The sequence below is a fragment of the Colias eurytheme genome, chromosome 25, assembly GCF_061535395.1.
Source record: "Colias eurytheme isolate Ceu_HAF_F1 chromosome 25, ilColEury1 Martin Lab GWU primary, whole genome shotgun sequence".
Classification (NCBI taxonomy): Eukaryota; Metazoa; Arthropoda; class Insecta; order Lepidoptera; family Pieridae; genus Colias; species Colias eurytheme.
In genome coordinates, this window is record NC_143004.1 from 6,133,520 (window position 1) to 6,269,623 (window position 136,104).

Here is a 136,104-nt window from a genome sequence, read left to right on the forward strand (position 1 = left end):
TATTCAGAAATGCATGAAATACAAGGCTGCGTAAATAGATGATTTAATAAGGCCGATGGCGTTATGTTACAAAAATAAAGTTTTATTTCCTATTTTCTTATTCAATAAGATATTAAGTTCTTATTACACTATTTAAGTTATGGTTTATATTAATTTACAATATTCCTCTTATCATAATTAACCCATTGACCACCGTAAGGCCCGATCGGGGCGCGACACAATAGATTTTCTATTGTGTCTGTGATTCCGAGGACTGATGGATTAAATACAGTTTGTGTTTTGTTTTCGACAGTTAAACTGACAACCCTAAGGAACTATGTTAAATCTCTAAAAGATAAACATGGTTTTTGCCCTTCATGTTTATAAACTACAAAGTGTATAATTGTTTCTCGATTAATATAAGTACAATAGAATCCGCTTATATGGGCACCTAATGACTGAAAGCAACTTAACTTCCAAAATATTTTTGTTTAAATACATTTTACCAGTGTTTTCACTTCTTATGAAGTAATTTCTGTCCTAAAATTCTGTTTGTGACAAAATTGTTATCAAAAAAGAAAATGAAGAGAAGAATTTTAAGCTATTGCATAGCTTCTATCGCAGGCCTTGAGCGCGGGGACCGAATCGAGAAATTCCGTAACGAAAAAACCTCACGCTCCCCACTCCGACGGACACGGAGGTGTGGCTTGAAGGCATGCTATGCAATAGCTTTACCGCGGCAGTCCTCGAGTGCCACACGTCTTTTTTTAATTTTTTTTTTAATAAAGCTCTGGATAATGTCATAGTAAGAAATAAATTACCTTTGTCCTACTAAACGGATTATATTGTATATATTATTTAATACAGTTACATGCTGTAACTCCACAGATTTACAAAACCAAGACAAAACCAAAAAAAAAAAACAATACTCTCATTTCTATCAATAAAATAAATCTATCTTCTCAAACACAATATAAAATAAATCAGTCATTTAACTCAATCACAATTTCTATAGAAAAAAACTTTATGTAATTTTTTACTTCGGCAAAGGTTTTAAAGGACCTAAGCTTAACAGTCCATCTGCACCAAGGGCTTGCAAACTATTCGTAAAACCAGAATGCATATTGTGAACGGATATCACAGGAATACCAAAACAACCGTCGGCCTGCTCCCGATTTGCTAACGGAATAAAACTATATATACCTAAATTACTTAACCGTTTTAAATTATCCGGTTCTGAAAGATCAACCACGGGCAAACCCAACTCTTTGTTTGCACCACTGACGTTGTGAAACACTCTTCTATGATGTTGTAACTGTAAAGACTTGGGATAGGAAGCCGGACATTCGTCACACTTATACAAGTTTAATTTACTTTGTGGATGCGCATTTGTCATGTGCACTTCCAATGAGTTCTGATTCATGAACATCTTTTTACATATCTTACACGCTAGCATTCCGCCGCCAACCTTCGCTTCGGGTATCGAAAACGAACTTGATTTCGACGTATGTTTTATACTAACTCCCGCTCCTAGATTAGGTATATGAGGAAGAGGCCTTTCTGGAGTCGGCGATCTACTTTTCTGTTTCTGTTTAACGCTAATACCTCTGGATGCCAACACATTAGCCATTGCATTCGCTTCACGGTTAACTGTCTTCTTAGTTATAGATATTTGACTGCCGAGGTTCAATTTATCTTTGGCACCTTGAACACTTTGGATCATCGGTAGACCCTCTCTTTGTTTCTGCATCGCCATAACTTGACAATCTTCATTGTCGTGTTTTCCAGGTAGTAACATATCTGCTCGGCGTTTTTGTCCCGGCCCTCCAACATTCCCAGCCGGTCGCTTCATTGGCATGCGAGGATTAGGTTTCCCACCCCTAACCTGGCCATGCACCTGAATTCCTGGCCGAATTGTGGGTCTCTGACCTCTTACACCTGGCATACGAGGTCTAGGGCCTGTATTTGTGACATTAGCAGCCATTCTAACCTGAGTAGGCGGCGGCATTTGCCCGCCCATAGGTTGTCCTGGAGCAGTCATTTGTCCCATATCTTGACCGGGCCCTCCGGAAGACACGTTCGAAGATCCACCGCCTAATTGTCCAGGTGACCATGTCTGAACATTTTGAATTTTAATGCCAGCGCTTTTCGTTAAACCACCTGGACTGCATACCGCAACGTATGGTTGACTCGGAGAACCGGGAGGTCCCATCGAGCCTGGCTGTTGATTCATCATGCTTCCTTGGCCATATACACTTTGTTGCATGCTTTGGAGTGGAGAACTGGTAGAATACGCTGGCGGAGTGGCATAAGTATTTTGTGGCATGGTGCTGATATAACTAGTTTTCGGCATTTGTTGTGAAAATTGACCGTAGCCTGGCATATTAGCACCCATGTAATTATTGCCTTGATATTGTCCAGGCATTGCTTGTCCCTGTCCATACATGTTACTAGTTGAAGGGTAATTTGATTGCATATTTGGAGAACTTTGATTGTAGGGAGCTTGTGGGGGCATCATGACTCCACCACCACCCGGGCATTGTATATTTATCATAAAATTCTGTTGATGTGTGAACCCAGGTCCGCTACCACCTATAGTAGACAGCTTGCCTACTTTTTCTGCTATTTGTGTCACAGGTAACAAGCTGGACAGTATATTAGACGATGGTGTGTAGGGAAGTAGCATTGACGACGATGGTGTAACTAAACTTTGAGAATGTCCCGTCATTCTTTTATGATCTTCTAATAATGAGATATCCGTAAATCTAGTATTGCAAACATCACAAGTATGCTGTGATCCTAATTTATCTAATGAAATGTATTCACTAGCATCTGACATCATAGATTCTTTTTTGTTAGACGTTGAAAGAAGGCTATCGAAAATATCATCTGCACTCTTTTCTAACATTTCTATGTGCGGTTTTGAATCTGGCGCATTCCAATTGAAACTGTGCTGTTTTTGCGTTGAATGCAAGGGTGGTGGACCAGATATACCAGAAGAGGAACTATAATTTGCTGAAGGCATGGTGTATGCACTTGATGTTGGAAATGTACTAGATGAAGGATAAGTTGGTGTAACCACAGTTTCAATTTTAGGTTCAACTGCTGTATTTTCTATTTTAGGTTTAATATCAGGCGCAGGAGTTGTGGAAACGACGCAACAGTCGTCATCTTCGTCATTGGAATCGCCGTTTATTTCAATTATTGTCATAGTTTCTTCAGTTTTTGTGATGGGTAATAGAGGATTTGTGACATTACTGGACGATGTAGTGGAGGGAGGGTAGGCATCATTTTCTGTTTTAATTTCAGTTATCATTGGTGTGGAAGAACTATCTGGTAGAGGGGGCGACAATCTTTCTGTTTTCACTTGACCTGAGAACAAAGCATTGGATGATGATTGAGATTCTTCAGTAGGGTCTTGCACTTCTTGTTTGACAACTACATTATCTGTATGTTCGTTTGACTCTCGCCGGTCGGGTGTAGTTGATACCGATGTCCTTCTTAATTCCGTTATTTCACCTTCACTTGCAACTTCTTTAGCTGTAACATTTGCTCCCCTTTTTGGTGTCTGTTTTACGGCAGGTCTTCGTCGTTCCTGTGCTTTCGGTTCTTCTTGTATTTTTATAGGCGTAATTTTTTTTGTTACATCCCTGCTCTCTTTTCTAGGAGTGCCTATTTGTTGCTTAAGTACTGCATTTCTACTACTACCAGGATCTGAATCATCACTTTCAGAAGGTTTTCGAGAATGATTACTGCTCTGTTCTTCTATTGACTCATCATTTTCTCCAGATTTATCATTGTCATTGTCATCATCTTTTTCTTTATCTTCGTCTTCATCCTCATCCTCATCATCTGACGCTTTGAAATCTTTCAATCCATTCACAACCTTAAAAGTATTAGTGTTATTGCCGTCAGATTTTAATTTTAACTTTATCCCACCTAGTTTTCCTAATCTTTGCATCACATCATTATTTTCACTATCTGGTTTTTCTGTTTTGATAGGTGTTGTGTTGCTTTTGATTATAAATCCTAATCCACTTAATTTACTTAAAGCAGAGTTAGTATTTTTCGAGTCATTATCATTTGGTTTCTTTAAAGATATTGCTTTTGATTTAAGTATCTGTGATATGTCTATCTTTTGTGGTGTTTTAGGCAGTGCTTTAGGTGGAGATTCTTCATCATCTTCGTCAGACCAGTTTTCATCTCCCGAAGGAGGTGCGTCCTCGTCGTCGGAAGGCAGTTTGTCGAGTACTACTGAAGGTAGCGAGACGTGTTGTATGAGATGGTTCTCTAACTCTTCCCAATCAGGATAATCTAGTTTACAGGTGAAGCAATAGAATTCTTTTTTCGGTTTTTTTATAAGTGCCCCAGAAGACTGTAATCGAGCTAAAATATTAGCAACATTATTATTAACTGGCTTTTGTTTTTCTACCTCTGCTTCTTCATCTTCTTCCTTGTCATTGTGTTCTACACCTTCATCTCCATCTGAAAAAAAAAGTTTATTGTATTTAAATGTTACCAGTAAAAAGTTCTCACTCTGTATAAGATCTACACAAATGATTTTAAAAAGAAATACAACTAAATTAATTGGTTATTTGATTTTTATAGCTGTATTAAATGACTAAAAAACTTTTCTAAATACAGATTTTTTTATTTAAAACTTAACTAATATTAACATATTATTATAATATTATATTATAATATTATATTATAATATTTATATACCCATAATTATATTTATACATAATTCAGACGACATATACAGGACGACAAGATAAAGATAAATAATAAAAACATTTTAACCCATTGAGCCCCAAATGGCCAATCGGTCCACAACACAATAGATTTTCTATTGTGTCTGTGATTCCGGGGCCTGAGTTATTAATCTTTAATTTTTTCTGAAAGTAATCAGTTTTGGCTAGGAAGTATTTACTTTTTTCTATTCCAAATGAGCTATACTTCACCTCTTCAAAACTATTACACCTATATCAAGTCATCCTGTATATTTAAAAATATTTATGTCATGCAGAAATTCATGCGTTCAAAGATAAGACACTGCAGAAGAGATTTAAGAAAAGAAATTGATTTCTAAATATCTTAAAATCTGATTGTAATTCGTTCAGACTGAATACTTTTTAACCCATTGAGCCCCGAATGGCCCGATCGGTCCATGACACAATAGATTTTCTATTGTATCTGTGCTTCCGGGGCCTGAGTTATTAATTTGGTATTGGCATTAATTGGCCCTGACACCTAATTTTTTCCTCAGTTAAATATTCAAGAGATCAACAAATAATTTTGGAGATTATATGTTTAGTTGAACTTATTCCATTTAGGGCTGATTTTTCAATCCTTGGTTAAAACTTATTCGTTGAATAATGTATATAAAACTACCATTTTAAAAACATATTCTTATTGCCCGTATTTGACAGTTTACGTGACATTTTAATATTATCGTGTAAGTTAATTGTGTAAGTTATTGGACGGATAAGTTTTAACCAAGCATTGAAAAATCGGCCTTTAAGCAGATAGAAAAACCAAATTCACCTAATTATTTATATATTATACTTTAACTCTTTGCATGTTTAGATCTGACTAATAAAGTTAATTTAGCCTCACTATTGTGAATTTTAATTATAAATAATATGCTGCTTTTTTATTTTTCTTTTCAGACTTCACATTAGACAAGCTTAGAAATAGGATTTTAAGACACCTAAAGCATTAAGCAACTATTAAAGTTTTCTTGGAATTAAAAAGTAAAAACATCCATTCAATTCATTTTTTATAAAACTTAGAGTAGGTATGTAAATATGGAGTCCTGTGTAAATAAAAAAATAAAATAATAACAGGCATGTTTTAAAAAGTATCTGCCTATTTCTTATAATGTATAATATATTGATCAAAACAATAAAAATTAAAGAAAACACACCTGACTCATAATTTTGAGGAGACGGAGGAAATTCAGATTCAAGCTTGGTGGCCATTGTTATCCTGAAAACAATTAGTAAAATCAACTTTAAAAAGTGATTTATGAATAAACTTTTTTGGACTGATTATTTTATGAAATGTGTATAATAAATGCGATAAAATAATTGTTCAGTAGGTGCATAAATTACTAATTACTATGTTTAATTGGAATGTACCTAAATAAACAAGAAACAAAATTAAAGGATCAATAAAAATTAAAAATGTTTTTGACTAAAACAAACTTTATACCCACTTTTAAAATATTACTCAAACAAATAAGACGAATTCTAAAGACAAGCTCAAACTTGTAAGTTATTACATGCCAATGCAATGTTTGTTCATCAAAACAAATCCACAATATATCAAAAATTCAAAAATTTCAACTTTTTTTTAGATAACTACACATCAAAACAATAACAACAACAATCAAACATGCGGTACCTATTATTATGGTTTACAATAAGAACTTACATTCATTGTCCAGTCCCAGTTATAAAATAGAACGAATTAATCGTTTCGAGTTAAAGATATAACTTATTATTTAGTCGGTACAATTCACTACACTGTACACACTATTCAACAGCGAAACTATTTCATGACATAAACACGGGCACACATTTTAACAAATAAAAGTTTTAGCCGGTTTTCACAAAACACTTCATAGAATCAAGTTTTGTCTTTGCTGCTTTTTCTTTACAAAACGAAACGGCACGAAAAATCAAGATGGCCGGTTATAGAGTAAAAGTCAACCAAGAATGGCGTCAGCCGTCTGCCGTCTACACATTATACTAAGCGCTTTTCAGTCAAATACTTCCATTAATCAGTACAATACAAAAAGAACTATATTTCACAATACAATTTATGTAAATTAATACAAATGTCCTAATTTAATTTTCACCAATACACAAAATTTCACCAGTACGAATACCGTTCGATCGAACTCAACTCTCTGCTCACTCGGTTAATATAAAATTCTGTTGCACTCACTCACATGCGGGCAAGCCAAGAACAGACACAGATGGCAATGCCAGTAGAGCGCATGCCAGAATCGGCTGTGGGCTGTGGCAGATTCCAAAGTTCCGACATAGCTGTCATCTCTGTTACTCACTGTATGTATTGTATTAGCTGTCTCTGTCTAGCTATTCTACAGCAACCGCGTACGATCGACAGCGTCTACAAAAGTACCTATATTTTAGTGCCGGAATGGGCCGCATATCTCCGTCGCATGTAATGACCTTGTATACCCGACTCGAATAGGTAGAACGTTGACTGGGGAATAAAAATAATCGACTGCAAAACCGCTTGGAAGTTGGAACTATTATTATTTCGAGTGAATCAGGTTCGAGTATGAGCGCGTTGTAACCATCGAGATAGGTTGTAACATTGTACGATACATTGTACATAATATGTATTGAATATACTATTCATGTTTCTTGCTTATCTAGTTATCATTTCTCCGTTTCATGACTATAATAATATTCTGTAGATTATAATAGAGGAAATGCAAAATCCATCGACCTATTTAAAAATTTAAAATGTCTGATTTGATGTAGGCTCTACCTACCTATGATTTTTTTTATATAAATCGTTCGATCCATTGATGCGGTTTCATTTATTTGGAGCTTGTATTTATGATTTTTTCTCTTCTTTTAGATTCTTGTTCTCTTCAAAATATTTTGTTGCTATAAAATTTAAGAAAAAATTCATTGTGTATAAAATTGTCTGTAGCGCGCGCGCGCGTTTGTGTGTGTGTTTGTTTGTGTTATATTCATTTACTTAATATTAGTGTCCGACCGAAACTGGTTTCCAGGCCGAAACCGAAACCGAAACCGAATGTTCGGCCGTGGCTTCATTTTCGGCCGAAACCGAAACCGAAACCGAAACTCACGTGGTCAAGTATGAAATTTCTAAAAATATTCAGTATTTTTAGAAATTTCATTTGGTGCATTTTACCTATTATTTTGCCTTAATTAGGGCATGAAATGAAGACACAGTATATTAAATTTGTTGTAATCATTTATTTAATACTAGCGGTCCGCCCCGGCTTCGCCCGTGGTACATATTTCGCAATAAAAAGTAGCCTATGTCCTTTCTCGGGTATTAAAATATCTTCATACCAAATTTTAGTGTCCGAACTCCGACCGAAACTGGTTTCCAGGCCGAAACCGAAACCGAAACCGAATGTTCGGCCGTGGCTTCATTTTCGGCCGAAACCGAAACCGAAACCGAAACTCACGTGGTCAAGTATGAAATTTCTAAAAATATTCAGTATTTTTAGAAATTTCATTTGGTGCATTTTACCTATTATTTTGCCTTAATTAGGGCATGAAATGAAGACACAGTACCTATATTAAATTTGTTGTAATCATTTATTTAATACTAGCGGTCCGCCCCGGCTTCGCCCGTGGTACATATTTCGCAATAAAAAGTAGCCTATGTCCTTTCTCGGGTATTAAAATATCTTCATACCAAATTTCATGCAAATTGGTTCAGTAGTTTAGGCGTGATTGAGTAACAGACAGACAGACAGACAGAGTTACTTTCGCATTTATAATATTAGTATGGATAAAATAAAAAAATAATATTTTTAAAATATTAATAACAACAATTTTAATTTTTATTATTTTTTCAAATTAAGTTCTCAGTTAAATCAGTCATCTAAATCAAATCAGTAATAATTGTTACTGTTACTTTAAATACTTTAATAATTTGGATGGGTATTTGTAGTTACTTAGAAGAATAATCAGTCTTTTAAGTTCCTCTTAAATAAAAATAATAATTATTAATTACACCCAGTTCCAATCTCAACATAGATAATCAAAAATTGTTTCCTCCAGCGTGGGTCAACCAACCAGCGCGGCGTCCGTAAAAGCGTTGGCGTTGCCGAGGAAAACGAAGTTAGGCGAGTGTGAACGTGTGTGAACTAAGTTCACTGAACTTGCGAAATAAGTTTCGGTTTCGGCAAAAGTTTCGGCCGATTTTGGCCGAAACCGAAACTGCGGCCGAAACTTGATTTTTGGCCGAAACTCGGCCGAAACCGAAACCGAAACCGAAAGTTCGGTCGGACACTACTTAATATGTACTTATTTGAACAATTACCTAAACCAATGAAAATGTAATAAAACAATAACATTCATGTTATTGCTGTACTACCTACCTAATTCTAACTAATAATCCTACCTTTAGGCTATAGGATACCTAGTAGAAATTGCTTAGTAACGATAAGGCAGCCTTTCTGGCTCTATATTATATTGTATGTTCTTTTTATATGTATGTATTTCTAATTGGTGCTTAATAAAGTGTATTATTATTAATTACTAGCTTACCGCCCGCGGCTTCGCCCGCTTTGACTTAAACCTAAATAAATTATATACTAAAACCTTCCTTGAATCACTCTATCTATTAAAAAAAACCGCATCAAAATCCGTTGCGTAGTTTGAAAGATTTAAGCATACAAAGGGACATAGTGACTTTGTTTTATACTATGTAGTGATTATGTATCTCCTTTTATAATACTCGGCCGGGTGCCACCAGAGAATATTTTTTCAGTCTTTGTATGGCTTTGAAAAAATTCTATCTCGAAACGAGATTCAAACCCGCGTCTTTCGCCCTGCCGGGGAGACGTCTAGCCTCTCGGCCACTCATGATCCCGCCCGAGCAATCATATTTCATCTACTGTTTCGGTTTTATGTCTATGTTACAGAAAAACCCTTAACCAGTTAATAACCTTATTGACCAGTAAAATCAGTCAATAAGGTTATTGACTAACTGCGTCGGTCAAAATCCTTATTGACTGAGTCCATCTGACAAAATCAGTCAATATAGGTTTTGACCGACGTTCCCAGTCAAAACTCTTAAATCAGTCAATAAGGTTATTGACTGAGGGTGTCGGTCAAAACCCTTATTGACTGATTTTTAATGATAAAATCAGTTAATAAGGTTATTGACTGAGGGTGTCGGTCAATCGATATAGCTACAATAAATACACCTATAAGCTATTCAATCATGTTTAATAAAAAAGAGAAAAGCAAGAACACGCAACGCTTCTAAGCGGTTAGTGACGTTCGGTAATACAAATATTCTAGAACGCTCTTTTGTTCCGTAATATTATGCGAGCTCGAGCGGTACGGTCACGGTCGCGGTAGCGAGCGGGTGGAAGAGGAGAGGGGAACTCGATAACGCCCGCGCCTGTGGTCTATGCGGCATCGAACGAACACGTAAATGCGCCATTGATTATTACTGCTGCGATAAGCGCGCCGCTTCTAGACTATCACTCATTCTCAGTCATATCATTATAGGTATAATATGCGGTAATAATACTATGTTCTTATATTATGTATTTGGGTTTTGTGTGGGAAGTAGTCGCGATAAATCATAAGACCGTCAAATTGTTTAAGTATCATGGTTTTGTACGTTCTTTTCTGTCTATGATAAAAATAATGTGTAAAACATATTATTGTATAGAATTTGTTTTTTTTTAAGTGAAACTTCTTTATCGGGGTCTGGAAAAAAAATTAGTGTAACATTTTTTCGTTACGCGTGATATTTTTCCGTCGCACCATCTTTTTCTTATCCCTACCACGCGTGATTCGGCGTATTTTTGTAAAGTTGCATATAGTAAATTATTTTTTGAAAAATAAGGTCGTAAAGAAGTTTCACTTCTTACGTGTGTACACTAGTACACGCACACATTTTTTTTTAATTTACACAAAGCTATATCGTAAGCTAGGTATTATATTACGTAGTACAACAGAAATACTAAATACCTAGTCAATATTATGTAATATTTCAATGAAATGTACGAGTCTAATTATTAATAATTTATCTATGCTTATTAGGTCAAGCGTGATTTGAATAATTATTGGTCACTTTTATTGGTCACGAGTTATGGACAATGTATATATGATATATCACATGGTAAGGATTTAATACTTATCGCGTATTTGGAATGTCTCTCTTTGGAATCTTTAAATTCGAATAATTTATGCATTAAGTAGTACATATTAAAAAAATTACAGGTTTATATAACTTAAAAGGGAAGTTCCAAATGCTTGTGACCACACCCAAAGAAATAAATCGTTTAAAAAAAAACTTGAATTATGAGTGTGAGTCGATGACGTCATATTGTGCCACAGTGCCGGTAGACGGTAAGGTAGTGTGGCCGTAGCTAACTGTGTTTATGCTACGGCTACACTACCTTACCGTCTACCGGGCTGTTACCGCAATAATTATGGCATTATATTACCGTCTAAATTACTGCATGAACTGGTGTGGTTACACTAGAGTTTACCTAGATATGGCGGTAATTATTGGCATTTACCGCAGCAAAAAAATATTAGTTAATTATAAATACAGCCGTAGTATACAATGTAGCCGTAGTATACAATGTGACGCCACACAGCTTCATACTACGGCCACACTACCGTGATATGTCAACAATTATTGCCACAACTTTAACAACACCTAGGTGTAACCACGACTTATGGCCATAATTCTACAATGCCAATCAATATGACAAATGACGGTGGGCAATAGCTCCGGCGGCGGTATTCTTTCGCACATCAAAGAAGATTACCGCGGTAATTATTGCGTATGCGGCCACACTACCGTTTATCCAGTCTTGGTCCAGTGTGCAATATGAGCTCACCGGCGACGCACGTATCGACATGGAGTGGTCAAATGAAAAAGCGCTCGATGGCGCTCGAATTTTTGGAATTATATTCCAATCCGAACCGTCTCTTTGGGATGACCGACAGAAGAACTATAAAAATCGCAGTGTACCTACTACACATCGATTTTTATGTCGGATCAAACAAAATTTATCATTAAACACTTGACCGTAATTTGAAGCTTACTTCATTGAGAAGGCACCTAGCTTTTTCCGCCTATTCTTCCCTCTCTTTCCGTTGTATGTATGCTATCTCTCTCGCACACCTCTCCACCAGGTGGCGGGGCGCACGATAATGTCGGGCGCTGGATGTTTTTCATTGGCGTCTAGCTTCCGCCGCGAGAAGGTTGTCTACAAGACTACAACCTTGGTGCTATTAAGTATTGCTTAAAGCAAGTGCTAAAAGTGTTAAAAAGTGTATCCCGTCGGATCGGTACAGTGAGTTATTTTTACATCTATTCTAATAATATTTTACTTAAAAATGAGTAAAAATCTTTAAAGTCAACGGTATAATCGTTGGACTTTATTTAAAATGCTGAGGTTTTTAATGAATCCTTCAGCAATAGTTTATTTTTCAATATGCTTAAATACTTAATAGCATGAATAAAGATATTTTAAATTAACGATACAACCGTTACATTTTACTTGAAATAGTAACTTTTCTTTTGAAATATTTAATTATGCAATATGTACTAATTAATATTTGAATTTTTAATACTGTGAGTAAAGCTATTTTAACGGTGTTACCGTTCGGCTTTACTCGAATCGTTAATATTACTTTTGTGATTATTTGATATTACTAGATATATCAAATACCCTCTCTTGTATATAGATATTTTTAATATTTTATTTCATTTTTAATAATGTGTTTTTATTACAAGGGTACAAGTGAATTTTTCGTGGAAAAATTACAATTAATATTTAGTATGGATATGAGCCAACTCAAAGCTTTACAGGCATACAATCCATTGCTACGACTTTATAACATTGTCGTTATCGCTAGGAACGGTTCGGAATTCCTATCATAGTTTATTACTAAAAATTATCGAACGAGATGAGTCAGCTCCAAGAAGTCACGACATGTCAATTGTCAGAACACGTTGTGATATTATTTTATAAACCGTACGGGAGTTACCGCTCAACTGAATAATGATGGAATTCGCTCATGTATAGTAGATACGTACCATGAATGTTCCACACATTCAAAACTATCCGTAGTCTATACGTGTCCTTTTATGAGTATTATTCTGATCCGTTTTTATGTGAAAATAGACATATTACACACGGCTAATTTGATTGAAAATTACGTTTCCTATGTTCAAATGATGCAACTTTTTTGTTAAAACGAGTAAGTACCAAAAATTTTACAATTAAATTCTTTGGTTTACTGAACTTGTGCTGAAAGGGTTATCGTATAATAATTATCGAGATATCTTAATATAAATTAGATTTAGATACACTTATTTCAAAGGATTTACAATTCACTTCTAACGTTTTAGAATAATATTATAAACTTGTACACCTTGACAAAAAGTAAAAAATTGCGGGTGAGTGGAGATTATTTTGTGCAATTAAATATAACGTCCTACGACGGTATGGTTGCGTTCGTAAGGAATGTTAACGGATATAAAGCAACTAAATGTTACATCGATTGCATGAACAAAAATAAATATGAATCGAAGTTCATTTTAAAATTTAGTGAATTGATTTGAATTATGAATTTATTAAATGTCGCTAACATTGGAAAATAAGTTAAAGGACCTTGTTAATTGCTATATTATTTAAATGATTATTTACTGCTATTTTTATATTAGCACTAAGGTGTATTCTTGCTCGAAGCAGAATACATAAATGTGGCCACTACTCCTCGCAGGGGTTAGCCAGGTCAAATTCACCCTCGCAGGGTGTCTCTTAAGCATTTTTTGGCAGGCCCTACTTATTTCTAGTTACAAACATCCCTCGCGCAGCTGTCGCTCGCAGGGAAATGGTGCAAATATATATCGGCCCTCGCGGGGCTTTGATTACAATCGTCCCTCACGGAAAAGATGGTGCGAATATATATCAGCCCTCGCGGGGCTTTGATTACAACCGTCCCTCATGGAGAAATGGTGCAATGTATATCAGCCCTCGCGGGGCTTTGATTACAACAGTACCTCACGGAGACATGGTGCAAATATATATCAGCCCTCGCGGGGCTTTAATGGCGATTGGTGCAAATATACAAAGGATTGATCATTAAAATGATCGTAGATATTTGCTTTTGTCAACGAGGACCCACGAAAGAAGTTTTGGATATGACCGTATCGGATCTTCACTCTTCTAAGGTAGGTAGAAAAAGGTTTTGAAATCTACTTCACAGTGGGCAGTATAGTAAATGACCTAATAAATACAATAAAGGTTAGATACGTCAAATAATGGGCGCATGAAATTGATACTTCGTATCCTAAAAGTTTACGCTTCAGGAATCAGGAAACCACCATTGGTTTACCAATTATGGAAATTGGAATTGAACAAATTGTATTTACCAATGCAAAGCCTAATCACAACAAAGGAAGGCGAGTCGGATCAAATATCATCTCGCAGATGATTTGTGGCGGTGGTTTCGAGGATTGTCACCAAGCCTTGTGTCAACGGTATGTTTGGTATCGTAATTAAAGGGCACTAGCCGACCAATTTTCATATACAAACATCGGAAGAGATTTTTTAATCGCAAAGCAATTGAATGTAACAAATGACGATTGATTACGTATAGTTGACCTCTCATAGGCCTATTTTAGTTGCCCGGTCTTGTAGGCAATTTATTTGACTCGTTTTTCAACCCATTTGACCTCATTATTGCACCCATGAGATTTTTCTTCGGGGCTCAAACAATAAATCGCTGAGGGATTAGGATAATCGTTTGTTAGACAAGTTTTTTGTCATCCCACCAGGATTATTATATTGTATAATAAAGTTATATACAACTATTAACGTAAAACGTTTAAGTACTCAACGAATGCTGAGAATACTGACTGTTGAGTTACATAGGATAGAGGATAAATAACGGAAAGTCAATCTTTCCAAACAAAAGCCTCTTATTATTAGATATTACTTGGAACCCCTACCCTTAACGAGAAAGCTCTGCCAAATGACTTCTCATTTCTTTGCTTTGAGGGGGGGGGGGGGGCAATAAATGAAATGTACAGGCTATACGGCTTTTAAAATATAAGTCTGGTAAGCGAACTAAACTTTGCTGGTTTAGTTCTTGCTATATCGCTATCCGTGCCTGCTTCTCGTGTTTACGGGTGAATTAAGTTTATCAATAGTCATAAATGCAATGCTATTCAGAGGATATACTGCATTTAAAACATGACAAAGTCTGGTAAGCGAACTAAACTTTGCTAGTTTAGTTCTTGCTATATCGCTGTCCGTGGCTGCCTCGCGTGTTTACGGATGAATAAAGTAATGTCCTGTCTTCGCATCCACAGCTAACTGTCCTATACTGTCATAATCTTAACACAGATTCATTCGACATAGCTCCCCACGAGCTCAGTTCTTCATTTTTGCACTCGCACAACTGTGGACAACACAAGAGCAATGCATCCATTGGTAGCAGTTACAATCAAGGGATAACTAACCTTAGGCTAGCCATATTACGGATGTTGGAACAACCGACTATATTCAGGGCAATTTTCTTTGTTCAGTGTAACGTTTAGACTGTCGTAGCATTCCTACGGAACAAAGATGGGATCAGATCTGCATCCTTAATGCAGTTAATCGAAAGGAGATACTTTCAGACGACGATAGTATTCAAAACCCACCATATTCCTTAACATAATAATGCATAGTTAAGCTTATAATCTCTCTTGCCATTATCCTGCAGCAGAATTCCTTGGCGATAATTTATCCTCGTTAGAACGAGCGAGGGTTGTTACGATAATATGAGAAATCCTAGTCAGTTAGAGACCTGAACGACGCGATAGAGTACCGCTATTTCAGTAGTATAGTAACACCTAGAAGGGTGAAGGTATTCTGGAAAGCGGAACTGAAGGCCCGGTCAGCAGCATCAGCCACCTAATAGACAGTGTTCAGTGCTGCACCACTATAATCTGCAAAATGACTCTGACGGTATGAAAATGTGGAGTACATTTTCAAAATATCAAATGATATAGTTGGAATAAAAATCCTATTTGCCTCCGTCTATCCAAAAGACATACGGAGTAGCTAGTAGTAGTTGGTTGAATTAGAATAAAGTAACTATAGTTAAAATCCTTTGTTACTGACTGGATAAATTTGGCTCTTTTCCTATCTGACGTTCATATAGCTGTTGACTGCCTAGTGTTGTGCACAAACACTATTATTATAAACTAGCGGTCCGCCCCGGCTTCGCTCGTGGTACTTACGTTTTCTCTACATAAAAACCATCCTCGTACTTCAAGGAATATAAAAAGAATTATCGAAATCGGTTCAGCCGTTCTCGAGTTATGCGCTTACCAACACATTTTGCGATTCATTTTTATATAAGTATAAGAAGATAAGTCACGTTATGTAGTCCCGAGGCTTTCGGTATATAAGTTCTGATGTAAATCATAATTATATCTTAAAACCGAATTGATTAAAAGTAACGTACTTGGCTGTAGTAATTGCAGTTTTGGGACACAGATAAGCTCCTTATCATTTTAGTCTCTTAAGTTCAGTATATTTTGTTTCCAGTACAGAGTTTATGACCTATCAGTTTTAAATAAATAATTCATGCATTGTACTGAAAGTACTAGCCATGTTTAGATTATGATTGGTGGCGTTGGCTCTAAACATTAATAGATACCGCACGGTTTGGTTGGATGTTAAAAATCTGTATTATAATTAAAACTGTTTACCTGTTTTGATATTTTATTGCCTTATTCAAGGGGTGACCTTTTAAATTTATTTCTGACCCCAAAAGTAAGGACCAAGTTCTCTTCTTGTCCGCTTGTAGCAGGTTGGGTTAAAACTGTGTGAGTTGAGACAGGTGGTAATTCTATGTTAAGATGATTCAATTGTGCTTCTACAGAGTTCTAATTGAATAAATAAAGGTTTGAGTTTGAGGTATTTTTGCCTCGTCGGGATCAGCTGTTGCTTCATTTTGTAAGTAACATCTAAATGCGTAATTGAAAGTCGTTACTGGCGCTTTCGCAGATTTACGCTAAAGATAGTGAAAATTGTAGTAACTTTAACTTTTCAAGCCCAAAAGGTTAACTAAGGTACGCTTGAACCAATCTCATAAGTTCTAATACTTTTAATCATTATGATTACCTTTTTGGTTCTTATTTGATTAACTTTTCATCTGGGATTGTTAATATATTATATAATATAAAAATTTGTGTGATTTATTGGTAGGTATACTATCTGCACACCTTACTCTTTCAAATAAAGAAATAAGTAATTACTTATGTATTCAAATTCACATTGGCGTCCATATATTGTACACCAGGTGGGTAACAAGCAGGTCTCAATGAAGTAAGCTTCAAATTACGGTCAAGTGTTTAATAGCTGTGTTTTACCTGAAAATAAAACACATATTAAATACTTACCTATATTTGAAGCTTACACTTAACGTCCACCTGTTGTGGATTTCGACTCAATGAAAAACATCCAGCGCCCGACATTATCGTGCGCCCCGCCACCTGGTGGAGAGGTGTGCGAGAGAGATAGCATACATACAACGGAAAGAGAGGGAAGAATAGGCGGAAAAAGCTAGGTGCCTTCTCAATGAAGTAAGCTTCAAATATAGGTAAGTATTTAATATGTGTTTTATTTTCAGGTAAAACACAGCTATTTCCAAGTATAATAGATGATATGAAAAAGAAAAAAGAATCCTTGATGAATTATTACAGAAACCATATTATATATTAATTAACTAATATTTTTTGCTGCGGTAAATGCCAATAATTACCGGCATATCTAGGTAAACTCTAGTGTTACCACACCAGTTCATGCAGTAATTTAGACGGTAATTTAATGCCATAATTATTGCGGTAACAGCCCGGTAGACGGTAAGGTAGTGTGGCCGTAGCATCAGACATTCAACTAGTAGAGGTACCTACTCACTTTATTTTTCTCATAATGGAATTTCTTTGTCCGCCTGTCTGTTTGTTACGTCTGAATTGATGAGTTGAAATTAGATAATAATCTATAAGTACATATAATAAATCTGTAGAGGGGTCAATTCTGTACATTGAAAATTTTGAAAAAATAAATAGCAGGGGGTGTTACTGGATCAATACCAAACCCATGTGATTAAAAAAATTTTTGTCTGTCTGTTAAAAAATTAATCTTAATTTTTCAGTTTTATCCATAGACGTTGTTCTGTTGAACCGCGAACACACGTTGCGTATTTATAAGATGTTATTGTCAGAGTTACTCAAAATGGAGAAATAAACCATCCACGCGAAGACCGACATCCGCGCGGACGGAGTCGCGGGCGGAAGCTAGTAATTAATCTTATATATAAAAATGAATCGCAAAATGTGTTGGTAAGCGCATAACTCGAGAACGGCTGAACCGATTTCGATAATTCTTTTTTTATTATATTCCTTGAAGTACGAGGATGGTTTTTATGTAGAGAAAACGTAAATATATGTACCACGGGCGAAGCCGGGGCGGACCGCTAGTCTTATATATAAAAATGAATCGCAAAATGTGTTGGTAAGCGCATAACTCGAGAACGGCTGAACCGATTTCGATAATTCTTTTTTTATTATATTCCTTGAAGTACGAGGATGGTTTTTATGTAGAGAAAACGTAAATATGTACCACGGGCGAAGCCGGGGCGGACCGCTAGTATTATTATAAAACTACTTAGTAATTAATATTATTATAAACCTAGGTAAGTATCATCATCACTACATAGTATAAAACAAAGTCGCTTTCTCTGTCCCTATGTCCCTTTGTACGCTTAAATCTTTGAAACTACGCAACGGATTTTGATGCGTTTTTTTAATAGATAGAGTGATTCAAGAGGAAGGTTTATATGTATAATAACATCCATTAAATAGTGGAGAAGTACTGTTATTTTTGAGGTTTCTAATGTGATGTCGTAAAAAATTACATTTTTTCCGCTTACATTGCAAACGCAGGCTGAACCCTACGAGTTTTATCAAAATAATGTACTGTATTGTACACATTGAAAAGGTCTACAGAAAAGTCCGCGATGGTATATGTCTATCTCTTATGGATAACCCACAAAAACTTTTTTTTGTCATTTACTTTTTACGACAAATAATGGCTAATTTTCGAAGCGATTTTAACCAATACAGCATTGATCCTTAACCAATTAAATACCTTGAATACATTTTTCATTTAATATAGATCTATATGGCCCTTTACACCGTATGATTTAAGTGAATATTTTCGAAGATATTACAGATTTAAAAATTGCGGGACGTAGCGTTTGCGGCATCAGTACCGGCCGGCCGCCCGGCTATGTTTTTACACGCTTTATATTAGCTTCACCTGTATTATTGTAACCGACTTCTTTGGGCGCGATTTTGACCCACTTTAAACTGCCAGATTTCGTTCAAACTTTGTAGATTTATTGAGGACCGATGACAATACACTAATTTGATAAAATTTTCTATTTTTTAGTTAGGTTTTCTATTAAAAGCGTGTTTTTTAGTTTTTTTTAACTATTATTATTATACAGGGTGTCCCAAAAAGTAGTGATAAACGGAAGCTGGGAGGTAGAGGACCTAAAGGGCTATCCGAATCACCCCCATGTATGTTATGCGATTTTTCGTATTTTCGGAGTTATGACGTTTTTTTCAATTTTTCACCTATCGCCGAGTACGGTGATATTTTCACTCATGGTGACGTCAATTATTGCGGAAGGTGCTTGATTTTTTTTGTGTGCTAAGCTGAAAGATAGGCCAATTCAGTATGGTAACATTTACTATCGTTAGATCTTTGAATGGAATAAAAAAAAGAATTAAAATGCCAAGAAAGATAAAATTACCCAGTATGTTCTCCACTTCAAGGGCCCGTAAAAAAATAAAATCACATAAAAAAAGTTTTCCATTTGGCTTTTAAAAACTTGTTCTATCTATCAGGTAGCTACCCTGAAAATTTCATTTTATTATTCAGAAGGCTTCAATCGAAAAATTGAAATCTAAATGAGGTAAGTGCAAAAATTGAATTAACATGATGATTAATAAAAACAAATTAAAACCAATAACAAGGTGTTTAATTACAAGAAATTTTTAAAATGACCCCGCTATTGCTCAGTGCAAGTGCGACATCACCGTAAAAAGTTGTCTTTTAAATGTCTGAATGCCCTTTTATCATTTTTAATGGTTTCTTCTGCTACTATGAATTTCCAGGTTATTTCGTTCAAATTGTGGCAGTCTCTCGTCTTTGTAGTATCCCCACGGAAAAAAATCAATAGGGTTTATGTCCGGGGACCGTCGAGGCCAGGCTAAAGGGCAAAGATACCCTGAAAGATGGATTGGTCGTTGCAGCCTGCGCATGCGCTGGTGACGCCTGCCTTAAAGCCTGGCCTGCACGGTCCCTCGACCTAAACCCCATTGATTTGTTTCAATGGGGATACTAAAAAGACCTCGGCTACTTGAGAGAATGCTACAATTTGGACGAAATAACCCGGAAATTCATAGTAGCAGAAGAAACCATTAAAAATGATAAAAGGGCATTCAGACATTTAAAAGACAACTTTTTACGGTGATGTCGCACTTGCATTGAGCAACAGCGGGGTTATTTTAAAAATTTCTGGTAATTAAACACCTATTTATGGGTTTTAATTTGGTTTTAATGATCATCATGTTAATAAAATTTTTGCACTTACCACATTTAGATTTCAATTTTTCGATTGAAGCCTTCTGAATAATAAAATGAAATTTTTAGGGTAGCTACCTGATAGATAGAGCGAGTTTTTAAAAGCCAAATGGAAAACTTTTTTTATGTGATTTTATTTTTTTATGGGCCCTTGAAGTTGTGAACATACTGGGTAATTTTATCTTTCTTGGCATTTAATTCTTTTTTTATTCCATTCGAAGATCTAACGATAGTAAATGTTACCATACTGAATTGGCCTATCTTTCAGCTTACCACACAAAAAAAAATCAAGCATCTAGCGCAATAAGTCACGTCACCATAAATAAAAATCTCATCGTACTCAGCGATAGATGAAAAATTGAAAAAAATGTCATAACTCCGAAAATACGAAAAATCGCATAACATACATGGGGGTGATTCGGATAGCTCTCTAAGTCCTCTACCTCCCAGCTTCCGTTCATCACTACTTTTTGGGACACCCTGTATACAACATTCACAGTTTTTCTGTAGTGTATTTAGTATCAGCATTGCAATTTGCACCCGTGCGAAGCCGGCGCGGGTCGCTAGTTAAAAATATTTTAAACTACCTAGAACTGTAGGATATGGATAATATAATACCTATGTTCAGTATCGATGCCTCCTAAGTATACTGAGTCAACTAACAATTTTAGGTATTTTCATATTTTTATATAAACGAACATGGTAAATCGTGATCTTAACGTTCGTGTTAAAAAAAATTAAAAAAGTACAATAATTACCGCGATAATTTCACGTATACTAAATCAATTTCAACATCAGTTAAAATCGTACATTGTAAACTGATCTAAATAACATTGTACCAGTGTACGCGGGGCGTGAGGGGGGACACAATAAACTTGTATCGATATACAAGTTTATATCGGCTCAGTAGACTATGAATGGCGGCAAGTAAGCACGCAATTTTAGGTAATAATTGTTCTTTAACATGTTAAATTAATAATATTAACAGAATGCAGTCAAACAGGGCGCGAAAATTTTAAAAATGTACACAGGAATCGATGATATTATGATGATTGATGACATGAATTAATGATATTATGATTATTGTTTTTTATGGCATCAACAGACAGCAAAGAGAGGCGCTAATGAAATTTCCAGCTGTGTTTTCAAGTTTATAGAAGACACGGTGGGTAAGGGTGTCAAAGATTACCGGTTCAGGTCAGACAACTGTGGAGGCCAAAATAGAAACAGAATTGTATTCTTAATGCATTATAATATGTATAATATATATATGTATAACAAACTTTCAAAGTTTGTTATAGATATTAGTCATAGCTTTCTATTAGTGGGTCCAAATGAAGGCGACAGTATGCACGCTATAATTGAAAGACAGACGAAAGACAGCTACAGTTTTTAGTTTTGCCAAATCCGATGAAAAGCCATACAAAGTTATTAAAGTGTCTCACTCACTTTAAATCAAAGCTATAACTTATAAACAACTGGACAACTACCAATGATGAATCAAAAATGCCTTGGAATAAAGTAACAGAAGAACTAGTTTAAGCGGATTATCCATATAGGCTGTTTTGTAAAACGAGATACCAAGATGTTGTTACAAGTGGATAGATTGTGTAAAGATATCAAAAGCTACACGAAATAGAAAAGAGTTAAATATTGACGTATTGATTAATATTTCTTTAGCTTATCAGATACCCATTCCTATTGACCAAAATAAGCACAAAGATTTGATGGATCTTTGTAAGACACTGGTAATTCCTAAAGAGTATCATTTATTTTATAATAATTTGATTTCAAAGAACTCTAATGCAGCTAACGACAGCGATTCTGACTTAATATGATTATAGATATATTATGACTCTAATTTGTTAAAAGTGATATTTTTTGAGCATTAGAAATTATATATAAATAATAGCCTTAGACTGTAACGTTATTAATTTATTTCTCTTTGATGATGGAACATTGTTAATTTGTTAAATGTTGATTTGTTTTTACTTGTAGCTTTTAGAAAGGCTATAAAGAAATTCGTAATTATAGCGAAAAAGAGGAATTTCATTTATTTTTTAATAAATTAATTGATTTAAACTAATTCTAATGTATCTAACGACTGATTTTTAATTTGTTAAGCATTAGAAATGCCTGGATTACTACGTTATTCATTTCTATAATTTTTATTATTGTTAAACGTAAGTTACCAATTGATATTTTTTAATAGCGATTTGTTCACGTTGTAGCGTTTAGTAAAGCTATTATGTTAAAAAGATATTCCTACTTAATTATGGCGAAAAATACATTGTGATTCTTCAAAATGAGTTGTTATTGGTTTCTTATTCATGTTCTTCTTCCTAGCTTTTAATAATCCCACACATCGAAAGGTATTACAAAAAAAAAAAACCCTAAAAATAAACCTCAGTAAATTACATTGGTCCAGTATACGTTGAGGTTTCAAATGTTAACTTTGCTAATTACTTTCCTAGTATAATGAGTCAAGTGACATAATTTCAGCATTTTATTATTTATTGAGATAGACAAACCCGAAAACAAACAAAAGTAAAATTAAATTAATAAAATGACAATCATTGTTTCATGTAATTTTGGTGTTAACGATAGATTTTGATGAACAACGTACATAAATATAACTGGTAGTTAAACCATTTCACTATTGAGTCCCGCCGGCGTATACCCAGCCATCTACAAAAAATGCCATTTAAAAACAAAAATCAGCAAAATCATTTTATACCAAAGGAAGGGCTTACAATTTTTATTAAAAAAACATTTGCTTTGTTTCGAATTAATTTGATTTCATTAAAATATAAATGATTTGCCTTCAAATCACTCTCCTGTAAAATTACTAAAATGTCAGTTGACTCATTATACTTAGGAGGCATCGAGTATATAAATATAGTGCATATTACAAAACTAGTTACCTAATCCTGAGATTAGCGGGAAAAAAATTGTAAAAATTACCTTTTTTTGCCAGGTAGCTTTGAAATAATACGCGATTTTTCTTCGATATTGATTTGTTTTCTTTTTTGCGACATGTTACAATTTTCACAGTTAACTCAACAATATGTTTTGGTGTGCCTTGTGTAAAGATAAGTAACAAACTGACCTAAGAGAAAGAGATATGACGAAGCGGGCCTTCAGGCTACTGCATGCATGTGCTTTGTTTCTAAGAATTACAAAAGACCCTAAACTTTGATTACTTTTACGATAATAGCCAATGACTATTATACCGTGCCAGATGTGGATACAGTTAACTATTCAAATTGTTTACAATACAGCAGAGCCGGTCGACGGTCGTTCTACAGATATAATATTCTGAAAATATTAACCAAATGTGGTCGCTTAATGCGGTATGTCGTAGTAAACAAAAACGGTTTTGTCTGTATTTATTAAAAATATTTTAGTATAGGTACGATGTTTTTTGTAGTGTATAAACTGTGGCCTTGATAGTTGATACCCCACTGAGGTTCTTTTCTCGTCCTGCGGCACATGTGAATTGGTAGTAGTCAGTTGCACTTGCACCCATCATAAAAATAAGTCAAGAAAGGTTTTGGTGTCGTCTGAGCTCGAATCTGCGATCCATTTTAGTGTAGGATGCAGGATTTCGGAGATGTGCAGATCGATTTACTCATATCTAATTGATATCCGGTGGGTCCGCTATTACGTCCCATTGTTCACCTTTTCCTATTATCTATTGTTCCTCCAACACCGTCCCAACTCAGCGTTCATATTATCTACTAGCTTCCACCCGCGACTCCGTCCGCGCGGATGTCGGTCTTAGCGTGGATGGTTTATTTCTCCATTTTGAGTAACTCTGACAATAATAATACCCAACGTGTGTTCGCGGTTCTACAGAACAACGTCTATTGATAAAACAGAAAAATTAAGATTATTTTTTTTCTACGTATTTTTCTAGGATAAAAAGTATCCTATTTTACGCCCAGGATAATAAGGTATAATTATACCAAGTTTCATCGAAATCGAACCGTTAGTTTTCACGTGATGTCTTCACATACAGACAGACAGACAAAAATTTTTTTAATCACATATTTGGGTTTGGTTTCGATCCAGTAACACCCCCTGCTATTTATTTTTTCAATATTTTCAATGTACAGAATTGACCCTTCTACAGATTTATTATATGTATAGAAGATTACTCATTGTTCACCTCGCTTATCACTGCTTTTGTATTAAACTTCTTTGTTACGACCTAACTCGCTATTCTGAATAAAACACATTCCTTCATTTTACGGCATGTTTTGGACATTTTTATTTTTTTCTTTGTATGCCATATTTAATTACCGGGGTGGGGAGAGGGGGGCCACAAAACTGGTTGGCAACATCTGTCTATAGGATGTCTGGGATCTATACAATATATGTATATCAGAAGTCAGATTTAGGTCCGCTATTTTTGCAAACGAACATCTCCTTGGAGCCTGCTCTATCGGTCATTTCATTATTAAAGTGAAACTTTTATTACATCGTCTCAAACTTTTTGGTCTGTGTAGCGCATGTCGCGTGTATCGCGGCTGCCGAGTAGGTATACCTACTCGGCAGCCGACCGTCACGCGACATGCGCTACACAAAGCAGTGTTCGGAACTGTTCGAACAGTTTCACTTTTACCGTGGTTTCATAAAACCACACAACATTTTTTTATGTAGTTTAACAATTTATGTAGTTACCATTACAAATTTCAATTCATCATATTAAAAAAAAGGAACACATGCATAGCATATAAGGCATTAATCTATACTAATACAATTATAAAGCTGAAGAGTTTGTTTGTTTGAACGCGCTAATCTCGGGAACTACTGGTTCGATTTCAAAAATTCTTTCGGTGTTATAGATAGCCCATTTATTGAGGAAGGCTATAGGCTATATATCATCACCCTAAGACCAACAGGAGCGGAGCAATACGGGTGAAACCGCGGGGAACAGATAGTATAGAATATACTAAAATGAATGTTTCGTGTAGGTAGTTCGTACTAAAATTTATGTTTACAGTTCGTTTATGAAACTTATCTTACTCGTGATAATGGGTACCTACTAGGTAGGTACCTATATAATATGGCACCGTCATCTGCTATTTGATTGAATGACTAGACCTATAAGGTAATATAAGAACTTATTTAATTTTTACACTAGATGAGCCATCCTATATATAACTCTACAGACTCAGGTACCCGACTGACAAGTGACAACACGCCAAAAAGACAAATTTAACGGTTTCACTTCGACAAAAATAATCTCCTGTTGAAAAATTGTTAGCACAATTTTGCGAAAGCGAGATAGATAATTATTTAACGGTAGCGTAAAGCTGCAAACAAACTATCAGAGCCGCGACATATACCTAGGTATCTAGCTAATAATTATTCTTCATTGAGGTGTGCGAACTATGACGTAATGGCTGGTTCACACTTTGATTAGTGTGAGTGCAGGTGATTAGTGCGAGTGCAGGTGTGTAGTGCGAGTAGTGTCCAATTGACTGCGAGTGCAGGTGATTAGTGCGAGTGCAGGTGTGTAGTGCGAGTAGTGTCCAATTGACTGCGAGTGAAGGTGATTAGTGCGAGTGCAGACACGCTGCGAGTGAGGGGGAAGGGAGAGCGCGCGGGACGTGGCTACTCGCAGTCCACTCGCAAAAAAATAGAACACGCTTCTATTCACTTTACTACACAGCCTACTAAACACTCGCACTAAACAGTCGCTGTCCACACGTAGTACTACTCATCACCTGCACTCGCACTAATCAAAGTGTGAACCAGCCATAAGTCTGTAGTGGACGAGTCCTTGGGCGATCGGACGTGACTTCGAAGTAGGAAAGTCAAAACTGTACAGTGCATATTTTTTTTAAAGAATGCTAATTGAGGCGTGATAAATAATCAATATAAAAGCCAAAAATATAGTTTTTAGGCGATTATCACACTGCCACGCACCACGCTGCATGTTGCGTGACTGCGTGTTTAACACGTTCAAGACGGGGCCCGATTTTGGCTACTTATCGTTGGGCCGGCATAGGGCTTACAAGACCTGTTGGTGAACTTCATTTACGGCCGGCATCAGGTGGAATGGACCTGTTACACCTTTTGACATTAAAATCAAATGTGTCATCCAGTTGAAGACTTTTTTGAAAATTCTTTCTTGGAATGTATTGTTATTGAATCACTGCATAACAACATTAGACCCGTTTTTGAAAAAAATATCATTAAAGGAGGTTAAATTAGTAGTAAAATTATAGGATCTTATACACCTGATCCCGGCACTAGTGAATATGATTGCTAGTGATGTCAAATGAATCGACTATGTAATTAAAAAAAAATCAATTTATTTTTACCTCAAAAACAGTATGCGCTTCATTATAACAGTTATGACCATACGAGGGTGAATCAAAAAGTTCTTGGAATCACTATAAAAATGTAAAATCTATTTTCCAAAATTTGTTTTTCTCTTTGTAAAAAATGTTTTTTCTAACTATAAAAAATCTCAACCACGGCTACCATTGCCGCATCATAATCGTAAAATTTTGTTAGATATATAATAATAGATATCAATACAATATCGCAACGTCTAATTATTATGCACATCACTAATTAACTGACCTGTCACCAAGGGCCGGCTATCGGGTTATCAGGCATCGGGTCTTTTAGATCCGATATCCGTCCTGCAAGGACACTTTGCAGGCCGTATCAGGTCTTTAAGATCCGATACAATATTTTTCCTTTTATGGGTACTATTTAGTGGCAGAATACCAGTCAATATATCTGTCACACTCTCACTACAAAAAATCCTTAAGTAAACTACCCCGGCCCATGCGATAGCAATAGAAATCTCTCTCCGGCCCGCGCGAATAGATCACTTCAGGTGTTTTCGACCCGATGCCGTACTGAACGTGTTAACGTTACTTGTAAGTATCTCCGTTTGTATAGAAAACACGCACAGTCCAACACACTGAAAATGCAACCACGCGCGTACATGCGGATCACGCGCATACACGCGGAGAAACATGCATCCCCGCGCGTAGGTGCGGGGCGAGACGCAAGGTATGGCACACCGAATCCCGCAGTGCCGCGCGTCGTGATGCTCAGTATTGTACGACCACCACAGAGAACGGCGAATAAAATATGAGAGCCGCCGCCGTGCGTGAATCTACAAATGCACCTACGCGCGTGAGTGCGCAAAAAACCCGCACGATGATGCAGATCTGCACTCCCGCAGGAACGCGCGTAGCGTAGGTGCTTCGACATGCAACATGCAGCGTGATGCGGGGCAGTGTGAGGATCGCCTTAGATTATTTTTGTATGTCAAAGAATGAAAGATAGCTTGAGACCTGAGGAAGGACTTTAAGGTTTTATCCCGTAAATCCCACGGGAACAGGAACTATGCGGGTTTTACAACTACTATTATGGTTAAAGCTTTTTATCCCCAGAATCCATCCATCCAAAAATCCAACTTCGACGTAATCGAATATACATCACTTTTAAATATAAATTTGTTAAAAATTTAATATCTACTAGCGGCTCTCCCCGACTTCGTCCATCGTCCAAATACTATATGCCTATAACTAGTGCTATAAGCAACACTGAATCTTTGAAATCGGTCCAGTAGTTCCTAAAATTAGTGTTTTCAAACAAACATTTTTTTCAGCTTATACTAAACTCTCAGCTTTTTAATGTATAGATAGATTTATATAATTAAAGGGTGAAATAAAAAAACACAATTCCAATCCTTCACAATGTTTATTCTTAAACCTTACAAGCTTTTGGTATCTTTACAATAAAAAAGTAAACTTAATGTTTCAGAAAACTGTAAAATAGAAAAACCACAGACAAAATAATTGACGTCACTGTGGAATGTAGCTAAAACAATGCAGTTAAATGCACTTTGGTGCAGAAGCAGGGGTTTCACTCCGAGGTTTAGGTATGTTTCGCGCCGTTGCCGACTGATTTGGCAGTCGAGCGCGGTCTGCGCGGGTACAGTACCACAAACTTAACTAACCCAGTGACGGTGTCACTGATGTCGATTTTAGTGCCGCTAAATAGTATTTCCCCGGATGCAAGGGTAAAAATAATGTCATTGCCAATGGTGTAAATTAACATTAATAAGTAACTTCTTTAGCGGCGTTGAGCACTTTTTCTGTAATGGGTATAAAATCTTAAACTCGCGTCAGGACACGTGACCTGATCGAATAAGCGTAAGACGGATACCATTCCAAAATATCAAACATGCTCAACGTTAATAATCAAGTTTTCACTTCTGCCGGCACTCCCGGAGTGCAACCCGTCTTTTTATTTATACAAAATATTCCATTCGAAAAGTCTGTGAAAATGTGACATTTCAAAAAGGCGGCACGTAGTTCCAGTTTTTGCCACCGGGTCGGTTAAGTTTGTGGCACTGTAACGGTAACGCTCAATGCGTTGGTCGCGTGACGTGTGTTCACGTACCTATGATACATCGGCGAGAACCAACCCTAATCTATTATAGCTCAGCTATTATTTATGCCTAAAGTTGACATTTGTTAGGGAGTGAACCTTCTGTATGTAGTATTATTATATATTCTGTGGCAGAAGTAAATTTATTTTATGGTTTTAATTACACATAGACCTGGTAACATATCTTCTATATTTTCACTATTTATCAAGTAAATATGATGAAAAGATTCTATCAATTCCCAGTTGTAATCTTGCTTTGGAAATCGTCTTTAAAGTGAGTATTCCATAAACTTTGAGCCTTACACACAAAGTATTCAATTATTATTAAAGTGAAACTTTTATTACATCGACTAAAACTTTTTGGTCTGTGTAGCGTATGTCGCGTGACGGTCGGCTGCCGAGTAGGTTTAGGTTTTAGGTAAGTTTCACTTTCACCGTGGTTTCATAAAACCACACAACATTTTTTAGTTTTAACACTAATATCAATAGAGAATTGACTAAATACATTCTTAGATTTCAGAAAATAAGTTACCAGCAAGAATTTAAGTGACTATGAGAGTGAATGTTGTGCTTATTCCAAACGAATGAGTTCCACATCAAAGATGAGGGTGGAGTTTGGCGGGATGACTCCTGGGTGACCCTGTTGGCCGTACGCATAGTCGGGGGTGCAAGTTAACTTGGCGCGTTCACCGACTGACATCTGAAATAAAAATAAAAATCATTTTTTTTTAAACCATTTATTGAACAGAAGAACAAAACATGAAAATATACAGTAAAGCATCACATAAATGAGTACAATTTGATTGTGATGCATATTCATTCAAACGTCAATTATTTATTTATTTATTTATTTACAAAGGATAGCCAACAATTGATAACACTAATTATAGACATACAAGGAAAATACAATTTAACATATCAAGTGCAACAATTAATTATAGGCTAACACCACATGCAATTAAAAACGGTTATGATTTAAGAACCAGAAAAAAAAATAATTATACATATAGTATGTATAGACACTGTTTCATTACTTTTATAATAATTAACCCATTGACCACCGAGCGGCCCGATCGGGCCGAGACACAATAGATTTTCTATTGTGTCTGTGATCCGAGGACTGACGGATTAAATTAGTTACAAACACATTAAGATGGCAAGTGATACATGACAGAAAATAAATATGACATACAAGAGGGTACCATCACAAAAAATAATTTACTATCACCTACTGTGCCGGCCGATTCTTTATAAGCGTGATATATAGTGTGATTTTAATTTTGAAAGAATTTTTCAAATCGGACCAGTAGTTCCTGAGATTAGCGCGTTACAAACAAACTCTTCAGCTTTATAATATTAGTATAGATTATATGTCAATTTTATGTAATTTTATTGAAGATATTAGTATTAGTCAGTTCAATAAAGAAACGAATCTTCAATGGCGGCCAAAGCTGACTTTGACAGATGGTAGGATCATCAAAAAAGAAAATAAAAATAACGTAAATAATTGATAATTATTTTATTAATTATTTCAAATTGTTTGTTGACAAACTTTTTTGTTATTGTATTTGTGTATTTATATGAATTATCATATTTACGTATACAGAATGTAATAAAATCCCCATAATACTTGTAATAAGCCCATAAAACTGAACAACTTTTCCCAAAGAACATATTTTGTCAAATTCCAATAAAACATTATTTACTTTCGCAAATGCATAATTGTCATTGTAAATTTATGATAAAAACTATTATAGGGAAAATCAAATACATTTTAGTGATTTTATTTTTCCATTTTTTTTTTGCATACCGTACGGCCGTGTGTGAGCGAGAGGGAATGATAAGCGCCGCCATTGAAGATTCGTTTCTTTAAAGAACTAACTAATAGAATGATTGTTTTACCTTAGCGACACCCTCGTCCCATCCCTTGATAACTTGTCCTTTGCCAATCTTGAACCTGAAGGGCTTTCCACGGTCGCGGGACGAGTCGAACTTCTGTCCGCTCGTCAGGGTGCCTGTGTAGTGCACCACAACGGTTTGACCGTTTTTAGGGTATGTGGCCTCTGTAACAACGAGGATTATTTATTAAAACTATCGTCATGATGGATATTCTTGTTATAAGGATTATATTTACGTTGGTTTATATGTTATAAGGATTATTATATAGTATACAGTGAATTATATGGCACTTATAACCTTTAAATACTAAAATGTTTTGATATTTCCAAGTAGTGGATTAAAATTACCTAATATAAATAAAGATAAGGATTCTAAACCAGCAGCGTTTATAGCAGTTTAGAGATAAAGATGTGATTTGAGATGAAACCGGTAACCGGTCTTTCTTTTCAAGGTTATTATTTTTTAAATTTTATATTGAAAATTAAATAAAAAGAACCTTACAAAGAACACGTAAAAAGAAACAGAATGGTCTATTAAGTAATTCAGAAATTATTTATAGATAGTTTCAACCACGATTTTATAAATATCTTTACATAGGTAGTTAAAATAAATTCATACTTACCATCACCAGGAGAAATAGTTTCAACTGTTACTCCCATGATTACGTCGTCTGTATTCTTAAATACTAAATAATATCTTTAAAATAACGCGTTCTCTCGCTATACGACAAAATTTTCAACACGTTTTTACGAAGGAGTGGACTGAAAAGTGAAAATGGCGTTCCGAGCAGACCGCGTTATTTTTTTCGTATTTACGTATTCGTCAATTGCGCATGTGACGTTTGTTCTTTTAGCTTCTGATTGGTAGTTTATTAGTTGAAGAAGCCGATTTGACTTTTCATTGGTTCTTCTTTCGTTCTCAGCGCAGGAAAAAAGAGTGACGCATTCACATTCTGCATTCTGCAGGAAATCATAAACAACTAGACAACCTTTAAAAATATTGGTCATAGATAATAAACTAAACTAACTAAAGATAAGAGTTTATTATCTAGAATACATTATTATCTGCAGGTGTTATTTTGTTAGAAAAGACTAGTTCTAGTTTTAACCTTTAAAAACGATTGACTTTAATTTCTTTAAAAAGTGCCCTCTAGTGGCACTTTTTAGTATCATCAGCTCATCCTGAATCGCGATGTAGATTTTTTTTGTGTCACTGACTATATATTAAGTATTTTAACTATAGTAAGTGTACTCGCTTCGGCAGTACATATACTAAAATTGGAACGATACAGAGAAGATTAGCATGGCCCCTGCGCAAGGATGACACGCAAAATCGTGAAGCGTTCCACATTTTTTTATCAATTTGATTTCTGTTTTATAAAAATGATTGATCAAGTAGTTTGTACTTTGTAGCTCAATAGCCCATTTGCATAAAAATGTCTGAGGAATAAGCATAATCACAAATTACTTATTTTTTGAGATGTCATGACATAAGAAAATCCCCTCTTGGGCTCTCCTACTATTATTTATTAAAAAAGTGATTAATTATTAACTGCAGATGCAGTAGGTAGGCTACATGAACTTTTATCGCGGGGATATCGTGATAAAGGATTTCAATAATAAACATCATACAAATATAAACACTTTATTTGCTTCATCAATATGAATTCATGTAATCATATGACAATGTTATCGAAAAAAATATGTAAGTATATAAGCAGAATAATTATTATTTCTAGTTCTTTCATAATACCTATAATGATTAAAATAAAATGTTTGATGCAAAATTGTGTAAAAAAAATGGTTAGTATTGTTCTGATTCAATAGCTTAGCTTTATGCTTGTTATAATAATTAATCTACAGAGGGATATTATGATTTGCCTAGACAATCAATTGAAATACTCTTTTGAAACAAAATTTTACACTGTGAACCATAAACAATAGACCATCACTGTTAAAACCTCAAATGTTGCCATATAAGTACATGATTTAATAGGTTTTGCGCAGAATATAAACATCACAGTAATTATGCTAACACATTTTATATTTTTTGTTAATTTTCGACTATCACACACAACATACCTTTACTTAAAGGTAAATAAAGATTTTTTAATTGGAGTTGGGTTTAGTTGCTACAACGATTCATATAATATTATCTAAGTATTATCTTATATAATAACATGAAACACCTATTAAACAATTAAGACTTAACGAACATAATAAGCAAGTAAATGCTGTTATTATACATTTTCCATAGACAACAATCTTTATAGTTATTTTTAACCAACTTGCAGTAGGTATAATAATATGCACATCTACTAGATATAGGTAGTAACTTGTACATATTAAAAAAATACTTCGTGTTTCGGTATTTTTAAGAATATAGTTGATTATTCCTCAAAAACTAACAATTATTGGAAAGATTTAAGTACGTATTTCATTATTGTGCAGAGTACCAGCCAGCACTCAGAGATCCTAATGAAAAATGTAGTATCTTTGACGTTTATCAATTCGCAAAATTGCTTCATGAATCATTATATTAATTTTAAATGGCTTTACGATAAGGTATTTCACTCTTGATTTTAATTGACTATAATAAAACATTGCTCATACTTTGTTGCGGCTGTAGTTCAAATAAATTTGGAACAGTTTACGAAACATTTGTAAGCATAAATAACAATTTAATAACTTTAATGCGTCTTATTATTACCGATATAAAATCCAACATTCATTTAAATATTTAATAATTAATTACAAAGCTCCATAAACATTTAGTCTCTGGCAACATTTATTTAAACCATTCCTCTGAGTTTAAACCCATCTATAATCTATGAAATACCTAGGACTTATTTTGTACAAATTCATGATATTTTGCAGTGCGAATAAATTTCAAACATTAATTATTTGTTATATTTGGAAATTTTGTTTCATTCTACTAGACTCTAACGCTACTTAAACTGTATAAAATATATTTTAATATGCATTTCATTTATAATATTTGGCAATCTTTTTGGCTTATTTATCTATGGTATGTGTATTTTATAATTAATTCAATAAGTATTAAGAAAATAAGTTTTTTTTTCAACTTGTACGTAGTACGTAGTCTTAGATTAAGGATTGGTCTCCGCGCGCGCGCTACGACTAGATACCGCCCCACCTAAAAACAATAGCTCTGTCAGTGCGGCAACTCATTTCTGTAGTGTGTGTTAGGCAATTTGTAAAGACGCTAGTGTGTGTGAAGAATCGGGCTGCCAGCCACATAAATTTTACCCCATACATGGGAAATCTGGCATCTTGGAAAGAAGTTTGAAAAATATTTTTTTTCATCCTGACCTGGCCGGGAATCGAATCCATGAATATGCAACTCAAATCCACTTGCGACGCTACTATACTATAGTCACAAAGGTTGTTTAAAAGTAAAAAAGCGGAAATAAAAAAAATAACATATTATATGAGTCAGTTAAACATGGTTAAACAGAAATAAATTATTGTTATAATCCTTTTTACTTTAATACATGTGTTAGTAATAGTATTGAAAAAAAAAGTTCAAATTATTGCTAAAAGATTTCCTCAACCACGTGTATTTTTTTGGATACGCAGTACGGCAACACTGAATGGCGTCGTATTTTCGTAGAAAAAATTTTCGAAGTAAAGGAGAAATTTCGAATAATACGATACTTAGTTATGGTACGTGATCCCAGTGTCTTTCTTATTTTTTGTTGTATTATTTTTAAATAGTTTTATGACACAAATAGGCACTTTACTTCAGATTTTGTTCATAATCTTTATAAACTATCGGTTCGCCCTCTCCACACAATGCTTGTGACACGACTGGCTTGGGTACGCCGAACTCGGCGTACTTTTAGTTGCCGCATTTTTCAAGTACGCCGGCGGCATCTAGTCGTAGCGCTCGCGCGGAGACCAATCCTTAATCTAAGTACGTAGTATTATGCCACCGTCATCTGGTTAAATCTTTTATTTGATTGAATGACTAGCGCGTTCATTGAATGACGACATTAGAATAACCAGATGACTGCGACAGTCTATACATTATTTTTGTAAGACTGAAATTAACTGCTACATCGTATTTAGCTTTTTTAACTTTCAGTTTTAAGATTATTTAAAACAAAACTGATAAAAATCTTTTCATATAGTTTCTCTATTTTTGATGTAACTTGTAAACAAAATTCGAGGCTATATTCTGAAGCAAATATAACATATTTCAAAGGTTATATTTCAGTCTTACATCGTACAGTTTTCAATTTAAATAATTATTTTAACGCCTATCTATTTGAATGTGTATAATTTAAAGTAAATGTAACAAAAAAATGACTTACTGCATTAAATATTGATACCTTTTTTAATCACAATTTTTATATCCAAATCACAACGTGTACTTAATATTTAATTACATATAAAACCCTTTCAATTCTACTAATACAGACATAGAGATATTTTTTTTTTTTTTATTACGAGCAGTAATATTTTCTCCCTTGTGCATTTTTTTTAGTCTATGACTAGAAGAGGTATTTTTGCGTGTGGTATTATTAATATTTAATGTTCAGAATTTTCTTTTTAATGATAATTGAATATTAATTAAGTACATTCTTTAGGTAAAAAAAGTCATTAGGGAGGTCACATAACTCCGGCAAAAGTATTTTTATTAATAGATCACTGAAAAAATAAATGATCAAAAAGGATATTTTGTTTCGCAAATTGAAATTTAAGTACTTCGAAATTTATTTCGATACTTTCCCTTTTAATTTTAAATGTAACGGTATTACCGCTAGCATGTTTAAAAAAATATTATGTTATAGATACTTATCTTTCACTCACAGGGAGAAAATTTATTTTAAATACGATTAATTTAACATCAAAATTTGATTATTTCAATTTTACAAAATCTATTTATAACAATGCTTACGATACAATAATAATAACATACAACATTAAGCTGTTATTCTTGTAAATATAACACAACGCTTCTATTAATTCTAAGTAAAAAAAGCACACATGTTTTTTGAAATAAATAACTTTGGCACTTTTTACAACTGTCACAAATCCATTTTTTTTCATTTATGTTTTCAAATATTAATTATAAGTACTACTCAAGGATACTTTAAATAACTAAAATGTAGTTGGTAAGAAACATTTTAAAGTGACTTGACAAAAAGATTCTCAGAAGTTTGAAGCGCGGGAAAGAGCAACGTTTCTGGCAGTTTCTGGCCAATGGCGCTGCGCGAAACAATGTCAACTAGTTAGGAGTATGGATGAATGTAGCTCTAAAGTCATTTATAATTAGGTTCATAATTGACAGACTCTAAAAATAAGTGCTCTAGATAGGTATTGATTTGCTAAATTTTATCTTTATTTGTTAAATTTTTTTAGAATTCTCTAAGATTAAAATACAGGAACCAGTTATTATAGAGAGAGAGAAAGGGAGAGAGATAGAGAGAGTCAAAAAGATAGACAGAGAGAGAGTGAGAGAAATCGTATTTAACGTATTTAACAGTTGTAAAAAATGCCATAGCGTTATTCGGATACTAGGACGGACTGGCTGATAAAATTAAATGTATTTATGGTGTTATTGGTACGTCTTCCTCCTGGTTATGTTTTGCGAGGGCTAACAGTATCATGGTGAGTTGCTTTCTACTGATTTTGCCCTCACTGCTGTACTCTACGCCTTGGAGGATCGTCTCTTCGAATTCAAGGAGGTCCTGGGCGTCGTAGTCCTGGAAAATTAAAGATGTAGTCAGTGCGTTTTGTTTGAGCGAGATTATATAATATTGAGTTAAACAAATAAGGACATAATATAATAAATAGGTAAGGTGTCATGTTTGTAGGGGGTAATTTTTGAAAGTACAGTTGAATACTGATCTAATCATAAAAAAATCTTTATACTATACCTAATCAGAAATGATATAACCCGCTTTTCGTGTGTTAAAAGGTGTTAAATTTCGAATTACAACTGTTGTGAGTGTATTAGAAATTAGATAATGTTCGCAAACTAGGCACGTTTCGGAATGTTTCGTAGCACGAGATCCTTGTGATTTACGATACACTTGATGTCACTACCATAGCCTAAGTTATTTGATTTGTTTCTACGTTTGTTTTAAATGTAGTGTAGCTTATACGTGGGAAATATATTTTCACAAATACAGATAATATTATTATGTAAGTAGATACATTCTTCCAAACACTTAGACTGAATACGGAAATAAATGCCATCTACAGACTGAATTATTGAAAAACTAGATTTCCGCCCGCGGCTTCGCCCGCGTTTGCAAAGGAAAACCCGCATAGTTCCCGTTCCCGTGGGATTACCGGGATAAAAACTATCCTATGTGTTAATCTAAGTTACCCTCTATATGTGTGCTAAATTTCATTGTAATCGGTTCAGTAGTATTTACGTGAAAGAGTAACAAACATCCATACATCCATACATCCATACATCCTTACAAACTTTCGCCTTTATAATATGTATTAGATAGATGTTACAACTGAAATAATTTATACTAGAAAACGGAAAATATGCAAATTAAAAGTTATAATAAAATTGTAGATTATCTAAAATCTAAATTTCGTTAAAATTTATTGGATGTGCTACGCCTGTTGCGTGAGTCACGTATGTTCGCTATTTTAATTTTAAACTAGGTCGAGTTGTGTCTGTAGGTTTTATCTTATATATAAAATTCTCGTGTCACAATGTTAGTCTGCATCAGGGTTGCCAACACTTCATCATCAAAATATAGTATTGTCCAAAATAAGGTCTAAAAAATATAGTACATTTAAAAAAATATAGTATTTTATGGGAAAAACAAAAAAATAGACAAATATATATTTATTTTTATAAAAACTATATTAAAGTGAAACTTTTATTACATCGTCTCAAACTTTTTGGTCTGTGTAGCGCATGTCGCCTGTATCGCGGCTGCCGAGTAGGTATACCTACTCGGCACGCGACATGCGCTACACAAAGCAGTGTTCGGAACCGTTCGAACAGTTTCACTTTTACCGTGGTTTCATAAAACCACACAACATTTTTTTTTTGCACTTCTTGCACTGTGTAATAGCTTTTTGTTTAAAATAAAAGTGTCAAGCTTTGTCACATTCAATTTTTTTAATTAATATAAATCAAAAGCTCATTTTTTATTAATGATTAGCGACACGCTCCGGCTTCGCACGGGTACAATGGCGGCCGGCCGGTACCGCCGCAAACGCTACGTCCCGCAATTTTTAAATCTGTAATATCTTCGAAAATATTCACTTAAATCATGCGGTGTAAAAGGCCATATAGATCTATATTAAATGAACAATGTATTCAAGGTATTTAATTGGTTAAGGATTAATGCGGTATTGGTTAAAATCGCTACGAAAATTAGCCATTATTTGTCGAAAAAAGTAAATGTAAAAAAAAGTTACTGTGGGTTATCCATAAGAGATAGACATATACCATCACGGACTTTTCTGTAGACCTTTTCAATGTGTACAATACTTGGTACATTATTTTGATAAAACTCGTAGGGGCCTGCGTTTGCAATGTAAGCGGAAAAAATGTATTTATTTACGACATCACATTAGAAACCTCAAAAATAACAGTACTTCTCCACTATTTAATGGATATTATTATATAAACCTTCCTCTTGAATTACTCTATCTATTAAAAATAAACCGCATCAAAATCCGTTGCGTAGTTTCAAAGATTTAAGCATACAAAGGGACATAGGGACAGATAAAGCGACTTTGTTTTATACTATGTAGTGATGATACACTATGTACTTCTGTTTCTTTCTTCTCGCCACTGGTATATGCGCAATAAGTTATATGACTTAGCCATCTTAACAATTAAAAGGCGCGTTCTTATTTTTTTTAATGAAGGATTTGTTTGTAACATTGTCGATGTTGAAAATATAGTATTTTTGCGTACTATATATGTTTTCAACAGTATATAGTACGCAGACCCGAAATATAGTACAATACTATATATTATAGTACGGTTGGCAACCCTAGTCTGCATACTCCTCCGAAACGGGTGGACCGATTCTCATGAAATTTTCTGTGCATATCGGGTAAGTCTGAGAATCGGCCAACATCTATTTTTCATATGTACCACGGGCGAAGCCGGGGCGGACCGCTAGTATTTTATATACTTATTACTAGATTTCCGCCCGCGGCTTCGCCCGCGTTTTCAAAGGAAAACCCGCATAGTTCCCGTTCCCGTGGGATTTCCGGGATAAAACCTATAATATGTGTTAATCGTAGTTACCCTCTATATGTGTGCTAAATTTTATTGTAATCAGTTCAGTAGTATTTGCGTGAAAGAGTAACAAACACACACATCCTCACAAACTTTCGCATTTATAATATTATTAGTAGGATAGTCCGTACATATTAATATTTCTTAATATGTATTTAAAAGGTTGTATTGTGTTTTGCTACGAGTAAGTATTCTAACATGACTGACAATAAAAATAAAATTAATAAAATAACATGTAGGGACTATTTTTTATAAAAAATAGTAGTTATAAATCAATGTGGTTTTAAAAGCTTCTTTAATTATATCGAATAAGATGAAATAAATAGATAAACTTACCTTTTTGACTAATTCTAACAGATCTTTGAGGAATCCCTTTAATTCTTCATTTTCAATTGAGCCGTTGTTATCCTGTAGAACAAAGAATAATTATGTTAATGTATATATATGCATAAATGTTTTTTTTTTATTTTTATATTAAATTTTTCGTATATTTAATATAACTTACCCTATCATATAGTGAAAAAACTCTTTCTATATCGTCCTTTGTAAGTTTGGTAGCGCCCTGTGAATATAATAAAATATAAGATAATTTATGTAACCAGTTTCAACAATTAATTAATTAAAATTTGAGTTAAAATTATGGCAAGTCATGTTCCCTCTCACTTGCACACATGCGGTTTGTCGCATGCTATCTCTTTCGTTATGAAATATACCTACTTGGTTATACATAATCTGTGCCAATTTATTACAAAAAGTTATTAGAAGAATAAATAATAATTTTTTAGTGCATACGAATACGAATCTAAATACTTACATATTCTCAAAATTATTGGTCTATTATAATAATAATAAAATTAAAGGGTTAAAATAGTCCCTTTTCTTGAAATGAATCTAGCTTGCCTTAAAATAATATTGGAATGAAATTGACTCTATCATGTATGTAGGTAAATGAAAGAACTCTGATTCAATATTGATATTGAGCAATAGAGTATTCAATTCGTAGCTGCAATGACAAAAATCAAAAACTGGATTATTATTGTTTGTAAAAAATAAATAAGTAGTATTAAAATTAAACTTAAAACCTATTTTTTTCTTATTTATTAATAGACTTAACCTAATTGAAATACATTAAAACGTAAGACGTTTTACTGAGGTAAATAAGGTAATAATTAAGCTATAGATACAATTAAATAAAATTAAACTTATTATTTTTATTACTTAATTATAAATTAAAACATAACAAGCAGCATATTTTAGGAATTGATTTAATACAATTGTATTTTTTATTTATTTACACATAAACCCTTATGCCTATTAAAAATTAGTATAAATCGTGCTCTAATAATAATTTAAATCTAGAGAGGATAGACAAGAATGCCCCTAAAGTGTTATTGAAGGAGGTTGTACAGATTTGATCATCCTATGGTAAAATTAGACTTTCCAAATAGACCGGGAGATACTGACACAAAATTTCGAGTCATTTGTAACAGGATGGCGGTTCTACAGGGGTCTTAGTACGCAATGATAAAAAGAAAAATGATGGTGTGATCGCTGGTATCGGTGGTTTAGTCGCGTGGGCGTTAGCCGAACTCGTCGGAAAAATAGCGAAAGTCAAACGATTTGTAACACAAAAATTTTAGTATTTACCGATAGCCCATAAAAAAGAAGTAGGCGGTAGTGTCATGCCATACTTTTCCGGTGTGACTTACAGCCCGCCATACCGACGCGAATATGTTGATTTAAATAAAACAATTATTCAACCATTTGTACCAGGGTAACTTTTGCACAGGTAACCAACGTCGTGCAGCCATTTACGAAAATCGCCATGCCATACTTTTCGGACGATTCCAAATGGTCGCCATACCGCCGAAAATCTGCAAAAAAAATTTATTTCGCCAAACTTTTTGTACCAGTATTGCATTTGGATTTTTGGAGAGTATTTGATAAAATGTGACCATTATTATATTTGCCATACTTCTAGTAGGGGGAAAAAGTGCTGTCATACTTGAAAAATTAATTTAGTATGAATTTATATAAGTGAAGATTTCCAACACCTAGATCTTTGAAATTTTGTATTTATATTCTTTGATCCTCAAACTTCCAGGAAAAATAAGTGCCATACTGTTACAAATCGTTTGACTTTCGCTATTTTCCGACGAGTTCGACTAACGCCCACGCGACTAAGCCGCCGGTACCAGCGTTCACACCATCATTTTTCTTTTTGTCATTGCGTACTAAGAACCCTGTAGAACCGCCATCCTGTTACAAATGACTCGAAATTTTGTGTCAGTATCTCCCGGTCTAAAACAAAGGCATTAAATTTTCGGACACTTAAAATCATAGGCACAAGTAAGGACTATTTGGAAAGTGTTTAGTACATAAACAGAATAAACAAAAAAAAATAAAGGACAATACAAAGACTAAAGACTTATAGTGGAAGGTAAAGGAATAAATAATAATATTAATTAATGGAATAGAGAAAGGAAACGAAGGGAATATCTAAAAAGGTAACATTGAAACTAATGCCAGTGTTAAAAACTAATTTTACCAACGGATTACCACTACGAAGACTCACCTCAATGCCTTCCTATGTGCGTAGTGCAAGCAGCAGTGGATAGACAGAGACAGGCAAATCAATAGTATGTGTTGTGTTAGTGTTCTAACATAGTTCTAACAGAGGCAGCAATAGCTATTTGTTTATTCATTTATTTTTTTAAGGCATTTATTTTTTAAATTCGAAATTTGAATTCGTTTTTTTTAATTGCCAGTCGTTGTTTTATTAACAATTGGCTTTTTTGTCACTCTGAGCCTCTGAGGACGTACCGTTTTTATATTATCTGACAGCTGACAGATTCAATTCTTTGATTAATTAATTTTGTAATTAATTAAGTTCATCGTACAGCGTACTTTCATTAGTTATATACAATATTTTAAATCAGCATAGATTCTGAAATTTACGTTCGCAAAACATCTAACATAACCTTATCCAAAACCAATATATAGAATTTCAAACAGCTATTGCCGAGTATTTAAAAATTTAGTCAGGAAGTTAAGAAACACTCTAGATTCTAGAAGGGAGTGCTAGAGCCTATTATATTTTTATTCTGTGCTTGTGCTTCTAATATTTCACACACTAGTATTGTACTAATCTTCTCGTTTTTTCTAAAACTAGTATGACATGTATGAAAATCATGTAATGTAATGATGTCAAAATATACCCTTTTCGCTGAGTTTCTAAACTATAGTAGGTACATATATTTCCATAGAGTTATTTGATATTTTTTTCATTTTAACTGACCTATTTAATATAATGTTAGAGAATTTTAAAAGTAATTTGCCTAATTAGGTTGCATGAAAAGTGTCTATTATAAAATAATTTAATTACCTCAAGTTACAGACGTACGTTCAATTTATATTTGCGAATAAGGTATATTTAAAGTGCCTATGTGTTTGTGAAATCGATGAAATTCATGTATTGTGTTCAAGCGAATGAACTATGTTTTTTAAGCAGATTGACGAATATGTGTGTTAATATAATAAAATGTAGCATGTGTGTATGTAGCCTTATCTGTGTGAAATACCGGTAATACCGCTACTTTTATGTTTATTTTTTTAATTATTATAAAAATGTGTGCGTGTACCTACTAGTGTACACACGTAAGAAGTGAAACTTCTTTATCTGACCTTATTTTTTTAAAAATAATTTACCTACTATATGTATGCAACTTTACAGAAATACGTCGAATCACGCGTGGTAGGGAATAGGGATAAGAAAAAGATGGCGCGTAACGGAAAAATGTCACGCGTAACGAAAAAATGTTACACTAAATTTTTTTCCAACCCCGATAAAGAAGTTTCACTTCAAAAAATGTATCTGTTCAAATTAATATTTCGTATGTGAATCAAAATCACAGCACAATGGAAGCTATCAATAATTGATGTTCTCATATTCATAGAGCTATAATGTTACATAGTCTGTGGAAGTTCTTATTTGATATTCACGATGTTCAGAATTATAACCCTCGTCTCGTTGAAACTTGAAGGTTGAAATGTAGCATATGAATAGACAATAACGTTAGGCCGTATTCAGAAAGAAAGCTGGAAACTTATTTAAGCGCTTACCGGCGCTTGTCAGCGCTGGTTCGTTCTACACAAAGGACGCAGGTTGAAGCAGACCAAGACAAATTTTATATGACAGCGCCCAGCGCTGACCAGCGCGTGTTGAAGCTTGCCGGAACTTGTCAGCGCTTATCGGCGCGGGTTCATATTATATTTTCCGGGTTACCAGCTCTGACAAGCGCCGATAAGCACTTATAAGTTTCCAGCTTTCTTTCTGAATACGCCCTTAAGTCGTATAGTCGTATCGTATTATAATTATTATCTGTGCTTGAACTGTATTATTTGTGGTATTAGCGTGTAGCGTGTTTGTGCTCTTGAGAAACTGCGATGGAAAAAAAGGCTGGCAATAAAATACGGTCATTTTAATTTTTAACGATATGAATTTTTTAATCTTCATGAATGTCAAGGAATTGTGAAAAGTAGTGTATATAAGTACCTATTCTGTTATGTTTTGAATTTTAGAAAAAATTTCGTGTTTAAACTTTAAAGTATGTTTGTAGTATAATTTTGACTACGACTAAACTTCTTTAAATTCAATAATCTTAGCATCCCTTAAAAAGTGCATGTAGCATTGCAAAAGAATTGAATAAAATGTGCAAAAATATTAAAAAAGTGAACACTACTTTGCATGACACTGAAACAAGCAAAAAATGCGCAGATGATAATAAATGACCATAGACTGTAGAAGGATTTGCGTGGGAAAATGGCTCTGAGGAAAATGGCGTCACAGATTTATGATTGGCGAGAAATTAACTGTCACTCACCTTAAACACTTGTCTGCACAGGAAGTTTTCCTTCACAGGAAGTAACCTTTAACACAATTATTTATTAATCTGATGCTTTTTGTTTAAAGTTTATGTATTGTTCATTAAATAAAGTTTAAATAATACAGAAACAATAATTGGGCCTTATTCTAAAAGAAAATGTTGAAAATTTCTCATGTCTATAAAATAGTCATACCTATTTGAAAAATATTCATATAGTAACATTTTTACGATGAATTTTTATTTCATTTTTACGATAAACCTTAGTTATTAGTATTAAAAAAAAACTTACTTAGCCATTTCAGAAAGCTGCAGCCGACCATCCTTGTTCGAGTCGAAAACTTGCAACTGTTAAAAGAAATATTTTTTTTTATCTGTATTCTGTGTCACATGTTTATTAGCGGGTCAAATTAATTTTAACTAAGCTGTGGTTTCATCCCCAAGTTTCAGTCAAAAGCCATGTACGGTTAGGCCAAACTTGGGCCAAACCCAAACTTTGCAAAATACGTTGAAATTAGTTTGACGGGTTATTTTAATTTACTACTCATGTTTAATTAAAATTTTGATACATTGCTATAAAGCTGTTTGGAAAATTACCTTTGCCTTACATAGAAAAAAAATGTAATAAATTATTTTTTAAATTTTTTAGATAAGCAACATAAAAAAATATGACTTTTAATTAATTATTGCGGTAATATTCAACGTAATAATTTAAATTTTTCAAAGGTACGAAACCAGAGAATAATAAATGAGAGTCATCTAATATTGAGTGAATGTCACGACCGCGTACCTATTTTCAGATGCGTTGCCATGGAAACCTCGGAAAAATATTTTCTATGTTGCTAACATGGACGTATAAAAAAAGACGGACGCCATATTACGAACAAACAACGTGAAGCCACCGTAGTAAGCTAGCGATCGTGTAAAGACAATGAACACGCACACACTCTCACCATAGTAAGCTAGTCGGCCGCCATTACGTCGTGAACTACCGACTGATTAACTGCGTCACTGTTTCACAAAAAATATTTAAAATGCTGTCTTGCGTGGTTAAATGGTGTCGCAACAGTACAATTTTAAATAACAAAACACGAGGGATTACATTCCACAGGGAAGCAAGTTATTTCTTTTATTGTTTTAATGACAAAATTATTACGGCAAAATTTATAGAAAAAAATACAGCCGCCATTGTCAACAGGACAGCTGTTGCCATGGCAACATGGCACACACACATGGATGTTTCGCCGCCATTACTAGGCTTCACTCAATGTTTAGGCGATATACCGTCCGTCTTTTTTTATACGTCCATGGTTGCTAACCTAAAGAATTAATTTGATTTTGGATAAGGAGGGTAACAACAGGGTAACCATTGAGCTATTATTACTACACGGTAACTTGGATCTTTTTTTTCTTGATGTAAAAGGCAACAGTTGTTATTTTTGGAACTTTAAGACAAGGAATAGGTTGCTAATTTCTTACGTTTCGTCGTATTTTAAATAACTGAAGCTAAATAAAGGTCGAATATTAAAGTTAATATCGTATATTGACAAAAAATGTTCCTTGTAAGAAGTAAAAATAAAAACTTACCATGGTATCAGTATACTCAATCAATTTATCTTCCGAAACGTCGTTTATCTTCTTTGCCTCTTTCAAAAGATCTCGGAGGAAGTTCTGAAACGTATTTTTTTAACACTAAGATCAATCTTTATTATTCTTACAATTGTTTTCATTACTTTTAATCACAGGGAAAGAAAAATAAACATCTATTAGAGACAGTTTCTATAAGTTGTAGAGATTTTCAAAATAACAAAACATTCGAAATACAAATCTTATATCTATATTAATATTATAAAGCTGAAGAGTTTGTTTATTTGTTTGTTTGAACGCGTTCATCTCAGGAACTACTGGTCCGATTCTTGAAAAATTCTTTAGCTGTTAGATAGCCTATTTATCGATGAAGGCCATTATAGGCTATATTATATTAAGACGCCAGCAGGAGCGTAGCAATGCGGATAAAACCGCAGGGCACAGCTAGATTAAAATATCGTTGAATATGTATTATAATTTTGGTTAATAACTTTCAATTTATTAAAGCTTTTTACATATTTCTCTTGTTTTATTTTAATAAATATTTAATTCAAAACTACCTTCAATTCATCAGCTTCAATATACCCGCTGCCATCTGTATCGTACTCCCGCCATATCTATAAATAGGAAAGTTAATTAGAAACCTGCATTTCAAAGGCTTTAGACCTTTGTCATTTAAATAGAGTTAATTTAACTACTTACAGTTTTAATGAAGGAATTATTTTGTTTATATAATACTAGTGGTCTGCCCCGGCTTCGCTCGTGGTACATAATATTTAGTATCCTATATATGTCCTTCTCCTGGCTCTAAACTACCTCCCTGCCAATTTTCAGCTAAATCGGTTCAGCCGTTCTTGAGTTATAAGTGGAGTAACTAACACGAATTTCTTTTATATATATAGATGTATATAAGGTAATAATGTTCGGTAACAATTCACCTTCGCCTCAGAATACTTAATATTTAAATAGAATAGCTAATGCCTTCGCTTCGCTTTTATAAATTATTTTTGTAAAGTAAAAGCCTCTATTTTTTAGGAACCTAGGAACTATTACATACGAAGAGTGGTCTATTCTTCAGTTAATTGATTATTTAAGGCAACGCTAAATACACAAGAGGAACTTTTAAGCTTATTTTGGTAAATCGTAACGACGAAATCTTTATGAAATTTATTATTTACTAAATCCTAACAGAATAATGTTACGAAATAAGCAACAAGTCCGAATATCATTATATAATTCGTCATAACAATCAATATTATAGCTTAAAAATGTAACTTTCATAGAAAACTGTTAAAATACGGCCATAAATATGAAGCTTTATGTACAAAAACAATAAATATAGTACATAAAACTAAAAAAAATGCTAATAAAGGTTAAACTCGTGAAAATTATTGCACTGTCAGTTGTCACCGATCCTTGATAAGTTTGCAAAGTTTGAAATCAGTCCGTTTAAAATCGACTCTAAAGGAATCGGTTACATAAATACAGGTAAAGCTATTAAAAGCGTGTTAATAATATAATAATACCTTCATAAATTCCACGCTGGATTCCAGAGGATTATCAAACCTGAAGAGTAGGAGGAAATTTTCTTCCATAGGCAGAAGTTGCGCCAACTGTAATGAACCAAAGTTCCACGTGGTTTAAATATTGGACACTTAGGAAATTTATATTATCTAGAATTTAGAGGTGTTGAAATGGACAAAAGTCTAGATTGACGTAATATTTAGGGAAGAAGGCTTTTAGGAATATGAAGTATATCTTCCCTAAATAAAGTAAAAGTAGTAAAAAGAGGCTGAAATAATTAATGAAAATAATGGTACTCTTTCAAAATAAAGGTAGCTCGCTTATTTTTATTATTAATTCGCGTTTATTATAATATTATTCAGATTAAAAAACAATAGAAAAAATTGGTACTTATCTGTACTTATGTACCAAACTTAGTGCCTCATAAATTATAGAGTAGTCATCATCTATGGTAGAGTCAGACTATACAGGCTAAATTCTTTTTATATTGTGTAGACTGTAGAACCATACCTCTCTGATATCAATTTTCCCATCTTGATTGTCATCATACGCTTCCATGAAACATGCCTTCAGCTCCACTAGCATTGAATCAGATACAGCCTGGAACAAAAGACAGTATTTATTAATAACAGAGAGCATGAGGCAGGATTTATTTATGAGTCTTTCACCACTCAGGCATCTGACCGCTATCTGAAGGCTATACGTTCGAATCTCGTAACAAGATCGAAAGCTTTTTCTTTAATTTTTTTAACTAACTTCTAAAAAAGGAAGAGGGAGGAGATGCTTCATAACTTTCGAAAAGGTGAACCCATTAAAACAATTTTTTTTGCCGTCCGTCGTTTGGTGGGTAGTTTTAACAATTTCAAAGCGGTTTTTTAATAGTTATTAATATAATTGATACGCATTTCAACGAAAATTAAAAATGAATACATAACAGACGGATTAACACAAATAATTATCTAGCAATCAATCATTCCAACTATGGTTTCAACCATCGACGATCATTAGCACTGTATTTTCACAATGATTTGATAGGTGAGCACAAATCTGTGAATAAAACTTGACTTGTGAAGTTTTAAATAACTATACTGTTATTTTTTATGATATACTACTATATGTAACTATATGTTACCTATTTTAGATTAACTATTTTAACATTGCAATTGTCAAACGTTCCGATAACGATTCCAAAGTTAAAATTATTTCCTCATATACATCATTTAATCATTAATGCCTTACTTATGCAGTTAAATATTTGAAAACGCCTGGTATTGATTATTATACAAACTAATAGCAGTTTCATAAAGGAGCTTCAATTGTATACACAGCTTAGGAGGAGGAAGGAGAGATAGCTACTACTACTTTCTACATTTATTTAACCCATTGACCACCGAGCGGGTCTGTGATCCGAGGACTGACGGATTAAATTATGTTATGTCATCTATAATTTCATCATTTTAATTTTACACTTTCTCAATGTTTATTTTTTACATAATTTGTTTTATTATATAAATCAATATCGAGTTAAAATTTGAACTGATTTATGGCTCACTGACTGTTGTTGACTGTTGTAGCTTTTTTCAAGCCTTTGAATAAAAAGGTACATCTACTTAATGTATTTCAACAGGTCCTCCTATTGAATAAGCATATAAGAGTTAGCTTTGTGGATTTTAATATCTTTAACATTAGCCTAACAGTCACCAGTAAAATTAAACGTACATTTGTAGAGGATTTCGACACTTAAACATAGAGGTCAAGAGAGGCGGGCGGAATAATTGCGAAATTTAATTAAATCATTCTACGCCCAACTGTAACCCCTCGTTTTCACCAAAGTATAATACATGTATTTTACAAATTTGATGCAATGTTTTCGTTTCTCATAGACATGTGTAAAACATGTTGTATACAAAATTTGATACATGTAGGATAACTTATATGAAACTTGTTGGTTGAAAACTTCTAGTTGCCTGATCTAAGTTGCCTACATGTTTATGATCTCTTGTTTTTGTTGTAGCAATACTTGTAGAATTCGAGACAAATTCAGTCGTACCTACTTTTATAATTTCTATTTTAAAAAAAACTTGTGATATGTATGTATGTTGAAAACTTTATCCAACAAACATGGATAAAGTTTAAAACTTGTTTGTTACTAGTATTATACAGAAATTGCAATAAAATAAACAATACTTATCTAAACCACGACTGTGTTTTGTAGGTGAGAACGCTATCAATGGATCAGACAAGTTGTACCATGTCACAGACTTCAGTGTAAACGCAAATGTGTTTTATACTTGTATAAATACTTGTTGGCTACAAAGTGTGAACGAAAGAATGTTTGAGACAGTCTCAATACATGTGTAAAATAAATAATTATGTTTTGAAAAGTATTCTACAAGTTTTGTATCAAACTAGTATTTAACTTGTTTCTTGGTGAAAACGAGGGGTAACATAACCACGATAACATGCTTTTATTCCAGTTTTATTATTGTTTGACGAAATGTTTTCACAACTGTCCTTAGAATAACGGCAGTATTGTTATTGTTGAATAAAACTTTTGAACGTAAAATGTCAGCGTCTCCTCCCACTAGCTTGTCATTCAATCTACAAATAAAGTACCTACATATTTTATTGGTCCCTTACTTTTGTTTTGGATTATATGAGATGATTCTATCTAATAACTTTTACTTTGACATTGAAGAATTGCGTTTAAGCTCGTAATTCTATTCCATATCCTCTCGTGCTCCAAACAATAAAAGTATTAAAAATATATGAGGAGTCCCCAAAAGAGGCTAATCCACGTTCGAAGGACGTATTGGTATTGTCTACTCTGATCGTTTTCACGTAAAGTGAGGTATAAAATCGATTCCTAAAATCCTTATATTTTGCGCGTTGCCGCTTCAAACCTTTCTAACATACTCTTTTGTATTGAAAACTTTTATATTGTATATCGCGAATTGTTCTAGAATAAAACTTTGCAATTCGATCTCGGAAAACTTGCAATTGCTCCACTCTGAGAACAATAGCCGCCTTCCACCGGTAAATGGGAAATAAAGATTTTCTGATTCGTCGGAGAATTGAATATTAAATGGAAAATAACAAGTTATTTCTCTTTTGTTCGCGGAGTGCTAATCAGAGGTTTTAATGCTTATTGTGTCATAGAAATGTATGAGCATAATACGCAATTCAAAGCACAGAAGCGGTAAAATGGATTTTATGGGGAACAGATCGAAGCGTCAGATGCTGTGAGATTTTAAGTACCTATAAAGATATTGTAATTATATTGACTGTCATAAAGTTTTTCTTTAGCTACCGAATTTTACTATGTACAACAATGTACCTACTATATTTGAAGTTGAAATACTGCCTATATCAATGTTATCAATTTTGTGTGAGTAGCGAATTATCCGACAATAACTGGGCCCCTATTTTAATTAATTATAAAGGAAGGACTAGCGGTCCGCCCCGGCTTCGCCCGTGGTACATATTTACGTTTTCTCTACATAAGAACCATCCTCGTACTTCAAGGAATATAATAAAAAAGAATTATCGAAATCGGTTCAGCCGTTCACACGTGATGCCGTGACAACGCGAAACGGGTTTCATTTATATATATAATTATATATATAGATTATATAAAATAAAACATTGCTATACTTACTGAGCAGTGAGCGAAACATATTGATTCCATATAATCCAATGAAGCAGGCGGAGGAATGTATCATCAAAGCAATCATGTAAAAAATGTAATAAACTTCACAATTGAACATGACGTGAAAAATTTTTAATATTCCCCTTTCACATATCAGAATCGTCAAAATGTATAGAAACATCGAGGATGTATTGAAACGACTCTAATATCGATTTGATATTGAATCTATATCGACTCGACTCGCAATTTCGTGAGCTCGAATCGGCAAGTGCTGCTGATGTAGAATATTACATTTTCTAAATGGGTTTAATCTGGAAAATATAATGTTAAAAGTACGGCCCCTGAAGGCTAAATGGTAGTTTGTAAAATTATTGGTGTACGAGGATATTAAGGTTGCGCCAGAACAGTGATTAGAAGAGATAAGTGCATGATATAATTTAATGCATCTATAACAATTTCATGAAATATTAGAGTTAGGTTCTCTCAGCTTTCTTCAAAATTTCGAATGATTATTTAATCGCAATTAAAATTTTGTTAGACATCTAGATTTCTTTTTATTATTAATATTTTATATTAGGACGACGCGGTTGGCGCAGTGGTAAGTAACTGCCTACTGAGCCGACGGTCCCGGGTTCGATCCCCGGTCAGGGCAAATATTTGTGTGATGAACTCAATTATTTGTTCTTGGGTCTGGGTGTTTATCTATATATATATATATATATATATATATATATATATATATATATATATATATATTTATTATTAAATATTATATTTATCGTCGCCTAGTACCCACAATACAAAGGTCGGTTTGTGTAATAATGTCCTATAATATTTATTTATTTATTTTAATCAGAAAGTTACTTTCGCCCTGTTGAAAATAAATTATTTACTAAGACAAATAAATTACTTAGTTACCGTTATTGTTTTTAGTTCCCGTATCTTACTTTTATAAATAGCTACAATGTTTGTTTAATAACTTTTACATTGCTAAAGGAACCAGAACTAATTCCAAGTTAAATGTATCGCTTAGATATCACTGTTACAGCACTAAATAAGTTGCGGTCAATCAGGGCTGCCACTTGCGACGTATTAAACATTTACAAAAAAAAAATTGTTTTGTCTGTAAAGTCGGTTTACTGACGATAGTTGAACGTGACAACGTCCGATTGTGATTCTTGGTCGCTCGATCCGCGCTCTCGCTTGCACTTCAAGCCTTAAATGGAACGCCTCAGAGCGAGGTAACGCTGCATGAGTCATGTTTTTTCGCGCGTGCAGCCGGCTCTATCGAATTATAAGACGTTGTCATGTCAAAAAAGTTTACGAAACAGTAAAAACTACTAAAATTGCTCTTTGAATGTCATACGTACGTGATGATGGAAATTCTATATGAACGTAATATTTATTTAAGTTTCTTTTGTACTGCGAATCAGCGTGTGATTGATGTCATAAATGTTTTGGTATTGAATTGTTTTCCATATTTCAGCAAGTATACAAGTATGAGACGAATTATTTTTACATAAAAGGCAATATGTTTCTGTATTTGATGATGAAATTTTTTAAATAATAGGTTTTTTGCAACTCGTCAAAGCCGAAAGGACAGAGGATTACGTTCTTAATTAATTAAAAAAATGTATATATTTTTAGCAATACTGGCAAGTGGCAACCCTATTCCCAACTGGATTTATCCGGCTTAAAACGAGTTATATCTCGCCCTAGTCAGTTGCAACTAGTTGGCCGGAACTAAGAATTTTATTGAAGATGAACAATAAATATCCTACATTGATATTTTAGTACTTACGCATTTGTACTGAACAAATGTAAAAAATACAAATGTTATTTTTTATCCAAAAACTCATTGAAGGCTAAATTATTTACAAGATGGAAGAAAATTGTATAAATATTTATTCTTAATAAACATTCAAGCTTTTTAAAAGGTTTATATTTAGTTAATTATATATTACGTAGTTCGAATATGTACCTATTCGCAATGTAGTAAAAACACGTAAAATATGCTTTCATCTTTTGTAATCAAAATTGTTTATCATTCAATCTTGCTGAAGCTGTTGCGAGTATCTATTTAGTATCTAATAATAAGTATGTAGGTATGTAACAAAGGGCAAGAAAAGTGTCTAGAACGGAACCTTCGTCATTGGGAAAACTTTGCAAAAGATGCAGCATAGGATTCTTTTATTACAGCATTCATCTAGTAAATGCACCTGAGACATTTTCACGTTCAAAACTAAATTTTATTCAAAATGTTGTTAAGAAAAAGTATACGTGTACATTTTCCTTCCTTCGTAGGTAGGTAATGGGTTAAGTACTTTTTTTTTCTCAAATTAGGTACGATAGACGCTTGAAAATAGGGCGTAGAAGCTCTACGGTCTGTGACTTTAAAGTTCATACTAGTTAACATGTAGTAGCTGATACTTTGCCGTATGACAAATAAATACCCATCCATTCATCCATCCATCCATGCACCCATCATCCATCCACGTTAAGTACTGCAAGCTGCATTGTTATATATATATTATAGCAATGCAGCAGAACACGTTTAGTATAAAAAAATACAGTATTTAAACCGCAATCCGCAAACAAAAACATCACTATCGCAAACGCCAAACGCGTCTAAACGTAAATTCAAACCCTTTCACAATGTTAAAATAAAAGTTACAGCTTTAAAATAAATCCTAAACTTTTACAAGATTAAAACTCCCTGGTGTTCGTGACTGCCATGTTGGAATAATGCCAAATCTGGACAGTTTTATAGCGGGACTCAGTAGCACATGATAGATCAAACAATGTCAGCTTTGTGTAGTTCGTACACTAACAAAATAACATTAAAAACGTAAGTTACGTAAAACTATGTTAAAAAAGAGCATGTGTCGAGTCAGAAAGGAAACTTCTTTGGCAAGATTAATAAAAAATTCGTCGCCTTACTCCCTAACGTGATGGTGTTTCCATGACGTGACGGCATTGTCATGATGCAACCTTGAAATGTTACTCTCTACGCGCCTATCTTAATATATATATAAATCTCATGTCACAATGTTTGTCCTCAATGGATTCCTAAACCACTTAACCGATTATAATAAAATTCGCACACCATGTGCAGTTCGATCCAACTTGAGAGATAGTATAGTTTTTATGAAAAAAAAAAACGTAAACAGGTAGATACCACGGGCGAAGCCGGGGCGGACCGCTAGTATAAGGTATATAGTAGGCGATAGGTATACCTATTTGATTCTAAATTTTTCTCAAATTCTTCAATATTCTATATTTAATCTAATTCGATGTTGGGGTTTAGCAGTGAAAGCTAAGCAGACACAATTTTACATTTGTAGTACATATATACTACACCACATAGCTACTACCAAAGATTTCGTAATACATTTTTACACACAAATAAAATAAAACGACATAATTCTCCTCTGTCTAAACTTCAAAGAATTTTACTTATACATATATAATAGATACTGTCTGTACGTGTCGCCAAATAACTTCGAACAAAACGTCTAACAAATTCCATGGCGGAAGGACTTCGCCTTAAAAGTTTTGAAAGCTCTATATTTTATTCAAGCTTCCAATTGTCATTTAGCGGGTAAATAATAAAATAGATTTTTGAACAATGTCGTGTTGGAATTGAAAAGTTTGAGGTTCCGCTTGTATAAGTATTTGAATAAATAGAGCTGATGTTTTGGGTATATTTTAATACTAGCTGCGCTTCGCGGTTTCACCCGCGTGGCTCCGCTCCTGTTGGTCTTAGTGTAATGATATTATAGCCTATAGCCTTCCTCGATAAATGGCCTATCTAGTACCGAAATAATTTTTCAAATCGGACCATTAGCGCGTTCAAACAAACACACAAACTCTTCAGCTTTATAATATTAGTATAGAGGTACTTCAAGAATCAATATCTAATTTCAATGTAGGCAAGTATATATTTTTTAATCTTATATTATTTTATTCAAAACCTTATTTCTGCTTCCTATTAAATATCTCTTTTCTACATGGTTATAACCAAGAAGGTTATAACACAGAGTTATAACACAGAAGACAATATATTGTAGCACGCAACTCTGATGTTCTTGTTTCAAAGACACTTCAAAGACAATTTTAACGACATTATGACTTCGTGAATGTCAATTTTATATTCAAAAAGAATTTGAAAAAGGAAGCAGCTGTCATATCTGTATTCAAGTCATGTGTTATGTAATTTCTAAGCCAATAAAGGCCTTAGTTTGGCATCCCGCCAAGTCGCCACAGATAACTGTAACAATTTGAGGTGAAATAATAATAAGGTTAGGGCGAAGTGTGATCAAAATAAGGGTACATTTTAGATTATTGTTTTATTATTTTCCAATAGGTATATTGTAGAAAACGTTATTTTAAAGATTATTTTCTTTCTAACTGTGATAAGACTTATTATACAGATAAATAATTCATTAATATGGTTAATCAGAACTAAAAATACTCATGAATTATTATTGTATTACCACCAATCCTTGATAGGTAAGTATACAAAGTTTTTCCGTTTAAAGTGGGTCAAAATCGAGTCTAAAGGAGTCGGTTACAAACATACAAACATACAGGTGAAGCTAATAAAACCAGGTTAAAAATCAATACTTATATTCTTATAAATTTGGTTTGATATCAGTAAAAGCGTGTGTTTATAATTCACGTAACGAAAACAGTGTTAGTTTTATGCAAGTTCAGATTTCAGCAATTTGCATCTTAAAGCAAGTTGTAACTTTGCTTTTACTAGCGTATGTATTTTAATTTTTAACGAAAACTTTGGCAACTTGCACAACGTAAATATTAAACTTTGTAATTGATGTTCTAACTTGCATTATGGTACCTAACTAGAATTGGTGATACTAATTATTACTGAAACGGAAAAATATCTAAATACGATTATTACTTTGTCACAACGACGACTTTTCGATCACAAAATTATTTCTGGGAATACATACCTATTAACTAAAAAGAATTAACTAAAATATACATTGTAAAAAGTTTCAATCAGGGTATGTGCTAAGGTGATATCGTACAATTTTTAATGTGATTGACATCGGAAACGTTTCCCCTTAATCAAATTAAGCAATTGCTTAGGGCATCACGTCTCAGGGGGCACCAGAAGAAGCACAAAAAAAATCCGTCCTTAGGGCATCACGTCTCACTCTCACGCGCACGTCACCAAAAACCACACCAAAAAAAGTTTCTAGGACTAATTTGAAAATTCGCGCGTTTTAAGTTGACATAAAGTCCGACCTAGAGTCATAACCCCACTCCCGCTTGCCCACTGCTGCCCGCTATAGTGCATTCGACAATTCGAATGCCCCGGAATTGCGATCAGCCAATCCAGTTTTTATTATTGTCGCACCTACTTCACTTCTAAAGTACGTTACATCTCATCGTCTTATTTTACAAAAAACTAATGTTTTTAGGCGGTAAAGGTTTAAAGACCGATTCTAGTTGACATACGGATAGGGGGGCCCACAGGCATGGATTGCTTAGGGCATCTAGTAGTCTTAATCCGTCACTGGCTCGAAAAGTAGTTTGTAAACACGATTGTCTTCTATTCCCATCGGAATGTAGGGAAAACTTTCCAGAGCAGCTAAGGCTGATTACCTACTTGTACTAGTAGCTGATAATAATATACTTGTACTTACTCAAATAACCGTTACGTATTTTCCGAACATTTCTGTGTAGGTAATGTTCCTACGTACGCTCGATGTTTTTTTGGTGAAATGCTCACAGTGATTGTGTAATATTATGTACGTTAATGTACGTTATGCCTTCCGATTTTTGCTTATTAAAATGTTAATAATAATATTATATGTTCGTTGTTTTTGCATCTAATCCAAAAGCTGTTCAATAAATTTGGAAAACAGCGAACATAAATGCTCTACCAGCATCCTTAAAAATGCGCTCTATCAAACGTCATAAAAGTGGAATTTACGTGAAATAAATCATTATAATTCTGTTTCTACAGTTAACTCTTAAATAAATACAATAATATGACAAACAAACAAACTATAGATAAGTACTTGAACGTAGAAATTGTATTTGTTATGTTTTCATTGAGTATCCGCCGATAATTGTTGGTACAGCTCAATGGAGTCACGGTTTCATGAACAATAAACCCTTAAGGCTGTGTTTACAAGATATTTATTTATTAAATATGTACATATGTTTTTGAACTTTAAACTTGCCTGGAAGATATTGCTTATTAGCAAGGGCGCCTCTATGCATTAAGCATTTTCGATAGGTACTTTTTATTTTTTGTTCTGGGTGGGTTTCAACAATAAAGTGTTTGAATAATACATAATAGTTATTAAACACCTAAGAAGTCGACAAATTACAAAAATATTTAATTTTTATAAAATTAGTTCAGGTTAAATGGTAATTTGAATCTATTATATATTTATAGGTACTAAGTCACTGAATAATAAGAGAATAGATCGGGAATTGCCATAAAAGAAAGAGAAGAAGAAGAAGAAGAAGATAAAATAATATTATAAGCGACTTTTCCTGGTAACCAGTATTGTCTAAGTATGTGGTGGTATGTGTGTGTATAATAAATAATGCAAGGTGCTTTTAGATCATCAATAAATGTGAATAATGTTATCAACATTTTACGTTAAATTACATGGAATAATTAGCATTTAATTTTGATATGCGCGAAGTTCATGTCTATCAGTTGAAGGTCTGTTACTTATATTGTTAAGTTACTACCAATGTAAGTATTGTTTTGTATTAAGTATTATGCTTTTTGAAGACATTAAATAGTTTTCTTTTATAAGTGTTGTATTGTTAGAAGAAAAGGGCGTAGTGTTTTCCAGAAATTCGTCTCAAATTTTGGTTTATTTACGGTAAAATATTATTTTGTATTTTATTATAGCGACAGAAGAAGGCCAATTTATTAAAGAAAAGTCTGACGGTAAATTAAAGATAATGTTACCCAAATCACAAAATAGTTAATAGTACAGGTCCAAATTATATTTATTCAATTTTCTAAATGACCGCCTCCTCGGTACAGTGGTTGATGCGTGAGCGTAACACCGAGGGGTCCTGGGTTCGATTCCCGGTGGAGACGAAGAAAAAAAAATGTCTTGGTCTGGTAGGACACAGAAGGCTGATCACCAACTTGTCCCTAAAGAAAATCGATCAGTGAAAACAGATGTATGAATAATGCATCTGCCCCTTACCCCACTGGGGGACACGGGACATCACTTTTGTTTTCTAAATAATTCCTTCCATATTACTTCCAAGAAAAGAGATATTTTCACAAGTAGGCTAACTGTAGGTACATTTCGTTAATAAATTATATTGTTTGTGTTTTTCTTTTACCTTCTAATATACAATGAAGTATGTTTTATTCATTATTCACATCCACGTTTCATTTCAAAGAGACTTGGAGAGACAGTATTTAATGAAATATTTATTGTAGTAACATTACTACAATAAGCTTGTAAACGAAGAAGTAAATTAAATAAAAATTCCTTTGGACACTGCGACTTGAACAATCCTTGATACAATTTTATCTGCCACAAAAATAAATTGGGTAAATAACAATCAAAACTCTATTATTTTCTTGTTTGGGTTTGAAATTGAATACTAATTTAAATCAACAAAGAGCTATAGAAAATGTTCGCTGTGAAAACGTCGAGAAAAATGAACAAAAAGTAAATAAGTTTTTTTCAGTGGTGATTTTCTCAATTTGTCTGTACTTTTTTGTTTTTGAGTTTGTTACCTCATTGTCACCGACATCGACAGAGTGAATCGATTTTGATGATTATTTTTTCATTTGAAAGCTTGTGCCCTCCGTGTGAACTATTTAAATTTGGTCAAGGCATTTTATATTTTTGTTAAAAATTCCTATAAAACTGAAGAGACTTGTATGTTTGTTTGCTTTAACGTGCTTCTCTTAACCACGGAAAAAATATATCGCTGTTAGATAGTCCATTTATCAAGGAAGGCTATAATATTATCATCATGCTTAGTTAATGACAAAAGCCAGACGGACAAGAGCAATGCGGGTAGAACCGCGGGGCACAGCTAGTACTATCCTTCCTACTAATATTATAAATTCGAAATTTTGTAAGGATGGATGTGTATGTGTATGTTTGTTACTCTTTCACGCAAATACTACTGAACCGATTACAATAAAATTTAGCACACATATAGAGGGTAACTTGGATTAACACATAGGTTCTTGGTTCCCGGAAATCCCACCGGAAACTACGCGGGTTTTTCTTTGAAAACGCGGGCGAAGCCGCAGGCGGTTAGCTAGTATAATATACAATGTAGACAAATCTTTAGATGAATCACAATAGATAAGTGCAGATAATGTCTGTTTGTTATCACGCTGTATAAGAATCTGTCACGTATTGTTTATCGAATCGACAGTACTGAGAAAACAGCGAAAATATTTGTGTGATTATTTATATTAATACTTATTTGCTCTTATTTGTATAAGGATTGAACAGCTCAGAGAATATTCAAAGGTCAGTGTAAGTTCATGGTTTTAATTTATCAAGACGAATTAAGTAATATGAAAGAAAATTACTTATAGATAATGGATGATAAAGATAATAATGGTTTTAACATAAGATAGTGTGCAGTCAGTTTTTTTTTTGCATTAGAAAAATTTTTTTTTTATGCGTACTAAAGTAATATTGTATGGCTGCTCTCTTTTTCTTTACACAACATATTATTACTAATAAATACTGTAGGTATATGTACTTTGTTCTCCATAAACAGTAGCTAACTAAGATATATGCAGGCTCATCATCTTTACTTTTTTTTAAAGTTCTGTTTTAAAAATTATTTTCCTTTTTTTTTCAGATGAAGTCCCTCATACTATTTTTGGTTTTGTTGGTGGTATCCCTTAGCAACGGTGCAGCTGTGAAATCTCAGCCTAGATACAATCTGACTGTGGGCTATGTTGCGGCGTATGACAGACTATTGTATAGGTAAATAGTAATCTTACTTTACAATTAGAAACGAAAAAATAATAAATAATACTATACTATGATTTCACTTAGGAAAAATGTGGCTTTTTGTTGGTAATTAATTAATGTTTCAAAGCTTTTTTCGTCTTGACAAAAATATGCTTCCTCTTGGCTCTTTATAATACTAGTAAAGATCAGGACAGTGACTCTTTACTAAAGAATGTTAGATAGAGATAAATGATAATAAGTTGTAAATATATTTTTCCTAATCTGAAACGGAATATATTGGATAATACATTTTTTACTAAATCCCTACAACAACACAAAACAAAGAAAATTGTCGATAAAAATGTTTATCTTATATAGTTTAAATTTAAAATAACTTTTTTTAATACTGTTCAGCCCTAATAAAACACAAAGTTGACAACCCTAATAGTTACCGCGAACATTCATTCAACACGGATCTCTTACTTGGACTAATGCACTCGACCATTTCAATTTGAGGTTTCATGGAGTATCATCGATTCATTCATTACGACTGAAAGGTTTTACAGACTAATAATTGTACGTTTATATTTGCATTGATTTATTATTATATTTAAGTATTTTCCAAGTTATATAAAATGTTCTAATATTATTATAATCATGTTTCAATTCATGACATGGTTAGACCAATAATTGTAATACGACAATTTATTGTTTAAAACAATAATTTGTCTTTATTGTTAAGTTTGATTGTTAGTACGTTACGGTTTTACACAAAAACTTTTCAATAGATGTAACAAATTAGGTATATTATAATATAGGGTAGCATTAGTGACCAAAAAAAAAATATAATTCCTGAAAAAACATAATTTATCTAGTAATTTAATGCAGTTTAAAGTGTGAAACCCAGTTGAATAAAGACAAAGAAGAAACTATATTCTTCTTTCTGTTCTATTCAAAAAGGTTTAACATACATTACCCATTAATTAAATCATTTATACATACACAAGTATCTGTTAGAGTGGATTGAATTGTTTTGGGAATAGACTGCGAACAATTTCGAGAACATTTTCTGAGAGTGGTTAGTCTCTTGTGTGTAAGCTTATGCTGTTCTGAATTATATTACTGTTACATTTGAATTTTGCATGTAGATACATTTTTAATGAGCGCTGAAATTTTGTTAGAAATCTATACTAATATTATAAAGCTGAAGAGTTTGTTTGTTTGAACGCGCTAATCTCGGGAACTACTGGTCCGATTTGAAAAAATATTTCGGTGTTAGATAGCCCATTTAACGAGGAAGGTTATAGGCTATATATCATCACGCTAAGACCAACAGGAGCGGAGCAATGCGGGTAAAACCACGGGGCAAAGCTAGTAAATAAATAATTTTAACGACCGTCGCAATGAAAATTTAATAATAAAATGAGTTTTCTTGAAAATCGCTACAATTATATTATAGTTGTAGCAATATTAAAAGTTTACATGTATGCAGTGTGGAAATTTTCGATGGGCCCTGGAGGGAAAGTACTTGAAATACTGAAGACAGCGAATTTTGTTGAAAGGAAACATTCCTATATTTTTCAAAAGAATGCATTCAAAGATTTTCGAAAATTCACATGCTTCGACCGGGAATCGAATTAACTGATAATGGAAAAAAATTGAAATTTGTTATTTTATTGGACACAAACTAGTCCTCTTTGAAACTTTCATAAATGATGCAAAATGTGCAGAAATAAATGTTTAAATCGAATAATTGTTATTCCAGACAATATCTTCAAAAACTACCCATACCGAACGCGATCCAGTACCAGGACTTCATGTTTCGCGGGAACTACGGCACCCGAATATCTGCTGTGACCGCGCACGAGATCGGTTACAGTCAATACGCGTCAGCGTGGATCGTGGCCGGCGGCGTGGGTTATAATTACGTGACCGTGCGGTTACAGACTGCGAGAGGAGGCGGCTTCAATTTTGTTGTTGATGTATGGGGTTATTAATTGTGGAAATAAAAGTGTATTTCTGTCAGAAACATTGCCTTATTTTTACGAAAGAAGCATTGGAATAACACACAAGCTCACAAACTATTAACTTGCTTTAAAATAAAATGTCTAGCCTATTTTGTAATTAAACAATACGAATTAATCACTCATTATGATAATTAAACTGTCAATCTTACTTCAATACGTTAGTTATAATATCGTAACCGTATATCCGCTGTGACCGCGCTCGAGATCGGTTACAACTTACAGTCAATACGCGTTAGCGTGGATCGTGGCCGGCAGCGTGGGTTATAATTAGGTGACCGTGCGGTTGCAGACTGCGAGAGAAGGCGGCTTCAATTTTTTTGTTGGTGTATGGGGAATGGGGATATTGATGTAAATAAAACCGTATTTACTGTAAAAATCTGGTTATTTTTGATGTGGCAAATCTTGATATAGCATAAAAATAATCCAACAAATAATTAATATTCGGTTTATAGCAATAATATGAGAGATAAAACGTTTCACGTATGTTCTAATACATAAACTTGATTCTTTTTTACATATATCACTTTAATACTAAACAACTTTTAAGTTAGTTATAAGACACTGTGATCGAGATTGGATTACCGACCTTCACTGTTATTTAACTATTTTACCTTTAAAAATTGTTCCTTTAAAAAACTTACTGCATTTCTTTATAAACTCCACGTCCATGTTTAAAAAATTTTCCAAGAAGTTCACTTTTCCCATTTAAACTGAAAATAACTGGACGTCAAGATGCTTTAAAAATTCATCGCTAAAATATTAACAAACAAGACTCTTAGAATTTCGAAGCTATTATGACGATACTTGCCAAGTTCACAGTTAATGAAGGACTCCAATTTGAGTGCAGTTCATCGAATATTCGAGAACAACTTAACTACGTTCTTAATTTGTGTTTTATTCGGTTTATTGTGTATGCTGAATTGTTTTAAGTACAGAATTACCATCGTTATGCAAAGAGACGGATGTTTTTTTAACCTTTGTTAGAAAATACTAAAATAAAACTGTTTCTAAAGAGGTTACATGTAAAAGTAAACTACGAAATAGTTCATTTTTCCCGTTGGAAATGCGGTACATTCATTACAAAATTATCTCACCCATCGGAAAGCTATTTGTAAATAAGGATACCAGACCCCCATTGGATTACTTTATCAAATAATTGAATCGTAACAACAATACTAAGCTTAACGTCCCTTACACAAATCAAATCTACCAAAAAATACACTTCTGTTACGTTTCCAGGCAAAATAAAACCTATTTTTTACTTTCCCAAAGGTCACAGACTAAAAAAGTTGTTTATCCAGCTGTACAATATCTAAATCACAGTAATTGCGAGGTTAGCACTGGTTAGCACAATCAAAAAAAAAGAAAAAAAAAAGTTTAATTGACATGTATATTGGCTTGGCGCCAAAACAAGGCTAGTGCCAAATGTGAAACAAAAAGATCAGTCACTTGCCACAATCGTATAGAAAAAGTTGTCTATGGGACTGTTTGTTTTTTTCAGGTTGGATGGATTAACCTTGTAAGTAACGTGGAATAAATTTGTTTGAAGGACTAATGTTGGGCATGTTTACGAAATGGTAAATAAGATTTTAGTTGACTTTGACTAGACTAGACTAACGCCTGAACTACAAAGAATAATAGACACATAGGTACATTCAATTTTTTTATTAAAGATAGCCAGCCATTTGACTGCATCCTACCTGGTGGTAAGTAGTGATGCAGTCTAGGAATGGGCATGCCTGCCTAGAAAGAGCCTATTCACTTTTACCCTGAACAGATCCGGATTATAGGTTATCAAGTAGGTATAGGTATAATATACATATAAATATTAATATCAAAATGAAAACAAGATCAAATGAGAACATTAATAAAAACACATGAATTCATTTGGACAAAAGCTGATTTCTCTGAATTCGTTGGTTCGTTGAATTTGGGCATAAAATCTAAAAAGGGTAGGAAAACATTCAATGAATTTTCAATATTGGTATATTTTATAATTGGAAACATTCTAACAATTTTATTCTGGCGATCCGAATCAAATTCATTTGATATTTTAAATTAAAATAAGTTATGTAATCTATTATGTAGTTTAGCTTTCATTTAATACAATTAGTGAAACACATTATTTGAGATAACCTGTCTCAAACCATGGCACTTGAACACACAATGAATTTGAAACTATTTACTTTTCATAATTTACCCGCGTAAATAAAACCTTCGCGTAAAACCACCTTTGCTTTCGAGTCAGAAAAAATGCTATGTTGTATTTTGCTTTTCAATTTTCATATTTACTGCTTATTCAATACGGAAGCTATTTGTCTGCAGTATCACTTCTATAAATGTGACGATACCGTTCAGAGACCAATTTGGTACTCAGAGATCAGCAATGGTTGCGAATTTTCGATAATGGTTAGAACTTAGACGTGAACTAATTCGGAATGCTGGAAACATTATGGTCGCCAGGAGATAGTAATTTATAATGCATACAAACGCACCTAAGAAAGTATTTTTTTTTGTTTTATAATATAAGCAGAATATAATATAGTGGCTATCGTTTTCTTTAGTGTCGGCACAGAATAATAATACTAGTAGCTGTGTCGGTAACGATATTATGGACGACATCATTATCAATTAAATCATCCAACTTATGATATTTATATTATAATATAATAATAAATGTGGGTCAAAGTGTGTTCGCATGTTTGTCCTCAAGTAACGTCGCAACGGAGCAATTTTCTGATATGATTTTCGTGTGTGGTTTTCTGACATGGGCGAAACCACGGGAAGAGTATAGTAAACTGTAATTCAAATATTTACTCCCTTATGGCTTATCAGATGAATTTTATACTTTGTAGCGCTACGTATTCAGAATCTTCGACAGCTGCAAGTCACTATCTACTTTTACCAACATATAAGTTCTGGAAAATTCTTCAAATACCTTTGGGTATAGCTGAAAATGTTGTCTCAGCAACTCGATATTACAGTTTGTGCAATTTATTTGGAAATAAATGGTCCACTAGCGAGGATTTTATTAAATCTTGTGATAAACGGCGTAATAAAATTCGCTTGAATACAGCGTGGGACTGAAAACTTTTATATGAGAATTGTTTACTGGGTTCATGGAATTGTTATTCTCAGTAAATTCTAATGTAAATAAGAATAAAGTGATGCTATTCTCTTGTCTATTCCGAGAATTGTAAACGTTATTTTTCATTGCCAATGGAAATGACGTTATATTGAACTGCATATAGGTAAATTATATTTTTAAGGGGTTTTTAGATTTTGGTCGAATATGCTAGTCTGGAATTAAAGGGGAAAAAGTAATTTCATTTTAATTGGAATTAATCCCTACTTATAATATGCGAAAGTAACTCTGTCTGTCTGTTACGCTTTCCCGCTTAAACATCTCAACCGATTTTGATGAAATTTGGCACAGACAATCTTTAGACCCTAAGTAAGAACATAGGCTATACTTTTTAACAAAACACCACGCGGGCGAAGCCGCGGGCGGAAGCTAGTTATTCATAAAAATGATCAGCACAAAACTTTACTCTTCTAAAAGCGCTTATTCGCTATAGAATTGATAATAACATAAGATAGTGGTAGGTAGTGTATGTAGGTACTTAAACGTAGAAAACTGTGTCCCCATAACAATAACGAATTATTCATTTATAAGAAAAATAATCTAGTTGTTCACAAGAACCAAAGTGCGACTAGTATAGTATTGTATTATCTGTGATACGACATAATTATAATTCCTTACAAATTGGAAAACACAAATATATATTCATTGATTTACAGAACCAATTATCTTAATGGCTAATATTCCCAAATTACTTCATGATACCATTTTAATGACCCGCTCAATCATATCTGACACAGTCGAACAATGCGAGCCATAACAATATCGTTTTTTCTCTTCTTCTTAACTATATTTATAGTTAATGGTAGTAAATATTTTGGTGATAAGTTCAAGTATAATAAGAAATTGTACCATGAGGAGAAGAAGGAAGGTAAAGCGTTGAGAAAGCTTTTGAAGCATGAGGCAAAAGCACGTTATATTCAGGAGAGTATGGCTCCGTACTCTAAATTCAGTGGTGATCAGTGCCCTTCTGGGTTTGTGAGGATTGAGGGCAGGTGTGTTCCTATTGACTACTAGTTATGTGCCCCGGTTCGGCCTGGGTTAATTTTTTGTTACATTTTTTTATATTATATACAGTTACGGGAATTAAGTTTTTGAAATAAATGTTTTGATTATTAGTTGTTTTTATTTATTTGGTGAAATTAAATGTTTGGTATACCATTGTATCTCTAATTGTTTTGTGAAGGAGTGCTGTGAAACTTTTAGCTTTTGTTTGATAAGTAGGTAAGGCATTGGAATAGTGTCCATCATGAGGTGGAATTATTTTCCTTCCTTCTTATAAATTTCAGACAAATAGTATTTTATTAAATTGTTATGTAAGAATACGCTACAATACTATTAGTACGTTACGACATACTCCTACGTAACAGCAGCAAGTTATTTTAAATCTTTGTTGTTGTCTGTGTGACTATAAATAACGTAGATATTTCCCAATTACAGCCGATAAACTTTGTTTACGCATTTGCTGTAATAAAAAAATAAATGACAAACAATCTTAATTTTAAATTGAGAGAAAAATTATTGAAAATTAAGTCTTATTGTTATTTAAGGCTGCAGTCTAGCAAAATTGCGTTTTCAACAAGTTATTTGACAATTTTTTCCCGGCTAATGAAATGATAAACTGAATTTTTTTTTCTTGTTTATCAATTAGTGTTATATACGCAATGCGCGTGAATTTTTTCACATTTATAAAGTTACTTTATTTTACCTTAATCAGGCCTTCAAGATAAGTCTCTTTCCCCCAAAGACATTTCGAGCTAAGTTTGTGCACTCACTACGTTGCAACCGATTACAATTTACACAATCTGATCAGCGCATTATTATCCTTATATAGTCGTTATTAAAAACTGCTTAATACAATTGCCGAAAAACTTATGATTTTCTTAATTAGAACGTTATAAATTCATTAAATTTCCCATTTTTTGCCTTACAAAATCGATTGATAAATACTGCTAAAAGTTATTTTTTCCATTAATTTATTCGAGTTGGTTGAAGACCAATGAGTATTAATCCTTTAAAAAAAATTTTTTTTTAATTTTGATAATTCTTTAAATATTAAAAAAATATTTAAAATAATAAGGAAAAATCTTAGCGAATTTCTTTAGTCGCGCTCCTTGGGCCGGAGCGTTCTGACGTGTGCTCTACGCTCGATTTTCCTTCATACCGAAGTGAAAGTTGCTCTACTTCATTAAATTTAATATTTTTGTTAATTGATTATTTTTATCTTAGTTTTGTGCAAATATTCGTATTTTTAAACATTTGTTTTCGATATGGAAAATAAACGAAAAAAATACGCGTGTAACTACTAGAAAAAAAATTATCTTCGAACATAAAGTTAATGAAACCAAATATATTGCAAAGGTGATTGGCAACAATTTCTTTATTTTACGGGGTGTCAGTAAAGGGATGTATATTTCTTTAAAACTAAAGTAAGCTCATAAATTTTCTTATAATATATTTTTTTTGAAGTTCCAAAAATGTTTATTTTTCGTTTGAGAAATACGAAATATAATATAAACTTGTATTGAGAACTTGAACCTCCCAAGTTCATCCGGGGAAATCCCCATACGGGGAAAATGATTTGTTTACTCCAAAATTATATGCCGAGGTGTTTTAATTTTTTCTTCTAGTCATTTTCAACGTAGCGGCATGTTGTTTGATTATTAATTTTGTAACTTAAATACAGGATGTTGGTTTTATATTCTGATCTTACAGACGCGCTGACAAATTTAGTCCGCCATTTCTAGTTTAGTCCACCAACTCTAAGTACCAATATTAAAACGAATGGATTATCATCACATCATCAAAACTCAGATGTAATGGAAGATCACAATAACATAGAAAATTCAGTGGGTGTTGAGAACTAAACAAACACAAGTAACAGAGACGCGAAGAATAAAAAAAGAGGACGAAAACGATAATTCGTTGATGCTTTCCCTTTTCGACGTATTGTTAAATGTTAGGGTACATCACCAATCTGCAAAAAACAAAACTGGATTCCCAATTGCTGATTAAAAATGAAAAACAAATAATCGACAACAGTGGTGAAAATTTGCTGATCAAAATGAGACATCCTTCAGTGGTAGCAGATTTACTCATTTAAAATGTATCGGTGAACAGCGTAAAAGAGAGGAGGACAGGAAAACATTATGAATATGGATGGTGGATTGTATACAGGTTGTAATCGATAAGTATGTGCAGGCGATTATGACGTTATTATTGCAGGTATCAAAAAACTTAAAACTGATATCGAAATTACTTTACCTAATGAGCAAAATGGCAATTATAACTTTTTAAAAGTATAACGAGAAATATCTAAAAAAAATACTTTATACACTCCCATATCAAAAAGGGAAAATGGGACTAGTAGAAGTTAAATGTCTAATTCCGGCAAAAGACAAAAGACATATTTGAAATACAATGCAAAAAATAACACTTTTGTCATAGATAAGAATCATGACTATTTTTTCCAAATTCAGGGACAAGTAAACGTTGCAGAAGCAGAAGTCTGCTTATTTGCTGTTTGGACTGGAGTGAATCATTCGTTAAAAATAGAATATATAAAAAAGTATGTAACGTTTAGGCAAAATAAAATGATGGACCATTATCAAGATTTTACATAAATTGCCTACTGTCAGAATTGATTGATTCGAGACTTCAGCATTCGATGCCCATCAAGGACCCATCCTATATCATTCAAGCGATTGAAAAAAAAGAGATAAATCCAGTGCAACCGATAAAGCATCAGTATGCTAGCAAAAGATTTATTAGGTTTATCAATATAAATCTATATATTATACATAATATAATAAATCTGTAGAAGACGCGAAGACTGACATCCGCGCGGACGGAGTCGCGGGCGGAAGCTAGTCAGAAATAAATATCTTTTGTTTTCATTTGCGTATTTTTCTATTTTATAATTTTTTAACACAAACATTACATTTTTTTATTAAATACAAAATTTGTTTATCCGTTTTATTAGTTAAACTGAACAACTTTCACTAAGAAACTTAGGTCGAAAAAAATGTATAGAGTTATGCATTTTGTATGGAAAGCTTATTTTTTTTTATATTTCGTCCAAATTTCTTTGTAAAAGTTGATCAGTTATATAAACATGAAGTTGAAGATATCAATAGAAAGTATTCGCAAATTTTGTGTACTGATAAAAAAAATCACCCGGTGTAATTTTCACGAAAATTGTTTCAAATTGTCATTTTTGGTACTTATTACGAATATTAAATTACACGAATGATTTAATTTTTAAAAATTAAGTGGAGCAACTTTCCCTTAGTACATTTGTATTATTTACATATAGGATGACAGGATGCATTTGTTTGCACTACTAGACCAAGCCCTTAATGTGTTTCATATAAATCGCTATCAATGCTACATTAAAACAAAACCACAACCATTACCTACAACTAAATCACTTGATTTTTGAAAAAAAAAGTCATTCCGATACAATCAGTAACAACGTCAAAATGAACAAAATATCTCTCATCATAATTTTGACAGTTCTACACATAGCTCTGTCTCTTTCTATTAACAATATGGATACAAAAGGAAAGGAGATACAAGATAGCATAAATAAAGGGAATGAGAGAAAGGAATGGTTAAGAAGTTTTCCAGAATGGGCGTCTTTTGCAGCATTTGGGATAAACGGCTGTGCGAGCGGTACTACGCGGATAAATGGAATGTGCGTTCATATTGTTTAAATGTGTGGCTATATGTGACAATGCGTTTGGCAGTATAATATCAAGGAATATAGTGGTAGGTAGTTTAAAGTGTTTTTTTATTGTGAAATAAAGAGGTTTAAAATGAATTTGACATGTTTTTTTCACATATTGTGGTTGGTGTCTTTTAAGCTTTTATGTATATTAAGTGTTTTTAAAATCAATAATAAAACCTATTTACCTACATACCCGAGTGTATTTTTCAATAGAGTATACTTAGTTTATTATATTTACACTGTATTTTTTTTAAATACCTAATATTTCAGTCTTAAACAGTGATTTCAAATATGGGCGTTTATTACAGAATAAAATAAATATTAAATTACCTTATGTATGTTAATGTCCAAGTGTGACGGATTAATAATTGTGTTCGAATGTTAACGACATGTCATTAACTAACCGAACCGCAAACCGTCATTAAATGAAAATTTAATGGACATTTCAATATTTTATTGGAATTAATTTTTTACAAGTGCTTTTGTATTTTGTACCAGTAATATTAAGGCTCTATAAAGTTTGTTCATCTGTAACAAGGCTTATGTGGTCGTTTCGTTTAGTGGGTGCAAACTGGTAGACTAAAAATTTGATTTAATACTTCAGTTATTTGTTTTATAAATTACAAGAAGGTATACTAAATTTAGCTCAAAATAAAAGCCTTTATAACTTACTAGTGGTCCGCCTCGGCTTCGCCCGTGGTACATATTTCGCAATAAAAGGTAGCCTATGTCCTTTCTCGGGTATCAAAATATCTCCATACCAAATTTCATGCAAATTGGTTTAGTAGTTTAGGCGTGATTGAGTAACAGACAGACAGACAGAGTTACTTTCGCATTTATAATATAAGTATGGATTTAAAAACTTGAAGCCATACCAAATCCCAATCGCATTTGTTTTAATTTTATTAAATTTGTTTATAATATGTAGGTATCATGCTGCAAAAAAATCATACTGAAATGACATCGTAAATGTAAAATTACTTACATCAGGGCTGATATCTGTGAAATTCGCGCTAGAAACGAATTCCTTCAGAAAACCATCCAGCTCCGTGCCTTCTATATATCCGTTACCTGAAACGAAATATTTCATTAATAAAAAAAGAGCATGTATGCCGAGCAAACGTGTCAGAAGTGAAACTTCATTGGCAAGATTCAAAGATGCAAAAATCGTCACCTTACTTGACGTGACAGTATTGCCATGACGCGACCTTAAAGTCTAAAGAAGCTTCACTTCAAAAGTATAATTATCTTGATAAATGAAACGAGAGCAAAAGCATGAAATTATCAATTTGTCAGTTTCATATTCAGCCAGGTATAAATAAATATGGTAGATTTTATAATAATAGAATTTATATTTTTTAAAACAATAAATACGTGTTAATTTCACATTATTGGATTACCCCGTCAGTCGCAATTATTCTAGAGCACTTTTTGTTGGCTTCCAATAATCGTACTAATAATAGAATTTATTTTAAATTCTACGAATAATATAATACATTCTTCGTATGTTTATTCTTTGTTTATGTAAACAATTTGGATGTTAAGTTTATCTAAATATTAATGACTAGCTTTCCGCCCACGGCTTCGCCGGCGTTTTCAAAGAAAAACCTGCGTATCTCCTGTTCCCGTGAGATTTCCGGGATAAAACCTAGCCTATGTGCTAATCCAAGTTACCCTCTATATGTGTGCTAAATTTCATTGAAATCGGTCCAGTAGTTTATGCGTGAAAACTATACATATACATAAAAACAAACCTTTCCTCTTTATAATATTAGTATAGAAGTATAGATTACTCAAAGCCTAAGTAGTATTTTGTTTATTCTTACCAATGTAATATTACAATAATAATAGTAATTATTTTTGTACAGCGACAAACTTACACCCACTTACTACTAAATAATACTAACGTTAATCTTTTCAGTTACCTAGTACTACAGTGGCTTAACTGTCTTTCTAGTAACAAAATTTTGTTTGAATCTACATTATGAATGTATGAATCACTAGCTGCTTTTCCAAAATTTCATTGGGCTTTCTTCGTGTAAAATATTTTATTAAGGCGAAGTAGTCTTTGATTTAAATCTTTGCATAAAAAGATTTAATATCAGACAGTAGATATCTATTGATAACAGATTCCCAAATTCTTAATTACTATGACAGCAGCACTCCAGTACTAAATAAACCCTTACCACAGAAAACTCGACAGAAAATATAATTGTATACAAGCACCCTTACCTACATATTTTACAATAGTATACTAGAATCAAGTGCAATGCCACACATATTGCATAATACATATATAATCGACTTATACGTCAATATAAGTCGCTAAGTGGATTGATCCGACTCGCTTTTATCTGGAAATCTGTGTTTTAATGCCAATGTCAATAATCATTTATTTTTAAACACGGTTGCGAGTAGGAGAAAATTATTGTTTGATTCTTTTTTCAACCACTTTAGGCTGCTTTTCCACTAGAGATGAAGGAAATGTGTCGTGCGAGGATGTCTAGCTGTGCTGAAAATGTGTAGGGGTTTCCACCAAAGCTGTGCGAGGAAAATTTGTGGTGCGAGGATGCGTTGCGAAGTTGTGAAATGTCTTCTATTGCTCTAAATTATGGAACTTATTATGTTTATTAACAAACACATCCCTCGCTACACATCCTCGCACATCTCTAGCTCGGTGGAAACGCATAAAATAGCAAGTCCACCATCTCAGTCGATACTTTTTAATTTATTTTTTAATCAGCAGTAAGAATTGATCTTCTTAATTCTAGAACAATAATAAGTGTAATTAATATGCTACAGGATTTCTGAATGAAACTTGTTAGTACATTTTCAAATTTGAATTATAATCAAATGAACCTTATTGCATTTCAAATATGAATAAACTTCATATACGTTTCATACGCTGGGAATTTAGAAACTACAATCAATTCCATATTCAGAAATAACTATTCATTTGAATATCAATTGAGAATTCATCGAATAAACTAATGAAGGATGGAATTTTGTAACAGTGAATTTATGGAAGCGAATTGTTATTTGTAGATGTTAACTAAAATTTATAACATACTAGCGATGCGCCCCGGCTTCGCCCGTTTACGTTTTTTCTCCATAAGGACCATCCTCGAACTGCAAGGAATATTATAAAAAAAAGTATTAATAACGAAATCGGTTCAGTAGTTCTCTAGATTGAATGTTTTTGTGTTGTTGGTACAAAATACTTCACTTCATATTTTTTTATGATTATAGAAAAAAAATCAAAACATAAACATATGTTTTCAAATTGTAGGTACCTACCTAAGTGGAGAAACACGCAAGGGCGCTTTAATCAATACTTATTTAAGAATTTTATACCACCTTGAACATGAACCTACCAACACCTTAATATTTAATTGCACAACGTAATTCATTTTTTAATTCCTCGTATCACGCAATTATTAAATTCATTCGAAGGTTTTACGATAACATTGACCTTCTGGGTTTTACATAAGAAGTCAAGTTCATAGTAATTTTAACAATTTAACGTGTATTATAAATTATTTTCAACCTCAAAATAAAATGTATCAATATTTACGTTTTCTACTACTTAGATATTAAACAATAATGACTAGAATTTAAAAGAGTTAAATTTTGTTCAAGTTCAAGTTATAAAAAAATACAATTACAAAAGCTTTTTTTATTGATTGTATTATGTAACAATAATCTATAGATTTATTAAAAAAAGAACGATCAATTTAAGCTGCATAAGATAGCCAGTCAGTCCTTACTCCAAATTGTTTCGTCTACCATTTTGAGCTCTAACCCGAATATAAATGTTATGTGAATAAAATCCAATTCAGGACAATTTGATGCAAATATTTGATGTCTCGAAGATCCACGATAGCGACATTTTATGTGACATTTTATCCAGTTCAAATTGAAAACGCGAGTTTCGTAACATAATATTTGTATGTGTATTCATTTTGCAGCGTAAATCTCTTTTCGTTTCGTATCCCATTTGGCTTCTTACATTTTCTAGCAGGAATAAATATGTTATTATAAATTTAAAATGTGAATCGATCTCCTGAAACTTTTTATTAAGCTATTGCATAGCTTCTATCGCGGGCCTTGAGCGCGGGGACCGAATCGAGAAATTCCGTAACGAAAAAACCTCACGGTTCCCAGTCCCCACTCCGACGGGCGGAGGTGTGGCTTGAAGGCATAGCATGCAATAGCTTTACCGCGGCAGTCCCCGAGTGCCACACGTCGTTTTTTTAACTTGTAACTTATAGGGTTTCTACTCAATTAAGAAATTGGATAAGGCCTTAATATTTCAAAAAAAAAAGTTTTTTTTTTAAGTTATTGAAATCCAATCTGTTCCAAGAACATCCTAAGTTTGATAAATTGCCTAATTTCGCTGTCCACTAGTCAAATTTCAGGGACAGATATTTGAAGAAAAAACGTTGATTGACGATGCGTGTCAAATTTCTAGCTGTTCATTTATCTTCCCTTTTTTGTTTATTTGAAAGGCTTTACGGCTATGTCATAGCATGGTTTTAAGTCAATTACCTATTAATATTACAAATGTGAAAGTTTGTGAGGATGGATGTTTGTTACTCTTTCACGCAAATACTACTGAACCGATTACAATGTAATATGGTATTTAGGTAGCTGAAGACCCAGAATAAGACATAGGCTGCTTGTTATCCCGGAAATACCACATCTTTTAGAATTTTCTTAAACATTACTTATAGTAGGATTGTCGTAGCAAACGAAAATGTATGAAATGAAAGAAAGATGCCTTCATAGCGTAGCTAGAAAACCGTATCTTTCTGTATATGCAATATGCATGTTTTATAAGCATACACAATGTAACGTCTTGCTTCAAGCAAATAGGAACAAAATGTGTTAGGCTGAGAGCTGGTAGCTAAAGTTCTGTATACTTCTAAAAAAAGAGCGTGTGTGCGGAACACACGTGTCAAATGTGAAACATCTTTGGCAAGTTTCAAAGATGTTGAATTTATATTTTTGGTTTTATGGCATTCAAATGCTTTATAAATATAAATTTATAAAGAATAGAAAAAATTGGAAGAATAGAAATGGTTGTTAATCATCTCAATAGATGGCGCGCGGTGTGTCCCTTCAGACACATAAAACTGAAAGAATAGAATAAATTCGATTGCTCTGGCGGGTCACGACTCACGAGTGGCTGAGTTGGTCAGGCATCCGCCCCGGAATGGCGCGAAAGGATGCGGGTTCGAGTCCCGCCTCGTGATCGAATTTTTTCTATTCTTTATAAATTTATAAGTTTCAAAGATGCCAAAATTGTCGCCTTACTCCATGTCGTGACGCTGTTGCCCATAATCTTGAAATTTAACTTGAAAATTTAACTTCAAGAACCAAAGTTCGTATGGATAATATCTATGAATTGTTTTTGTATAGTTTAATATAAAGAAAAATTATACCCTGGGTAGAGTTACTTAACCGTAGATCTTATGCACACTTAGAAGGACTACAGGGTAATATATTTTTATATGAGTACTAGCGGTCTGCCCCGGCTTCGCCCGTGGTACATGTTTACGTTTTCTCTACATAAGAACCATCCTCGTACTTCAAGGAATATAATAAAAAAAGAATTATCGAAATCGGTTCAGCCGTTCTCGAGTTATGCGCTTACCAACACATTTTGCGATTCATTTTTATATATAAGATTTTGCGAGAAAAAGCGTGTTTTATGCGTTCAGTGTCAGGAATCTCGTTTCTATATTAAATATGTACTAGCTTTATACAAGTTGAACCGGGATAAGTCCATAGCCTATGTTTATCGTACAGATGATGCTTTCGGATGGTAAATATATTTTTTTACTCGATCATCGATAAAAAAGCTAATCTTTCTTGCCCTTCCACAAGTTGTAATTATACTTATAAAGGAATAATATTTCATCGGAAAATATTTTTTTTAGAAATAATGCCGTTTTTCCTTAAATTTATAGAATACTAGCTTTCCGCCCACGGCTTCGCCCGCGTTTTCAGAGAAAAACCCGTTCCCGTAGGATTTCCGGGATAAAACCTATCCTATGTCCTTTCTCGGGTATCAAAATATATCTATACCAAATTTCATGCAAATTGGTTCAGTAGTTCAGGCGTGATTGAGTAACAGACAGACAGACAGACAGACAGACTTACTTTCGCATTTATAATATTAGTATGGATTTACAAGTATTACGAGTGTCACCATAGTAATCGAAATAACAATGAATGACACATTCGACCATTCTTATTATCACGTTTGTTCGTATTGGAGCAAAAAGTCTCATATACTTAGGGATGTTATTCTAAAATAAACCGTAAATTCGTGCGTTAGGATACATATTCAAAAGCTTAATTTAATAGTTAAGTTAGTTTTCACTAAAATCAAGCTGTCCAATAAAAGGCATAGTTTACTTGTGTGTACTGTTTAGCTTTCGGTTTGAATGTGTTGATTTTGGCGACAGCGGTTTTCATACGAATTATGACATTATAGCACTTCTATGTGTCTTGTTATTTAGATTTCTATGGTTTTAATAGTACATTCGTTTTGTGACGGACAACAATACCTATTGTATAATTTTTCTCTCAGATGTGAGACGTTTTGCCTAGTTCAAAGAAAATATGCAGAATTTTTAGCTTAGTTTTCAACGGATTTCGGGCTTTTGTTCGGAAAATTCATTCACATAGTCATAGGTTTCTTTGCGTTTATTTACTCATGGACTTCATCATTTGTAGGCACTATTACAGAATGATATAGTATTTAATATAGTACCTTTTGTGATATACGCATGAGTTTATAGTAAGGATGTTTGGTATTGGTGAAGATAAACAAAATAAAAAAAAGTTTTAATTTTAAGATGTACCTAGCAGCTCCATTTGATGCGAAGGATTGAAGATCGATCCTATTGAAATAACAAGGAAATAACACACATATTTTATACGGTCTGTAAATTGTAATATGTGAAAACATATCAGATTAAAATGTTAAATTCAAATATAATGTATCACCCCTAAGGGACAGACAAAAAATAAACAGCCGCTTCCTAAAATTATCGCAACCGTACGAATCAATTATACACAATTCTAAAAACATGAAAATGATTTCAACAAATCCCTACCGTTCATATTTCACTGATTTATATACGTTTATTAAACCATGTATTCATTTGTTTACAATAAACAACTCAAAGCAATGATTGGAATGCATTAGAACTGTAATATCCGTTTTCAAACAATAAATGTAAACATAGTTATTTGATAATCTATTACGTAAACATGATAATCCATAGTTATATCACGGATAATATACAGGGTGTCCCACAGTCGGTATTCTAAGCTCAATGGATGTTATAGTTTTGCATACGCTGACTACGTAAAAAATACTTATAAAATTCCAGATGCATTTTTTTTTTCAAATAAATGAATTCTTAAAACTCTTTGTGTACATCCCCAACAAGCAATTCGCCCACTTTTGCCACCCGCACGTGAGCTATCGTTTAAGATTATGTTTTCATAGACAAAATGCTCACATTAGCGAATCGTTATATGCCGGCTGTGCGAAGCTAGAGAAGATCTATTTATTACGTGATCAGTGTATGCAAAACTACAAGACGTCCCTTCGCGCTTAGTATACCAATAGTGGAACACCCTGTATATAGCTTATACCTATTATAAGGTCTGTCAGTCTGTGTAAGGTCTACTTCTGTACCTGTTTTTATGTGTATTCTTTCGAGGCTAAATGTGGGCTAAACCGTTGCTAAATAAGTAAATACAGAATTACAAAAATAAGAGTGGTACAAGTAATTCCATGTATAGAGGGCGGTCTTATCGCTGTTAGCGATTTCTGCTAGACAACAGAATGCAAAAGGATTATATTTATTGTGGCGGTGCATTACAAGTCTATTTTTGCTTATATAATATATAAATAATTATGCCATAAATAATTGTATGTTTGTAATAAAAGTATTTATTTATTTATTTATTTATTTATTCAAAAAACACACACTAACATTACAGTTTCCCAATACGATAGTGGTTTTACATTTAATTGGTTACATTGAAATTATTTAAATATTTAACATACAAATAAAGACATTATCACTTTTTATAGCATATTACAAATAAAGCTACTCGCGTGAATTCATCCCAAGTGCAACAAAATATATCCGTTTTAATTGCTATTTCATTGAGTGAACGAAGTGCACGCGTCATAGCCACTCAAGTGCTGAACGATCGGGAGCCGGTCGATCCACATTCAGGGGCTTGTGCGTTGCGACCGGCTCCCGGTCGATCAACAGTCGTGGGTTTTGCGTTCGCTTTATAAAACGGTCTAATAACCTTCCTCTTTCTAACTTATATGACATGTTAAGGAAAGAACAGGCTAGCTATAAATCAAGATAACAACATAACCACATGATTTAAGTGGCCCACTTTTCATGACACATTGAGCAGGTAGTTTTTTGTACAAAAAAATAAACAAGGAATGTGTAAAAAAAATGTATGGGAGGGTATGATGTTTTTATTTTCTCGTAAGAAGAGTGTAACAAAGGATCAATAAATATTAAAATCTCACTGAACAGCTGTTTTAATTTTATATTAGCAGACAAAATGTAACAAAAATTACAAGGGTACATTTGCTTTGACTTACAAGTTGTTTTTATTTATTTAAATGTTACCATGTTTTGACAAGGCATAGACTATTTTATTGTCTATGAATATACATACTTGCAAATGTGCTATTGATAAAGAAATCTGAGATAATCGACTTTAAAAAAATATGGACCGCCAAAAACCCCAACTGCGGCGGCACCGGGAGCCGGTTTCGCACAAGACCCGATTTTTGCAAAATGGCTCCCGCACTTGAGTGGTTATGTGCCTGACCTAGCAAGTTGGTGCGAGCGGACGGCACCAGCAGCAGCGGAGGCCGGCGCCGGCGCCCCACATATCCATCTGGTACATACAAATACATTTTACCCAGAATATCCGCGTTATGTATCTTACCTCTAAAAATCCTGAACAGGTACGAGATTAACGCCAGGTCCCTTCTAACCCTCAGCTCGTTATATCCCACCATGCCCAAAACGAATAAAGTCGGATACATAAGCGGATAGAAAGGATAAACCCCGTATAATCTCATGTAAAGGTAACGAGTGAATTTATTTTGTATGCGCTCTAGCATAAGATTATATTTAATTTCATGCGGGCCCCAAATAAAGGAATTATACTCCAACTGGCTTCTTACTAGAGTATTGTATAAATTAATAATAGCTCTAATATTCGAAAAATTTCGAGACATCCGCAATATAAACCCTAAGTTCTTAAAAGCTTTCTTACAAATATTAGTTACTAGCGGTCCGCCCCGGCTTCGCCCGTGGTACATATTTACGTTTTCTCTACATAAAAACCATCCTCGTACTTCAATGAATATAATAAAAAAAGAATTATCGAATTCGGTTCAGCCGTTCTCGAGTTATGCGCTTACCAACACATTTTGCGATTCATTTTTATATATAAGACTAGCGGTCCGCCCCGGCTTCGCCCGTGGTACATAATATTTACGTTTTCTCTACATAAAAACCATCCTCGTACTTCAAGGAATATAATAAAAAAAGAATGATCGAAATCGGTTCAGCCGTTCTCGAGTTATGCGCTTACCAACACATTTTGCGATTCATTTTTATATATAAGATATGCTTACTATAACTCAAGTCAGCACTGAGATTAACGCCAAGATCTTTAACTTCAGTTACCCTCGACATCTGTGCCCCGTCAACGTGGTAATTATATTTTGTTTGGTTTTGAGTACTTTTAGAGAAAGTAATTATCATGCATTTTGCGGTGTTGAACTGTAATAAATTATTTTTACTCCAGTCTACAACTCTATCAATATCGCTCTGTAGTTTCTCACAATCACTTATATCTTTTATTACCATTGATAGTTTAAGATCATCAGCGAAAAGCAAGCACTTTGCATAATGAACTACCTTAGGAAGATCATTTATCATCAAAATAAACTCCAAGGGGCCCAAATTGCTGCCCTGAACTACACCAGATCTGGTAAAATACGGATTTGATGCATGTCCAGCATAATTTACGTATTGCTGCCTATCCGTCATATAATTAGCCATAAAGTTTAACAGATGCGGAGTGAATCCAAATTCTGCTAACTTTTTTATCAGCACATCATTGTCGACCAGGTCGAATGCTTTTTTGAAGTCAAAGTAGGCCGCATCGACTTGTCCGCCACCGTCGACTACGGGTATAATATCCGCCATATAGCTTAGTAGATTGCTAGCAGTGTTACGTTGGGGTCTAAAGCCATGTTGAGCGTCTGACAAGTGAGATCGCACCTGTGTAAATATGCTTTTTTGCACCACAGACTCGAAAACCTTCGCTGGCGAGGGCAATATTGCAACAGGCCTATACTCATCCACACTGTTACCACGTCCCCCTTTGGGCACTGGAACGACGCGACTTATCTTCCAACAGTTTGGGAAAACAGCTGTTTTAAGGCATAAGTTGTATATATGGAGAAGGGGTTTTGCCAACACCAGGCGGCAGTCCTTCAATATATATGGCGGTATCTGGTCTGGACCTGAAGATGTCTTTGGCTTAAGTTGACTTAGCGCCTGCAGCACTTCACAAAGCTGTAATTCCCCAATGTGCACTCTTACTGCTCCGTTTAAACAATTTGCTTGTGTTATCGCTAAGTTTACATCTAACTTTGGTTTTTGCTGAATATAAACCGACCTAAAATATTCAGAAAATGCATTCACGCTCTGCTGTGCTGTCATTACCTTGCCATCGGCGTCAACCATAGGTTTAGATTTTTTAATTACCCGACTATTGTTAATAAACTTCCAAAAGGATTTAGGATCTTCTATTAAATTCGCTTCAACTCGCCGACGATAACTGTTTAACGCCATTTCAATCGAACATTTTACCTTAGATCTATACCTACTGAATATTTCATAATCTTTTTGCGATTTACTAGCCTTAAAACGTTTATGATGCGCTGCTTTAATTTTAATGTCTCGAATTATTTCTTTTGTGTACCACTCAGGATAAATGTATTCCGAACATAATTTATTTTTCTTCTTTAACGGCACACAGGAATCGAAAATTGAATTTAAAACATTATAGAAATACTTCAAACTCATATCTAATCCTAAGTTATAAAAATCCGTCCAATCTACTTGTGCTATTTTAGAATAAAGTAAAACAAAATCGGCTTTATTAAAATTCCACTCTAAGGAAGTAGTCGTACTCACATCTGCGTCTGAGTATGGAGCGGCAGCGGGCGGGCCGCGCGGCCACGCCGACACCAGCAGCGGCGGGTGGTACGCGTCCACCGGCACCAGCGGCTCGGACGCTTCACACACACTTACCAAACTTCCTTCACTCAATGCACTCAACACTAAATCCAACTGTCGGTTGTTGATATTACTTACTTTGTTGCACTGGGTGAATCCACAATAACTAAAAAAGTACTCGTAATAATTTAATATATTATTAGTAAATGAACACTAGCGTAATATGAAGGTAGACGTACGTTTTACTCCAAAAATTAATTCCGAATGCGCAAATAAAACTGCGAGGTTTACCTAGTTGTTTTTCAAATCTAAGTAGATCGATATGAAATGTAATTCTGGACAAGATTAAAGGTTCTTGTTCATTTTACACATGTTTGTACATCTAGGGTTTCTAAATTAGTACTAAGTTTCGTCGTAATAGCTGTTAGGGATTAAAACAAAACATTATGTGATTTGACAATCCACTTGTAGAGGTTACTGTTCAAACTAAAATATTTATTGAAGTGGAACTTATTAAGGCGCGTTGAGAGTAAAATTTCAAGGACGCGTAATCGATATACCGTCACGTCATGGAGTAAGGCGTCGATTTTAGTATTATTAAATCTTGATAGAAGTTTCACTTCTAACACGTGTGCTCGGCACACATGCTTTTTTTTGTTAAACATAAACAAATGGATTATAATGGAGCTGAGCTGCAGTCTATTGTTTTGCCATAATTCCGCGCAAATGATATTGCTTTAGAAATTACTTAGTTAATTAACTGCTAATTAAATTTAATAACTCAAGCCCCGGAACTACAGACACAATAGAAAATCTATTGTGTCTGGGACCGATCGGGCCCCTTGGGGCTCAATGGGTTAATGTTCAAGAATCCAATATCAAGGTGTGTATATCTACCTATATGTATTACAGCTAACTACATAAAGGTGTATAACAGGAAGTCCATATTTTTATAGTCAGATGACACCTTTCTTCGCGTAAAAAGAGCTTCGAATATTTGCATATATTTCATTCAACGAACTATTTATTATGTTTTCGAAATTGGCAACACTGCTACACGTACGTCGTACGTGCCTTGCGTGACGTATTTGCATATATGCGAATGCAATGTTTATTTTAAACAAATAAATAAAAACAGCGTATGTTTATGTTATTTGTAGAGGTTTTCGAACATAAAAATAAAATAATAGGGACATAGACAGACTGATGATCAAAATGCAGTTATTATTCCAGAGAAAGAAATATAGGCTACACTCGAGTTTTGCAACAATTAAAACAAATAACATTTTATACTTCAAAATTGTTCAAAATTACTTTTATAAGATACCTGTTTCTTAACGTTAAGAATCATAGCAGTTTTTGGTTTTATTATTCAGCTCGTAACAGACTTACTTACCTATATTCAAGGTGACACTTTTAGTATTACACTTTTGCATAAACCTTTTCGCAAGAAAGGTCAGCTGATATATGTGCCCCATATACGCTAAGACAACATGTAAAATATGAGTATTTAATTAAAAAACAAACTTGCAAGTTCACGGTAGACACACAAAAGGTAATGCTATTACATTATAAATTCTCTGCCGAATGCATATTCAGGCAAAGACGAAAAAACATTAAAATGAAATTCGCTCGTTTAATTTTTGCGGAATCCTTTATCATATTTCAGAAAAGACTGAAAATAATGAGACATTTTCGAGTAACATTTTTAAAGTTACAACCCAATTACTCGAGCTTCAAGTTTAAAGTGTTTTTAGTTGTACGACGTTATTACAGCTTTGAAAAGGATGATGATTTACTTTAGAGGTTAAAATTAAGATATATACGGAGATAATTTTGAGTACCTTTCTCAGTTTATTATGTCTTAGCTTTTATATATATATATATATATATATGAATGTATATACGAATACATATAATGAATGAAACAGACTATGATTATCTAATATATATATATATATATATATATATCTATGCAATTATTTCTAGCTTATGATTTGACCATCTACGCACATGAAAAATTCACTGTGTATAATTAATAGTTATAATATAAGGAGTGAAGTTCACACAGATTCTATAAAAGAAGAATGAATCAATGCACGAAATCCAATAATAAATCATATTCAGGCTAGACTTTCATAAAATTATCTTAATTCAAATTTAAAGTTAGTCAAAATCACACGGACCATTATCATTATTTGTCCAATAACTGGAATCATACCTCTTTGGACTTAAGACGCATCTATATCTAGCAACCACGCGGCAACACAAATAAATATGTAAATAACAGATTACAAACCAACGAACAAAGGTTGGATAAATAATGACGTCAAAGGATTGTAAATAACTCGCAAATCCCATCGGGATCTTCAGTCTGATTCTAAACATCCCACGCTTCAAGGAATCAAGCTCATTTGATACTATTGTTCAGCCCACACGATTATTTCATAGTATATTTGTTTATTATTCAAATGGTATGTGTGGATCAGGCTTCTTACGGTGCATTTACATCAAACGATCGAATGCTCATTCTAACCCCACTATGTCAAATTCTTGTAGTGAAAACGGGCGTAGAGCATTCTTTCGATGATCTTAGTGCGCTATAAAAGATTCTATGCAATGTTTTAATATTGAACAACGCTGAATACGAGTTTTCGTTTACACTAAAAGATCACGAACGAATGCTCTTGCTCTAGCTCTATGTTCGTTTGGTGTAAATGCGCCGTAACAAGAATATAATAATATGTATGTATATGAATTCAGTCGTTTGCGTAAGAATAGTGTATTAAGTATAGTGCCAGCAATCAGAGAAAATTATTATTTGCATGCTTATCTCTAATGATGACTTTTATTTCTTTTTCTTATTGTACAGTCGGGTTTATGGTTTTATATGGCCTCTATATGAGAGAATATCATCATAAAACATAAGCATATATATATTATTAACATGAAAGATCGCATCGCCATCTCGAATCGCATTTGTAAGGGTTAATTTATTTTTCCTAATGGCTCTGTTCGAAAGGAAGAACTACGGTATTTTAATACTTTTAATATGTACTAGAATCAATTTATTAAAAGTCTACTCTAAAGCATAGTATAAAGAAATATGTCTTAAGCCTATAAGGCTCTTAGGAATAAAATGAATAAACGAACGGAAAAATTACAGTCTTTAAATTAGTTTTGCATTATGTTATCTGTGCTTTTAAATTATTGTTGATTTAAATATAAAATAGTGTTATTTTACTGTAAAATTGTACATTTATATGTACATTGTGGTCAGGAGCGTCGCATAATTTAATTTTGCCAATGAAAAATATGATACTGCAATATGCATATTGGACCAGAATACGCTTTTGGAATAATAATTATATAATATTTAGAAGAATATAACATTAATTTACAAAAAAGAAATATTTCTATAGCTCATGTGTTATTCTATATTACTGTAAAGTTTCATCAAAATCTGTGCGGTAGTTTTTTCGTGAAAGGGTAACCAACCATAATATATTTTATTCACCGTAATCTGGTTAAATCAACGTTGATTTAACTAGCGCCTCTCAACGTCCAACTATAAGCGGATTGTCATAGACCTGTGAACAGAGCGGATTTAGTCATTCAATGAAATGTCGTCATTCAATGAAAGCGCTAGTCATTCAATCAAATAGCAGATGACGGTGACATATACATCCATCCATCCTCACAAACTTTCGCATTTATAATAGTAGTAGGAAATATTATGTAGATATAGCAGATTAGTCTTTTATTCATTGGTAACTCTATTCCAAAAATCGACCATTCAAAATCTCTAGTCGTATTGTTTCAAATCTGATAAAATGCTTCAGAATTCGTATGGCTTTGTGTTTTCTTTGTGAACATGAAACAATTGTTTTTGAATGATGGATTTAATAACTTAATTACACAAGGTATATCCATGATTGGTTGTAATTAAATACCGTACCGAAAAATCGATAAAGGTAAGGATAAAGCTATGTTTTTTACAGTATTTATTTCAAACAACGAGTTTGCATTGTAAAAAGATAAACTGACATAGAGAATACAGCATTTTGGTCTATTTTTTATTCGTTAAGATAATAATTTGTACATAATATTATGTTTTATCTAATTATACTCCGTGTCTCTTGACCGTTAAAAGGTATTACTAGATATAAAACTATTGTATGTCTATTATAAATTATAAAGTTAATTTTGATTACCGATAAAACTTTTTTTTACTTTCTTTGAGTAGGTTTCCACTTTGTTCATTATTTTACTAAAGAAAACGTAACTAAGGTAACGGCACCAGTGGTGGACAAGCATCCAGTAATGGACAAAATAAATATTAAATTTAAATATTAAGACCAAAATTAACGTTACATAATTTGGCAATACTTAAAATAAAAGTTTGGTTCATAAGCTATCAACATACGACATTTCATTTTATTCGGCCAAAACGTTTGAAGATGGCAGAACGTTATGTTTAGTTGCTGCGACTCGTTTCGAAGAAATCCGTTTTTACTAAGGAAATCCTTAAGGAAGTGAGGACACAATTTTGGTTATAAGAATTTTTGTATAAATGTTAGCAAAATTTGATATTATCTACTTTTATTTATAGTAGTTAATTGTACGAAATATTACACGATTTAGTATCATGATAGGTTATGTTGTTTAAATAAAATTCTTCAGTGTCCATAACTGGATTTAATTCTATGGATATATCCATTTATGGACATATGTCGAAAATAAACTTTTTTTAAAGGTATTAATTACATGCGCTTTTCTGTATTGTCTTTTCATTCTGATTAATAATATACCTATCACGACTATTTCAAACAAAGGGTTCCAATATTGTACAACAATTGTCCATGACTGGATTTGCTTTGGTTCCTATAATGGACATTGATGTTTTTTGTGAAAATTACACTAATGGGTCCAACAATATAATATCTATCTAAACATGAAGAATATATTTTAGAACAATGGGTCATTATGTGCTGTGCGACTCGTTCTCGGCTTCATTCTCTATCACTGCGTAGAGAAGTCGCATACTTATGCGTATTGTAACGCATCTATCATAGAGAGTTCTCTGATGAACTGTTTGGATCGCTGTCTGCTGCTAAATTCCACCACCATATAGCACACACGCTTAAATTTCATCCACACCATCTTGACAACAGTTTAAAAAAAGCGTTTTGCCTCGTGCTACAATTTGGAATCTATATCGATGGACCAATCAGATTAAGGCTGTATTCAGATTGGCGATTCACTTCACGAGTGTAACGGAATGCCAGGAAACAGAGAGATATGGCGGAACATCGTGAAGCGGGTAACATCTACCCCCCCAAACCTCATGTTGACCACGTTCGCTCTGACGAGAGTGATATGACGAAGAAGAAGAAGTCCCAAAATGGATGGAATGGCAGTACTTTTTTTAGTTATATTTTTCATCCCTGACTTATTGAGAAAAAAAACCCATATTGGTATTTCTTAACGGACATAACTCGTATTTATCGATGCATTTGTCCAATTTTTGCCTAGAAAATGGAAATTAAGACTGTTTTAAATATTATAAGTATGCAAAATAATAATAAATAATAAATAAATATTATAGGACATTATTACACAAATCGACCTAGTCCCACAGTAAGCTCAATTAAGGCTTTTGTTGTGGGTACTAGGCGACGATAAATATAATATTTAATAAATATATATATAGATAATAACACCCAGACCCAAGAACAAATAATTGAGTTCATCACACAAATATTTGCCCTGACCGGGGATCGAACCCGGGACCGTCGGCTCAGTAGGCAGTTACTTTACCACTGCGCCAACCGCGTCGTCAAAATAATTAATAAGTACTATTTTTTATAAATACATCCCCGATTTATTATATTCCAATCATCATTTTCAAGATTCTATTGATAACTATAAGCAGGGCCGCGCCGACCCCCGGCAGCGCCTGTGTGCGAAACCTATGAAGCGCCTCTTTTTTATAAAAATTCAATGCGCACCTTACACACACACACACTTTCAATCCAATGATTGTTCATTTGTATTGTTTTGCCTTAGCTATCTCGTTCGTTAAAATCGGGGAATACCCATGACCCCACCCCCGGGCCCCGCTTGCGTCGCAGTCGCACGCATCGCATCGGGTTGCGTTCAAAAACTCACTCATTCATAATATTTAGTCCACTCATTATATACATTTAAAAAAAAAGTGAATTTGCGCATCTTATTTTTTGATATATTGTAGGGATACCCAGAAAAGCTTAACTTGAGTTTTTCGACCAAGATTTCCTATGAGCTTTCGCCGCCATCTTAAAAAAAGGGTGTAAAATTTGTTTTTCGGCAATAACTCGGCTATCCGATGAAATTCGGAAATCACTTATAAGACACTTTTTGTTCCTTTTTTTAAGCTCTACAATTAAGACCTCGTTATCGAGATATTGATCGATAAAGTAAAAAAAATGTGTGCGTGACTAGTGTACACACGTACGAAGTGAAACTTCTTTATGACCTTATTTTTCAAAAAATAATTTACTATATGCAACTTTACAGAAATACGTCGAATCCCGCGTGGTAGGGATAAGAAAAAGATGGCGCGTAACGGAAAAAGTCACGCGTAACGAAAAAATGTTACACTCAATTTTTTTCCAACCCCGATAAAGAAGTTTCACTTCAAAAATTCAGGACACATTTTTAATTTTTTGCTTTTTTTTTGTTTAGGACATAATACATATACCTACATTATGTATAATATGTATCTAATACATATACATGTATTTAAAAAATCGTACAATTCGAACTTGTAGAGAATATTCAGACCTACAATTTTCTTTTTGGAGTTTTTTAGTTGGACAAAAATTACGATCTCCAGCGCGCCGCAGAGTCGGTGAATTCACGCTCACCGTCGAGCGAGCTGCTCGCTCGGTTGTGTTCGCATGGCGAAGCGAATGGGAAATTGTTTAGGAAATTGATGGGATAAAAAATAAGTACATAGACCAGACTTTAGAACAAATTAAAGATCACACTAAAGTATATTTTTTAAACAAATAATTTATTTGTGCAGTAAAAAAAAAGTTGAACTGTACATTTGAGCGAAAAAAAGTACAACACAGGGTAAAATGAATGAAAAATGGTTTCAAGAAAATTTTTTAATTGAAAAAATGCAAACACACTCGTCAAAACGGATGCCAGGTCTTACAATAATTTTTTACTTTATCGATCGATATCTCGATAACTATGCACGATACAGTAAAAATGGTCAGGACTTAATTGTAGAGCATTAAAAAAGGAACAAAAAGTGTCTTATAAGTGATTTCCTAATTTCATCGGATAGCCGAGTTATTGCCGAAAAACCAATTTTACCCCTTTTTTCAAGATGGCGACGAAAGCTCATAGGAAATCTTGGTCGAAAAACTCAAGTTAAGCTTTTCTAGATATCCCCTACAACATATCAAAAAAATAGATGCGCAAATTCACTTTCTTTTATTTGCCTTTTTTTTCGGACGAAATGAGTGGACTAATTTCATACTCATACAAACTCGGCGCCTCTACGGTTTAAAATAACTAGTACTTTTTCTCTTGTTCAAAGAACTGCCGCCGTTTTAACGTTGAGCTCGTAAGGAATGTAAACTAAAACCCTGAAACCATAAACGTGAATAATAATAAACATTAAATATTGAGAGACTTGTTCAATAAGCGTTTTAGATGTTTTGTTGTTTACAAGGCCTATGTTGCGCCTATTGTACCTACTTACTTGTCGATACTCCACTACAAAAAACAATCATATAGGTAACAAAAATAATTTTGGTGGCAGTGGCGGCGCGGCGCCCCTATTGTCTTGGCGCCTGTGTGCGCCGCACACTTCGCACACAGGGGCGGCTCGGCCCTGACTATAAGTCTTCTCCAAGTGTAAATAACTGGAGAAACAACATTAGGTACAGTCCATAAATGGGTGTTCATAACTGGATGTTGTCCAAAACTGGGTGTCCATCATTAGATTTTCACTGTCCATCACTGGTGCAAAAAAGTGGTTTTTTAATTTATAAATAACTTCATTATTTATGCACTTTAATCTTTTTTCTAACATTGGTTACGTTAAACTAACATTGAACTAAAGGTATAACTTAACAATATCCAATAAAGTTAAAAAACCTACGAGAAATTTGCAAAAAACTTCAATTTTTTCCTTAATCTGTACAAGACTGGTGCCGTTACGTTAATGTAAATTATATTTATAAAAAAATCTATAATAATTGAATAAAAAGGGTCAAAATTTATTTAACAATGGGGAATATTCATGTTTTTCATTGGTGGTGGTGCGTTTTGGAAGTTTGAATTTCGCTCCATTATTTTGCACTTTTTGAATATTATTTTAGGGGTTTAAATAATAAGTAAATAAAAAAAAATCCTTTTCATTATAATATTACGATAATAAGTACTTATTCGAGAAAAAATTATTTTAGGCCATTTCAAATTTTATGCATATTCCCTATTGTATAATTTTCCCAAATATGTCATTTCTGCATTACTTTCAGAATAGGCATGACGACAGTATCCATAAATGATCGTATTAGTGTTTTTAAGGGAAAATGTATAATAAATAAATTAAATATAGCGACTTAGAAATCTTAAAAACATTAAGATTAATGAGATTATCAATAAAATAAAACATTGAAATTCTGAAGTTCGCCATTTTGACTAAAACACGCGTGACGTCACGCATAAGTAAACAACTCACGTCAGATGTATTTTGTTGTTATGAATATGTTGAGAATACGCATTTTTATTTATTTTCTATTGGTATGCTTTATCGACTCAGAACAGAAATATAATTGCGAATTCACGAATACATGGTTCGGGATTCTCCGCGCCAACTTTATACAATAATTTCTTATTATTTTTTCGCTTGAAATAATTACTAACACATTTTTGAGCATTATTTTTATGTGGATTCACACTGCAATACTGCACACCACTTATAAACTTTGTAATTCGTTTCTATAACACATATTAAATAAAGACTTTTTTAATTTTCTTCGCAATGCGTACAAATAATTACGTATTTACCAAAGTTTGACGTCACGCCTACGCCATGACACCTGCGAGCTGTTTTGGCACAGATATTAAATATTTTTTGAAAAATGGCTTTAATCTTCGTTAAATTTAAGTATATTACCGAAATATAGGGTTTTTCTTGTATAGTAAACGTATACACACATTATGGAAGAGAATTTCAAAATCTTTCGTCATGCCTATTCAGACATCCCGTAGGTACGTTGTAACTCACGCAAAATTCAACCTTCCCACCCACACATTACAATCTAAATTCCCAGAATCCTTGATACGTTTACATCATTAGGCAATTGAAATAATTCAGCACGACCTTAACCCTCGTGAAAGAGACTCAGACGTTTAAAAACACGGAGGTTAAACAAACAAGTCTTGGAGATCACAAGGAATTTTAGTTGAGGTGAAAGGGTCAGCCGTGTGAGAGTGTGGAATAGTGACAGCGCTATATAGTCGTATAGCGTCTCTTTCACACAGTGGAAATAATACTGCTATAAGACATAACCAGGTTTTGGAATGGCGCCAGAATAAACATCATTAAGTTGTTCAAATAAATATACATTTCACATGAGTTCAGTGAATGTTAACTTCGTAAGCAGTATGTTTGCGGGATAGACGGGATGCCGAAAATTTTACGCTTAATTTGTAAGGTATACCTATCTATTTTTTTATTTGCAAATCTGTTGGGAAAAAGAAAAAGAAAAAATAGGCAATGACAGACGAATTATTATAGATGTATTATTTATCCTATGATATAGGTATTATCTATAAAAAGACGACGATAGAACAATAGCTATACTTACTCATATTTTAGTAAATAAATGATTACATATTTATACTTTTATAAACGCGAAAATTTATTATAAGCCTATTAGCCATTATATAAGCTACCGCTTCTCAATTATCGGAATTATTAAAATTATGAGAAACATTATTTTAAATATTATTTTTACCACATTCTTTAGCCTAAGGGCGTATTCAGAAAGAATGCTTGAAACTTATAAGCGCTTATAAACGCTTATCGGCGCTTGTCATGTTCATTGTCTTGCTTGTCATATTTATATGAACATGACAAGCGCCGATAAGCGCTTATAACTTTCAAGCTTTCTTTCTGAATACGCCCTAACTTTAGTGACGTATTTACCACTAGTAATTTGTTTGCTTTTAGGGGCCGATTTTTCAATCCTTGGTTAAAACTTATTCATCGAATGACGTATTAAACTACCATTTCAAAAATGTATTGTAATTGTCCGTATTTGACAGTTTACAGGTGACATTTTAATATGTTCGTGCAATACTTTATTGGACGGATAAATTTTAACCAAGGATTGAAAAATCGGCTCTTAATCAAAATAATGCCCTGCGTAGTACATACTGATTTGAGCTACGTATCGTCCAAAGACGTTCTACGACATTTATTTAAACAGCTTCAAAAGCTAAAATTACCCTGTTCATAACCTGCTTGGTTTCACTGCAGAGCATTACAATAATCTCGGGGTCCCATGGTGTCTTATAGCAGTATTACTCCCAGTTTGAGAAAGTGATGGCGCTACGCGACCTTTATAACTCTGTCACTTTTCCACACTGGATTTAATCCTGCTTTAAGACATCGTAATACGGAGGCTGCTTGGTTTAGCTGCAGAATCATTACAATCTCAATACATGAACTGCTAAAACAGCTTACCGTGTTCCGGGGAAACTCAATAGCATTTGCTCAGTTCGCAACTATCAAAATTGCTGTCATTTTGTTGGAAGCTGATTGCGATACAAGTGCCTTGATTGCTAAGCGATTATGTTATTTCACACTGTATATTGCGTGAAATATAACCATATAGATAATTGGCTCAAATCCTCGTATTATTATGCAAGTTTTTACTTCTTTATTTGAGACTAGCTTCATACCTTTGGCCCGCGATAAAAATGTAGACTATGTTCTACGAATATTCGTAGACATAACCGTAGACAGTAGATTTTGTAACTGAAGTGTAGCTTTGTAGATTTTTAAAAAATTAAATTTGTTCTTTTATAATATGAATCTACATTTAAATAATGTTTACTTTATTTTGGTTGTCTTTTTCGTGTAACAGTAGAGTAAAACGAACGTCTTTCTATTTCGTCTTAATAATTTTCACAATTTTGAGGATAAATACGTTTCATATTAACTAATTGGAAATATTGATTACGTATATTACTATTGTTTAGAAATAGTTCTTCGATGTCGAACTTAATCACTTTAATTATTTACGGACTAATAACGTGGGACCAATCCAAATGTTGATTTCTATCAAGAAGACGTTAATTTTCGTTCCTTCATCTTCATTCTTGCTTTGAAGGAACGAAAATTAACGTCTTCGGTAATTTATAGGTTATACTCAAAAATGTTCATTTTCATTATAAGGCATCAGTGTTAATTTCTCATATTAAGATTTATAGCGGCTTAAGTTTTATTTTATACTAGCGGTCCGCCCCTGCTTAGCCCGTGGTACATTTTTACGGTTTTTCTCCATAAGAACCATAGGATGGTACATCAAGGAATATTATAAAAAATAATTAACGAAATCGGTTCATCCGTTCTTACATTTAACGATTCATTTTTTGTATAAGAGTTGAAAATTTTGAAGACGGAATGCATCGTATTTCTCTAAAATTTTAATTTCTTTGTGAACATGAAAATAAGTAAAGAGCCTAAGGCAGAGGACCGTAAGGTATATGTTTATTCTGACCATATTGTAAAAATTCATAATACTCTACTAAGACAGTGGCCTAAAACACACAATAAAAAATAAAAATAGCATTTTTCAGGAGGTAAACACCGACCATACTTCTGATAATGAGGTGGTTCGTAACAGGAAAACCCACAAAAGAAACAGGGCTCAGGTGTGACGTCACAATCCCTCGAGTTCATATTTTTCATGTTATTATCGAAATTGTCAGCTTGGACAGTTTATGTGATAATGATCGAAGTTTTCCTCTTGAAAGATCTGTAGATATTTTACGCGTATAATATAATTTACATCACTACATAGTATAAAACAAAGTCGCTTTCTCTGTCCCTATGTCCCTTTGTATGCTTATCTTTAAAACTACGCAACGGATTTTGTTGCAGTTATTTTTTGATAGATAGAGTGATTCAAGAGGAAGGTTTAAGTATATAATTTATTAGGTTTAGACAAAACGGGCGAAGCCGCGGGCGGTAAGCTAGTAATACATATTATTATATCTGTTTTGTTCTGTTCTGTGCGTTATAATGAAGATTTGTCATATTTTATAGCTATATTTCTTAAACTATATTGGAATCAATCTTCATTCGTTATCGAAACAATGTTCAAATTTTTAGCAGCGGGCGATCATAGTCAGATAAACTACAAATTACAATATTTATTAGCAGATTAACACTAAAATATGTAATACTTTTAGTCTGGGTAGGAATAATATTAAGCATGTTTCGAAAGTCTTATTCAAACCTACGAGTATCTATTATTATTATACGTGTGTCACCTAATTCTTTTGAAGTTTCAATACCCACTCATATAAGCCCCTACGCTATAGAATTAAGGGCCCGGAGCAAAAAGAAATTGGATTTTTCCTCGTAAAAGTTATGTGTTGATTGAAAAGGTAAATTTGCTGAATACACCATTTTATTTAGTTGCTGATTCGGTGCTTCATAAATATCTAATATAAAAACATAATGAATAATCAACCTTTTAATATTATTTATTCACATTCATATTTCTAATTCAAACAAGTATAAAAGTACCTATATTATTATTATAATCGACATGGTAATTAGTTAAACTAACTACTATTACAATTGTTATAATTGACGTCGGAAGCGCCCTTTATATGTGTGCGTGTGCGTGACGTGTGTGTCACGTTAACTTTTGCTTGTGTCATCTTTATAATTATGTTTGAATAAGAGCATATTAGTAAAATCACCTGAAAACTGAAGTTCCCGCTCATCTCAGATCGATCACCAATCATGTTTGCTCACGTATCTTTTATTTTTATTATTTATCTGATAAGAATCTGTACCAGAAGATAGTAAAGAGAATCTAGAAGGTACCAATAGTGACACATCTCATTTATATTAATGAGTCGTCACCCGGCGAAATTATATGTATAGGATGTTGAAAATCTCGTCGAAACCCGTAGCGTGGTTACGAAGGAGGTAGCGAATAAAAGACAGACGCGATGCGTTGAGCGATTTCCTGTTCTGAATACGTCATGTTAATTTCCTAATTCCTATACATCTTCTTCTTATATATAAAAATGAATCGCAAAATGTGTTGGTAAGCGCATAACTCCAGAACGGCTGAACCGATTTCGATAATTCTTTTTTATTATATTCCTTGAAGTATGAGGATGGTTCTTATGTAGAGAAAACGTAAACATGTACCACGGGCGAAGCCGGGGCGGACCGCTAGTATAAATATATAAATAAAATAAATCTTTATTTCACCTCTTGATTGTACAATATTGAATATGAGGCTCTGGCTCTCTTGCTAGGCATAGCCTGTGTTAGAAAGCCAGTCCCTTCCCTTAATACATCTTGGCCTTGATAAAGGTAAAAATGAAAAGAAAATTTAAATGATAATATGAAATGAAATTTTTATATGAAAAATATACTTTCTATGAAAAATGATAATAACAAATTGCTTACCATCTTTATCATAATGACTCCATACTTCCATAAACTGGTTTGCAGACAATTTCTTCAGCTCCCTCGAATCCGGGTCTCGAAACTGTCGCATAAAATTCGACGCTCTATCCAAGTTCAGCTTTTTCGATGACCCATTCGAATCGAAACTCATCTTTAATTCTTATAAAAATTACTTTTTTAAAAAGTTTATTGTCTTTTATTTAAATATAAAATGATTGATTTTTCAATGTTGGCACCACTGACATTACAGGAGCTTATTTCATCTGCAACAAAAGAAAGTCAATGTTAAGACGATACACAAAAAAAATCTACTGCTTGGCGGGCGGAGTCTAATAGCTCGCTATCGCGAACGCGGGTGTGCGCGAAGTCATTCTTGCAAACTCGCCGCGCTGCCGCTGGCCGACTCGGGACAAACATGTATGGAGTCGTCATACAGTTATAATATTCTTATACATATATTTAATTGTTGATTTATTGGTTTTATTTTCTTGCTTATAAACAAATAATCTTCTTTTTAACAACTACTTAGACATTATTAATAATTATTATTATTTCGTAATGTTTACTTTATTACAAAATAATACAGGTTATAAATAATCTTTAAAATAACAAAAAATATTGTTACTCTGAAAAAATGAAATGGTACTCAATAACGCGGACTACTGAATGGATTTAGATAGAATTTGATGCTGACGTAGATATTACGTCATGCCCAGAAATGAAAGGTAATATTTCTGAAAGAAGTTATAAACCCTAATTCTTCTCAGTCAAAGTCAAGAGTGGAAGATATCACTAATACAGTAAAACTGATGCGAAACTTTGGATGTTAATTTGTATATTTTTTTGTTAGTTGTTACTTAATCACGTCAAGACTACATTACCAATTTTGATAAAATATAGCTAATTGCCTGGATTTACACATAGGATACTTTTTATCCGAACTGAACACTTCTGTGGGATAAGACAGGATTCACGATATAATCTAATTCCACGCGGGCAAAGCCGCGGTCGGAATGATATTTTTTTAAATAAAAAAATTGTTTAAAAAAAACACAAAATATATTGACGCATGTATTTATTTTTTGCACTCTATTATAATTGTAATTATTCATTACAAATAATCAAAATAAAATAGCCAGAACAAAGTTAGGCCCTGGTAGGGTAGGTAGGCAGGTACAGCAATGTGAGACGAACACTGGCTTATTTATACCAATAATAATGTATTATAAACATTAAATTAAGTTTACTTTCTAACAACAAAAATACATAATATTAGCTAATGTGAAAGCGAATCAACCAATCATCCCACAAAAATGAAATGTGCACACAAATATTCATCCAAATCGGTTCATGTCATTAGGAGGAGTGACTGCAGCGCCATCTTCTGGGCCCAATCGTGTTTCCAGATCACCCAGGAACTCAATTTAATATACTTACACAAAATTTTTCGAAATGAAAACTCACATTACTATGTAAATATGAATATAAACCTGTTTTATTACTAAGCAATTTCCCGCACAGGTGTAGTAAGTATAAATGAAATAAATATCAACATCAAATTCTTTATACAACATACTTATCTACCACCTTCTAAGAAATGTAATTCTTGAAATTATTTCGTATTTTTTTTAAATATAATACTACTCCAATGAGCTCCTGTTCCATATTATGTCCACCATACTTCCACTAAGTTCACCATGATTTTTTATTTCTTTGCACTTTGTTGCTTTTTGCTAAAAATGGAATCATGCGATAAAACCAGTAGAGCTTTGATAACATAAATTTTTGACTGAATAAAGGTACTTACGAAGGAGTGGATTCACATTGTGAACAATCAGTGGGTTTATTTTCCTTCTGGATTCCGGATTTCTGAACAGATTATTTATGCTATAAATGAAAAAATCTAACACATTCGTTATGTACTTAGAACAGGGGTACATATCAAACATCGTCTATAATACAATTATCATCAAATTTAAAATAAAACCAACTTACTTCATTAATTTGTTCCAATTGTAAGCATTCTTTTTCCTCCAACCTTTATGTTTCTTCTTCTTATTTTCTTTATTGTCCCCATTTGTCTCATTTTGTCTTATCGTGTTGTCACCCTTTTTTACGATTGTGCGAGCGACACAAGTTCCCCGTGTGACGGCCGTAGCGGGAATGACTCGTGCAGCGATCGGGGTAGGAAGGTACAGGGCGGCTCTCGCTATATTGGCTGGTCGCGCGCTAATTTCAAGTATTTCTTGTTTATTTCAAAACCATCGCATATTTCAAAATTCTAACACGGTAGACGTATAGGTTGTATATTTTATAGTTAATATCCAAAAAGTCGTAACTTTACGTTTGTTATTTTGAAGATGCCAGAGATTAAAAAAAAATAACAATGATAACTTTGTATTTTTTTTCTATCGAGAAAATATCATGGAATCATGTTTCTAAAACGGTAGACGTATTGTGTTACTATTGAACTTTCTTGTCAAGAATTTTCATCACGACAACTTTAATAATATAAAAATTACGAAGGTTTGAAAAGGGCCGTAAATGTTAGAAAAATTAATTCATCACCTTAATGATATTGTAGTCAATGTTAATTCCTAAAATCAACAGGTAATTATGTACAACATTCTAGTTATGCCCCTAAACAATTGATATTGGATACTATAAAAACTTTTAATTTTATTTATTTAATATTTTTTTAATACATTATATCTGGCAGTAGAGTTTTTTTTTATATTAGCATATTCCAGACTTAAGACATTATACGTACTGTATTAGTATTAGTAATTTTATAAATTTCGTCATATATATACAGATTACAGTTTATCGTCTTCTTATAAAAAGTACATAATTATAATGTGAAATAACATTTTATAAATATACATATACATAGAATAAAATACACGTAGGTAAACACGCTTATAATATCACAAAAACCGTTTCCATATAATAAAAATTCATAGACGACACTCAAAAAAGCAATTCCCCAACTTTTACGACGTTGCTAGAAATCTGAATAACTTTTCTCAAACAAACAAGGCACTTCTACGTACTATAATACTTCACTTCACTACATAGTATAAAACAAAGTCGCTTTCTCTGTCCCTATGTCCCTTTGTATGCTTAAATCTTTAAAACTACGAAACGGATTTTGATGCGGTTTTTTTTAATAGATAGAGTGATTCAAGAGGAAGGTTTTAGTATATAATTTATTAGCTTTTAGACAAAGCGGGCGAAGCCGCGGGCGGTAAGCTATTATTATATAAGAACAAAGTAGTAGTTATGTTAACTGTAGAGCTCTATTTTAATTTATTAGAATCGCTTCTGATAAAGATAATCCATTAACATGTCAAACGATCGTCGTGAAATATAGATTCAAGGAGCTAAATTTATAGTAATAACTTAATCCAGGTTATCGATGTATTTTTTACGTTATTCGGGAGCTATGTAGTCGTATGTTAACTATTAATACGTATTAATTTATTGAACGCCAAATACAGGTACTTTTTCTAATAAAAATTATCATTACATGCATCATATTCGATTAAACTATACGCTAATTTATTTTTCACTAGCTTTCCGCCCGCGGCTTTGCCCGCGTTTTCAAAGAAAAACCCGTTCCCGTAGGATTTCCGGGATAAAACCTATCCTATGTCCTTTCTCGGGTATCAAAATATCTGTATACCAAATTTCATGCAAATTGGTTCAGTAGTTAAGGCGTGATTGAGTAACAGACAGACAGACAGAGTTACTTTCGCATTTATAATATTAGTATGGGATAACTATAATATAACATATTATAATGTATCTATTATGTTATACAATGTACTTAGATTTTATTTGGAATTTTATTTCAAAGTTCAGGGACGCCATCAACTATCAAGCTTGACGCGTACTGTAGCAAAAATTTCATGTACTTCAAACTTTCTCAATAACCCTCGGATTTACGATTGTCCAAAAGATAAAAGTTTCACCTAAATATCTTCCCTAATAGAATTTTTAGAAAGGTCCTTTGAAACGCCAATTACAAAAATCTAATAAAACTTTCAAGGTTTTACGAGCTCAATTTCATAGATATTAATATTTCAAAGGACATTGCTTATTAAATTGAAAATAGCCTGAAGTTGTCTATTATCATATAAATAAAAATAAATTATATTCTGTCGGATAGAATCGCTTTCCATCACGCAATGAGGCTATATTTGTAACGCTATAAAGGAGAATGGGGATTTTACTATGGAAGTTGGGCCTGAACCCTTGAGTTGGACCAATACACATGAGATATTGTTTTTATAATAGATCATAACACATAGATAACGGGAAAAATATATATAAAAAAATAATCAACCGGGTTTTTGTACAGTCACATCAAGTTTTATTTCTTTGTGTATAATATTTTTTGCAGTAAATAACTGTTATAAGACAATGATAATATCTTTATGTTACTCCAATTCACTTTAACTTACAAATACATACTAATCTTAAGCCTTCTAATAACCGAAATACACTAATATTATGTTTTGTAACAGGTACCTATACCGTGTTTATTATAATTCAACGTAGTTAGACGTTTTTTGTGGTTAAACTCAGTCACTCCAGTAACATTTAGATATATATTTACTTCACTCGAATTAAAAACACCGTTATTGTGCGCAAAATAATAGCCAAATAAATAAAACTTTTTGCCTTGACTGTACAAGAACCCGGTTGATTTATTTTTTTATTTTATTTTTTTCGTAAGGTATGTGTAATGATCTATCACAAAAACAATATTTCGTGTGTATTGGTCTTAGCCCAAGTTTCAGGCCCAATTTGCCCATTCTCCAAAAAGGTTATGTTTTGTATTGCATTCGTAGATATGTAACGCTTTTACTAACATAACTTAACTTTATAGGAAAAACTAGCTTTCCGCCCGCGGCTTCGCCCGCGTTTTCAAAGGAAAACCCGCATAGTTCCTGTTCCCGTGGGATTTCCGGGATAAAACCTATCCTATGTGTTAATCCAAGTTACCCTCTATATGTGTGCTAAATTTCATTGTAATCGGTTCAGTAGTTTTTACGTGAAAGAGTAACAAACATCTATACAAACTTTCGCCTTTATAATAAATAGTATTAGGATATGCAAATTATAAAATATTCATTCATATATTAATTGCCCATGTACCATATATCAGGGACGAAATAATAAATAGGGGCATTTTTATTAATGCAAGGGCATTATGAATAATGACAAGCGGGCGAAATAAATAATTCTCTTTAGGCCCGATTTTTCAATGCTTGGATAAAACTAATCCGTCCAATAAAGTATTACAAGATAATATTAAAATGTCACGTAAACTGTCAAATACGGGCAATTAGAATACGCTAGAATACGTTTATAAAATGGTAGTTTTATACATTATTCGACGAATAAGTTTTAACCAAGGATTGAAAAATCAGCCCTTAGATAAATAATTCGCTGGGCGGAATTAGTTAGTTCGACATTTAAAATAGAAAAGAAAAATGTCGGGGCATTGTGAAAAATGACCCCTATTTATTTTCTAAAATTCCTAAAATTAGCGCGTCCAAACAAACAAACTCTTCAGCATATTTAGCATAGATAAATGAAATTACTATAGAACTTAGGCAACTATCCGAGATAAGCATGTGTTATTATTCCATATGTTCTACATATGAACTTTTTTAACACATGTAAAAAAAATCTTTTATTTGGAAAATATACATAAATACAAAACAATAGACGATCGCCTCAGCCCTGGCCTCAACTAGGAATATAGGTTAGAGACGATCAACGCCTTCCTCTCCAGACTTAGCCTGTATTGTTTAGTTAACTTTAAATACATTCATATATTGATTATCGTGTTGTACGGATATTAACCCAAATAGATATGTATATAGAAATTTGATTCTCTATGTATATTGATTTCGATAAATCTATTGTTAGAAACAGTTACATAATTACTATGTTATCGTTATTGTAATTTGTTGTGATATTTTTTTCGATAACATTCGAAGCAATTTGTCGAAGTAGTTTCATAATCTACTCAATTTATTGATTTATCCAAATTACAAATTTAATGATCTACTGATTCTATAGATATGTATTAAGAAATAAAATAAATAAAAGTAAATGATGTACTGATAATACGATTTTCTTAATAGTTTTCGATTGATATACGTTTGATGGAAAATTAAATGGTGATGAAAAACTTTTCTTGGTAGGTATCAGTTGCAATATTATAATATTTGTTTCCCGGTTAACCACAAATCCAGAGTTGTGGTTAACCGGGGTTATATTTTAAATTTTATTCATGTCGTACATATTTCACTGATTTTCTGTATTGAGTTGCAATACAGAGCATTTTGTATGTAGTCAATAATCTTCACCTAGTTTTGTATCAAGTTCCCTTTATTAAACCTAAGTAATATCGTAGACTTCATGTAATAACAACTATAGCAAGAAAACAACTTTGTAATAGACGTAGTTAAGGAAACATTTCGAGTAACCTTTATTTATTCAGTTGAATTATTCATTCACTTCAATACCCAGTTGATTGCATGAATATTGCATCAAAGTAAACAACGTATCATAACAACTACTATTATACGATTTTTATACTAACTAGAGATTCGCCCCGGCTTCAGGTGAAATTATGCATATTACATATCTACTGGTAACTTTTGATTCATTATTTTTGTGGATGAATAATTGTCACTATTTCCTATCAAAACATGTTTACCTATCGAAAACTGTAAATTGCCACTTTCCTTTTTTTTTCAATTTTTCACCTATCGCCGAGTAACTACGATGAGATTTTTCTTTATAGTGACGTGAATTATTGCTTATTTTTTTTTTGTGTGCTAAGCGGCCACGGCTCTATTATTATTTATTTCGTTTTTTATATCTAAATCAAATAACTTTAAACGTTCATACCAACCATGACACTTTTTAATTAGCGAATACAATTATTTGAGCACTTATTTAAAGACTATATTAACTGCAGATTAATTTATATCCTAGTTTATAAGTCTACTAGTTACTCGCCCCGGCTCCTTTCGTGTTGGATAACAACAAAAAATATATAGTCTGAAATCACTTAGAAAATAATATAGGTACGTAGTTTTCTGCTGGAGAAAGAAATTTCAAATCGCATAATATGTAGATATCCTTTTGTGATTACCAAATACAAACGCAATTTAACAAAATAGCAACTATAACATTAAAATTTTTATATGTATAGGCAAATTTAATGCGTCGCTACAATAGTTGTTCTTTCGCACAATCTATCGCCAACTTTTTTATGAAAAAAAAAAAAAAACAATTACTTAGGGATGCCACCAAAAAAATTAAGGAGACGATGTTGTAGGCGATAACTAGTATAGTTAATACGTTTTTATTAACTTTTTTAAATATTTCAAGCTTTAAATAGCAAGTCGAGTCTAGGTCATTGCTTTTTATTACGGCGACCCTTTTTACGAATTCACTGAAAGCGGCGATGTGTAAAAACGGACCCTTGTACTTTCTTTTGTACAGCTCACTTATTTTATTGTTGAGCGTTAATTGGCCTTATTTATTGATAGATAAGGTTTAATTTATATTGTGGATTAACTTGGAATTAATGAGAACAATGATGGTCGTTGATTTTCTCGATTTTCTGTGTAGAGATTGTTTATTGAAATTTTGTTATGGGCGGGTTAAATATTTTACGAATAAATCAAGCATGGACGGCCACTGACCTGCCATATTGTTTTCTTTATCAATTACATTTCTCAAAATTTGGAAAAAAGGTTAATTTTTATTCATTTGCAATCTACAGCCACTAAAATACAGTAGTAAAGTTTTTTTCCTCAGAAGTATTCGTGAACATAGTTGTATTTTCTTCATAGCATTTAAAATATATTCTGCTTGTATTTTCAATTCCAATATAAGATTAAGCTTTGCTATTTATGGCACAGGCGTAAAATTAAATATGACACTCTCTAGAGAACATAATTGAACACTTGTAAGAGCCTAAATTTACAAGTCTGATTAAATGTATAATTCAAAAATAAATTGCGAAATTAAGAGCCTTTCAACTGCTGTAATTGGATTTATATCAATTGTGTTTGAACTAAATTAAACTTTCTCTCTACAAATTGTTTGAAATATTTGGTGTCAGATACATTCATCAACAACTAATATACAATTTTCGTTTAATCTAGTACTAAAGATATTATTATTGTGTTCACAATATTGCCTTTTATATTATGAAGAAAAGAAATAGATAAAAGAAAACTTAACACTCTTTACGTCTTCCAGAATTTGTCAGACTAGATTGCAAAAATAAATAATTGAACAATACCGAAACCGACAAACTGCATTATTATGCAAAAACTCCAATATAATATTATGTAGTGTCCAATTATCACTTTATACATCGTGGCCCACCTGACCCTTTGCTTGCTCTGTCATAAAAAAAAAATGATACGTGGAGAGAGCAAGGAGAGCTCACTCTATATTACATATTATTATGAAAACGTGCTAATATACGTCATATATGTCATACTTTATACGTATACGAGAAGGTATACGAACTGGATCAAACCAGTATGTTGACATAGAACTTGCCTACCCCTCTGAACAGTTAACAAATTTAGAACTAAGAACAAATATCGGCTATTGATCTTTGTCGAACATGATTTACCGCCCAGTGGAAATGTCCCATAGAATTATCAAACATTCAAGAGCATGATTATTTGAGTCATGCGTCTATAGAGTTAACGATAGACAAATAAGGAAAGACATAGAAGATATTGTATGCGAGTTGTCACTTTTGACAGTTATCACGAATTGATGGATGGATACTGATGGATAGATTACATTTTAAAGATTTTAGTATTTTCTAGTGTTTGATTTTACGCGAGTATTATACATTTAGAAATTAAAAACTTTTTAACGGATTTTAAACGCGATTTATTCATATTATTTTCCCTAGATTACATTTTTATTACCCTCCAAAGGCAGTAAAACTATTTTTATGTTATACAGGGTGTCCCACTATTGGTATACTAAGCGCGAAGGGACTTGTAGTTTTGCATACAGTGATTACGAAAATAATACTTAAACAACAAAATTACGTCAAAAAATGTTTGCTAAATTTTTCCTGAAAATCCATGTTTTCTTCTCTAGCTTCGAGCAGCCAGCAAATACCGCTTCGCTAATGTGAGCACTTTGTTTATGAAAACATAATCTTAAACGATAAATCACGTGCTGGTGGCAAAGTTGGGCGGGTTGCTTGTTATGGGTTTACACATAGAGTTTTAAGAATTCATCTATTTGAAAAAAAATGCGTCTGGAATTTTATTTGTATTTTTTATGAACTCAGCGTATGCTAAACTATAACCTCCTTTGAGCTTTGTATACCAACAGTGGAACAACCTGTATAAGGTTATACAAATATACCTATTTTATATATAATTCGGTCTAATCAGAATCGACGAAATATATTCTAGAATAGATATTTCAGTATGACGCTAGACTGTTCACTACCTTTCCCGATATTATTTCTTTCTTAGTAAGCCTTATAAATGTCCATTTTACCAAAATGTTTTCATAATTATTCTCTGTTGAAAAAACTATATTTACACGTGCCAATCCATATCGATGAATAATTAGCCGTAAACATTTTACCAACCTTCTATTTAAACGTACCAACTTGAGCTCATTTATTTTATTTTGGCACAATTACTGAAATATTTGTTAACGCCAAATACACGTAATTGTAAGGTCAAAGGAACCTCACACAAGTAGCGGAAGCGAGTAATTTGACAGCTTAATTAAGGCTCAGTCGGGCGTCTAATTACGCAATAAGGAAAACAAATTTAGAGGCATACGGTGACAGGGGTCATGGAACCTTAATTTAGTACAGAACATTTGATATTGTACCTAATTGGTTCATATTTTAGCTTTGTAAAACGTAATTATTGTAGCATTTTCACGTCGTTAGGCTGTAATTCTAACTAATTAATGTTAATGTGGGTGCCATAAATGTGTAGAAAAGAGCGTGTGTGCGTCAGAACTTCATACACGTGTCAGAAGTGAAACTTCTTTGGCAAGATTCAAAAATACCAAAATCGCCTTACTCGATGATGTGATGCTATGACGCGACCTTGAAATTTAACTCTCAACGCGCCTACAGAAGTTTCACTTCAATAATTAAATAAATACAAAATAAAACAAATACATTCAGATATTTTTTTTAATTAAGTAGAGTTTACACATTAGGGCTGACGCAATCTGCAGATATCGTTAAAAATAACAGAAATAACTGCTAAAAAATGTGTGCTACAATCAGTTCCACTACACTACATCATGATGTGGTAAACTTTTATGAAGTAATTAAACCGAAAGGTGAAATAATTATACAGCTATTCAAATACATTAACAAGGCTATAAAAAGGCTATAAATGGCTCTCAAGATCCAACTTTGATATTGAGAGCACGTCTCTCTAATGGTTCATGCTTCAAGCTTATGAAACAAGATTATGGGTTCTTAAATTGTGTTTTGTTAACATTTTGTCGAAGTACTGTATTTTCCGAGCCTTATTTGTAACGCAAATATTCTACGTGAAATTTTATTGGTGTATGCTTTGTGAAACGTTTGATGTAATATTAATGTTGGAGATCTCCATTTTGATCTTTTTATCGAGTTTACGATATAATCTCGTTTCTTTTAAATCAAGAAACTTGAAATGGGCTTTTGCAAATCTCCTTTTAAATGTATATTTTGTGATAGACAAAATGATTTATTTTTGTCTCAATTTTATATTAAGCAAATATAATTTTAGAGCTTTAAAGAGATTTATGTACATAGAATATAATATCAATTAGTTTAATTATTCTTGTTTTTCGTTTACTTTACTGCAAAAATGTTAAAAATATGTTATGACGATTCAAAAGTGTTTCTAGAAGAAGTCTAGCTGTGCCCCGCGGTTTCACCCGCATTGCTCCACTCCTTTTAGTCTTAGCGTGATGATAGCCTTAGCCTGTAGCCTTCCTCAATAAATGGGCTTACTAACACCGAAAGAATTTTTCAAATCGGACCAGTAGTTCCTGAGATTAGCGCGTTCAAACAAACAAACTCTTCAGCTCTATATAATACTAGCTTTCCGCCCTCGGCTTCGCCCGCACAGTCCCTCATAGTTCCCGTTCCCGTGGGATTTCCGGGATTGCGTCATTTTCCCGGGATAAAACATGACGGAACGGACATAGGCTACTGCCTATGTCCGTTCTCGGGTAACAAAATATCTCCTTACCATATTTCATGAAAATTGGTTCAGTAGTTTAGGCGTGATTATGTTAGTGAACTTAGCAGATCATTTTTAGCAGATCAAAAAAAAAATGTGAGTTCTTATCGCGTGCAGTTGAGTTCTACAGTTCCTGATACTTTTTAGAAATAGTTCTGGCGTTTCTACCTTAAAAAACGACATTTGAAAAAATGATCTGCCAACTTCCCGTAGCAGATCATTTTTAGCAGATCAAAAAAAATGTGAGTTCTTATCGCGTGCAGTTGAGTTCTACAGTTCCTGATACTTTTTAGTAATACTCGCGTAAAATGAAACACTAGAAATTTTATTTATGTCATATTTCATCACGCCGTAGCACCATGCCGTAGCATCATGCCGTAGCATCATGCCGTAGCATCATGCCGTAGCATCACGCCGTAGCAAAACGCCGTAGTATCATGCCGTAGCATCATGCCGTAGCTTCATGCCGTAGCTTCATGCCGTAGCATCATGCCGTAGCATCATGCCGTAGCATTACGCCGTAGCATCACGCCGTAGCATCACGCCGTAGCATCATGCCGTAGCATCACGCCGTAGCATCATGCCGTAGCATCACGCCGTAGCATCATGCCGTAGCATCACGCCGTAGCATTACGCCGTAGCATCACGCCGTAGCATCACAGCGTAGCAAAACGCCGTAGTATCATGCCGTAGCATCTTGCCGTAGCTTCATGCCGTAGCTTCATGCAGTAGCATCATGCCGTAGCATCATGCCGTAGCATCACGCCGTAGCATCACGCCGTAGCATCATGCCGTAGCATCATGCCGTAGCATTACGCCGTAGCATCACGCCGTAGCATCACAGCGTAGCATCACGCCGTAGCATCACGTCGTAGCAACACGTCGTAGCATCACGTCGTAGCATTACGTCTTAGCATCACGTTAAGCTGGGTCCAGGTCGGGTTTTTTCAAATGTTGTTTGTTAAGGTAAAAACGCCAGAACTATTTCTAAAAAGTATCAGGAACTGTAGAACTCAACTGCACGCGATAAGAACTCACATTTTTTTTTTTTGATCTGCTAAAAATGATCTGCTACGGGAAGTTGGCAGATCATTTTTTCAAATGTCGTTTTTTAAGGTAAAAACGCCAAAACTATTTCTAAAAAGTATTAGGAACTGTAGAACTCAACTGCACGCGATAAGAACTCACATTTTTTTTTTGATCTGCTAAAAATGATCTGTTAAGTTCACTAACATGGCGTGATGGAGTAACAGACAGCCAGACAGAGTTACTTTCGCATTTATAATATTAGTATGGATTAGTATAGATTAAATGCAATGCTATATTACGGTACACTACTCTCATGCGTGTAATTTCGTTATCTCGTATCGGGTTTCTATCCCATGTGACTTTAACGTGATTTTGAGCATGAGTTTTGCTCGCATACATAATTACATATATTTGCATTTTTATTATTATATTTTTAAAATAAATTCTATTAAAGAATTATTTCAACTTTAAGGATATTCATGGCCATGTTATAATCAATATAAATAATGTTTTCGAAGATTAGCTGAAATTATTATGGAATCATACTTGAAATGTTAATGGTAATAAAATAGAAAATGTTTTCATTATGCGTAATTTTAAAAGCGCAGTTCATTGAGTTTCGTCACCGTAGCCGGTCTGTTCAAGCAACCTTAACATAATTGAGGATTTATTTATTTATTAAGTTAAATACGTATACTTACGCAATGTAAAAATTAAAAAAAAATATCTGCAAAAAACTAGCAATTGCTAATTTTCAATATTATTTATAGCAATACAAACCAATAAAGCTCTATCGAGCACGCATCAAAATAATGTTAAGTAATCAAAATATACGTAATTTTGCTCGAAAGGTTTTCACGGGAAAGGGTCTAGGCTAAGGAAGGATAAAAACCTTTTATACAGTCAAAGGTTTCTTTAGCTGACTGACTTGGCAAGGGTTTATAGCTCAATAACTATATATAATAAATATACATATTCAATGCGTTTTCATTCTTTACATACAAGGAATTTGGGACTATGTATTTGTTAGTAGCTGTGCCCCGCGGTTTTACCCGCATTGCTCCGCTCTTATTGGTCTTAACGTGATGATATATTATAGCCTATAGGCTTCGTCGATAAATGGGCTATCTAACACTGAATTTTTTTTCAAATCGGACCTGTAGTTCCTGAGATTAGCGCGTTAAATAAATCAAACAAACAACCAAACTCTTCAGCTATATATAATATTACAATATATATATATATACATAGGTAAACCTATATTTAAGAATTGTATATTCATAGATACATATATAATACTGATTAATCTGTAAGTTAATTTATATTTCTTCTTCATAATTACTTTCAAAATGTGGGTGTGTTAAAAACAGGATTTCCCAATTTATTACCTCGTTAATAATTACGCGTGGAATCCTGTTTCATCATCGTTATACTTAATAATGATAATATCATCTGTGAGATGTATCATGTACATAAATAAAATAAATATATGAATAAACAATAATCTTCGGATCTTATTTTAAATGAAATTTTGTTTAAATCAATGGGTATTTTTTCGTTTTTAGACCATTGAACTGTGAATCAGAATCAAAGGGTAAAAATGTTTATTAAAAAAGTTGTGTCAACGAGGAATTTTAAGTTAACTGCTTTATGACATAACATATATTTACAACTTATATAAAATATAATAGGTATATACTACGAAAAAAAGCAGTAGGTACATATTTTTGAATTTTTGATATTATTCACACCTAAAACAAAACTGTTGCTTTAAAAATTGTAATATTAAACCTCAAGTATAACCACTTATATCGATTATCTAGATTCTAGATACGTCTCGAACGTTCCAGAATTAAAGTGTCTAATTTTAAAAGTCTATTGTTCTTGAATTTTACCCGTGACCCGTTCACGGTCGCTTCGAGAGACAATCGATACATGGTAAATAAGTAAACGCCCCCACAAATATCACTGAAACTGTTACTGGCTGATGGATATTCTTTTTTTTTATTTTTTTCATAAAATTATATAGCGCCACAGATAATGTAATACCGCAGATGATATAATACAATACTAGTAGTAACACGTTTCCGGGGCACTGGGCATGAGATTTTACAGGATTTACAATTTATTGAAAAGAGAAGTATGTAGAAATTCACAGATTAAAAATTTCGGCGCCAAAATTTTCACAGATAAATAATTTGACATAGACTGACTTGTTGCTCCTAAAATGCGTTTGTATCAACATCAAGCACTTTTATTCGAGTTATTTAAAGAGCTTTTTAAACGATTTTCGGGGAAATTTATCCTATTTTTTGCAATAAGGAAACAACGAATCGTAATAACATCGAATTGATTTAACCGTAATTGTCTTTTTATTAATTTATCATGTCGTTTTTGGGGAAATCACTAAGTTGAGATCGAATATTCAAATTATAAAACAAAATGTTCTTAGTCTATATAGAATCCATACTAATATTATAAATGCGAAAGTAACTCTGTCTGTCTGTCTGTTACTCAATCACGCCTAAACTACTGAACCTATTTTCATGAAATTTGGTATGGAGATATTTTGATATCCGAGAAAGGACATAGGCTACTTTTTATCCTGGGAAAATGACGCAATCCCGGAAATCCCACGGGAACGGGAACTATGCGTGTTTTTTTTTGACTGCGTGGGCGAAGCCGCGGGTGGAAACCTAGTTGCTTATAAATTGGAATTAATAATATTATAACCAAGACTAAAATACCTAATCTACGTTTAATTCCGCAATAAGTTAAATACAAACTTAATCCAAGGACTTCTTAACGGGCCATTAACAAGATTTACCAGTGCTTAAGGAAACTAAACTGCAATTTCTAGAAAGAACACTTCAAGATTTATGCAGTTTCAAAAGTGGGATAGCAACACGTGCAACGAATAAAAGAGAAGGACAACGATATTTTAGTGTTTTCCGTCTGCAAACTTTTGATAAAAGGTCTCATTAGTATGCGGACTGTTCTATTGTTTTTTAGTTGTTAAGTTTACGTGTCTTTTGTAAACAGTGTAACAAACAGTATAGAAACAGGGAATGGAAAGTTCAATACAATTTACGCTGTGTAAGGCTGATTTACGGAAGTAGAAATGAGATATACCTACGTTTTGAAATAGCTCTGATTGTGAACTAATGTTGTATTTTGTTGTGTTTGATTTTACGCGGGCATTGGATATAAATACACGTACATAGTTTTAGAAATTAAGTAAATAAAAAAACGCGATTTATTCATTATATTATTATCTCAACGCCTCACACACTTTACAGCGAGCGTGGTCACCTGACTTTGCAGCAAGCGTCAACCTTCCCCGTTAAAATCTTTAATTTCTGAACTAATGTTATTAATGAAAATGTTAAATGTCTGCTTTTTGTTACCTTTCTATATTTCAATCATACGACGATTACTATTTAATTAATAAAGCTGTGTATATCATTGTAGGAAAAAGCGGTTTTTCTCATTTTCATTTTTACATTACATTCTCTAAACATACCATTCTATTCTCATAATAATTATATGTACTAGTTAGTTAGTAGCCCTTTTTCAGCTCTCGCTCTGTTTATTTAAAAAAGTGTTAATTGCCGTCTAATTACGACTAAATGACGCGTCTGCAAAGCAAGCCTATGACATAAGCCGTGAACAAGCATTGTGATAACGTCCCTATTCTTCTTGGAAATAGATGCCAACATGAATTGGGTCAGGTCTGCATGATGTCGCGAGTTAATAGAGTATATTTATACCTATTATTGCATCATTTCCTTGGTCTAGTGTTAGGTATGGAAGTAAGGGGTTATAATAAATAAATAAATAGATAATAATAAATAAAAATTATCATGAATCTTAATGAAGGCTCTTTAGCCTCAAAAAGTGACGTCGATTTAAAGATTTATTTTATTATTAAAAAGTCTTTTGTTTTTAAACAGTTTGAATTTAAGAATCCCTTTTGTAAATTTTACGTTGACTAGAAACAGATTGAACACTCTCTTGCAGCCGAACAGTGAAATGTGTCCATGTAATTTATATTGCAGACTACAATTTTTAGTTGTTTCTCACTGACATAGTTTCATTAAAAATTCCAAAACGAAAAAACATGCTTAAGCTGGAAATTTATGGATAAAATTTTCCCTAACGGGGAGTAAAAATTATTTTGTAATATCTTGCCCCTGTTGAAAATAGGTCAGGAACACAGATGTGAAGAATATCCAAAAAGTCACTGGAGGTTTGACTCCACTATTTTATCATTACACGAAGCGGGAACGAGATGACTCTTTTAAAAGTAAATAGTTTTTGCTTTTAGCTCAACATTTTATATATTTTTCTCGTATTCAATATGTGGAACTTTTATGTAGATAAATTTAGAAGCAATTTACGATATTGATATTAATCAGTGATATGGGATATGTTTTGAAACGGTATTAAGTATTTATTTATAGGGATTGAAATAAATTCTTAAAATAAAAGCGTGTAATAAAATCAAAAGATTTATATATTAATAAAATTATTAACTATTTTTGGAAGAAACCTAATTGTACAACTTTTTAAATATAGGTAGGTACTTCCTTATAGTTCCTATGTATGTTAGTGCGTATATGTATTTCTCCGAAACCATTAATCACTTGTGACTGTGTATGACGTTCACATCACTTGAGACAACAAAATTAATTGAAATTTCATCGAAATCGATTAGTACATTAGAAGGGTACCTACAAGATCAATAAACAATGTAACTCGCTTAAAACGCTTCTTTTAATGGAAAAATAATATTACAACTTGATCGAAGACTTACATCATAACAAACATACATCATAACAAAATCCTACTTATAATATCACAAAATAATATGTTTTATGAAACTACTTGCTTCAGCTTCTGGCTTCATTCGCATTTACACACTACAATATGTGTCTATGCCAATTTCAGGTCAGATTCGATAGGCTAATTATGCGTTAGGAAGTAAAAAACATCGATTTATTCTCATAATTATTCAAGTACAGTGCGACACAAAAGAGATGAAAATAAATGAGGGCGCCACCGTCGCTCATATAGCAACACTGATACTGCGACGCAAGCGATCTTGATACTATAGAATAAAAATCCAAAAATCTATATATATATATAATCTAAAATAAATACCGCGATTTAAACCGTTATAATTGTTTCATTGTAGCAATAGTGTAAATTTAAGACAAAAATACATTAGTATTTTAATTGACCTACCTAGGTCAAATTTTACTTAAATGTATTTGGAATTAGTTATTTTATAAAAATCGGTCAAGTGCTTAGACTGCAGAGGCGCACATAGAATCAAACATACAAACAAACAAGCATACATGCAGCTCAAACACATTACCCTCTTTCTGGGTCCGTCGGGTAGAAAAAAACAAGGCGATTTGAAAATCACATATTTTTATTTTTTTTGTAGATAAATTTTGTACATTAATATAATTCATCAAAATCTAAATATTCTACTCCTTCAAAGGACTGATCATCACTCTGTTTCGAAGTACTGGCAAGAGCGTACGGGGCATCTTCAGTATCTGTAAATATGATACAGTAAATATGATTTTTTTTCTTATGGTTTGATTGATTAATAGATAGATAGCTGTATGAAAACAGTTATCACTATACTATATAGTAAAATCTAAACTAGGTACTTTATTTGAGGCTGGTTGGATTGGATATAACTTCTTGACTCAAATTGTGCTGGTCGCACTATAAAAACTAGTTTTTGTTTACATACAAATAACCTCAAATTAAATTGCGAAAACGTAATAATCGCCATACATACATACATTAAACACTCGTCACTAATGGAATATTCTATTTTACGTAGTACTGAGCAAAAATAAATGGAATCTCACCGGTATATTCTGCTGTACGTTTGTAAACGTTTTCCAAATCAGTCAATAAATTTCCAGCTTGAAATTCGGACAAACACCGAATAAAAACTTTATACACCACATCACGGACACCGCTACGTTTAACCTTTTTCATGATGTCTCCTTTTTTATTTAAATTTCTTGTTCTAAATAACAATTTTATCTCAATAATTCTCCACTTCACGAAAAAAACAACAAATTTTTATTCAACTTGACAGCTACATTGCCAATTCAGGGTTGCCAGGTAATGAAAAACGAATTAGTTCCAAAATAATTAATTTCATCTCTTTTATGTCGTACTATAACAAGTAAATAGTAGTAAGGTTACTAATATCGAATCTTAAGCCGGCTACTCACGTACCTGCCACAGGGGCAATATTGGAACAATCTCGGTTGCACGGCGGTTCGAGCAATTTCAGCTGTTCTCTAAATTGCCCCTGCTTGCCTATACGCATCACAATTAAGGAGCCAATTAAGGTTGTAATTACAATATTGCCCCTGCTGCAGGTACGTGAGTAGCCGGCTTTATTACACAACTGTCAATTCAATCTTTTCCCTTATATCTCAAAATACACGTATTTTCTTCCGAATTTTCCCCCTAATAAACTCTTCATAAGTCAGTAATTGTACCAGTCATGTGACGTTCTCATTTATCCAAACTTCTTAGAATACGCCTGAGTCCAAAAGTTATTGATTACTAGCTTCCGCGCGCGGATTCGCCCGCGTGGTGTTTTTTCGCAATAAAAGGTAGCCTATGTTCTTTCTCAGGGTCTAAAGAATGTCTGTGCCAAATTTCATCAAAATCGGTTGAGAGGTTTAAGCGGGAAAGCGTAACAGACAGACAGACAGAGTTACTTTTGCATTTATAATATAATAGTAGGGATTATATAGTATACCAAAGTGAGATATTCTCGGAACACACTTATTCCTCAATAGAATATTTCTTATTCGAGGATCATACGAGGATTTCAGTTTTCGGAAGGATGGCGATAACCTTGATCCGTATTTAACCTACATCACAGATAATATATATTATATATTATATATATATATATACTAGCAGTCCGCCCCGGCTTCGCCCGTGGTACATATTTACGTTTTCTCTACATAAAAACCATCCTCGTACTTCAAGGAATATAATAAAAAAAGAATTATCGAAATCGGTCCACCCGTTCTCGAGTTATGCGCTTACCAACACATTTTGCGATTCATTTTTATATATAAAGACTAGCGGTCCGCCCTGGCTTCGCCCGTGGTACATATTTACGTTTTCTCTACATAAAAACCATCCTCGTACTTCAAGGAATATAATAAAAAAAGAATTATCGAAATCGGTTCAGCCGTTCTCGAGTTATGCGCTTACCAACACATTTTGCGATTCATTTTTATATATAAAGACTAGCAGTCCGCCCCGGCTTCGCCCGTGGTACATATTTACGTTTTCTCTACATAAGAACCATCCTCGTACTTCAAGGAATATAATAAAAAAAGAATTAACGAAATCGGTTCAGCCGTTCTCAAGTTATGCGCTTACCAACACATTTTGGGATTCATTTTTATATTATAGACTAGCGGTCCGCCCCGGCTTCGCCCGTGGTACATATTTACGTTTTCTCTACATAAAAACCATCCTCGTACTTCAAGGAATATAATAAAAAAAGAATTATCGAAATCGGTTCAGCCGTTCTCGAGTTATGCGCTTACCAACACATTTTGCGATTCATTTTTATATATAAGAAGATATATACATATAACTATAGCTTACATATTATATTTTTCTCTACTCATCTATTACCTATATATTGGATATACTACGTGTTTAATATTCAAACTCAAACATTTATTTATTCAATTAGTCTTCTTTTTGAAGCACTTTTGAATCGTCATTGCATATTAATTGTATTTACCATCGATTCGGAAAGCGGTAAGTATCTGTGGAGAAGAACCTGCAAGAAACTCCATATGTCAATTTACAATTATTTCTACCTATTATATACAATTATTCCTATTAAAAGCGAAAAGTTTGTGAGGGTCGATTAATGTTTGATACTTTCTCAGGAGAGATAGATAGATCGAAATTTTCAGATAAAACGATGAAAAGGTTAATTTTAGTTCAGAAAAAACCGGCCAAGTGCGAGTCGGGCTCGCGCACAAAGGGTTCCGTAGCAGCAAATATAATAAATTACAGTTAAATCAACCTATCTCAAAAACTATAAGAGATACTTTGATCAAACCAAAAATCGTTGAAAGAGTTAATTAGCATGCATCACCTCTATTTTTTTTAGAATTTTATACCCCGTAGTTATAAAAATAGAGGGGGGGGGACATACTTTTTACGACTTTGAGAGCTGATATCTCAAAAACCGTTCACTTTAAGAAAAATGTTTTTTAGAAAACTTTATATCATTTTAAAAGACCTTTCCATTGATACCCCACACGGGTATGTACATCGAAAAAAAAAATTTCATCCCTCAGTTACATGTATGGGGGGCCCCACCCCCAATTCTTTTTTTTACTATTTAGTGTCATATTTTTGTAGCGGTTCATACAACACATATTCCCATCAAATTTCATCACTGTAGTACTTATAGTTTCCGAGTAAATCGGCTGTGACAGACGGACAGACGGACAGACGGACAGACGGACATGACGAAACTATAAGGGTTCCGTTTTTGCCATTTTGGCTACGGAACCCTAAAAAAGTGGTTGAAGTAATTAAAATAGTAATAAAAAATAGAAACCTAAAATAGAGTAACAAATAAATTTCATTGTTTCTGTACTGAATCTGAGAGAGTACGGAGTTGGAAATAAAAATACATTTCATGTTTTCTTTTTAAGCTAACTGAGCTTAAGAAGAAAATATGAAATTTATTTTTAATTTCCGTGAGTAAAGGAAAAAATTACTGAGTTATAGGCTGAAACTGATTAATTTTATAAGATAAGTATGCTAAACGTCTTAAAAATATAAGGCTTTTACGAATGATACAGTATAAATATAAATAATGTGTTCATTACTATTATACTGAATTTGGAATATGTTACACTAGCTATATCGCGCGGTTTCACCCGCGAACCAACCCGCGTGCAAAATTAAGTATTTTTCCAGCTCATGTGCTATTCTGATGTATAACCTAATTACTTGTAAAGTTTCATCCTTATCCGTACAGTAGTTTTTATGTGAAAGAGTAACAAACTTACAAACTTTCGCGTTTATAATATTAGTAGGTATATGATTACATAGCAACTAGAGGAAGTAATATTAAGTACAGACAATAGTTAGTAACACAGTAATAGTGCTGGATTACGTAATAAGTGGAACAGCTCTAACTCTCAATAAATCGGTATAATTTCGGTATAATTTTGGCATACATTTCGGTGTACAGATCGTTAATTGGAGCTTAAAGCTAGTACTGATAGCTGCTTTATCATAGTGTGCCTATCCTGTATATGAAGTTTAAAATGGTATAGAGTTTACAAACAGAATATTATCGTCACATTTACGGAATTAAAAGCGTAAGTCATATTATAAAGAAAGAAGAACGAAATAAAAAAATACTTCAGATAGAGAACACAAGAGATGAAGAGCTAACATATAAAAATTTTACATTTCATCACATTTTTTCAAATACTTGAAATTGTTACTCTCATATAAATATGAGATACCTACGAAACAATTTCTTTCACACGTCATATTCAAAAGTCCAGTCAAGTTTTTGTTACATAGATACCTAAAGCTAACCTTCTGACCTCTAAACGACGCTTTGAATATATTAAATATGTATCTGCGACTTTGTAGCCGCTCTCTATACGTTGTATCATGTATGAACTATAAACACGAACGCTCGTATATGCAAAGCACACAATTTCTCTTTGACTTTTAGAAGTATTTACTGGCTGAAAACACTACCTCTTTTTGCACTTTGCATGAAGTGTGGGCTTTGCCTGAATCTTCTTGTTTACTAACAGCTTATATAACCTTAAAAGGCCAAGCAAGTGTCTGCTATATATATTTTTAACTAGCCGTGCCCCACTGTATCACCCGCATTGCTCCGCTCTTGTTGGTCTTAGCGTAATGATACGTCATAGCCTATAATAACCTTTCTCGATAAATGGGCTATCTAACACCGAAAGAATTTTTCAAATCGGACCAGTAGTACCCGAGATTAGCGCGTTCAAACAAACAAACAAACAAGCAAACTCTTCAGCTTTATAATATTATAAGTATATTAGTATTAGTAGATGACCACCGTCTTAAAGAGCTATGTATGTAATGAGCACAAATACACAATTTAGGGACATTTTATGTGTATTTTATATTTGTAGTGCCATTGAAATGTAATATTTTACACTTACGGGAAGGTCGGGCAAAATAGCCACCCTAAGCTTTGAATGAAAACCTAGATTTTCCTTCTTTTTAATCAAAATATAGAGTACTAAGTATATGAGAGGTTTTCAGCGCTCTACAAATGGTTTTTATCCTTTTTATGCCCAATTAATATAAATTAATTACAGGTTGTTTATACGAATCATATATTTAAAGAATAGACAGATATTTTATCAGATTTTTATGTCCTAATATTTATAAGGCTTAAATTTATTCTTTGCCAAAGTGGTTGTCTGGTAGAGATCACTCTAAAGAGGTAAAGCCGCCCCATTATACATAAAGCTGTATGTTTACTTTTTCCTTTTAATGAAAGTATATATGTATAATAAAATGTTAAATAAATAAATAAAATGCTACCTTATAAAACCTTAAAAATACTTATTTATCCAGATAAATAAGTATTTTACTGTACTGTTCCAGAACAGTTTTATTTCTGTTACATACGTTATTGTGCAACCAAAGTTCGATCATAAGGCTTTATTGACTCTATTTACGAGACAGGTTAAAAGAACGGTCAAGGGCGAAACGAGTCGTGCAGTAGGTATATTTGTCTCTAAGAGCGAGCGCCCACGAGCAACTTTGTCTCCGCAACAATTTTGTCTCCGCAACTATTTTGTCTCTCCAGCCATGGGCTAGTATGAAAGTGCGCGCACGTAGCGACGCAACTCCCGGGAGACTTTTTTGTCCGCGGGTTCGGAGACAAGCCCGCGACGCAACTGTCGCCCTATCTATTGGTTTCAATGCAAGTGCGCGCACGGCGACAAAAATGTTGCCAGGCGACGGCCGCCGGCCAGTTGCCGCGTAACCGGCGTAGCGATAATACCTATTTATGTCAACGTATTTATTCTCGTACACAGTAGTTTTAACCGACTTAAAAAAAAGGAGGAGGTTATCAATTCGGCCGGTATATTTTTTTATGTATGGACACCGATTACTCCGAGGTTTCTGAACCGGTTTACGTGATTCTTTTTTTTTTTTTTGATGCGGAATGGTGTGGAATTGGTCCCATAAATTTTATTCGGATAAGCCCAGTAGTTTTTATTTTATGAGCATTTTTGTCTGGTCTCGATGACTTAATTGAAATGTAGCAAGTAACTTTGATTCATTTCCAGGTAACCGATTGAGCTGAAATTTTGTATACGCATGTAAATTGGATAACGATGAAACATTATTATGACATAGAGCTGATTTGATGATGGAGTCGGAAGGTGGTCATAGGAACTTAGTAATATATTGACTCAACTTTATCGAGTTTGGGCTCGTTTGATTCGTGTTGAAAAATACACTAAAAAGTATTATATAAAAACTAATTTACTTTTGCACGCCTCATAAGCGAAGCGTTGAGGTGGGTACTACTGTAACTTCGCGCAAAACATCTGATTTTTCAAACTTAAAATGTTTACAATTACGATTACATATCTATACTAATATTATAAAGAGGAAAGGTTTGTAGGTATGTATGGTTTTCAGTTTTCACGCATAAACTACTGAACCGATTACAATGAAATTTAGCACACATATAGAGAGTAACTTGGATTAACACATAGGATAAGTTTTATCCCGGAAATCTCACGGGAATGGGAACTATGCGGGACAAGAGCACAGACCACAACCGTCTCTTCGAAAACCATGTTGATAAATGAAGAAAATTTTAAAGAAAAAGTTGCGTTGCTGTCGCTTTCGTGAGCGCATCGTTCAAAACTTTGCGAGGAGACAGCGACAGAGACAAAATAGTTGCCGGGCAACTAAGTTGCTCGTGGGCGCTCGCTCTAAGAAAAATATAAAGTTTTATTGTTGAGAAAAGTATTCCAAGGAAAAATGCTAAATTATTGTTTAAAGGACATTATTATCTTCTTATATATAAAAATGAATCGCAAAATGTGTTGGTAAGGCATTTTGCGATTCATTTTTATATATAAGAAGAACGGCTGAACCGATTTCGATAATTCATTTTTTATTATATTCCTTGAAGTACGAGGATGGTTCTTATGTAGAGAAAACGTAAACATGTACCACGGGCGAAGCCGGGGCGGACCGCTAGTCTTATCTTATCTTCTTATATATAAAAATGAATCGCAAAATGTGTTGGTAAGCGCATAACTCGAGAACGGCTGAACCGATTTCGATAATTGTTTTTTTATTATATTCCTTAAAGTACGAGGATGGTTCTTATGTAGAGAAAACGTAAATATTATGTACCACTGCACGGGCGAAGCCGGGGCGGACCGCTAGTTTAGTATAAAATTAACGTGTCACAGTGTATTTAACCAATCTTCTTCCGAAACGATTAAACCGATTTTTAGGGTTCCGTACCAAAAGAGTAACTATAAAGATTTTAATTTATATTCTGAGAAAAGGTTGTTAACTATGTTTTATAAAAGTGATGAGGGAGAAAATTTGCCGATTCTGGTAGAAAATTATGAGGCTCAAAATTTGTCAAATGTTGCTTTATAGTTAACTAGCGTCCCGCTCCAGCTTCGCACGGGTATAAAATAGATTGCCGGGCGGCCGGCCTGTAGCGCTGCAAACGCTACGTCCCGCAATTTTTAAATCTGTAATATCTTCGAAAATATTCACTTAAATTATACGGTGTAAAGGGCCATATAGATCTATATTAAATGAACAATGTATTCAAGGTATTTAATTGGTTAAGGATTAATGCTGTATTGGTTAAAATCACATCGAAAATTAGCCATTATTTGTCGTAAAAAGTAAATGACAAAAAAAAGTTATTGTGGGTTATCCATAAGAGATAGACATATACCATCGCGGACTTTTCTGTAGACCTTTTCAATGTGTATAATACTTAGTACATTATTTTGATAAAACTCGTAGGGTTCAGCCTGCGTTTGCAATTTAGGCGGAAAAAATGTAATTTTTTACGACATCACATTAGAAACCTCAAAAATAACAGTACTTCTCCACTATTTAATGGATGTTATTATACATATAAACCTTCCTCTTGAATCACTCTATCTATTAAAAAAAACCGCATCAAAATCCGTTGCGTAGTTTCAAAGATTTAAGCGTACAAAGGGACATAGGGACATAGGGACATAGGGACAGGGAAAGCGACTTTGTTTTATACTATGTAGTGATTTATTATTTTTTCTAAAGCTAGTGCTAGATTACGTAAGTATATAACTTTACGTAGTTTAAACAACAATTACGCAGTAAACATGAAAACTATTTGGACCTAACTTATAACTTTTGATTCACACCTGTTGTGCCTAAACTCTGAAGATCTATCATCCTCATAGCATCATCGATCATACTTATTGTAAGATTCAACTAATCAGTGTTGGAGAGGTAATAACCGCGAATGAGATAGTTAAACTTCAATAATAATTTTGCTAGTTATGATTTTAAATTCTAAAATATGTTTAAAAGAAGAAAGACAGAAAGAAATGTTATTTTTTTTTATTTCAAGTTGCGGAAATGTGCCCGTATATTACAGGTATAGTACAATTTCGTATTACATAGTATTACGTTATTCTTATTATCTCAGCTAGCTTTCTAAGGTTCGTCAGATTGTCTTTTGAATTCTGTAAAGCACGGAAAGCACCGATAATATTTGTCGCATTTTTACCCTTTATGATAAAACGTGTAAGAAATACTTGCCAACACAAACAATATTTTGTAGGTAATATTTTAAACTTTTTTTATTTTGTTTTATTTATTTAAGAAAACTCCACTATAATGTTTTTTGGACAAGTAGGTAATAGCGGTACAACACTGTTTTTCTTTTGCTGTCCTTCTGCTCTTTTCAAATATTATAGCTAAATATTATCTCAAATAAAACGAACAATTTTTTTTAAATCGAATTCTAATACATATTAGAATTTCCCACCGGTAAACATTGTAGGTATTATAAAAAAAATATTCAGGCAATTTTTGGGAACATACAATTTAAACGTTTACAAACGAAACCCGTATTTTATTGACACAGACACCTGAAAATCGAGTTTACCCGAAGGCAATATAAATAGTGTCACAATTCGTTCCATAAAAAGCACGTACGTGCGTAAAATGTACCAACTTATCTATAAAACTTACCCTAAATCTCCTGGACCCTTCTATATCCTGCGTTAAACTGGACAAATTGCGAAATTCTATTTGTTTATTTATTTAACACGATAAACGCACGGTTATTGACAGACGTGCGGCTGCTTCGCGGGGCGATACACGAATGAATGAACCTAGGGGTTGCTGAGACTCGGAGGGCGGAGCTGCCCAGCTGTAACACCCGACCAATTTCAGAAGCTCTACCCGACATATTGTTTAGCACGCAATATGGGATTTTTTACTAGGTCGGTTTATGGAAAACTCGGCCTGAATCTGAGAAGATAAGCTAACCAATTTGAAGAGATCTCGCTTGACATAATGCGACGTAGAGGGATGTGGCTTTTTGAGTTGTTCGGTTATGAGCGGATGTTTATTGTTTGAGCTGCTGAAAATTGTCCGTAAGTACGGCGCCCGGGTAATGTAATGTATTAAGACGAGTAATATGGTTAATGGATATTTTTATATTTACACATGGGTATTGGGTATAGGTATGAGTTATGAATTTAAAACTGTTATGTTTTATCAGCTGAATGGAAGGAATGTTGAATAATATATTATTATCGATTCATTCTGGTAGATTAGGTTGATTTATTACCAGTATGAAATATAGAGAGTTTCCTTTTTTTCTTATTTGTTTTTCTTTACTGTGGTTCAGGTGACATTGTGTATTTTGACTGAATACATAATTTCTATGTGTATAAGGTAAGATGAAATTACATACATATTTTTAGGAAATATGGAATTACATATTTCTACGCAGTTTTTCTAAATCAATTCAACTCATCGGTTTAATATTAGTGTTCTACAATGTTTACTTAGTTCTAAAAATAAATAATGTACATATCTAATTAACTAGTTATTTTTATTTTACACTTAAGCAACTTAAAAAGCCATGTAGTGCTGGGCCTACGGTAATAAAGCAAAGTGATTGAGCTCGTAGACCTATAGATAAGCTTCTTTATTTATCGTGTTCTGTGTAAATAAAGCATTAAAATTGCACTAAACTTATACTGTTTTTTAACAATTGCTTGGTACCACTTAATAAAAGCTATAGGTAAATATGAAGCTGTAATTATATTCCTACTAGCGTACCGCCCGCGGCTTCGCCCACTTTGTCTAAAACCTAGTACCTAAATTTTATACTAAAACATTCCTCTTGAATCTATTAAAATACCGTATCAAAATCCATTGCGCAATTTTAAAGATTTAAGCATACAAAGGGATATAGGGACAGAGAAAGCTACTTTGTTTTATACTATGTAGTCATTAAAAAGCTGAACATTTTTTTTCTTTATTTGATTCGACATGCATATTGCATATACCATACCTATCAGGAAGTAGTGGACCGATCTTTTTTTGTTTTTGTGGATAGTATATTTATGAAAGACATACGTAATTTTGCTCTAGCATTTCTATGCTAGAGCAAAATTACGTATGTCATGTCATGTCATGATCATACATTTGATATGCAGCCAAATTTTGGTAACTCATTAAAAACCTGTATTTCATGTAAAAATATTTAAAATAGTTTCGTATATACAAAAGGTGTCTCATTTATCATGCAAGAGCATTGAAATGAGCTGTCAGTGTTGATTAAAAACTGCCACCTCTGCGGTTTTCATTAAGTTTTTGTACGATTTTTAACTTTGCTTGAATAGATAATGATTAGTGATGTCTTTGATAGCGTTGTATATCTCATTTTTACGTCAAAGATTTGTTTCAGCTTCTTTTAAAAGTGCTTTTTAATTATTATACTACAAAGGTATAGTTAATATTGGTCGCTACGGTTTGTAAAGCAGATTTTCACAGCAAGTAACTATGTACCTGTAGAAATAAAGTTTACAAGTTTTGCATGTACCTAAATGGGAATCATATTGTGTTTCCTGTCTATATATACTAACCTATATGCACCTAGGTATATGCCTGTATAATTTTTCATATCTATACTAATATTATAAAGAGGAAAGGTTTGTATGTATGTATGTATGTATGTATGTATGTATGTATGTATGGTTTTCACGCATAAACTACTGGACCGATTTTGATGAAATTTGGCACAGATAATCTTTAGACCCTGAGAAAGAACATAGGCTACCTTTTATTGCGAAATATGTACCACGGGCGAAGCCGGGGCGGACCGCTAGTTATCTATAAAATGAATTTATTATTTTTACTTCTATGATGAATCGTAATTTTTTAGACACCTACATTATTTCTTAATTAAATCAGAAGGAATCTCGTTAATTATGCAGGTTTCTATGTCAGAGGCAAAAAAATATATACCTATAATGTATTCATATCTTAATAGAGAGATGTCGCATAACAGGAAGTTAATTGTAAATTACTGACATAATTTTGTAGGCAATATCAGGTCATATAGAGACCATTAGATGTCATAATAGGATGCCGATGCTGTTCATGAAATGTAATTAAGTTCTCCTGAGAGCATAATAATAGAGTTTATTATATAATGGACATATTTCCTTATTATGGCTGTCAATAGAGACGTTTTTGTAATGTTATTCGGAAACATTTTTCCCGATTTTAGGGTACTTATTAATGTTTTTCTTTGTCAAGTGTGATTGTATAAAAACAACATGCGGATTTTTGAACTAGGATATAAAATACGCCGAGTAAAAATACTTAACTAAATTGAAATAAGGTACGAAAATGTATATAGATGAAGTCAAAAATTATGAGCTATTTTAATAATTGTTCCACTCGATAAAATCAGATTGTAATAAAATTGTGTCATATCTTTTGCTACAATTGCTTCATACTTACGAATCTTACGATAATATCAAACATGAACTGTGTCGTTAAAGCTTTCGGTTATGTCCATAATATTTCAATTAGGACTTTCATTACTTCGAGAACATTAGCCGATGTTAACTCCAGTGCCTTTTCTGGGATAATGAGATTTCCCGTAATTCAGTGCAGCTTGGAAACACCAAGAATCTCTAATACCTACCTTTTACGCTTTAAAACAGAATGAAAGAGCAAGATAGCAGATTTGCAATTACGTGTGAGCGACAGAGATGGAAGCTAATTCATTTAGAACATTTTACAGGGTCCAAAGTGCATTTCTACTTAATTTGTTGCTTAGGATTGTTTGTTTTAAATAACGTCGCTGTATACAAAATCAATAGCACGCCAGTAAAAAGTGTTGTAAAATAATTATGAAAATCAGATAAAAAATCAATGCCACCGCAGTAAAGACTGTAATAAAATCATTATAAATATCTACACTTAATTTATAACTATTGCATTTAAAACTTTGTTGAAATACACGATTTTTTACAGTTTATAACCGCGTTGTTAATTACAATATATCATGCTTTATAAAAGTTTCACATGTCAATACAGAAAAGTGTTAGGTACTATGTTACAAAATTGGAAAGGTTGGAATAGTTTTTTAGCCAGCCAATTGTGAAACCCGTCACTTCGTAATATGCGCTTGCCCGTCGAATGTCATGACGATTTTTTGCGTAGCATATTCTGTAGAGGCGCAACACGTTTATAACGTGCTAGCTGTGGAGAGCGGTTTTACTTGCGGACGAACCCGCGGGCAAAAGCGAGTGTTTCTATAGCTTTTGTATTGTTCTGCTACTTAAATTACATCACTGCCACTTGGCAGATTTTGATAATAGATACTTATCGATTATCAAAATCCGTTCAGTGGTTTCCGCGTGAAAGAGTAACAAAAATATCTCCTGACAAAAATTTAAGTTTTAATAATTATCTCTTTTCTTGTCAAACTAATGTATTTGTATCCGTACTTTTTAGTCCCCGATTGAAAAAAAAGCGTTTGGGCTGTGTTTGTTAATTTCATCAAGACGACGCAGCGTAGGCAACATTTAAAGCGAAATGAGACCCAAAACAGACCCTACAAAACCCCTACAAAACATTCGAAGCTCTACGTCTCATCACTCTACAATAAACATTATAATAACCATTCCACACACACTCCTATGATATCATTATACAGAAAACTGTTACAAATCCTTGAAAATATGTGAAGTGCTAAATCTATTAATAACGAACGGCTGTGTTTACACTTCCTATAATTGCATTTATGATACGCCATACGCTTTTATCGAATGACTTTGAAGATTTTGATGTTGATTACTTGATCGATAAATTGATCTGTACGATGTTTTTTTGATAATTTTATAGCGTTCTGCTTGGTTATTAATCCATCAGTCCTCGGAATCACAGACACAATAGAAAATCTATTGTGTCGCGCCCCGATCGGGCCTTACGGTGGTCAATGGGTTAATAGACAGTGATATTTGTAATGGAATGTTAAACGGATATGTTTTATATGTTTTACTATAGCTGTGCCCCGTGGTTTTACCTGCAGTGCTCCGCTCCTGATGGTCTTAGCATGATGGCTAAACCATTTTTAAGACATTTATGGACTAGTCCAAGAACATGCTTTCTGAATCTGTGTTCCCCGATGAGTACAATATGATATAATAAGACCCCCGTCTTCAAGAGGAGAGTGAACAGGTACATTCTAGGGAAGCGCGCTCCATCTTAGGCCACATCTCAGCTTACCATCAGGCGAGATCGTGGCCAAGCGCTCCCCTATTGCAGCGTAAAAAAGTCTGTTATGAAAGCGTTTTTATTCGTCATTTTTATAAAAGATGGTATCATATTTTTAACAGATTGACCTATTTAATTAACGATGGCTCTGATAATTAAATTGAAGAACGATATCCCTTCGAATTTTGCGTTACATCACATCTATACTAATATTATGAAGCTGAAGAGTTTGTTTGTTTGAACGCGCTAATCTCAGGAACTACTGGTCCGATTTGAAAAATTCTTTTGGTGTTAGATAGCCCATTTATCGAGGAGGGCTATAAGCTATATATCATTACGCTATGACCAACAGGAGTGGAGCCACGCAGGTGAAACTGCGAAGCGCAGCTAATTGGTATATAAATTGATTTAACAGTCAGTAGATGTGCAACATCAGTTACATAAATACCTTTTATTTTTTACGCCTGTATTGCACACATTGTAGGTATACCCCTTCTGCACATAAAACCGAAACCTATTTCTTATTAGTCTTTATAGCAGATAGAAACAGCCAGTTCTAACAAAAACCGCTCGTTAATGTTAACTTAATATCAGTATAACCCTGCCAAAACTAATGGTCCCGTTTTCACCTTCAAAATTGTGCAGAAACCTCAAAATTCCGATATAGTGCTGCCAAATTTAAAAGCACACTAAACGAGCGCTGTTTTATGGTAATTGGCTTAGCTCGTGGGAATCGTTAGCGTGGTTATTAATTTACAAGATTATACCGAATAATGAGGTTAGTTTTAATATTGAATTTCCTGGAAATCCTGCTTAGCTTTATAATTTTGAAAGGGTTATTCGTTGATTGGTTTCATTTAAAATCTGTTGAAATACAGTTTTTAATTACTGATTTGTTAGAATATTACTTAACGAACATAAGTATCTATCAATGAATAAAAGTTCACTTTTTATAGTTAACATTTCTCCTTAGCAGATGGTATTTTTCATATTGTTTGTAATTTTATTATCATCAACCTATACTAGCATAGTAATATACATAATTTATTTTTATTTATTTATTAGACACACCAATAAGGACTCAATTAATACAATTTACAGAAGTACATTAATAATAATTATTATTTCATAAACTGAATTGGCCATAAAGCAGGCATATACAACAATTATAAAAAAAGGTCTTAAAATTTTTCAGTTTTAAAAGTCTAAAAATACACAATCAAATTTAGCATCCCTTGAAGAAACAAAATAAGTATAAAAACGTAAAATTCATAACATAATTAAAAAATTTATCAAGAATTAATAAAATTAATACTACAATAATAACATGATTAAAATTTTGAAATTTTATACATCCATGAAATAAAAAATATGTAAATAATACATACATAATATCATTTATTCAGCAAATTATGGAAAAAATTGAAGCTTGTCTTTAATATATATTAAATCATAGAAAATAATGTTACTTTTTGAAACAAAATAATCAATAGGTACAAAATTATAATACAGCTTTCCGCCCACCGCTTTACTCAAGTGTTCGCCGTTTACGAGATTGCGTGACAGCCACGTCCTATACAAATTTTCACGCCTACCCATTGTAGTTTATTTTTCCAATTTATTACACAGAAGCAGATTTCCTTCTATAGCGATTCAATTTTCTGTATAGGAAAACTAGCTGTGCTCCGCGGTTTTACACGCAGTGCTCCGCTCCTGTTGGTCTTAGCGAGATGATTTATAGCCTTCCTCGATCAATGGGCTATCTAACACCGAAATAATTTTTCAAATCAGACCAGTAGTTCCTTAGATTAGCACGTTCAAACAAACAATATGATATTAAGTATAAGTATAGATTTTTGTGCTTGCACACTCTTAGGAAGCTAAAAAGAGACATATAAGCTTTTTACCGCGGGGAACGTCTATTTTCCATGAGAATTTCCTTTGACTACGCGAGCGAAGCCGCGGGCATAAGCTAGTTAAGTAATAAATATTGCAGTTTTATATTTTTAGATCAAATACATACACGTGTCAATTTTGACGCAAACAAACTCCAACAATAACAATTAAAGAGAAATATTGTTTGCCAGAGATGTACTCAATTCTATAGCTAATTAAAAAAGGCCTTGCAAAAAGTAATTAAAAGCGAGTAATGTCGTTGCTGGAAAAAATAATTGACGACAATTGCAGTAGTACTAATAGTAGTAGCTTTTTTGTGTTAATTAAATTAATTTAGGATTGTTATGATTCATACTGATAGATAATATTATAATATAATATTATGTGTTTTTACTAATTTTTTAATCCATACTGTCTTTTGGAGATATAATAAAGCAATAAAAAATCGTCTGGTTTCGTTTAGAATTGCTAAAGAAAAAGAATATCTTAATTTACAGCGATCTTTAGCTGGTTAAATTCAAATTCAAATTTCATTTATTTACAAGAATGTAGTTACAAAAAAGGTGTTATTACAATGTTAACGCGCTAATACATTCTACCCACTTTCTGGGTGTGCAAATATTTAAATGGAAATAAGTTAAATTACACTACACCAACACTACACAAATTCTTCGCGTCACTAATCACTATTGTTAAACGTCACTAATTCTTCCTTGTCACAGAGTCCGCAATGTAATAAGTTCTTGAATATCATAAAATTGTTTCTCCATTAACCATTTCGTCAGTTTCTTCTTAAATATATTTACTGGGAGATCCTTAAAGTTATCCGGTATTTTATTATATATTGTAATAGTCATAAATATCACACTATTTTTTGCTTGATTTATTCTACATGTTGGAAAGTGCAGTTTATTTTGATACCTCGTTAACATATGCGAATTTACTTCTCCTTTCTTTTTAAAATATTCTGGGTGGTATTTAACAAATAAACATACTTCTCTTATATATATGCAGGTCAGTGTAAGGATACGTAATTTACCGAACATTGGTTTGCAACTGTCCCTTTGATGTAGTCCGCACAGGGCTCGGATACATTTCTTTTGTGCCACAAATACTTTCCGCACCTCGCAAGACTGTCCCCAAAGAATTATTCCGTAAGATAGTATCGACGATATATATGCATGGTAGGCATTTATTGCAGCATTCATAGATACAGTATCTCTTAGGCGACGTAATACGTAAACGAAACGATTTATCCTATCACAAATATATTCAATATGACTGTCCCATTTTAGACCTTCGTCTACCAGAACACCTAAGAATTTATGGTGTTTTACCTGTTCGATTACTTGATCATTACATTTTATATCTAGATTAAGTTTGGTGCAATTCTTTGTATAATATTGAATTATTTTTGTTTTTACTAAGTTTATTTTCAGATTATTATTTTGTAACCATTTTACTATATTATGTAATGCTGTATTTATATCTTTCTCATATGTATTTTTATCCGTGCATTTAACAATAAGGGTAGTGTCGTCTGCGAATAAAACTGTTTTGTGTTTCACTGATCTCGGTAAATCGTTAATATATAAGAGGAATAAAAATGGGCCGAGCACACTTCCTTGTGGTACACCTGATTTATTAACTTTTTTCTCTGACCTATATGAATTTCGTGTTTGATTTATCATTTTATGAATCTCCACATACTGATATCTACTTTACTTATACATATATGTACATCTAAATATAATTCAACAAATATCTATTATAAAATTGTAAATTCAGCAAAAAAATTGGGGGCCCTAATTTTCTTACCTAATCCGTATCTGTTCAAAAATCAGAGGTCTCCCTATCGGAAGATACAAGGTCGCAGTTAAGCCCAAAGCCACGTTGAATAACTGTTATGTAACTCGATAGCTGGATTTGTTCACTAGCTCTGTTTCCAGGATGTGCTTTGATTTTTAAAGACTAGGTTATGTTTTATATGAAAATGTTTCAATGTATGGTTGTGTATGTATTTTTAATATCAATGAAATTAATATGATAAAATTAACTCTATATCAATTACTATAAAGATACTCTATTTAACAAAACATAATTATTTTGTTTCTCTTCCAATCATTATAGATAACTTTTCCCGAAAAAAAGTGTATTTAATCAAAATTTTAATCTGATACTTCCTGATGAAATAAGTATGATCGATTTAACAGAAAATCATCTAATGGACCTGTTTATTCACATAACTTTTAGTCTTTTCTTTTGTCTCTTTGTCCGCTTTACATGTTCTATAGTAGGTATTATATTATCTGTGATTTGTTGAAATATAAACAAAATTATATTGCACTAGCTTTCCGCCCGCGGCTTCGCCAGCGCAATCAAAGAAAAACCCGCATAGTTCCCGTTCCCTTGGGATTTCCGGGATAAAACCTATCCTATGTCCCGCGGTAAAAAGTAGCCTATGTCCTTTCTCGGGTATCAAAATATCTCTATACCAAATTTCATGCAAATTGGTTCAGTAGTTAAGGCGTGATTGAGTAACAGACAGACAGACAGAGTTACTTTCGCATTTATAATATTAGTATGGATAGTATGGATTACAAAATACTTTCAATAAACAGACAAACATGTTTCAATATATGACCTGTATTGTAAAATGTTGGCACTCTACCTATCTGCAGTCCAATACAATAACACTATGAAACCTCTAATAGGCCCATTGGTGTAGTGCAGTTCCGTAATTAAGATAAACTTTAATTATTAAAACTTTTAATTGGTAGCGCATTTATTATTTAAATAAAATTATAAAAAAAAATTATCAAGGTATCATCGGTAACAATACAAAGATTTTACATTATCTTTATGTACTAAGATAATCCATACTAATATTATAAATGCGAAAGTAACTCTGTCTGTCTGTCTGTTACTCAATCACGCCTGAACTACTGAACCAATTTGCATGAAATTTTGGTATAGATATATTTTGATACCCGAGAAAGGACATAGGATAGGTTTTATCCCGGAAATCCTACGGGAACGGGTTTTTCTCTGAAAACGCGGGCGAAGCCGCGGGCGGAAAGCTAGTGTAAAATATTTGTATTGTTACCGATGATACCTTGATAAATGTACAAAGTTTGAATTAAATTAATTGTTCGTTTAAATTGCATCAAAATCGATTTTAAAGTAGACGGTTACATCTATACTAATATTATAAAGAGGAAATATAGGGAATATCAACTTAATCATTCATTGTATACTCATAAATATAATTTTAGCTTCTCCGTTTATATCCTGTATATTAGTAATCGCAAGTTCTATTTCTGACGCAATAAAACTGAAATTATTACACCGCTTGTTATACATGAATTCGTCAACTTGTTTACAAGCTTCGCGAATGTGTTTTGGAATGTTTTTAATTAATTTCCGATTGTAAAGTTTTGTGTTGTGTCTAAAATTATACACGTACATATATCTATACTAATATTATAAAGCTGAAGAGTTTGTTTCTTTGAACGCGCAAATCTCAGAAACTACTGGTCCGATTTGAAAAATTATTTCGATTGTGTTCGATAGCCCATTTATCGAGGAAGGCTATAGGCTATATATCATCACGCTAAGACCAACAGGAGCGGAGCAATGCGGGTGAAACCGCGGAGCACAGCTAGTACACGATAAACTTGTGCGATGCTGTATTATGAATTTATGAAGTAATAAGTAATTGCATGCTACAACCAAGTTCCGGCAGAATATTGTAGTTAATTTGGCTTTTTATCGGTATAATATTTCACAGTAGACATTAAGAGGTGTAATATATGTTCATAAAACTAATTTTGTATTCTATAATATAAAAATGAATCCCAAAATGTGTTGGTAAGCGCATAACTCGAGAACAGATGGACCGATTTCGATAATTCTTTTTTTATTATATTCCTTGAAGAACGAGGATGGTTCTTATGTAGAGAAAACGTAAATAGGAACCACGGGCGAAGCCGGGGCGGACCGCTAGCTTACAATAAAAGTATACATAGGACAGTATATCGCTCATTTGCGACAAGAACGTGTTAACGAGCATATGTATCGTTATGGAATAATGATACAGTAGAATCCGTCGCATCGCGCTCTACTTGCTGCTAAAACGCGATATTTCTAGCTCCAAAAATGACCGAGTTATGAGGGAAAAGGTCGGTGACTATCGGTTTAGCGAAATCTCTTTTTGCTCTTGAATTTAATGCAAGAACGGTTTAAGTCAGTTGTCGCTGCTCCCTTGAGAAGGAAACTGCTGCCCGATTGCGGTAAAAACGTAACAGCTTATTGTATCACGGTTTTGCTGAAAGGTAAGTACAGCTTTTTGTTTTTTTACTGATTTATATTTGCAGCTATAACGGGACATTTGGATGTGGGTCATTATTGTAGTAAAAATAGTATTCGCATGCTACGGTTTACATAGGATTGTCCCGTTGTTGCTGAAATAAACAATGTTTTTTGTTGGTTAATTTAAGATGTTCCGTTACAGTTGATAATAAAAGTACAAAATGTTTGGTATTTATGTTGGTTATCTCAAGTTAACACATTCTTGATAAAAAATAATACATTTTTACAACGAATACGCTACAATGTTGCATTATAAATGATAAAAATGTTGTCTGATTACTTAATTTATTTTTCAGATGGAATCACGGTCTAGGAAGCTTGTAAATCTTGTACGAGAAAATATTCATTATTTTATTTTACATTCACTTAAGTTAGAAAAACGAAAAGATCATACCGATTCTCGAAATACAAATGAATTAAACAATCAATTTATTTTATAGCATAAACGAGTAAAAAATACCACTGAATAAAGAAAAATGAAAAAAGAAATATTACAAATCAGTTAAAAAATGCAAGACAGTCCTACGAATCGAAAGCATCACAAAAAAAACTGTGCCGCCCCGTCAACTAAAAGAGAATCCTGCAAGGAAACCTGCATTTTCAAGTGTCAATTTTTTTTTCCGAAGAACAACACCGTGAAATACTGAAAGATTACTGGAATTTAGGAGAGATCAAGAAGCTGTCTCGAGACAAGAACCTGTGATTTGTTTTGCTAATATGTTTATTTGATTTATGTATGACCGGGACCCGAAATAAAGATTAGTTTCCTAATATTACTGAGATAAGCAAAATATAAAACAAAGTCGTTTTCCCCGGCCGAATGCTTGCCGTTTTGGAATTTTGATGCAGTTTTTGTTAACAGATAAAGTGATTCAAGAGGAAGGTTTATATGTAGGTATATTGTATAATAGCATCCATAAATAGGTGAATGAACTGTTATTTTTGACGTTTCTAATGTGATGTTGTAAATAATTACATTATTTTCCGCCTGCATTGCAAACGCATTCTGAACCCTACGAGATTTATCAAAACAATTTACCTACGTATTTAACACATGAAAAAGTCTTCAGAAAAATCGATGGTATCAGGATTGCACCCGTGCGAATTCGGGGCGGGTCGTAATATTATAATTGCCAACGTTTGTGAGTAAAAGTAAAACAAAATATATCAATGTCTGGTTGTAATTGTATATTTTTTTTTAATGTGTATATTACTTGTATTTCAGAGAAAGTTACACAATAATTTCGCAAAAATATCTTTCATTTTGTAAAACAAAGTACAAAAATAAAAAGATTTCTACTACAGTAACACGTTTTAATTAAAATTTCCAATACATTTAGATTACTGATTATCAATAAAACGTAACAATACGACATAACTTGTAAAGTTTTAGATTTTTATTCAATTTTTTTTTTCAAGATAAATGATACATATCTGTTTGTAACGCAATACTGCACACTTTTTACAAGAAAAACGCAACAAGAAGGGCCCTTTCTGAAATAAATAATCATAATAAATTTAATAACCGACTTATTGTTCTGAATACAATTTGATTCAAAAAAACGAGAACGTTTTAATATGTTGTATTGAGCTGAATAGTCTAAGCATAATAATTAAAAAGTTACAGGAATTTTAAACTTTCAAATGCGTTTTCCCAACAATTGAGATTTTGACTTTGTCACGTTATAGAAGCAAATGAGCGATATTATAGTATAGTACCTAGGTATTTTATTGCATCGTTGTTTTGTTCAACCTAAACACTAACCGTTAATATGGCTAAAACCTTAAAGGAAAACTGGATTCCTGACATCGGATGAAAAATGTAAGTAGGTATACAATATATTGATATTTGTATTAATACTTGAAATGCATTTTTTTTCTACTTTCTCACTTCTTTCACACAAGCGCTTGCAATTCGAACAAAGTTAAGCTCTATACAATACAAACATTTGCAAGATAATATAAAAGACAAAGATTTAAGTATAAACGAATAATATATTATCCAGATTACAGATTAAACATAATATTACTTTATATTTTTACCTCTAAAAATATAAAGTAATACCTAAAATCTAATCTTAATACTATTATAAAGGCGAAAGTTTGTTTGGATGTATGGATGTATGGATGTATGGATGTTTGTTACTCTTTCACGTAAAAACTACTGAACCGATTATAATAAAATTTAGCACACATATAGAGGGTAACTTGGATTAACACATAGGATAGGTTTTATCCCGGAAATCCCACGGGAACGGGAACTATGCGGGTTTTCCTTTGAAAACGCGGGCGAAGCCGCGGGCGGAAATCTAGTAAATTATATATACTACCTTCCTCTTGAATCACTCTATATATTAAAAAAAACCGCATCAAAATCCGTTGCGTAGTTTTTAAAGATTTAAGCATACATACGGACACATCACACAGGGACAGAGAAAGCGACTTTGTTTTATACTATGTAGTGATAACCGCCGTGATAATTAAAAAAGTTTTTTAGTTTTATTCTCTCGTGTGAGAGCAGATAAAACTTTAGGAATATTAAAAGTTGAATGCCTGCAACGCCGACAAAGGCATGCACTCTGTGTGTAATATATTTTTAATGTATTGCAATAGCCCGGAGCGTGGGAAACTTGTTCTTATATTTTGAAATATGTTGGAAATAAAAGTTTTAAATTTTTATACGAAAATTTATATGTTAGAGCTTGGATTTGTAGAGCAGAAATGGTAGAGTATAATGTTACTTCGCGTATAGTATACATGATATTTTTGTAGAACAACTTTCTTAGGTGCGTTGGGAGTGAAATTTCAAGGTCGCGTCATAGCAATACTGACGCGTCATGGAGTCAGGCGACGATTTTGTTATCTTTGAATCTTGTCAAAGAAGTTTACTTCTGACTTGATTCTGACACGTGTGCTCGGCATACACGCTCTTTTTTGTCATATTTTCTACCTTTAGATCAGAAATAATATGTCTCTGCATTTCAATTTCTCTACCACACCTTTATAACCTGTTATATCCTCTTGTTTTTTGTGTGTGAATGAATAAACAGGAATATATGATACTTGTGCTTATACATAAACATAAATCATTTGATGACAGATTGATCCTAAAATTCCACGAATTTACATTCAATTCATAAAATCTTTTAAAGAATTACGCGTAAGAAGTATTCAGACTAAATCCCCTCATTATTTATAACGATTCTCCGGAGTGGGAAGGAGGAGCGAAGATAAAACGACTTCCGTCATTTTGTTCCATGAAAAAGTTAATTCCGAAAAGGTTATATATTTTATAGTCGGAAAATTGCACAGGAAAATTGCGTTTGAAAAGCTGTTTAATTTGACCTTGAAAAACTTTAATGTTAATAGAATGGAGATATACCTACATAGATTTATTTCATTAATAAATGTAATGCTGACATCCTGAAATATATATATAGCAAGGACAAGGACTACATAGCAAATCAATAATTGGAGAGTCCACTAGACTTAGCATTTGCATCGTCAATCTTATACATAAATTGATTTTTTTACCACCATTTCAGAAATCAGTTTCTACAGTGCAGAACACCCGTGCTCACAAGCAACCTACAGAAAACCTAAAAAGAATTTGATTCTCTTTAAAAGTAATATAGACTATCCTGCAAGGTCGAACGTTAATTTATGGGGCCAAAATATCATGACCGATTTTGTTCCAGCCATAATTTATCCAACGTCAATCCAGGGTGACAATAATTTAGCCTTAACGGATCAAATAAAATAGATTCGAGCATTTCATGGACGATTAATACTTGAATGGCCTGTTTTTGTTATTGAATACGACACACAAATGGAAGGAATGAGGAATAAATACGAAAAAAAAATAATACATTTGATTTATGAGCTTTACTAAAACTATATTTAGCTTGCTTACGTGTGTTAATCACAAGTTGAAATTATATATTTTTTAACGGTACAATTACATTCAACGAACATAGAGCTAGAGCAAGAGCATTATTTCGTGATCTTTTAGTGTAAACGAAAACTCGTATTAAGTGTTGTTCAGTATTATTGATTTTATTGCATATATGCAAATTC

General features: G+C 33.2%; 4 protein-coding genes, 1 long non-coding RNA gene and 1 other non-coding gene across 6 annotated transcripts; 2 read left to right on the forward strand and 4 right to left on the reverse strand.

Moving 5' to 3' along the window:
• Positions 1-266: 266 nt before the first annotated feature.
• Positions 267-6,964, reverse strand: LOC149897690 (uncharacterized). The gene is made up of 3 exons (XM_090116066.1): positions 6,418-6,964; positions 5,909-5,970; positions 267-4,464 (listed from the first exon to the last, which is right to left on the reverse strand). Coding segments are annotated over exons 1-3 (3,513 nt in total). The 5' UTR covers positions 6,420-6,964; the 3' UTR covers positions 267-1,015.
• Positions 6,965-28,134: 21,170 nt separating this feature from the next.
• On the reverse strand, positions 28,135-31,656 carry LOC149897691 (peptidyl-prolyl cis-trans isomerase Fkbp12-like). The gene is made up of 3 exons (XM_090116151.1): positions 31,368-31,656; positions 30,749-30,909; positions 28,135-29,546 (listed from the first exon to the last, which is right to left on the reverse strand). The coding sequence occupies exons 1-3, from the start codon at positions 31,402-31,404 to the stop codon at positions 29,418-29,420; spliced, it is 327 nt and encodes a 108-aa protein (XP_089972277.1). The 5' UTR covers positions 31,405-31,656; the 3' UTR covers positions 28,135-29,417.
• Positions 31,657-31,992: 336 nt separating this feature from the next.
• Positions 31,993-32,099, forward strand: LOC149897692 (U6 spliceosomal RNA). The gene has a single exon (XR_016458196.1). It is a non-coding gene; the product is annotated as a U6 spliceosomal RNA (small nuclear RNA).
• A 3,793-nt stretch (positions 32,100-35,892) lies between these two features.
• Cbp53E (Calbindin 53E) lies at positions 35,893-121,328 on the reverse strand. Its single transcript, XM_090116072.1, has 12 exons — positions 121,204-121,328; positions 94,541-94,803; positions 70,473-70,558; positions 47,506-47,595; positions 46,998-47,084; positions 46,032-46,088; positions 45,472-45,555; positions 44,177-44,232; positions 43,885-43,930; positions 39,507-39,563; positions 39,338-39,409; positions 35,893-36,476 (listed from the first exon to the last, which is right to left on the reverse strand). The coding sequence occupies exons 2-12, from the start codon at positions 94,689-94,691 to the stop codon at positions 36,321-36,323; spliced, it is 942 nt and encodes a 313-aa protein (XP_089972198.1). The 5' UTR covers positions 94,692-94,803; positions 121,204-121,328; the 3' UTR covers positions 35,893-36,320.
• Positions 59,028-61,618, forward strand: LOC149897694 (putative salivary secreted peptide). The gene is made up of 3 exons (XM_090116360.1): positions 59,028-59,154; positions 59,495-59,622; positions 61,355-61,618. The coding sequence occupies exons 2-3, from the start codon at positions 59,495-59,497 to the stop codon at positions 61,584-61,586; spliced, it is 360 nt and encodes a 119-aa protein (XP_089972486.1). The 5' UTR covers positions 59,028-59,154; the 3' UTR covers positions 61,587-61,618.
• On the reverse strand, positions 94,832-97,099 carry LOC149897695 (uncharacterized). Its single transcript, XR_016458172.1, has 3 exons — positions 96,536-97,099; positions 96,348-96,409; positions 94,832-96,273 (listed from the first exon to the last, which is right to left on the reverse strand). It is a non-coding gene; the product is annotated as an uncharacterized LOC149897695 (long non-coding RNA).
• Positions 121,329-136,104: the final 14,776 nt, after the last annotated feature.

Bases quoted from the DNA above. Each gene is read 5' to 3' on its own strand.
- LOC149897690 (XM_090116066.1), bottom strand. The intron at 4,465-5,908 runs GTGTGTTTTCTT...TTTTTTTTTCAG, and splicing joins TCCTCAAAATTATGAGTCAG to ATGGAGATGAAGGTGTAGAA.
- LOC149897691 (XM_090116151.1), bottom strand. From the start codon at position 31,404: ATGGGAGTAACAGTTGAAACTATTTCTCCTGGTGATG. The intron at 30,910-31,367 runs GTAAGTATGAAT...TCGTTGTTACAG, and splicing joins AACTATTTCTCCTGGTGATG to AGGCCACATACCCTAAAAAC. The intron at 29,547-30,748 runs GTAAAACAATCA...TTTTTATTTCAG, and splicing joins GGGACGAGGGTGTCGCTAAG to ATGTCAGTCGGTGAACGCGC.
- LOC149897694 (XM_090116360.1), top strand. From the start codon at position 59,495: ATGAAGTCCCTCATACTATTTTTGGTTTTGTTGGTGGTATCCCTTAGC. The intron at 59,623-61,354 runs GTAAATAGTAAT...TTGTTATTCCAG, and splicing joins TATGACAGACTATTGTATAG to ACAATATCTTCAAAAACTAC.
- Cbp53E (XM_090116072.1), bottom strand. From the start codon at position 94,691: ATGAGTTTCGATTCGAATGGGTCATCGAAAAAGCTGAACTTGGATAGA. The intron at 44,233-45,471 runs GTAAGTTTTTAT...TTCTTTTAACAG, and splicing joins TTGAGTATACTGATACCATG to TTGCAAGTTTTCGACTCGAA. The intron at 43,931-44,176 runs GTAAGTTTTTTT...ATTGTGTTAAAG, and splicing joins CAGCTTTCTGAAATGGCTAA to GTTACTTCCTGTGAAGGAAA.